Source organism: Ammospiza nelsoni, chromosome 1 (genome assembly GCF_027579445.1).
Source record: "Ammospiza nelsoni isolate bAmmNel1 chromosome 1, bAmmNel1.pri, whole genome shotgun sequence".
NCBI classification, from domain to species: Eukaryota; Metazoa; Chordata; class Aves; order Passeriformes; family Passerellidae; genus Ammospiza; species Ammospiza nelsoni.
The window spans coordinates 134,211,153-134,333,048 of record NC_080633.1 but is presented as its reverse complement, the minus strand read 5'-3'; the positions used below and the strand labels follow the sequence as shown (position 1 = coordinate 134,333,048).

At 38.4% G+C, this 121,896-nt stretch overlaps 1 protein-coding gene across 1 annotated transcript; it reads left to right on the top strand.

The window, feature by feature from the left end:
* The first annotated feature begins 373 nt into the window (after window positions 1-373).
* SLC26A7 (solute carrier family 26 member 7) lies at window positions 374-64,915 on the top strand. Its single transcript, XM_059480432.1, has 18 exons — window positions 374-563; window positions 12,914-13,024; window positions 16,685-16,857; window positions 24,415-24,579; window positions 32,111-32,263; window positions 33,634-33,716; window positions 35,247-35,394; window positions 37,409-37,522; window positions 40,785-40,862; window positions 42,331-42,426; window positions 49,136-49,242; window positions 51,461-51,527; window positions 55,202-55,339; window positions 57,016-57,064; window positions 59,699-59,799; window positions 62,132-62,186; window positions 62,274-62,377; window positions 64,382-64,915. The coding sequence occupies exons 1-18, from the start codon at window positions 374-376 to the stop codon at window positions 64,415-64,417; spliced, it is 1,968 nt and encodes a 655-aa protein (XP_059336415.1). The 3' UTR covers window positions 64,418-64,915.
* The last annotated feature ends 56,981 nt before the right edge of the window (window positions 64,916-121,896 follow it).

Here is a 121,896-nt window from a genome sequence, read left to right as displayed (position 1 = left end):
CTCATTTTGCCACTGGAATGAGGCCAAAAGCACGAGCATTACAGGGATATAAAGCGGGAAGTTACTGGAAAGAATCACAAACTAACGTGAGACTAGACCAAATTTTTGCAAACAGCAGAAAATATGATCTTTTTCTGTAGACAGTTCTTGTGTTTAATGTAGCTGTTTATATGATTGAAGCACTTAATAAGTGTTTTCATTGAGTGTAGTAACAGAACAGCTGCAGAAATTTTTAAGTGCTTCTGTTCATTTTTTTTCTTTGCAGTTTGGAACTGAAAAATCTCAGAAGAAAACTGGACACTGGCAGAGGTCAGGGTGATTCCTCAACAGTGCACTCCTCTGACAGAGGCACTGCTTTTGTGGGGTAGGAATGATGACAGGGGCAAAAAGGAAGAGAAGTACAGTCTGGAGGAAGGTCCAGGCTGTTCGCTTAGAAGATATCAAAGCCTGGTGTATGAGGAGGCTGCCTATCTTGACATGGGTGCCTGTCTACAACTGGAAGGAAAATTTGGTTCCTGATACTGTTTCTGGGATGATGCTAGCCATCCAACAGGTGACTCAAGGTACAGTTAACTCATTTCAAATTAATATTTTAAGTTTGTCTGGTCACATCTAATGTTGATTGAATCTAAATAAAAATACAAGGAAAAATATATAGTCTTAACTAATTTATAGAGTGGATGTGTAAATGTGGAAAGAATTCAGTTAATTTCTGTGTAACTTTACTATTTATCCTTTGACATTTTTTCAAACATTGAATATGGAAGGTGAGAGAGCAGTAACTCTCTTCATACAGGATATATATTATATACAATGTTTTGTCAAGTTTTATATATAATGTTAATGTTTTATATATAATGTTTTATTATATTATATACAATGTTTTTAATACCATCTTTTTCTCCATTTTACATGGAAAACAAAATATAACTCAATGATAATTGCACTATAAAATAAGCTGTTGTGGAATAAACACATGTGTGACACCAATACCTGTATAATTCCAAAACACAGCAGGAAGAGGTCACAACTTTCTGTGCCTAAAGAGTATTCCTGCCAGAGCCATTATCCAGGGAGAGGATCTGTGGCATCCATGGCTTGTGTGCTGATTCAGTGCTGTATTGCATTACCTACCACACCTCTTTTCAAGCAGCAATACAGAGCAGGGGTGGAGCTAGACTCCATTTTACAGCTAAAAATAAAAAAAAAGGCGGAAAAAAGAAAAAGCTTCCCAAACCCTGCACAATGACCTGCAGAAACTTTAAGTTCCAATCATCTTGCTTAGTAAAGCGATTGCTGCGAGGAAATAAATGCTTTTGTCAGTTTTTGATGTCTCTCTGATAGTGTCACCTTCGTATGATAATTTCTTATATTTGTCTCAGACAAATCACAGCTTCTTATCTCAGATGGACTTTAACTCCTTCCTTCATGTGAATGATATCTATTGTTTCCTAACAGTCTTCCATATGAAGTGTGCTTAACTATCATTCATGCTGTTAAACACTCCTTTAATGGAATTATGCTGCAACTTGAAACAACTGATTTGTATAAGTATTTGTGCTTTTAAAGTAATTAGGAACATCTGCATTGGCATGATTTAACTTTAGAAACCTTAATACTGTAACTCTGCAATGTATCTAATTTCACTGGTATGTGTGCATACAACAATTGTAATTAAAATGCTGCTAATAACAGTATGTTGAAATTCATCAAAAATGCTATGTTAAACATATTTCTGCAGTCCTGGGAGTTTTAGCCAGGATTTTAATGTTTGACCCTTGTACCAAGAAGTTGTTTACTGTCACAGATAAATCTGTGAAGACAGAAAATACAGGTTTGTGTTTTTTGGTTTATTTATAAGTACTCTAGAAACAATTTTATTTTTATGCTGTTCAAAAATCAATACTTTGAAACTCCTGATCTGTTCTTTCTTTCTCTGCTTGCTACTTCTCAAGGTTTTGGAATGATTTTAGGGGATGAAATAGAAAAAGAGTTAGAGACAAAAGCATTTCATCATCTTTGTGGTGCTTTAATTTGAATGCAAATATAAGCTCTTTCCCTAGTGTTGTAAGCATTCCAGTTACCAGCACTATCCGAATATTTTCACAGGAAGACTTATGGATGAAAAGAAGTTCCATTTGTTATATGCACAAAGCCAAAAAACCCCAAATTTTTGGAGGTTCTATTGTGACAGTTTTCTTCCACCCTCAAGATAAACCAAGAAATTTTGTAATGCAATACAAGGCAGAAGTTCTAACAATAGTAGGAAAAAAGGTAATTGGTGATAATTGATTTGTTGAGCATAGTGCCAACCTCAACAACAGGTTTAGGCAAATCCAAGTATAAGGAAATAAACCTGAGTAATGGAAATATTTGGAAAAATATACAGTTGTATTCATATGCAACAGTTTTCTGAGTGATGAAAACTGCAAACTCCAGGGTGGAGAGCAGTCCAGTAGCTTGAGAATAATTAGAAAGGCCTTGCAAATGAGCTGTGTTTTTCACAATTTCCTTCTGTGGGATTTCTTACTCATCTGGTATTGGTCATATTCAGACTATTCAGGTTGGCAACTGCTCTGATCTCGTGTAAGGCGTTTGTGTTCCCACTTCTAATCTGAATTTTAGATAAAATTGCTGATTTCGCTTTGTATTGCAAGGAAGAAAAGATGGAAGTCACTGTCCTTACTGTGCTGTAGTGAAAGCAACAAAACTGGGCTGGGGAAAAGGAGACTGAGGGGTGTAACAAGATGGAAAGTGAAGGCATGGGATTATCATAATGTACTGCTGGGCATTTGTGATGAAAGAGTCATTGCTGAAACCAGGCAGTCGTTCTGAAAATGTTCCTGTAGTTGTTTCATTGTCTGCTAAAAATAATAAATATTAATTCAGAAGCCCCAAAATTTAGGGATCTTTACCTTATGAGACAATACTTGTATTTTCTCTGTATGTATCCCCTAGTTTTAGAGTCCTTTATCTACTTCTACAGAATATGGAGAAAGAAATGTCAAAGATAATTATGTTTCTAAAAATTTTATGAAAATATCACATAGGAAAAAGACTCTACAAGTTCTAACTAAAAAAAAAAAAAGCCTTTTCAAATACTCCAACTGGCACAAAAACTGGACTTGCACAGTTTCAGACTGCAAAGTAAGCCAGCCACAAGTCAAAACTAGTAAAAGAAATCAGGCTTCATCTGTTCCAGCTATTTAATATTAGTTCCAATTATAATTTAATAATGCTGACAAAGAATCCTTATTCTTACTTTGATACTTAAGGTTGAAAAAATAATCTTTAAATCTAAAATGAACATCATGATGCAGTCTTGAAGTTTGCTATACACTGTAATAGGAAGTTAAGAAATTTGAGCTTTTATATTGTGGTAATCACAACATAATTTGTATAATTTGTCTCAAAAACTTCTCAAAACTCTGTTATTGATAGACCAGAGCAATATGTCTCTAAATTAACAAATAATTCCCTAACTTTCTTGTTGGATTAGCATTCATTGTCCTCTTCCCTTTCCCTTTAAAACTTATTAATACCACATCCACAGTCATTCTATGAAGAGTCTTTCCATTTAATTTTGTATCCCTCATCTTTGCAAACAAATTCAACTGCTAGATCCATGTAGATGTCCCATAAGTGCCTAACCTTCTTTTTCCTTTCCAAATTGAAATCATGCTGATAAAACAAAGGGTCTGCTGTGTAGGTAAGTAGTTCTCAGCAAGTTGTTTCTGTGTTCTTCACTGGTCAATGAAGACTTAGTTGATGGGAGTTAATGAACATTAAGTTATTAGAGAGCATCCAAAGGAGGGTAAGGAGGATGATGAAGGGCCTTGAGGGGAAGCCAGATGAGGAGCAGCAGAGGTCACTCAGTTTGTTCAGCCTGGAGAAGAGGAGACGGAAGGGAAACCTCAACATGCTTTGAGAGGAGGTGGAAAGGCAGGCACTGATCTATTCTCTCTGGTGACCAGGGACAGCACTTGAGGAAACTGAGTCAGGAGGGGTTTAGGGTGCATATCAGGAAAAGGTTCTTCACCCAGAGGGTTGCTGGGCACAGGAAAAGGCTCCCCAGGGAACTGGTCACAGCACCAGCCTGGCTGAGTTCAAGAAGCATTTGGACAATGCTCTCAGGCCCATGGAGTGACTCTTGGGGTGTCCTGGGCAGGGTCACGAGCTGTACTCAATGATCTTTATAGATCCTTTCCAAACTTAGTTTGTTCTGTGATTCCGTGCTTGTGAGAGGTGATGAATGACTACATTTACATCACTATTTTTTCCTTTTCTTTCATTCTCTTATTAAGTTGTCGATCTTGACTGACAAATTTTCTCACTTGTGCTTTTCTGATTCTCTCCTGCATCCTTTGAGGAGGAGTGAGTGGCTGGATGGGTACTTAACTGCTGGCTAGAATCAACCCATCACAGGGGTGATTAATCGGACTAAATCAAACCATCTGCTTTGTTAAGGTTGATTAATTATATTAATAAGTTTCCTCTGAGTGTAACAGGGATGGGCTCAAGTGTAGACACTGATAAGGCAGACATCAAAGTGTAGGTGTCTTAACCATTATATCCATGTCATTGTGGGTAATAACCAGATGAAGATATCATGTTTAAGAGTTCATGGTTAAAGGCAGGTCTTACAGTTTTCTTTTCTGTAATTCATCCATTGACCTGTCACAATTGAATTATTTGTGGGTTTTTTGTGTGACTCATACCCATACCCATACCCATAAAGAAGAATACTTTGATCAGCCTGGGTCTTAATTTTTCTTGGTTTCCTTACATGATAAAATTAAGATGCATTATGATACAGTCTTTCCATGTAGCTAAATCTCACTAAACTGTCATCATGTTTTTTCTGTAGCCTTCTGAACATGTGCTATAGTCCCATCATAGCTCTTCAGAATGCATCTGCTTAGCTTATTTGCCCAGTGGTAACTTTTATTGCACCAAGCAAATTATTAATCTTTACTTTCATGGCCTTTCATAGGTGATCTTCTTGATCCATCTACCAATAATCCACTTTGCTATTCTTCTTCATTCAGTCTTGTCTTTTCAAAAAACCAGCTTTTTACTCAGGATTTAAATTTTGCAGTGTATATGTTTTGGTAGTCATTCCTCAGTTTTTTTTTCTATTTAGAATGTGGGATTTGGTTTTTTTTTTTTTTTTGCTTGTTTTGCTATTTGTTTTTTCCTGGGCAGAATTATGCACACTGCTCACAAAGACTGGCATATAGAAACCATGTGCCATGCCCCTCAGTAAGCTTCCCTGAATGCAACAGAATTAAAACCAAGTTTATCTGAAAAAGTTTATAAAAGATACCCTCTGTCATGCAGATGAGTTAGTTGCCAGGGGAATTACTACCCAAGTTAGTCTGCTTGAATATATACTTTATTTTTTGAATGTATATTTTAGTGTATGTAACTTATTTATCTTGTCTATACAGATAGGGGACACAAATGTGACCGAAGTATTTTGGTCATGAAATGCTGTGAAAATTAAGTGCTCTGCATAACACCTGAAGTTGTTTTACTCTTTCTGGATGTAAATAACTAATGTTGGTACTTAACTTCAGACAATGTCAATCCTTCTCTCAGGCTTCTTCCAAGATCTCTCTTGAGGTTTTGATAATTATAAACCTCATCTTCAAGCTATTAATGACCAGACTGTCTCCTGCTTACACAAACATATGACTTAAATTCTTTTTTTTTTGGTAATTTTCTGGGTGATGATAATACTTATACCCTGCACTTTTCTTTATAACAATTTAAAACTCTTTACACTAACCAATAATAGAAAAGTTTATGGGTAGGGAAATTAGACACACAAAAATGCTTTTGCTCAAAATAGAGAAAGTACTTGTGCAATACTACTCTGAGAGTTTATGGTGCAAAGAATTCTGGTTTCAGTAGTTTGCTACTGAAATGACGTTTAACAGTGCAACTGAGTTAAACCCTCCAAAAAACCTCAAACCTACTAGTGCTTTTACAGCCTTTAAAAAAATAAGTGCAAAATACAGTGTTTCATTTTGGTTATCTCTGTTCATAGATGATGATCTCAGTAGAAGAAAAGGCTAGGAGAAGGAGTAGAAAAACAGAGATTATATTTGGGAGAAAAATGGCTCAGGTTAATTAAAACATGAGAAGGTTTTTTCTTTCTCAGGAAAGGCGTTGAAATTAAAAGACAGTTGCAGCACATAGAGAAATGAAAATAAAGTAACTTGAATCTGTTTAGATTTAAAATTGGGAGTAGTTCTAAAAATATTGTATTTAATTATTGGGTTCAGAAGATGGATCTCATCACATAATCCCATTCATGGATGTGCTAAATTACAAACAATTGTGTTTGGCTGTCATAAGGGGGAGCAGACCACAAGAGAAGGTCTTCACAATTTTATGCTCCCTTTCAATTTTATGATCTCTGAACTGCTGCTTTTTTTTTCCCCAAAAAAATAGAAGTGAAGTTTGGAACTTCTGTGTATATATGAAAAAGTTAAGACAAATGTGTGGGAGTTTCAAAATGAAAACACTGTCACTCTATTTCTGATTCAGTCTTTGCTTACTAAGTTGTGGAATCATAAACATTTTTCTGTTTCTTTTGAAATAAATATTTTTCTGAATATTATATTGCATGTACTCAGTAGCTGCCTGCTGGAAGTGTGAGGGTATAAGATTTGGACTTTCAAACTTGCCAGATTGCAATGATGTCAGTGTTTGTAGTTTTAAAAAATATATTTTTCTGTAGGCAGCTATTACAGGGATATGCTTAATGTAGAATTTATATATAGTATTATACATTTGCTGCCTTTACTGTGACCTATCATGAACAAGAAATGCTTTGGCTCAAGTGGATTTTGGTGGGCTGTTTTTTTGGAGGGTGGAGGGCCCTAGAGACATATTTCCTCTAAAAGTTAAATATGTAGATGGTATCTGATGAAATCAGTATTGTTATTTCTGCCAACTTCTTTTCTTTTTCATTCTTCAAGCCCAATAATAACTCACTGAGTCTTGGTGTGGTTTGTATGTTTTAATTAAACTTCATTTAATCTGGAGCTGGATTTATTGCTGAACAACTAATTCCTTAATACTGGCTGGAGACCCTGACATTAAAAAAAATTAACTATATTGCCTTCCTGCATTTCAGAACTGGTGCCCAGTGTTTTGGAAGGCATGATGCCAGGAACTTATATAATTTTTTTTCCTTAGTTTTTCATGGAGGAACCCCAGCTGTGTCTTCTCAAGAGTGATAGTTGCCAGGGGTTTATTTCAGGTTCTGATCATAAATGTAGGCATAAATATACTCTAAGCTCACTAACTGGAGCTAATAATTTTATTAAGGGGTAAAGCTGCCTTGTAAATATACATCTGGCTTACAAATAACACGTGTAGATGAAATAGAATAGCACGTTTGGAAACAGAGCCAGAAAAACCTCCTACAGAATGCATTGGAGAATCCATGTAGTTCATGATTTCTGGAAGAGTGTCCAGTTGAACTCTGTAAGAGTTCTCTCATGCAAAGAATAATGATGTAAGCAGAATATGAAATTTAACATGTTAGTGAGAAAATGTGGGACAATGTTTCACACTTTACAACTCTCCAATGGAGTATCAAGGCACTTAGGCTGCTGTGCGTGCAATATTTTCTTTCTAATGTCTATAAAAGTTCTTCCAAGTTACACATGTGCTAATGCAGACCTGTCTAACAGACTGCTAGAAATGTGAATTCAGCTTCTGGATGACTCTGACTCCCCTGGGGCCTCCTGTCCAGTGCACTCTGGTGTGCACACACTGCGTGCCCAGGTGAGCTGCATGGGCCTTGGGGTGCCTGAGCACCATGGACAGAGACTGAGCAAGGAAACATTGATCCTTGAAGGAGGAAATGACACCATACATAATCTTCCAGATCAGAAAACTGATAGTGCTCAGATCCTTGGCCACTGATTTGCCAAAATGGATGCCCTTTTCATGGATTTCAGCAAGTCCAGCTCATCGGGATTAAGGCCTCAAATCACTCATGAGAGGTTTTTGTTTCTCCACAGCATTGATGCTTCTCAGAAGATTACCTCATAGTTACCTGCTTGCCAGAAACTTCTGAAGGCTTCATTCTCTGTTTATTCTTACTGAAATACAGAGATTTTTACCTATAATCCACTGTCAAAATCCTTCTTTGTTTCTGGAGGTGGCCGAATTCTTCCGGTTTTACGGCTGGCTAGTGGATAATAGAACTCCCTGTGAGGCAGTTTATAAAATCTTTGTGGTGTTCAGATATGGTGTCAAATTTATCCTAAAGGGATCTTAACATTTCAGATTGTCTGTCAAGACTGATAGATTTTTTTGAGGAGCTCTATTAAAAGAAAACACTAGGAATTTTTTAATGCTCTGTTTTGCATGTATCTATTGCATACAGAAGGGTCAAGCTGTCTTGAGCAGTGAAATCATAAGCCGGTCATGACATCCCCTTACTTCTTGTACCATAATGCTTGCATATTTTCCTTTTGAACATTCAGATACAAATGTCAGTATCTGGGGATCTGTAAAGTGGCAGAATAACACAATGTTTTCTCAAATCCACCTTTGATGTGCTTGTCAGATGGTGCATTGAATCTGTGAAATACTGCGAATTCAGGTACTATGGCTAACACAGCTGAGGTGCGTAACTCTTACCAAGCTGAAGGAGACTGCTGCATGGGAAGGAACTGCACTGAAGGATCCTTCAAAAAGAGGGGGGTTGCCAAATCAACATTGTGTGGTCTCTGAAAGATTTATGGTTCGTTTTTGAAGGCCTGTCCTTCCATTTTGTCTTTGCATTCTTCATTTGCCTCAGGTTTTGAATGACAGAAGAACCAAGGAATGATTTTAAGCTGTTGGTACTTTGTCACCAAATAAGTGAGACAGAAGGTGCAATCCACTTCTGCAGCCCCAGCAAATGTGCATTGAGAGAACTGACATTGAGCTGCCCAGTTTTTGGAAGTTAATGATTTCCAAAAGATCATTTTGTGTTAAGAGCTTTTATGATGCATTGTTAAAGAACCCTCCAGAACTAGCAGATTTGTGTAGGAAGACTTTTCTGAAATATAATGTTATTTTTTTCCCTATAGTGGAGAAAACTTTTTTGTTTTTTCTTCAATAGAAGTTAGTTATCCTGGAGTTAGAAATTAAATCCTGGGATATGAGTCATTGGTTAGTTTGATTTGTTAGTTCTCTAGGAAGTATTGATAGGAGACTGATTAAACATGTGTCAGTTCTATATCCTCAGAAAATACTCTTCTTGCTACATAATAGAGCTTTGTGAGAAGAAGGAGTAGAAATGGAGAAATTATATTTTTCTGAAGCATTAGAGAATGCCCACAACTGAAGATAGCATTTTTGAGGGGGATAAGATGAATTAGTGACATTTAGGGTTCCATAAACCTGGGCTCTGACCATCTTAGAATAGTCACACTTAAGAGTAAAAGGTTACAATTACAGAAAGTTATTTGAATATACACTCTATCAGAAAAAACTTTTAAAATATATATAGCTTTTTACAGTAAATATTAAATTATACTCATGTTGATACTCCTCAAATTAATTATTGGCTTAATACTTTTCCTGCTTCTAATTTAATTTCTGGTTTGCACCTAGTATTTCCAAAACATGTGATAGAGTTTTCCTCAGAATAGATGTAAGTATCATGAACATATTTCCAGATGCAGAGAACTATTAACTAGTTGACTATACTCTGGTGATTCACAACTCTTCCTATGGAAAATATTTTTTTATTGCTGTAGTTTTGGCACGAATCTAATTAGCAGAAACATACAACTCAAACTGAGACGTTTCTCCTGCAGCAGGAGATGGCCTTGTTTCTCTTTGTATCGAGATTGTTATTTTGCAGTTGCTTGCATTGACACCAAGAGTTAAAGATCCCTTGCTTTTCAGCCTGGTATGCCAGAGGACTGGAAAGCACCTGGTGCTATTCACAGGTAATGGTTTTCAGTGAAAGTGTGTCCCACAATGTTATCTTATGATAAGGAGGTAGTTAAAACAAACAATATTAATGTACTGTATCCAAACATACTGCTCAATATTTGTTTGCATTTCTTTTCATGGAATTTATATTCTTATATGAAAACCTTAATGTCACTGCCATGGGGGCTTCTCCATATTGCCAGTGAAGATTATGGGAGATCCTTACTTTATGATCTATTTTCTTTAAGTATTACTCTATGGAATGAAAAAAAAAAGAAAATAATGTTTCTTGTCTTTTGACAGGAAAGTTCTTGAGCAAACAGAATGCATTGCAGTGAAGTTTAATATGAAAATTAATGAAATAAGCTTAAATATACTACTGATTACATCTTGAAAAGTATTTGAATCTTTAGGGCGTTTTATGCCTAATAAGAAAACCTGAAGTCTTTACTGATTCTATTTTATAATGCCCCCCTGCTCTTACATACTTCAGTAAGTGCTACACATGCTTCAGTAATGGGAGTAAAAACCTAACAAACGGAGCCAGGACTCTAATCAAAGGCTGGTAGTTTTAGCCTGATCGCCACAACCTCACCATGAAAAAGAATGACAAATTTCTTCTAGAAACTCAGTACAAAACATGAAAAGTCCAGGCATGAAATGGAGAAAAGCAAGGGCCAAATTTAAGCTCAGATTATCTGCCTGTAAACAAGTGATATTTATCAGCAGCAGATAATCTGGATTTATAACTATAACCAGGATCAACAGGCTCTTCCCAAAAACCTTCTAAAGTACATATCTGGCTCAACATTCAGTACTGAACCTTGTGTATTCCCTTATACTTGGCAAGTACACTGACAGGTCATTCCATTTCAATTATGTTGTTATAATTAAAATGTGACTGAAATACTGATTTTTCAGATTCCTTCACTTTTTGGAGTCAAATAATTAGCCTAGCATAATGCTTTGTTGCAAGTCTGGAATATGTGTGTGAGTAGTATTCAACTAGTAAATTAATTCCAAATTTTCTCTTTCTGTTTGGTTTTGTTCATGTTCAAAATGGTTAAAATGGAAGAATTGTCCAGTGTTAAACAAGATTTAAAAATTTATTTCTCCTATTCTCTGTTTCCCTCCCTCCTCCATGCTTAATTTTATCTGGATTGGGTCACGTAGTTCTCTCCTGTGCTGTTTTTATTCTCCTCAGGCACACCCTTCTGTGTTGCCCTTGGTCCAGAATCTTCTTTTACCTCTATTGATCATGTGAACATGGACATTACACTACAATTTCAAAGAGCTTTCTGGCTTATGATACTGCTGTGCTAAGAGAAAAATACAGAAGTGACTATCAGTAGATGCACTCATCATAAGGCTGAAGAGCAACCAAGTCCATTTCTGCTTAAAAGAAGTTTAAAACTAAACAGATTTAAAAATATCTCTTCTTCAAGTCATAACTGATAGCGCTGCTTTGCTGAGCACAATGTGGATGAAAATGATCCATGTAGGATTCACCTCAGCAAAATCTTCACTCTGAGGTTTTTCTAAGAACAGATGAACTGCTTCACTGAGAAATTGACACTTCTGACCTTTTTGTATTTTCTTGCCTCCCCCCCCCCCACCACGTGCACTTTGTTACAGACTCAAATGAAAATGTGAGAAGGAGATTTTGAATATAAATGGTCAGAATTGCCTCTCAAAACCCATAAACAAAGACACTTTTTGGCACTCTCCATACTATCAAAGCCCCATAACACCAACATTTCAGGCAAAGAATGCTTTCTGGAGCAGTTAGGAGAGAACAATGAATCCTACAGGTTTAGTTTTCTTTGGGGATTTCACATGTACACAGAAGGCAGCTCCATTGCACAGGTCTGAATCTCCTCTGTCTCAGACCACAGGTGCTCATTCTCCCAGTGCACACACCTCTGCTCTAGGCTGGTGAGTGCACTCAGGTTGAAGGTGGACTTGAGAAAGGCATCTTGTGTGTTACACAGGCCAGTCCTTTCTTCCAGACTGCACGATGAGGCATTCATCAAAATTTATGGAGCAGCTGTGCAAGCCAGGTTCTCCTGCTCTTAGTTTCCAGAAGTAAGAGCTGTGACATGGCCGTGGAGCCTGCTGATCTGGAGCAAGTCTGGGGAGTCTCCTGATGACTTGCAGGAAGCCAATGCAAGAAAGCCACTTGCTATCTTAGGTATCTCAATTTGAAAAGCAACCAAATCTGCTGCTTTGCAGGAATGTTTCTGTTGAAAGATGAATTCCTGTCCATGACTTTCTAAGAAAAGGATGGATGTTGTCCTCTCTAGCTAAGCAATGAAGGTAATTAGCAAGTCTAAAAGTTAAACCTGAAGTCTAAAAGTTAAACCTGAACCAATTCTGTTCGTTCTCTATCTCAACATGAAAGTCAAGTACTTTCTGTTTCTGACCTGACAGCTTTACATGATGGAAGAAATGTTAATGTCTAAAGGCTTATAAACCCCCCTAAAGAAGATGAACTCTGGAATAGTTTTTTGTTTAAGAAATTAGAAGAAAGCAGACTGAAGGGACTCCATCCAAACCAAAATTACAGGTTTTGAAAAATTTGTAAAAAATAACCATCCCGCTGCCTGGAGACCGCCTGGCAGTCTCAAACCCACATTTGTGAGGGTGGGGGTGAAACATTGCTGCCTCCTCCTGTGAGGCCTGGCTATTAAAAGAGGCTTGGATCCACTAATGGAGACAACTTGGAAACATGGTGGGATATATGGATTTGGATGATGAAATGAAAAACCTTCCACAGTTATTTCTGATCCTTATTATATAGTAGTTCACTAGTAGTAGTAGATTTTAATAAAGGAAGGTGAGTTTTTCCTGCTCTTAATAAAATTGTAGACATTTCCTCATAAAAATAAAAAACAACAAAGCAAACAGAACAGTTTTATAATCATACAGTGAAGTATTTTTTAATTTTAATTTTCTATAGGGCTGGCCTTTGCTGTTCTGTCTTCAGTCCATCCAGTTTTTGGTTTATATGGATCTTTTTTCCCTGTCATTATTTATGCCATATTTGGAATGGGACGTCACGTTGCAACAGGTAAGTGTCTGTCTGCTAAAGTAGTTTTCAGAACTGGATACAGAAATTTATTCTTGTGTAAAGGTCAATGGAAGGAAAATTATCTATGATTAAACAGAAATAAGATGGTTTTGTGCTTATCTTTACAAGTATTTTTTGTCAGTTTAAGTACTTTAAAGAGCCTCGTTAAGAATATACTGGAGTTACTCCTGCCATTATAATTTTATATTGCACTGACACTTCCTTTCTAAATGTAATTTACTAAGAGCTTTTGTATTTTAACTTTGCTTTAGAAATCTGCTTCAGGCTAAGAGTTTAACACAGGGCTCTGCCAACAAGATGTATGTAAATGGAAATGAAAAACGTTTGACTGCCTCTTAAACCACAAAAAACACACATTACTTCTCACCTGTCTAAAACACAAATCCTGCATTTCTCAGGAAAAGAAAAACAAAAGTGACCTTCTGAGCCCATTACCTGCTATTGTATTAAAGCTAGAGACTCTCCCAGTAAGGACTCTTATCCTCTTGCAGGGCAGCTGGGCAGGCAGTGAAAGATGCTGCCCGGCCACTCTGCTGGTAGTTATGAGTTACTTGTTTACCCTCAGCAGAGCCTCCCCAGCTCAAGAATTGAATGGCTTTGGGCTCCTAATAGGTTGATGAATGCTCTGCTTCTGAGCCCAAAGAAATCAAAATTATAGAGGGCAGCAGGAAATAATACTCATTAGATTGAACGACAAATCCTTGGCTGGGCAGAAGTGGGCACTTGGTGGCCCCTGGAGTTTGCAAGAAGGGTGAGATAGGCCCAGCATCAACACACAGCATGGCTGGGTAAAGGGAAGCAGCCCCTGGGGCTGTCAGAAGATTTGAGCAGGGAGGAGTATCTCTTCCTTGAAGAGCAGGAAATCTCCTGAAAGGAGAAAAGATGATTCTGGGTAATCACACTCAAAATGAACTCTGCAGAGTCTGATTGCACAAGTGTATGCATGTTCTACTAAGAAGTTAGCAACACATTCTGAGCTCCCTTTTTGATCAAAAATATTCAGTTACATTATAAAAAAATACAATTCTGAACAGCTATAAATTGTCTTAGAGAAGAAAAGAAAGTTGAAAGTTTGCTTTCCCGAGATGTACAGAGAATATTTGAGCCTTTTGATGTCCAAAAAGTATCTGTAGATGTGTTAGTATCATAATGTTGTAATGACTGTGTTCAACTCATGTTAAAGCATTCCAAGAAAAGGTGGAAATTTAGAATCTGGAAAATAAATTTTTCTCTTGAATACAGATAGATTAAAACTATAGCCTATATTAAAAAGCTGTTTCAAAACAAAAAAAAAAAAATAGGAGTGTATTGTCAGAAGTTTGTTGTTGTATGATCATCAGGAAGACAAGAATCCATCATATGTAGGAAAGATAAGTAAGCATCTGGCTGCCATAAATTCTAATAATGAAAACAGTTGATAAAATAGGTAAGTATGCTGTTAAGTCTGATGTTTTATCCTTGGGAGGGAATAGTGTTCAGAGAATGCCTTGCTGAGTTCACGTCTGCAGATTTCTGCATGGTCCTTGGTGTGGAAACTCTTTCCATTCACAATTCTATTTCAAAATTTAACGTCAATGAAAAAAAAAAAGGCAACAAAAGACTTGTCTTGCACATATGAAATTTTTTAAATTAATAAATTTGAGTGACATATATTGTTGATCTTTTCAGAGAGAAGGTCTCATGCACTTGTTCCCCCAGCCCCAGTGAAGGCATTGTGGTTGTAGCTGAGTGTACAGGAGCCATACTGCCTGCCTCAGCTGCTCCATAGTTCCTTATGGACTTTGGAGACAACCTCTTCACTCACCAGAATTTTCTGTAAGATCTGAGATGCTCTCCATATGTACACAGGCTGTAAAACTGTTCTTTGTTAGTGAAGGCAGTCATGTTAGTATGAAATAGACAATCCATCAATGGCCCCGTTCAGTTAACTGTTATTCACTTGAAATGCCTCTTTGAAAAGGCTGGTCTACCTTAAGAGATTTCTCACCTGAGCAACAAATACATACAGCTTTTGACTTTTGTTAACATTGATTTTGAACCATTCTCTGAGACAGTTTTATCTGCCATAAACAGCACATACACATCTTTGATTTAAGATAGAACTTCATGTAAGGTTCTATCTTTTCTATCTCTACAAATTTAATTTTATGCAAACAACTTACAACAATAGAATGGCTGAGTTTGAAAGGAATCTTAAAGGTCTTCTAGTTCCAACCCCTCTGCCATGGTCAGGGACATCTTCCACTAGGTCAAGTTGCTCAGAGCACCATCCAACCCGGCCTTGAACACTTCCAGGGATGGGGCAAAAAAAGCTATGTGTAATCAGACCCTATTGGAGAGGAGCTAATGTGACTTCTGTAAAGGAAAATCCTACCTCACTACCATCTAGACTACTGCATGAATGCCAACAAGTGCATGGAGAAAGGATATACTTTGAATATAAGATATCAGAATGGTCAAACAGCTACTGATAAGGCTCCACACCAAAGGTTACTGAAGAAACTAAGTTGTCCTTGTGATAGAAGAAAAGTCCTTTTATTAATTATTAGCAGGTTGAAAGATATGGAGCAAAAGGCTGGACCTCATGGTCACTTTTCAGGATGGTGGAATCCCTGGTGGGTTCCTGAGGAATTCATGCTGTGGGCTTTACTCTGTGAAGGCCAAGGTGAGGGCAGGACTGTGTACACCAGGTCCTGCAGGAGTAGAAAAAATGTGAGTTCAGAGAGAAATTGTTTTAGAAGACTTTTAAAGTATAGATTAAAGAAAACAGTACAGCAGATGCTGAACTTCTGAAACCTGCTCTCAGACAACATTGAAAAAGGAGAAATTACAGGCAGGTTCAGACAACCTTTGATAAATTCATGAATGCTAGTCCACAAACAAAATTAAAAAAAGCCAGCTAAGGCTATTCTTCACTAACACAACAGCTATGGATGCTGGCAATAAGAGCAATGGCCCACAGAAAATGGCCAGGCTTGTGTGCATTCCCCAGGTAACACCTCTGACTGTCACAGCTGGAGGCGGAGTGCTGGGCAAGATGGGCCATTGGTCTGACATAGCAAGATATTCCTGTGCTCTAATAGTCTGCATGTTTGTGTCTTTTAATGTTGAATTGTCACCCTCATTTATCTTTGTGTCATTAAATACGCTTTATCTCTTTCAGCAAATAAATGTTTTTCTCATAATTTGCCTCCATTTATTAGAGTGCTAGGTACTATTTAATGGGCTAGGTACTATATATATAGTGTGAATTAATTGCCCTAGACATTTGAATAGTGAACACTTGGGATTCTCAGAGAAATAGCTGCTTGATCACATCCAGGGTGAGTTAAAAGCATTTCTGATAACTTGAAATAACTTGAAATAATTTTAAATTGTTGTATTTGAATGTCTTTTGTAAACCTGTCTTAATAAATGTGCTTAAAAAAGGATTTTCATTTAATTTGCCTGTATAAATGGTATTTTATGGGAAGAAATGTGTGTTACATAGAAAAAAATATCTTAAAATTGTTCTTATGATGACAGGAAAGTAAAAAATGGCACTTTTACTTATAATGGCCATTTTGAAAAAGAGACCATGAGTGATGAGTACAGACAGATATACAATTATTCGTGACTAATGTGTGGCTTTTTTTACAGGAACTTTTGCTTTAACTTCCTTAATATCTGCCAATGCAGTTGAGCGTCTTGTTCCTTCAGTCAGAACTAATTTCACAGCAAACAATAATTCAGGAATTTTGGGTTTGTCAGAATTTGAAATGCAGAGGATTGGAGTTGCAGCAGCAGTTTCATTTCTAGGTGGAATCATTCAGGTAGGTGGTGATCCCATTTTCTGTATGCTAATGATGTACTGCCTTTGTTACAGCTATGACATTTATAATAGTTTTTATACTTCTCTGAGGAAAACTAATGAAAACATCTGCTTCAATGGGCACAAATGATGAAATTAATGCACTTTAAGAATTTGCTAATCCTTTGTTGAGATGTAGTAATTATCTGTATACATTCTCTCAGTGTTTTACAATATGAAGCAAAATCACCTTCAGCCAGCTTTACCATAATACTCACTTGGAGTTGGTGTCTCTTTTCCTTCTTCAGAAACAAACATGAATCAGCTCCTGGTAAGCACTGACATATTCCTGTGGCTTTCTGTTGCCCTTGGCTTGAAAAGCAATACTGTACAATATCCAATAATTAAAAACAGTAGGGAAAGTTTTAAATTCTCTTTAGAGTTCACACACCCATCATTAAAGTGAAATAGTAAAACAGATATCTTCAAATGATTCTCTAAAGTTTCTCAGAGGTCTTTTAAATTTCTTCTTTTATCCTATTCTGGCTAAAGGGGCCAAGTTTCTTTGTCCATTGCCAGTTGCTTAGGTTTTCAATGAAGGCTTCCCTCTTTCCTTGTAAATATTAAAAGAGAAGAATTGTTCCAGCATGTGACATTGCAATGCCTCCTAGGTAGCTGGGCTCCTGAAGCAAACCCAGACCCCTCCACCTGGTGCTTTGGATCCCTCTCCAATGCAGAGGATGAGCAAAGGGGCCCAGAATGGGATCTTCAGTAGCCTACGTGCTTGGCAGGAACTGGGGCATGTACTCATGTTAGTCAGTAGGAAATATCAAGAAGCATTGTTATTTCTGGTGTTCTTATAATTCTTTTATTGGTTTATGATGAGAATTCTTTTATTGGATTATGACAAGAATTCCTTTATTGGATCATGACTTTGGAGCATGAGGGACAGCCTACAGACAGCACAGACAGCAGAGCTGATGCAGATTGTGCCTGGCTGTGCCTGCACGTGCTGTCCCAGCACTGCATCTAACGCAGGGTGTGTGCAGCAGCAGAGCATGAATGGAGCTCTTCATGCAGGAGTCCTGTGCCCACAGCTTTGAAAGTTCCTGCATCATCCCCAGAGAGGCCAAAGTGCCTTATGTGGGAAGTTGGTGCCTGCATTCATTTGATGTAACTTCAAAATCCAATGCAGAAATTGTTTTGCCTGGTGGCTGCAGTATCGTGTTAGGTGTGTGAGTCCTCTAGACCTCTTACACTTCTTAATCCTGAAAAGTTCTGCTTTTTCATATGCCTTCCACTGCATCAGCTGATTTATCTCAGCCTATGTCCTCTTTAATCCTGACTGGAATGAGAAGAACTGGTAAATCCTCTCTGCATCTTCAGATGCAGGGAACTGTGCCACGTGCATGGGCTCCTCTCCCAGGTCAATAACGTCACTTGCATTAGAATTATATAACGCAGCTGGTGCTTGTCATGCTGCCACCCATCCTTTGTGTGAGTTTAATGGTTGGAGGCCAGAGTAATACTTATAAACATTTATTTCCTAAAGAAGTGCCTTGAAGATACTAATACTGCAATATGCAGGTGAAAGTCCTGATCAAGGCTGAGATTAAACTTTGGCATCTTCCCAGGTGCTGTTAAGTGTGGCAATCTATGTCTCTAATCAAGATTCCAGTCTCCCAACTAACAGTTGCTGCAAACCCCAGATAAGGTGACAGGGCATGTGTTGCTCTTAATGGGTAGCTGAATCAGTCACCTTCTTCTATTTATCAGATTAGATTAGAAATTACCTAGTGGCTTGAAATTAATGTGTGTTCTGGGACAAGATGAATAGTACAATGCATTTTGGGGCAACAGCTTTTCATTGAAGACATCCTGCAATACAAAAAGAAGTTGGATTTTCTGTGTAGTTGATATCTGGGATGGTGCTGCTTTGGGAAGGGAGCAGACCTGGGTTATGTTATCTACTACAAGACTTTATTTTTCTGAAAAATAGTCAAAATGCAGTTTTCTAATCAGCCACTAATTGCATAAAAACAACAGATGCTGTGACTTATCCCTACCTTGGGCATCTTCCAGACAAAGGATGAAAAGTCCTTGCCAAAACAGCTGTTTCCTTCTTGGAAAGAGTAGGTAAAGAGCTGTACACCCTTGGCCTAAAAAGCAATTTGATGCTATTTTTCCAGTAGCATGGCTAAGTAATCCAATCAGCAAATAATGTTAAAATAAGAGAGAAAACATAAAAAATAGTGGGTAATGGAGGGAAGGTGGGGGAAGGGGGAGCTGTTTTTGAGATGAACTGCTGTTGGCTAGCTTGTGTTTATTGCAGACCACAACTGTGCATTTGTGTGTGAGGCAAACCCTGAGCAGGCTCTGTGAATTTCAGCGCCATCTAGACATAAATTAGCACTATTTTCTTATCATAAGACAAGGATAGGTAGAGATTTTCACAATTCAAATTAGGGCTTAACTGCTTAAGTTTTTCTCAAAGTAATAAATTTCAGAGTCCTGAACTACTTCTGAAATCTAATGTTTAAGGAAGTGCTCATAAAAGAGAAAGAATACTTAATTATATTAAGAGGCATTCTGATGAAGTTAAAATAGTATTAAAATAGAAAATAAGTAAACATAAAATAAAAACTTCAATTACCAAACCCATTTAATATAATGCATGCGTTATTTCATTTTAAAAAGCAGAATGGAAGGCATATGAATTTTTTTTTTTTATGTTTGTGTAGCTACTACTCTATAAAAATAAACAGGGCATAGAAAACAAATCAAACTAATAGAAATCTTCCCTGATATCAAATACCTTGGAGGTATTGATGGGGAGAGAAAATGATGGAACATAGCAGACATATATGGGGTAATTTTGTAATTAAAATTGGATGCTGCCTTTATAACATTAAAAAAATCCTCAAAAGGGCTTTTGGGTAAGATTTTTTTTCCCTATTAATATATGTGCAAGAATGCTTGCATAAATATATGTGTCTCTAAAATAATCTCAGCATACTAAAATGAAATTCAAGATTAAGATTTGCTGAATAAATAGAGGAAAGCTCCTTGCAGATCAAACTGAGGAAAAAATATCCTAGGAAAAAAACCTGAATTCTCTCAAGACCACAGTGTTATAGACTTCAGTTGGGCTATTCTTCTCTAGAGGAGAAATAGCTGCTTATTGCATTCCAGTCTTGTAACATTTTTATTGGCAAGTTTTTCATCTACAGTATTTTAAAAACTATCATGTAATTAGTTGCTGATATACAGCGTTGGATATAAAAATATTTCTGGTTTTCAGGAGAACAAATTTACACAGTCTATTATCAATTTGGTTAATAAAAAACGAATACATTTGAATAAGAAGGGCATTTTTGTAAGGCAATATTCTCGTCCAAATCTCTATTACCCTGTGAGAAAAATGATGCTGCAATATTCTGTCACCGATAGCTCTGCATGAGGTAAAAACATGAGTCTATTATACAGTGATAATCAGGGAAAAAGTTAATTTTCCTTTTACAGTGGAAATACCTTATTGCAGGCTCTTAATCTGTATTTTGAAAATTACAAGTTTTCAAAAGGGAGTTCTGATTCTCACAATTATGGTAGAGCATACTACCATATGTGTTAGTACAGAAAGACCATAGAAAAGACTTTTTCAGGTCCTGGAATGAGGAAAGTTCACTGTGCGCACCCTCAGAAGCTACCAGACTCTCTCAGGGCACCCAGAATGAACATAGGAGCTGAGCTCAAGGAACAAAAAGCTAGTGGTCTGCCAGTCAGATGTCCATTGAAACAGGCCATGGAGATTTTAAATTGGCAGCTCAGCTGAGTTGAACTGTGTCTGACTGTTGTCTCCAGAGGGTCCACAAAAGTCTTCGCTTTTGCTCCCTTGGATTGTGAGGTAACCAATATAATGTACTAAATGAGAGTCTCACAGCCTGTGTTGGTTCCCTCCAAGAGATGCTCCCAGTTCTGGCCTCATCCACCCAGCCCATGCAGCAAATGATCAGGAAGGGCCCCACCATTTGTCTGCTGTGACACTGGAAAACCCCTTCCAGAACAGTGGAGTTTCGAGGGGTTTAAAATTCACTCCAAAGCTGAATCTGTGCAGCAGGCAACACCATGTCAGTCTTCCAATTTCTGGGGACAGAAAGTTCGACATTAGTGATTTCCAAAGAGCTGTTAAGTGATAAAAATTTTTACTGGCCGTGGAGTTAAATTGACTACATGTTGAATGGAATTTTAATAATAATAATAGTAACAGACTGAGCATGTTGTCATGGGAAGAAAGTATTGAAAGTGGACAAGAACCAAAGGTTCTGGATAATGAACATAGAGGGCTTTGCTTTTTGCGATTGCTCATTTTTCTTCTCCTGGCTAAATTCCCGTTCTCTTCTACTTGTCAGAGTAAAATTATGGAGCAGTAAAGACAGATGCAAAAAAGATTCCCTTTGTATTGTCTTTCTTCTGTTTTGAAATTTACTTATTTTTTGCAATGTTTTTTTGGGAATCACACCTTTCCCTACTTCTGTCTAATCACTTCATTGTATACCTTTTTTCTGTGATCTTTTCTCCTTTACTGTGCATTAACTCAAGGCTGCTTTCCCTCACTTTATCTTATATTGCTTTTTCTTTTCTCTGAAAGGTCTTTATTTTATTTACATGAATTTATTCAAGAATTTATACCTGGTGAAAGCAAAATTCATCTCAAGACAGTTACTTCTTAAGGAACCTTTTTACAAAGTATTATGTACTGGAAGTGCCACACAAATAATCAATAGCCAAGTGCCTTTCAAACCACTTTTATATTGAGCATATTCTTTCCCTGAAATCTGCTTTTATCCTCTAGGAACTAAGTTCTTAAAAATTAAGAATTCGGGATGCAATTATAAAATAAGTTAAACTCTGTTTTCTTTTACAGGTTAAGAACATCTCAGCATTATTATAAATAATAAAAGGAAAAAATATTTGCTTTTTTTTTGTTGTTGTTGTTGTTCCAGCACTTTAGTGGCACTTTTCTCTGTAGTTTGTCTGCATCAGGAACAAAAAGAAATCATAAAATATACCAGAAAATAAGGTGGAAGACCTGCAAAAATGAGCATCACAACCAATAGCCAAAATAAAGCAGATTTTTAGACATTTCTTTAAGAATATTGAACTTTCTACACTTAGGTCAGTGTTACTGGGTGAAAGATTTTATGACATAATGCAATGTAGTGTAATTGAGTGCTGTCAGCTTAGCTAAGTTTCAAATGGTGTTTATTTAAAATGCAGTGGCAGCCAAGCTTAAATGGCTCTTGCCCAGCATGGAGGGTTAATTGTAGAGTCAATCTGGGCCTGTGTAAATGCTAATAATAATTTTATCTGTCAGGAAAATTCACATGCAGATAGATTTGGGAGGCTTGTTTCAAAACCTTTTCCTCCTCATGATCCAAGCAGTTTCTGTCCATTACTCATGTTGCAGGGACAACATGAGGTACCCATATCAGTTTGTGCTAAAAATTACACCCTCCACCCAGAACGTTTCCTGTTCTGGTTGCTGCATTTTTAGATCCTCTCCATGGAAGTTGTATGGGTGCACATCATATTTATTTCTCTATCATGTAAATAAAGAGTAGGATGTTCATGCTCATGAAGTGCTCAAGACTGCCTTTGTCTCTGTCAGTCCTGAGCTGCCTTCTGCAGGAAGCAGAGGGCACCAAGTGTTGCTTGTTCAGTTGAGTGGCTACAGAAATTGTCTAACTGAAACCACACCCATGGTTTGCATGTATTTTACATAGCCCACGGTTCCACGCAATCAATAAAAACTGTGTTTGAAATGTGTTCTTTTAGTTAGTACCTGTGAAGCATCCTCTTAAAATGCTGAAGATTAAACAAAAAAACGGTAAAAAACCAAAACGTAGACCTGAGAGTGATGCTAAAATTTCTAAGCTCAGCAATCATTTTGCTGTAACTCACAAAAATAACTTTCTCTGAAACGCTAATAGTAACTAATACTTCTCTGTGATATTATGTAGTATACAGAATTGTCCCTGTGGTTTTGATTCCATGGCTAAATAAACATCCAATTTCCTGGAAAGTAAGCTATTACACAGTTAGAAATTTCACATTCAGACAATAGAAACCAATTTTAGAAAACAAACAAAAATTCCCAAGGGAAGAGAGAATTGAATTCTTATTGAACTTTGCTACTGTGAACAATGTTTTAAATATAGTAGTAGACACACTGTTAGAACAAACAGCTAAACAAAATATCTGAAATTAGTAATTATCAGTTTTAGGCCTGACTAACTAAATTACTACTCACTGAGGGTACACAGTAATTATCATTATTGGAGTCCAATCTTGAATGGCAATCAATGTTCCAACTGCTCATAGTAAAGAGCAATTTACATGCTATTAGTGGGAAGTAGAAGAAAAATCTCAGATTTAATCTCTCAAATGGAAGAGGATATTGCTCACTAAAGGTTTTGTGGTTAATTAAAAGCCACTTATTTTGATATTTTTGTTTCTTTTGTGGTACTATGCCCAAAGCTCTCTGCATACAGGTGAGCTTTATGGTGAGAACATGAATGGTGTTCAGGCATAAAGAAAGATAACATCTGAAAATAACAGTTTTAGCTTCAGAAAAAAAGAAAACAAAAAACCCCAACCCCCAAAAAAGCAAGGGAGACTGTGATATATTCCAAAATGATGATATTTAGTATGGTAAACACAAAATGAACCTCTTAGAAAGTATTGTAACAAACAACTCTGTGCCAAGAGCATGTAACTTTTCAGGGAGAAGAGCAGCAAATGCAAAAGACTGGAGAAGTTAGAAACTGCAAAACTCATTGTGAAAGGAGATTATGTCAATGTAACTTAATGTGGATCAGAAAAGCACAAAGTGTTGTGTAAACCACAGTAGCAGCTGTAGTCATGTAGCAACTTTGTGCAAAGAATGAAGAGTTATCAAATCTCATACTTTGGAGAGAAAGAATGTTCCAAGCACAGGATAAGGGGAGAAAAGAGTTGAACACAACAATACCTACAATAGTTGCAGATCCTGCTGTAGTTTAAATTTCTGGATTAGGGGTCTCACCACAAGAGTCTCTATAGCACCTCATAAATTTGGTATCTGTTGAAATTACTAATTTTGAGAATCCTGATAGTGGCATTATGGCAATCAGTAAGCTGGACCAAGATATGGCTCTTGGCCCATTTAGGCTGCAAAGCAGTGGAACAGGAATAAGTCTCAGAACCAGCCTCACTTTTTGAGTTGCTGTACTTGTTGCAGTGATGAGTTGATGTTTTTATTGTGTTTATTGTGCTTACATATTTGAGCAGGAGAGAATATTTAGAGTTTCTCTGAGTCTGCTCTCATTACTAAACTAGTATTAGAATCTGGTAAACTAGTGAGTAAAATAGTGCAGGTAAACCCACAGAACTTCAGTGGGTTCCACTTTCAGATAGATTTATCTTCCAAAGGACTTTTGCTTTGTATCTTTAGCTCATTTATCTTATAACTTATGAAAAGGACTCTGACTCATTGTCCTATCACCAAGAAGCTGCTGATCCTCCTGCCTTTGCTTTTTAGGTAGTGATGTTCATGCTGCAGTTGGGCAGTGCAACTTTCTTGTTAACAGAACCTGTCATAAGTGCCATGACAACAGGAGCAGCTACACACGTCGTGACTTCACAAGTGAAGTATCTGCTGGGAATGAAAATGCCATATATATCGGGACCACTGGCATTTTTTCATGTGAGTTCAGTTAAAGAGATGAGATTTACTTCATTAGATAAAATTTTATTATATGCACTATTTGTCTCTGTGTAAGAGTATGGAATTTGTTAGGCACATGTGTGAATGAACAGATGAATCTTCATCTTGCTTTAACTGTTTGTTAGACAAGACTTGGAAAACTTGATAGAGAACTAGCAGGGATGGGTACAGTAATTAATTTAAAATATGTTTCTTAGGGTATCCATAATCCCTTTTATTATCCTGAGCCATACAGGGAGGGTAATCTCTCTCTGGGTCAGCATGTGGAAGGAATATAAATTTAAATATATTTTCTTTATATGCTACTGAATGAAATCTGACCATCATTGTGGTGAAAGGAAAACGACCCATGATTTGTGCATCTCCTATGCAAAAATTACTCTAGATATGTTATTTATTATTTATCACATGATACTATGCCATAAACACAGCAAGTGGATGGCTTGAAGGTAATTTTTATAAAATGCATGCTACATTTCATGCAGTATTGTTGCAAATGAGTAGTAAGGCTGCTTAAAGCATCACCATCACAGGTATTGGTAAAAAGCAGGTATGAGCTTATTATGAACTTATGGAAGTGTGACTTTAACAGAGTTCAGTGGCAAGGTTCACTCTCTTACTTACTGCAAGGATGAGGCATTCACAGGAAAATTAGATTTGTAACAATTTAGAAGAAATTACCTGGAGACTGAGGATGAAAAAGGGTAAGGGCACAAAGGGTATGGACACAAAAAATAAGGTGTGCAAAAGGGTTTAACAGAAATTCATCACTGAGTAATTTAACATTTATTAAGTGATTCAATGGGAATTTTTTATAACTATAACTGTGGTTTAATTACAGTTTCATCATAACAACATTCACACCATAACAATTTCACATGCACACAGGCGGAGATAAATACATGTCTGTCTGTCAGTGTAAAGGTGCTCATAAAAAATTCCCCTCGACTTCAGGGAAATATTCATGGCAAATGGCTGAGTGTTTGTCACCAGACAGGGGTTGCACCTCAAAGAGTCTGTGTGCATCATGTGTGTGTGTGCGCGTGTGTGTGTATCAGCCCAGGGGCTGCACCCCAAGGAGTCTGTGTGTGTGTGTGTGTGTGTTTGTGTGTGCGTGCGTGTGTGTGTGTGTGTGTGTGTGTGAGCCCAGGCCTCACTGTGATGGTCTTTTGAGCATTTCAGACTTGAGGGTTCCCGAGCTCTGAGAGGTGCCGCACAGAGAGGGAGGTGCTGGCGCAGCCCACTGTGGCCCAGAAGGGCTCAGAAGGCCTCACTTAGGACTGCTGTGTGCAGGGTCACAAGGTGATTTGCTTTAGTCACCAGCTGGTTTCCATCCTGACCATAACCCACGCTGGCAACTGCAGGAGTTTCCAAAACATTTGGAAATTGTTTCCAAAACTTCGGCAACAATGGTGCTGCTCTGCTCGGGCTGCAGCTGAGGCAGGGAACGTTCCAGGGCTGTCAGGGCATGACTGATCACCCCGTGCTCCCCACCCCAGCCCCACAGTGGGTGCTGGTGTTGCAGCACCTGCTCTGCTCAGGGACACGTCCCCACCTGGCTGGTTTGGGCAGGGCCAGGGGGTGATGCACCACCACCAGTGCCATGGTCACAGCCCTTGGAAAGTTCATGTTTTTGGCTGAGCAAAGCTGAATAATCTTATTACAGAGTCACAAACATATTCTTGATGGTAACTTATTCCAGCAAGCCCTGAATTTCAGTGCTGTGAGCATAATCTCTTGGCATTATTAATGTTACAACAGTGCCTGTCAAATTATATTTTGCTCATAATAAAACTGTATTTACTCGCTGAGGTGATATCTACATTGCACTGATAGTGAGACTTCATCTAGGCAGCCAATAAATTAGGACACCTTATTTAAAAGTACTGACTATGTCTTTGTGCCCTAGTATGTGCTTTATTTTTTCCTATTATTTGGAAAATTTGTTAATGTGAAATGTTGATTAGAAGATGTTGCTTTTTAGAATGTTTTTCATAGTATTTTATAAATTTGATTGCTTTTCATACGGATAATACATTTTTTAATTTTTTTGCAGGAACAATTCATTAATGAAAATTAGAAGCATGTAATAAACACAAGTAATTTATCCATTTATCTTGTAGAGATATACCTAAAAGTGTCATAGCTATTTTTATGAGCGGTCAGTTGGCTTATTAGACGATTAAAAATGGTTCTTCTTTTTTTATTATTTAAAAACCTTTTCATAAATGATTCTTAATATAAAATGTGAATAGTCTCTTTTTTGTGGTGTTTCCATGGAGACTATACTTACATATAGGAATATTGTCATCTTGTAGAGATGACTGGTGTTAAGTACTGCAGCCAAGGCATAATCAAAATACACATTATGAGCAATAATAAAGAACAGCAGTGATATGAAGAAATATTTCCACCTTGGTGTGCTGATGATATCATAAATGAGGTCATTCAAATCCTTTGAAAGAAATCTATTCCCTTATCCCTTGTATTTTTAATGCATTTGAAACAAGTTCTTTGCCTTTCTCTTCTCTTTTGAAATCAAACCCCTTTGAACATATTCCAGAGAAAAACTCCTGATTTTTTTAAGATACTGGATTCCTCTGTAAATTGTGTGAAAGTAAATGACCAAAAAAAAATCTACTCTGTACAACTTGAAAGAATGATAAAAAAGGGGCAATTTTACTGTGTAAATATTTTTAAATATTTCTGTTGTCTGTTCAGACTTATGAATTGCCTTAAGAAGGTCCAGTATCTCTGTCAAAAGCACCAGAGCTAGACTTAAACAATAATTTTCTTCTGTGGTTGTAGTTTCATGTGAGAATTATATTAAGTAGATATAAGGTAGTATCTAGAGAGTGAAAGGCAACTTTGGCATGTCTCTCTGGACATGTTCTTCACTTCAAAAAGTCTGGTGCTTTTGTTACATTTCTTTTCTTTGTCCACTCCAAGACGCCTCCCACACACAAAACCAATTGCTTTGCCTCAGGCAGCCTTTGGGTTGGCAAAGCAAGAATAAGAATGTTTAATAAAGTGTGATAGGAGAGTTGCAAGCAGAGCAAGCCAGTGAAATGAATTCTTTATAGCATGTGAGATCATGGTTAAATACATAGGAAGGAACTTTGCATATGGAGAACAAATCTTGCACACTGGCCCTGAGCCTGTGGTATTTCTGTGTTTACACACAAGTTATGTAACAATAAATTTTGTTTTCCCTGTATGTATTTTGTCACATTTCAATTGAGCTCCACAGTGCAGCATCAGCTGGTATTTTGCAAATTGAAAAGGAAAAGTGAAGGTGAAGAAGAAAAACAGTGAGAGAATAATGTATGTGAGATCTAACTTTACAAGGGAAAAGAGTCATCAAGTTTTACTCAGCATCTGAAAATGAAAGAACATACTTGAATTTCCCCCTTATTTGTGTATAGATACATTTATCTTTCCACATGTTTCTGAGAAAATAAAACACTGCAAAATGAGCTGTAATGTAAGAAACTTGCTTTGCAAAACAGGGTCTTCTGTGGCTGTGTTGCAAAATCCTTGTGTGGTTTTGCTGCAAATTTGAAAAAAAACCCCAAACATTCACATTCTGTTATCAGTCTTTTCTTTTCACTCTTTTTTTCCCCAGCTACCTCTACAGTTTACTGTATTTGCCTGTACATTTTCCCTCCAGTGTGACATATCTAAAAAACATCAGAATGAAATTAATTACTCTTAAAATGTATCATCTTAAATAACATGTTCCTTTAATTCCTTTGTTTGCTTCAGCCTCTACATATATTTTAGAGCTAATTTTTTGTGGTTTCATGTAGGCATTAAAAAAACAACTCAGAGCATTTCATTAATACATCCAAATACACACCCTTTCTAGAATATAAATCATTCCAATGTTCAATATCACCTCAAAACTGATGGTTTCTCATGAGAAAAGGAACATTCAGTGTCTGTATATATATGTGCAAAGCTCAAATAATTTTTGTTTCACTTAGGTCAAAATTTACATTGATTAGAAAAAAGTCCACTGATTGTTCATAATATTCTTACATAGTTTCTATTAAGAATATTTACACAAAACTAGCAATGAAACTAAAAACACAAGAGGCAAACAGCTCAATTAATATATCATTGCTGATTTTTAAAATATTTCATAGAATGAAAAAGATTAAAAAAATGTTTTTAATTATATAATGACAAAGATTGCTTCATACACTGCAATATCAAGCTAAATTCTGCTGCATAATTTCCAAATTACATTTTTGATTAAAATATTTGTAAATACTTCTTTTGAATCAGATGCCAATGCTGTTGGAAGCTTGAGCTTTATGTATTTAGATTCAGGATTTATAGTTTGCTCTTGGATGAGTAGAGTAGCTGACTGGACAGAATACAATGTAAAATGTACAGTTTAAAGAGATGTCTGTGGTATGTAATTACATTCCTGCTAAGAGCCACATGCTCTTTCTTTCTTGTAAAAGGGTCTCCTCATTTCACTGGTCATACCATGAATTGAGTGGTTTTAGGTTTTCAGAAAAGGGTTACCCAGGAACCCACTAGTCAGTGGAAGCTCCTTAGTCTAATGCAGTCATTAATTTAATACTAATGCATCACTGCCAGAATTGTTTTGGTGTGCTACAGACACTTTGGGGATAGTGCTGTTTGGGCTGCTGAATTTGAATGAGCTACAGAGTATTGGTAGTTCCATTATTTTTCATTTATTGGCTGATGTAGACTGCATACAGAAGGGTATGACTTCAAAGAAACACCAAAGGATGTACTAGGCAGTTCATATAAAGATTTTGTTGCAAAATCTGAAAAACCTATGGCAGAGGTTTTCAAGATTCGGCCATATATTTTTAAAATTAAATGGAAATGCCTTTTTTATTCAATTTGAAAGACAAAAATTCTTGAAGCCTGTGTATATTTCTTCACTAAAATTTTATTTATTCACTCAGTATTTTGTCTCACTTTGTCTCAGAAAATTAGATTTCATGCCATGAACACAGATAGCCAATGCTAACACTTTAATAGACAGCATTCATTTCAAAATAAATCCCATCTTTCTGACTTCAGCAAGTAGGAATCAAACAATTTCTTCCCTTTTCTTGCCTCTTCACCTTAGATCTAGCTCAGTCTTTGGTGAGTTTGTGGGCTCAGTTTTCCAGATTGCCTCCTTTTGTCTTAATTAATCACAGCTTCTGTTTAGGCACAGAAACAAGTCCTGTGCCCTCTTGAAAATGCATTCTTGGAAAATTATGGGTACAGATCTAGTCCCAAGCCACTCAAGACACAATCCACATATTTTCTGATTACAGTGGGGCAATATGTGGCTAAAAACTGTGGTTTAATTGCCATTCTTCAGATTTAAGAAATATTTAGGTCATATTACTTAACAAGTTGACTTTAAAATATTTTCCTGGTTTCTGAGAAATGTTGGTGCTGGGGTATATTGTGCATCCTTAATCGAAACTGCAAGGGCTACATTGGCTCTTTATGAGAAAAGTTACTTTTCTGAAACCATATTTAGGCTGGATTTTTTTCCCTTTCTAAATTATGAAAATATCTTCAGAGAGAAAAAAATCAGGAAGTCATTTAAATTTACTCATTCTTCAATATGAGCATCACTTCTTTAATGAGTGACAGAGTCAGAACAGTAGAAATAAATTCTATCATCATATTAACTACCTTTCTGCTAAAACAGGGTTTTTTTCCTAAGATAATTTTTCTGTATTTTTCCCTGTCCAATATAAATTTATGAATTTAACCTCCAAACTGTCAAAACTTGTTAGCATTATACATGTATTTGAGAATAAGTTCCCTGGAGCAGAAATTTATTAATCTTTATTTTGACAAAACTATAAGTGACACTTTTGATTTATTTTAGTGGTCTTCTTAGTCATTGCCAGAGAAAACACTTTTAAATACTACTATTATTATTCCAAACTTCACTTGCTTTATTTTATTATCCTTTATGTTGGGGTTTAAAAAAAAGTTATTTGTGATGATGTCTAAATCTACATCCTAATCTTACCTTCTGTTCTCTCCATGGTTTATATTTCCGTATGCACAACAGTTCCCAGAATTTAAATGCAGAACTCAAGGGACTGAACGTATCTTGTTTTTCCCCTTACAGCTTTAGTAAGCATGTGTATTGTATTCATTTTTATGGCTTGCTGCTCTTTCAGGCAATATTGCTTTTCTTCATGAGGTCCAAAAAGAAGTTGTGATGAGATCTCATGATTTCTTTATCAGGATAGATGGTCTCTCTAACTTTCTTCACCCCTTCTGTTTCAGCAAACTTGTAGTTTTTTCATTGCTTTCTGTTAACGTGCTACCATACTGATTTATGCCTTATTTCCTGAACCCACAAATTCAGCACACAGCAAAAATGACAGTTCACTGTGTCATCTGTGCTGGTGCAAAGGGAACTGCATTCTCCTGAGCCTGTCACTTACAACATGGTATTAATCACCAAAGACCTCTGTTTCTCTTCACCATTGGTCATTCTGTTCCTGTTCTGTATTTCTGTTCTGCATCTTCCTTATAATTCAGCGCTGATATTTCCTTTGTTCATCACAGATCTAACCACATTTTTCTAACCTGTTTTACAGCTGATTGCAGCACATGTTAACTGCTGAAAAACTGAGCTCCATAGCTCTGGCCTGGTGTTCTCTTTCCCTCTTGACTCTGCAGTGAGTAGAAAAGGAGCAAACAGGGCTAAGCAGATAACTTCAGTTGTTTATATAACCAGTGACACATGTATGCAAGCTTGGCATCTATTGAGTGTGTGCAGCACCTGGACCTGGCCAAAGCAGCTCCATGGAGCACTGTGCAAGGGCCAAGGGCAGCCAAAGGGGGGGCTGAGGATGCCCTGCTGAAATTACTCTGGGAAAAAGTTACTCTGAAAAAATGACCCACAGACTGCAGAGAATGCCCTGAGGAGGATGCTCATCTTGAAGATTCCTGTTGCATCTTTGCATCTCTTCCCATCCAGCCACTACTACATTTTTCTTTCCCTTTTCTTTTTTCTCTCCTTCTCTTTTCTCCTTTTTTCATATTTTAATTTTTTTTTCAGAAATAACTTTCACTACTAGCATTGGTGGATGTTATATACTATGGCCACTACAAATAAACCTTTGTGCAAGAAACTTTTCTCAACATTTTTATGCGACACTCCTTTATCTCACTGAACTTAATGAGACTGAAAAAGAAAAGGAAATATATCGCATTTATTTGAATTTTATAGCTTGCTTCTACTAAAAGAAATTTGTAAATTAATATATATGAATAGTAATTGCATTTTTAAAAGCTTTCAGAAGTCTATAAGAGTGGTAAATTGATGATTTTCTTCTTTGTAAAATCTAAAATACAGGCCAAAAACTTGTCCAATGACTCAGCTCCTGCAGTATTGATTCAGCTCTCACTCATTATCTGTCTGAAGTTGTGAGAAGATGCCATGGCCTGTGATCCAGAATATCTTTTTTGATCCATGATTGTTATTTGCTGTTCACTGTAGATTTATGCCTATGTGTTTGAGAATATCAGATCAGTTCAGTTGGAGGCATTACTTCTCTCCTTGCTGAGCATTGTGGTACTTGTTCTTGTTAAAGAACTGAATGAGAAATTTCACAGAAATATTAAAGTTGTCCTTCCCATCGATCTGCTTTTGGTAAGTACAAAATTATATATCAGGCTTTTTCTTACAAAGCTTTCAGTGGCTCAATCTGCTGATGTTTACTGTGCTGTCTGTAGTTACCCACACCCACACCCACACCTGCCACTTATTAAACAGACAGCTGATTTTCATGGCTGTAAGTTAATTGTAAAAACAGGAAACAATTTGGCTTAATAATTAAGAAAGAAATTACATAAGCTCCCAATTTGTATAATATTTTTCATATGTTTACTACTTTTTACATAATTACAAGAATATAAAACCTATAATGTTAAAGTATAAGAAGTTTCAAATAGAAAATAAAAAGTAACTGGCATATTGTAACTCCAAGCAAGTCTTCTGCTGGGTAGCTGTGCCTTAGATGTTGCTTGTGATTTATCTACAACAAAGTTAAATAGCTATGCTATTGCTTTCTGTCATTTTACTAACATGTTTTCTTTTAACAGTTTTTAGTTTTCTTTTAACTAAATTAAAATTAGCAGTTGCATTATAAACCCCTGCTTTGAGGATTAAGCTGTAGTCAAATGATTAGCACCAGATCACCATTAGAAATTTTCTGTTTTTCTCTAAACCTCTAAAAGAAAATGCAAAGTATGAAGGACAGCTCATTTTCAGAGTGCATTACTGCAATTACTCTTTTGTTGCTTGAAAAAAAATATTTTCAAGGGTAAAATGCTGGAAAAGGAGGTAGCGTGGCCCTGGTCTCAGTGTTACCTTTTTAAAAATATTGGACAAAACGTACCAGCAAACTAAGGATTGCAGCCTGGAACCCTGCTCTATTGGGATTTGTGTGTTCATCTCATTTGAAATACAGGAAATGGGTTTGAACCTCCTCAGGGTCAAACTTTATACTCCTCTGCAAGATTTGTACCTGACAGAACATAACAACAAGAGGCAGACACATCTGCTGTGCTCTGTGCTGAAGTCAACACTGCCAGTGTGGATTAGATGTGCTCAGAGAACATCAGCTGGGTCAGATTGCTCAGGAACACCTGAATCATGAACTGCTCTAAGCTGCTTACATGAATGGCAGTGCTCTGGGGCAGGTGCTGAACAGAGGAACTTTGGACACTGATTGCCAAGGTTCCTGGGGCTTTACACAGAGCCATACAAATCTCTTTCACAGAGATTTGTATACAGAGTGTACAAACTGCACTACAGTCTCATGTCTTTATTGTGTCCAAATCTTAGTTTCATTTGACTCTCTTACACATTTGCAAAAACAAAATCATAATACTTTCCTGTTTTACTGGATTGATCTAAGGATAAATGTATGAGCAGTGCCATATGCTTAGGTATGGCAATAAGAGATACCATGTCAGAAGGAACAGAAATGTAACACCTTTTTCTGTTTGAATCAATAGATAATTGCTACATCCATTGCTTGCTACTATGCTGATATGGAATACGTCTACGGGATAGAAGTTGTGGGAAATATTCCTAAAGGGTAATGTGGGTTTATTAGCTTCTGGCTTTTAAACACTTCTGTTTCTGAGAACAGTCTCTGAAAAGGTCAAAGGAGTTTCTGAAATAAGAAATGGTAAAAATCTATTTTGTTTTTTTCCTGTCTCCTCAAACACTCTCTTACAACTCAATCCCATGTTAACAAGTTACACATGCAGAGATATCATAAAAAAATGCATCCTTATATGTTTTCATAGATTTTTATTGTTGTGTGGAATAAAAAGTAGGTACTAAGTACTTGATGATGTATGACAGGAAGGCAGGACGCTCTTTACAAGATTATTGCAACCTGCTTTTTGAGGGTTGGGTTGGGTTATTGTAGCAGAACATTCTCCACCCATGTAGTAATTTTAGAAAATGCAGTTTCTGAGAAAATGTGAACGATTTAATTATGCTGAATCTAGAAAATAACATTTTTACTGTAGTTAATGATACACTTTCCTCCATGACCTTGAAAAGAAGGCAAAAAAATTTCAATATAATTTTCTAGAAAGAGAAATTAGATTAAATGTCAGAGAAAATGTTCACACTCTACAGGTTGGTATGGAAGAGCACAGCTGTTGTGTACTCTCCTGCTTGGATATAGGAGGGTTTCCCTAAATTTCACAAAACACAAGGCCAAGACAGCATGAGTGCATGTGTGGCAGCTTGCACTGAAAGAGATGAAATAAGGGACATTTCTGAGAAAGAATACAGTTTTTAAGTATTTAGAGCATGCTATGAATCTGAGACTAAAACACGGGCTAAGTGTGCCCTTCTATGTGTAATGAACAGGTCAACTGTATTTGTGCAAATTTAATCAGGAATTTATTTTCTGTCTAACCTCATACAAGTAGTGTTGAAAACCAGAAGCAGAGCCTGGATAATTCCTGCATATTTTTAGGCATTTATCCAAAATACCTAACTGCCTTGTCAGTGGAGAGCATCAGAAACTTTAAGAGCACAATTTGCTTTTCAGATGGTGTGATTTGTGCTCTGGAAAGACCAAAGTCTTTTTGAAGAGTTCAGAGACAATCTGTGGTGATTTGGTTCATGACTTGAGTAGTTTTATTGCAATCCTCATTGGATGGAATAAGTGTCTGTACTGTCAGTAACCGACAGGAATACAAAATTTTTTAAAGATTTAAATTTACCTTTACAGGAAAGCCAACTGTATTAAAAAAGGAGAAAGCATAGAGTAGTCTCTTCTCTGAACATTACAAAATTAGTGAATGGTTGCTAATTTTATTTGTCAGTTGTGCAGTTATTTTATCAACATCTCTTTATAATTTCTCAAACGGAAGTTTTCAAATTGAATACTCCATCTGAAACTGTTTCATCTTCTACAAATTCTCTTCTGCTGTTCCCAACAGAGAGATCTTAAAATATTGCAAAATGTTACCTTACAAGTTTACAAGTAATACAAAAATTAGCTGTTCCTGCAGAGATTGTTTCTGTGGTATTCACATAAATTGCAGGTATATAGAGACTACATATCAAGTTTTTCAAAAATTACTGTCTTTATTTTTTATAGGTTGCCATCACCAAAAGCACCATCCATGAGTGTCCTGCCTGAAGTAGTCACTGAAGCTTTTGGAGTGGCACTGGTTGGTTATGTAGCCTCCCTAGCTCTTGCTCAGGGCTCTGCTAAAAAGTTTAAATACACTGTGGATGACAACCAGGTAAAGCTCTTTCTTCTTAGTGTCACTGAACCTTGAAATCATCATTTGGGAAAAGTATTATAGATGAATACTCATAGGAAAAGTTCCATATAGCATCCTGACGCCTTCTAGTGTTTACAGTAACACCCAAGTTTTGTTTAAATTATCTCTGCAGAAGGCCCGCATTGGTTGAACTGCTCCTTTTGGGGAAGCTCATCCTTCAGGATAAACTTGTAATGCTACATTCAGTGCAGCATTTGGGTATCAATGCATTTTTCACTGCTCTAGGATGAGACAGCTTCTCCTCTGGCAGCTGAGCTCTTATAGACAAGCTGTGATGTTAAATCAGCCACCATTAATGAAACAAAGCAATTCTGAAACAAAACCAGGTAGTTTATAATAAGAAATTATTTATTTATGCAAAGTAGAAGTCTCACCTGAAATAAAGGTTTATCTGTATCTAAGAAGCTGGGTGAGTTCAGAGAGTGCTGCCAGATTTACAGCCAAAGGAGATTTTTGTTCTGAGTTCCATTTTGCAGAGAACATGCTTAAATAAAAGTGGGCAGTCTCTACCCTGCTACAGTGCTTGTCATGGTAGGTGGGTAACTCCAAGCCTGCTGAAAATCCCTGGAGATGCTAATTCAAGCACTGTGGGAAGAAAGGCTCAATTTCAGATAACTGGCACTAGTACTGTGAGATGAAATTGTTGCCCCCACCTTTGTGTTAAGTGGTTTGGGATAAATGGCATAGGGTTGAATGAAGAGCAGTTGTTTTGCAGCTGGAGGTCTATTTGAACACTCTATCTAGACAGGTTGGTTTTGCTGCATCAGGTCCTGCCTTTTACAGCTTGTATGTCATTGGAAAACACAGTGGAAACATTCTTGGCTGTTTAGGTCTCTAAAATATTTCTCAGTTTGAATACATTGAGCCATGAATTTCCATTGATGCTTCAGAGCCATGTTTCTACGGAGCAGAGGGAGAATGCTTTGAGCTTAGTGCAGGTCAGACTCCAGGGAGACACAATGCTTTGTTTCAAGGCACTCCATGGAAGTGTTTCAAGGCACTCCATGCATCTGTGTCCTTCTGCACCTTTGGAAGTCTTGTAGCTTGCACAGGTTCATTACTGAAGTCTTGGAAACTCTGTGTATGTCCACATCAAATAATGGATCGCAAGAGCAAAACCTCCATGAGGGGAGAGCACTGAGGTGGTGTGGCTGTGCTGCCTCAAGGACAGGCATAGTGCTGGGCACGGGGGCCGGTGGGGGTGTGAGGCTGCAGGGTGAGCTTTAAGGGGGTGCTGCTCTGTGCTGTGAACACAAACTCATGAGCTGCTGTTTTCCTGGCTGGATACAGCACCATTTTCCTACATGTTTTCCTCAGCACACCAACTTGCTCCTTAAAGTCTGTGGTGCTGGGTGGCCATGGTGGAACACTTCCTTAGAAACCACGGCTCTTAGGCTGCACATACATGGTGGCTTCTCCACCTTTTCTCCTATGAATCCTTTGTTCAGACATGTCTTCATTTCGACTGTGAACAAACATCAAATACATTTGTGATGAAGGACAGCGTGCATAAAGTATGGCTACCACACCACTACACTTTCACTAGAACATGCTCTAAAGGAAGAGAAATCAATGGTTTTTTCCAGTGAGCCATGCACCAGAAATGATCTGGACAGTTTCCAGACACCAGTACTTGGGGCTCTGTTAAAAAGCAGACACGGATCAAGATGTAAATATTTTGTTTGAACTTAATCTTCAAAGCTTGACAATAGCATTTATTCTGGGAACAAAATGTCCCTCCTGCTTTTGATGAATCTGGTTCAACAGCTCTATCATTCAAATTAGTTCTGAGTTGGGAGAAGGTCTATTCTGTTGGGAAGTCCTTTGTCATGTACCTGTGGGATTTTTTCCCTCAAAAATATGTCCATCTTTTATTATCGCTAATATTTGCATAGGGGACTTCTTTGTTGGCAAGAGGCATTGAAATGACAACACAATAGGAAAAAACATCTTCTATTTAACAACTTTGCAGGAATTTTTGGCTCATGGCCTCAGCAACGTGATTGCTTCATTTTTCTTTTGCATACCAAGTGCTGCAGCGATGGGACGGACGGCACTTTTATACAGCACGGGTGCCAAAACACAGGTAATGAGTTTTAAAAACACAGGCTATAAAAACACAGGCTTAGAGTGAAGTATGTCAGAGAATTAAAGCTATGATTCTGCTCACTGCAATTTGTACTGATTTATCCATTCTATTTTCCTAGACTCCATTTTCCTCTTTCCTGGGTATGCCTCTGCCCTGTCATTTTTAACAATCTGCATGAAATTGCATCTGATCAGTGATGTCTTTCTAGGAAAAACAATGGTTCCATTTATTAATTTTTACCTGTTTCATTCAATATGACATATAAGCTCTGTGACAGCAAGGAAGTTCGTAGTTGTGTTTTCAGACTGCAGAAAACTGCATAAAAGCCCTTTCAGTTTATGTGAATTTGTCAGCATTGTAACAAAAGTGCCCTCTAATGGTGTTTAATGGATTTAATGCTGCAGTCTAAACCAAAGTTTAGGGGGAAAAAAATCACATTTAATTTATCTGATTTAATTTATCTTCTATCAGATTTCCAAAATAAAATGAAAGTAACCTTTAGAGCTGTTTGTTAAAAAAACACAAGTAATCTCCCAGCTTCTGCCTTGTGACATGGTGTGCTTGTCCTGTCCCTCAGTGTACACTGAGCCCACAGACATGACATTTAGATTTTTGAGGATGTTTGTTGCTATTTCCTACTGAGGAAACTCAACCCACAAGGTGTTATTACAGTAGCTCAGGAAAGAGGGGACTTTAATAGCTGAGATGACAACTGTGACCCTGTCACCTGTCCAAAACGTGCTTGGGAACAAGAGCGGTGGCAAACCACCTGGGGCACCCCCACAGCATTGCCTCTTCCTCTAACTCAGGGGCCCTTCAGGGGCAGCCTGCCACATCAATGTCCTTTGCTATTCTCCCAGGTAACAAGTGACACGACAAGAGGAAACACCGACACGCTGGTCCAGGCAAGGTTTAGATTAGATATCAGGAAACTTTTCTTCACAGAAAGGGCTGTAAAGCTTTGGAACAGACTGCCCAGAGTAATGGCAGACTCACCATCCTGGGAAGTTTTCAAACATTGTGTGAATGTGGTACTTGAGGCCATGGTTTAATGGTGAACATGGTGGTGGTGCTGGGTTGATGGTTGAACTTGATGACCTTAAAGGTCTCAGCCTTAACAGTTATATGATTCAATTATTCTAATTTCATATTACAGTTGTTTCTCTTGCCTTCTCTTGTACAAAGGACATTAGTTACAAGGAAGAAGTGGTACAAGACTAAATAAAATCCATAGGTAGTTTCTCCTCAACCATGCCTTGCAATTATTTCTTATGCAGATGCCACAACATTAAGGAATTATACAGGACTTTACTCCAATAATCAACATGTCAAATAACTGCTAATTAGCCTACAGAGTACTTTGAACTCAATCATAATGAATAATCTGACAAATAATAATCTTGAAAAGTATTTATATGAAAATATTTTAGCTACCATTTGGCTATTAGTTATTTTATGTATTTTAGTTGAATTTTATGTCATACAATGAGCTGTCATCCTCACAGACATTCTCTTCTGTAATCTGTTAATGTACTGAATGTACAATTTACAGTTGTACTGCATCATGCTGTACTGGCTTTTCCGTGGAAGATTTGAGGTAACCTGCAGACCTATAACCTTGAGGCATATGGGATACTTGAGCACCCTGGCTCTGGTACAAGAAGGGAAAGACCCTGATAAAAGGTTATTCAACACATGAAATGAAAAAAGAAACCACTGAAATTCAATTTCAAGACAGCAAACACACAATAAAATCTGCTTGGTTTACCCATTGGTTTCACAGAATAGCAGTGCCTGTGTCTAAAAGTTAAGAGTGTGTTTATGAGAGTACTATGAGAGTATTTTATTATGCATAACAATCTCTCCCCTGCCTTCCTGGAAAGCAACACATCAACTTAATGCTCTCCTTTGTGGCTGTCCATACAGAACGAGGAGATGACAAGATCATCACTTATGACTATTGGTCAGGTCATAGGCAAAAAGAGGCCTTTCCTTAACTTAGAGGGAAGTCAGTTTGGCAGAGTACATGGAAGAAATGCAAAGAGCCTTTCAGGGGCATGGAGGAGTCTTTTTATCTCAAATTGGCCATACTCTCAGGGCTATACCTGGATTGCAGTTTTGTCATTTGTTCCTCAGTGATATATTTTCCTGGGAGAAAAGAAAAGTGAAAAACTCTGTGATGGACTAGAAGCATCCTTCAAATAGAATCAACACTTTTTTTCTTGCTCTTCATGAAGGCAGAAAGAGGGAAAAGTTCCTTGTGACTTTACCAGCAGATTTTCTGTCCCTTTTTATGTAAACACTCTGTCTATCCTTCTTGATGGTATTTTTAAGTACACCATGACTTTAATTTTCTAGTGTTTTAACAACTTGTCTGGTTTTGTTTTTAACAACTTGTCTCTTAAAATGAAACCTAATTATTTTAGTAAAGAAACATATTATCAATATAAAAATAAAGTGAGCATCTGTCTACTTATCGTCAAAAACCTTCTGTGAATCTGAACTGTATATTTATAAGAGCAGAAGTACTCAGTAAGCACTCACAGCAGAATGGGACAGTGCAATTTTACTGTCATTTTCCATCAGATTAATACCATATATACTGTGAAGAAATATGTAATTATTAGACCATATATTTTTATGAATTTATATTACTTGCATTAGTTATAATCTTTAATGTACTTTTTAAATGGTACCTACATTTTCTTAAGTAAATACACTGATATTAAAATGAAATTGTTAGTGGTTTCTGCTTTAAAAATAGTTTTCTTTTAGTGTTAATCCCAACAAAAGAAGTCAGAAATCTTCTCTTGTGGAAAAAATGATAGCATACATAATTCTTGCTTAGTGCTATGACAGATCTGTTATTCAGTACAACATAGGGTGCATGGCTATAAATATGTTGCAGAATGACAGTGGGTGCTGAGAAACTTCTGGGATGAGACATTGCACACACACGTTCCACTTAATACCCAAATGTGAAGTGATGCTCTGATCTGTGTCAGGGTGCTGGCAGCAGGGTCAAGCACAGATGTTGAGATCTCTCACTATCTCATCACTGTAGCTGATTAAAGGTAATAATCAGAGATTAAAATTGAAATTATTTGCATCTGCAATCCACAGATACATTAATAGCTAACACCTTCAACATCTGATTCTTGACTTTGTCTACAATATTTTAAAATTAGTCCTTTTCACAATTTCTTTGTTGTTTTTGTTGTTAGACTGAATGATCTGCAACTCTTGTTTATTGTTTTAGGTGGCTTGCCTTATCTCTTGTGTATTAATTCTTGTGGTGATCTACACAATTGGACCTCTGCTGTACTGGCTTCCTATGGTATGCTACTTAACTTTTTTAAAGATTAAGATTTCAAACATTTTCTAAGGACATTTTCTTCCAGGGAAAGACAGTGCAACCTTTAAAACAGCTCTATTTAATTTCAGTGGCTGAAAGAATAGTAAGGGTATGGTAAATCTTGAAATCATAAAGTACAGAGGTGACAGCATAAGACATATAGATTTTAGACATATATAGTTACATATATAGGCTATCACATCAGAGTATAGAAGTGAATTCCTCTTCTACTTACTTTTGACATGTAGTTTACAAAAAATATACGTCCAGGTCACTGCGGATTTGTAAATTGATAAAGTGTCGTAGAAATTAATGAAGATTAATGATATTTTTCCTGATATGCACATGATACAAATTTTGCTTTTCAGATAGATATGATACAAATTATTTTAAATAGTGATATAAGCTTATGACAAAAAGACTATAAAGTATTCTTATATCTCTGTCATACATCTATGCTAAGACTCTTTAAAGTAGTGTGACATCCTTTCACATAAGCTATATCTAGCTTTTGGTATTACAAATTAATAGTTAATTTTAACTAGAGGCATGTCAAAGCTGCTAAATACAGCTCCAAAATTATCCACAATTCTGCCATGTATGTACATGAAGTTTTAACTATGTTTTAAACTTGCTTGGTGCTATTGTTTACATGGTGTCATGAAAGTTCTCACTTTTCAAACACAGATCCTTTTATAGCTTATTTTAACCATGCAAAGTAAGGACACTTGAAGATGGGTACACAATATGTCCTGGGTTTTTTGCTATACTTCTTCCCTGCTTTCATTTGTTTTCATATGGATTATAGGTAAATTTTGACCAGTTTCCTGTAGGTTTTTCTACCCATATTTTAAAAATACTTTTTGGTTTTTGCTTTCTTGATAATTTATTTCTCCTCTAATATGCTTTTTCAGCCCCATCTCTGCACTGAAAGTCCATTGGTTTGTACTCCATTATTTTTGGCTCTAGATGATTTCTTCATCCATCTTCTCCTACTTCCTGAGTCAAAGAACAAAAAAAATATTTTTTTTTGCCTCAAAATTAATGGACCTTTGCCCTAGAGGCCTTCTCTAGGGATGGGAAGGAAGTGAGGAAAGGGAGTTACAATTCTTCACTGCATAGAAGTTGAGTGATGATTTGCTTTTGAGTCCTTCAGACTGTGGCAGAATGTATTTGGTCTGGTGAGGCATGGAAGAGTCTTGAGTAGTCCTGAGGTTTCTGTAATTTTTCTCTCAGTTAGGTAGCCTGTAGATTGCCTTCACAAAAAAAATGGGGATAGGGTGGTTGTTGCAGTTAGCAGCTGTCACAAGGACACCTGTGCTTATCCCATTTTCTAAACACCTACCAGTTTCTTTATAATTTAATTATGACATTGACTGCTAAATTAAAGAAACAGCATTTGTTTTCACCAACAACTATGCAAATGGCTTTTGTGTTTATGTCTTTGCAGTGTGTGTTAGCAAGCATTATTGTTGTGGGCTTGAAGGGGATGCTAATGCAGTTCCGTGACTTAAAAAAATATTGGAATGTGGATAAAATAGACTGGGTAAGTAAAACTTAATGTAAGGAGGTTTTCCTGAGACCATTTGGCAAACATCTGTTAACTAAACTTTAATAGTTCTGTGGCCCTAGAAGAAATAAGTGCAAGATATTATTAGTAGTACTTTTTGTGCACTATCAGCTCAGAATAACAGCATCTGTAATATCAGTTGTATTAAAAAATAACATTTTAACCAACGATAAAGAATCAAACCTGATGCTAGAGATATGTGTGCAGACAGATCAAGACAATATGAGCAAATATGTGTCTAATTTTTATGTCTTTCCTATCTGTTTAACATGCTTTTGTTATTGTAGTGTTATTGAAGAGATTTTGGTAGCATCCTATCCTCTGGGAATAGGGAATGACCACACAGGTCAAACAGAACTGGAAGCACTAGTGATGCAGAAAGATAAATAGTGAGGGGTGCTGTAGGTAAATTACCTTAATTGTTTCAGATTTTTCAGAAATCTATCTACTGTTTGAACACAGTGAAAGATTCTGCACTATGAGAGGAGGAATACATCAGAAAAAGTAGATAGGTAACGAGATAGAGTATGAAAATTTAGTTTGATGCAAAGTCTAAATAGTCTGAGAGAATTTGCAAGAATTCCATAGTAAAGGTGAATCCTGGATGTAAGAAGACTCCTGGATTTCTCTTCTGTGGGAGATTTTGAGTGTAATGGCCCATTAGTGGAACCAAAATTTCTGCTGACGTCCTGCATGTTTGAGTTAACAATATTCAGAAAGGTATTTTGGCCACATAGTCCTTGTCTGTGGTGGGAAATACAGGTAATTGGAGTTGATAGGACTTTTTTGAATCCACCAGTTACTTAGCATTCTATAGCAGTAATGGTTAAGTCTAGAAAGAATAAAACTTTTTTTGTTAGACTACTGCATTTTAGTATGGGGAACAGAGCTGAGTAAGCAACATCAAGTTTGTGAGACTTTTCACACTTGGTTGCAGAAAACTAGAGGTTCAGAAGACTTGTTTTTGGAGGTTTCTTTTGTATTATCCAGAAGAAAAGTTCTGTATTTCCTGAAATATTTTCTTCCTCAAGCAGTAAAATTCTGAAAATATTTTCTATCTCTTGTTTTGTATTTGATCTTAAGATTAACCCATATTGCCAATGACAGAAATTATGGATGATGTGGATCAAGAATTATTTTGGGAACAATAGACTTAAAAACATTTAAGTCATTAACATTTAAACATTGGTAGCTATGGGAGAGAGATATATCTTCTCCATCAGTTCATTGAGATAATAAGTAGTTACACTTTCCAGCAGGATATTTTGGAATCTCACTAAATTTGACGTGTCTTCACAGATAGACTAACCTGACTGATTTTTGCTTTTCTGGTTTTGGCAGAAAAGGTTGTGTGAGTAGTTAGTTATTACATCTCTGACATCTGTCATCATTTCTAAGAGAGGCTATAGAACGGGGGAGTTTGCTGGGCTCATCTTTTTGACTAAACATACTTGAGCAATGATTTATCTTCAAGTAGTTTAACCATCAGTCCTTAGGTTGACAGGATAAATCATCTTGCCTTAAATAGCATAGTTTAAAGAAAGGCTATGAACATTGATCTTGCATTGCTGCCTGCTCTGAGGAGCCCCACCAAGGCCAGTGATTTGTGTAACTACACTGGTTATTTTGGCCTGAAAGGATTCACCCCAGCAACTGACAGAACACAAGAAATGAATCATTCCATCACCCAGGTTATCCAAAGTGTTCTGAAGACAGAAACCCTAACAAAACATTTGGAAATAATTAGCAGTTGTCCTTTCTGGAACTGATTCTTTGAAGGGTGTGTGTCATGTAGAATTGAAGTCAGGTTTGTTTTGGTTATAGGTTTGGCAAATGATTGTGCATGGAAATGGAATATTATGGAGTTTGTTACCTTGTTCCTTTACACTTCTTTAAGCATCTCATTAGACACAAATGGGATGAATATATTTATTTGTTGATTAGTTCTCTATAAACACAATCCTTTTAAATGTAGAAGGTATGATAATGTTCAGGGGTTGGAGTTGAGGAAATCCATTGGTTCCTCGAATCACAGGATATTCTGTGTTTCTATGAAATCTCTTCTTTCAGCCATGGGTGGCTTTTTCTTTCAGATTTACATCCTCTCAAATCACATTTGATTACTTTTCAGCTACTACCCCACTGGTTTTATTCCAGAGGTTTCTTTCTTGCCATTTAAACTTCAAATGTCTCCTGCTTCAGTTAAGGTCTTCTGTCAGTCCCTACACCTTGGCTGAATGACTTCAACAATCTCAGATTAATAACTGCATTATTCCACTATATATGTTATATGCATAACTGAGAGTGATTTGTCTTGATCTTTTTTTCTGCTTTTTCTGAGAAAAGCCAGGAAGCTAATCTGACCTTGTCTGTAAATACATCTCACTTCTCAGGTCCTCAGGTCAAAAGATTATTTCCTTGTCCTTCCTGTAAGCCTAATTTCTTATGCAGGCCAATTTTACTAGCTTGCTGTTTTTATTCTCCAGCTTGATAGGGCTGGTGATACCTGTGATATTCTCCTAGTATAACTAAAAAGGCCAGTGAAGTTCTTCTTAACTTTTGATTTTAAGGCTCAGGATCACAGATAAGCTGCCTTTTAAGACAGGCAAAAATACTGCCTGGCAATGGACTGCTGAAGAAAAATGTTCTCTTTGCTGTTAACAGTTGGACTTGAAAGTAACCAGAGATGGGGGGAAATATTTCAGAAGGTGATGTTCTAAGTGAAAAATTATAACAGAATAAGGATCATTTTCATGAGTTAATTATATACCAGGGATTTGAGAAGTTCAGCAATGAAATACTCTGGCATTTAAAGAGAAAAAAAATGTTTTAAAGTTACATATATGTCTTGACCAGAAAATGACCACAGCTGAGACAAAGCCAGGTTGCATGCCTGACATTTAAAGTAGAAAGAATGGCCAGAATTTATGGTAAAAATGACACATTCCCAACATGGTGTTGTGATGAGAGGCAGTTATGGATGCATGCAGCATTAATCATAATTGTATGCACATATATTAATATTAAAGGATGTAAGGAATGCTACTAATTCAGCAATTAAAGTAGATCCAAGAATGAGGGTCTCATTTTTGACAAGTATCCTCCAAGATCTTGCCAGTGTGAAATTCTGGGACACGTATCCAATATCCTGTCAATCTATTTTGTCAAAATATTTAGAGAAGAGGCCCTAGAAAGGGTCTTCCTTGAAATCTGGATCTCATTAGTGCATTTTCTTGGGGTTTTTTAGAACTTCTTCAGATACTATCCTCAGGATGAAAATGGCCTCTTAAATTTGTTCATCACACGTGAGTCCTGATTTGTGAGAGGGCTCTGAGAGCTCTCAGGGCTCTGCTATGCTTTACAAAGAGAATGCTCTGCTCTGCTTTCCTCTACAAAGTAGGAAACCATCTCTTCTATGGGAATTGTTTTACATCCATGATTCTATCTTATGACATCCTAGGGAGATTTTCTGGTTTTCCTGCCTTAGTGAATATGCTAGTGTGAGTTATATTACTTGTGCTGTAGGTGGTATCAAAGAACTACAGTACCACTTTAGGATCATTTAGGATCATTTAGGTTGGGAAAGACCTTTAAAGACCATCTAGTCCCACTGCTAATCCAACACTGCCAAGTCTACTCCTAAACCATGTCCCTGAGTGTATTAGGCAGTTCCTGCCCTATGGCTGTGGTGGGCTTCACTTGAATGCCAAGTTTTCATGAAGGGTATGCTGAGGATGAATGCACACATTAGTCATTTGTCTGCAGAAGGATGTGGGACCATGGCCATGTCACTCAGTCCTTTGAGCCAGAGCCTCCTCCCAGACTCCAGCATCCTCTGCTGAGACAGTTTTGGAATGAGCAGGACTTTAATAGGATTCTTTTGGCTATATGCTGGAGGGCTTCTGTTAGAGCAGCTCATCACAGCCTCATATTACAGACAGCACAGAACTGGTCAGCTGAGACATGTTCTTCTCTTCCTCCATTAAGCTACAGCATAACCAGGTAGGAGTTAGATGAACTGCATCCTAAATTTTATCCATTCTGATAACCATCCATTGATTATGGTAGGAGACTAGACAGCTGTGTTGCAGATAGCTACATGCAAGGAACCCTACCCATTCAGGCAACAGCTGATCATCTCCTCAGTTTGCAATGAAACAAGGCAAGTGCATAATCTGCTTTTAAACTGGTACCTAAACACTTATTATCACCATACCTTAGCATTGCATTGTTTGGCTCTAGGTTCAGAAAGCATTCTGCAACTTGTTTATATGATATTTTTCCTACCAAATGCAGATTTTAGACTGTCATCCATGGTGGATAATTAGACTCTATGAAATGGAAAGTCTAGAGGAGGCAGCTGCTATACACAATCACTGTACCTCTCAGTGATTCTGATACTTTCTGGTACATACAGGAGTTGACACAAATCTATTTCTTCTACTTGTTTCTTTTCCCCCTCTTTAGAATTTTCTTTAAATTAGTACAGTACTTTGAAGGTGGATTTTGTTTTGGTTTTTGATATTAGCATGTGCCTATAACACATTATTGCTAAGATCTGAAGACTGATTAGATTCTATCTGTCCTGGAGTATGCAATAACCATATTGAAGTAAGCTGCCAAGGATAACTTTAATATTTTTATCACTTCTATGTTGAACTTTGCAATAACCCATGAATTAAAAAAAAAAAAAAAGTCTATCAAATGAACATAACTTCTTTCTACAAGTTTGATGCTACCCTAAAGAAGAACTGCTTCCAGGCCAATATAAAGCACTAAAAGAGTGGTTGATTAATGAGAGTATGAGTTTTGGCCCAGCCTCTACAACAATGGCAGTCTCTGCAAACAGTTAAGATGTAAGGTACTAGGCTGCTGGAGAGGCACTTAACTAGCTATCTCAGTAGTCAGCAGTACTTAAACATTTCTGGCTTTGATTCTTCCTATGCAGACTTTGTATTATGTTTTTGTGCTGTTTTCTTCTGAGACATAAGAAGTTTGCAGGTCTGCAGCAGTGATTTAGTCAGATGTGATGAGGTTCAGGTCTGCAGCTGAACTGGATTGCACTGGAGTGGATTCAGGTGCTGTCAAGGGTTCAGCCTTATTAAGATAGTCAAATTCTTGATCTCACTGATTTTCAGGTTTTCAGTAGTTCTGTTAGGCTTAGGTGAGCTTCTTTATAAATATATGTTTGATTTATAAATCTTAACATTACTTTCTTATTCATTAATCAGACCTCAATATCTGCTGTTCATAAAGGTGGTCTTTGCGAACATATGCACAACACTTCATATAAGATGTCATGTCAAAATACAGCTTGTGATTAAGGACAGTTTCAGAGGATGAGCCACCTCCTTACCTGGCAGCCCTCCTGTTGAACAAACTGAAAAGTCTTTTGCAGTAGTTAGGAATCTTGAAGATGAGGGGGGAAAAGGTTTCTCAACAGTCACATAACATTCTGTCCTCTGTGAAGCACAAGTTAGCATGGTATGAATTACACTTAATAATTCATAAAATAACAGTTCTGAAATCTACTCAAGCAAAATCCCTGTGCTTGGCCTGAAAGTATTCTATTGTTTCTGGCTTTCGTGAGTTAAGTGAAGGAAACAGAAAAGATAATCTTAAAAATGACTGTGCTATTGTAATGTGATCTGTTATTGTGCAAACATGAACAAGCAGCTCTGTAATTCTTAAAACGGGCACCTGTGGGGATCAGTATATCCAGAAAAATGAAAATACTTTCCAGTCTTTTTTAACACCTTTTATATAAAGATTAGATGGCAATCTTGGCTTAAGGCTCCCTCAAGGAAAGAAAGATGTGTTTTATCATACCAATTAGGTTGGTATAAGAAATCGAGTAATTCACACTTTTCTTTTAATTGTAAAATCTGCATGTCTCTTGGCTGTACACATCATTGTAGTATGGAAAGAAAAGTGATCATTTCTGGTAAGAAAATAATTAAGGAAAAATTGAAATGTGAAAGTTTTGTAAAGTTTTTTAAAATTTCTTTTTAAAGTGACCTTAGTTTCAGATATGCTTCTGAGTATTTTAAAAATTTGTATTTAAAATTAATCCAAAGTTTTAGTAATCAAATATTGAAAGATGAGGAGGTAATATGAAATCTCACCATTTCCATTGGAAGGAATTAATTCCCCAGTAATTTTTATTTGTAATAGAGTTGTTTCAGTCAGCTGTACTCTGATAAATGCCACTTTTAATCAGCCTCCTTGCCAATCATAATTCCCACTTGTATGATTAGTGGAAGGAAAGGTCTCTGTATGTGACCTCATTAGGGCACCTCTTTATGGGAAAGGAAAGGAGGATTTAAAATCTATGCAGCGAAGAAGGTGATGAGAATTTGCAATGTAAAAAATAAAATACAGGTTTCTGAAACAACTGAGTTGATTCTGACTTAAGCTGTTAGCAGAAGTACAAATGCTATTTTAAGTAACCCTGGCAGGAACCTCTGTGAGCACTGGGAAGAGCTGTGCCATGCTGCATGTGGTTCCCCATGGGGAGGCATTACTTTAATTGCTAATTCAGTCTTCAGTATTTGCCAGTTCAAAGATCCAAATGTTCACATCTGAGAAACTAGCTTAGTTTTAAAAATCTTTATTTCTGATTCATAAAATGCACATTGCTATAAAATTTGAAACTAACCACTTCTTTTTGCTCCCCTCCTTAAAGAGCATCTGGGTTAGTACCTATGTGTTTACAATATGCTTTGCTGCTAACGTGGGACTGTTGTATGGCGTTGTGTGCACTATAGCAATCGTGATTTTCCGCTTTCCCAGGTAAGAAACAATTTATTGAAATATTCCACTAGCACCTCATTATGTATTCCTTCTGCATATTGCTTCACAGTCAGGATAGACATACGGTATACTAAATTTAACAACTAAACTTCAGGTTTTTAGTTGCAGAAAATTGCAAGATAAGACAATTCAAAAGTAAAAGTCACATCTGTCCATTTACTGTAGACGAAGGAATCTCTAAAACATTTTATAAAATGGCATTGTTTTGTGATTTCTCTTATTATTACGCATCTGTAGGATTCATTATGTGAAGGTAGCATAAAATCAACTGGAAGATTACTAATATTTTTTTCCATTAGATATTTATTTGCTCCTTAAGAAAAAAGTATGTCTAGCAAGCTTTAGTAACGAAGAGCCTTTATAAACTCCTAGGTACTATGTTGCACAGGAATTGGTAGCTGACAATTTGACAATTGCACTACTAATATAGATTAATGAAACATAACTGTACAACTATTCTAATGTCTAGCAAAATGTGTAAGTTCTGTGCACAACTTAGAAAAGTCAAGACAAATAAACTAGAGCCATCAGAAGTTTGGTTTTTGTTTTTTTTTTTTTTTTTAATTAATATATTATAGTTGCTACTTTGGATCATGAGCAAAGGGAAATATAGCTGAGGTTCATGATTGATTTGTGCTACAAAATTAATCCACAGCTCACCAGTCCTGGAAATGCCACAGATGCCTGTGGGCATGCCAGCTTGCTGAGGGCAGTCACACACTGGCTGCATCTGCACCCAGGGCTGGCAGGACAGAGCCAAACTCAACTACAGAGGTCATTCATGCTTGCATGCAGTTGTTTGCATGAACATTGAATCCCAGTGAAATTAAGCACAATATAGACCGGTTGATTAAATGCTTGTTAGACATTTATGCACAGCTTTATTCTCATAGAATAAGTTAAAGAAACAGCATGAAAATAGTTCAAAATTTCAAGGCAGTTAAAAATATTAGGAGATTGCTTCTGCTTGAATTAACCAATACATTTGTGATAACATTGTGCTACTCAGCAAACTAAAATTTTGGTAAATTCTGCAGTAAAGCAAAAGGCAAGTTTTCATGTTGTTTTTGTCCTGAGCCTGGATGTTAGAGGCTCTCCAAAAGCAGAAGTGATGGATATTTAACAGAAAGAGCCAGATGTAGAGGAGACCTCAGTCTGAACCTGCACTTATTAATGCAAATAAGACTCTTCCTGCAGATCTCTGTGTTCAGTAAAGCTGCACATGATTGTCCACACTATCTAAAGGCATTGAACAAGGCAGCAGCCCTAAAACTGGCACGGCACAGATGGGGTTAACGAGATAATGTGTAGTAAGCCGTGCAATCATGAGCAGAAGTGTTAGCAGAAGCGAAGCAAGGAAAATACCATAGATTATTTATTGTAAAGTTTCTGTTCAGATGTCAGAGTGCTGGATGTGGTACATGTTATGTATCAGACTGTATTAAAAGCAGCCGCAGCTACAGCTTCATTTATGCAGAGATGAGAGAACAGCTGATGTTTGCAAGGCTCATTTATCTGGCCCCAATACCTGCAAATACTCCTGGTATATTGGCGCATCTGTCTCAGAGGATAGAGAGTTCCAGTTAAATGTGTTCCTGTAAATGACATGTTGAATCAGAAGATTCTAACACTGAGCTCCTTTTCCAAGGCATTTCTCTCTGTAGAGAGCATAGGAATACTGGTGCTTTCCACTAAGTCCCCCATTTTGATAGCTAGAATGCAATGTTCTGCTTCATCATGTAAAGATGTGTCAGTTTCCATGACAAATTAAATATCTTTGTTTTGCGTGACCCACAACTATTATACATATTTATTTTCCCTTTCCTTACAATATGTTCTTTGCAGGTAAAAAATATTAATTAAACTTCTTTACTTTTGAAGATATAGATTATTTATGAGCTACCTTGACTTGAAAGTAGCTCTGGCCAGCAAACAAAAATTAAAATTAAGATATTCTTCACAAAAGAATTTCATTATTCATATTTTCAAAGTGATCTCACAATTCTAAAATGAGCTTTTTACTATTTAAGAGGATGATTATCAGAAAAGAAAAGGTCTGTAATAACAAGAATACTCCCAGATTGCATTTTTGGACCTTTAAATTGCTATGCTGTAGCTTGGGGTGTGTGTCTTTTTGTTTCTGTTCAAGACTACTAGTGATTAACTGTACAGATTTTTCTCTATGTATTGATCACAGAGCAAAGACACTGAATTTGAAAAATATGAAAGAGGTGGAATACAAATACAAAGTAGAAGATAATTGTGTAAGTTAATTTCTTTTTTAACTTTCTCTGTGTGTGGTTCACTAATTCACTAATTGTTTGCTTTCTCTAGTTAGTTACTAGATCATAATCGGGGAGTCAAGGGAATGCTTTTATGATATGACCACTTGAAATCTAAAGCCAGGATAAAATAATAATATTATAGTTGGCCATCAGAAACTGGAATATTTTCATGGTGGTTCTGCTTGTCTGCAAAGTGAAGTTAGGCAAGTCCTCTTAGATTTATCTATCTTAGTTTATTTGTCATTTATAGTTATGAATTGCTCTTTCTCAGTGTTTCCTAATTCCTAAATTTAAGTAAACATCTTGCCAGGAATGGCAAGGGCAATCTGAGCAGACAATAGCAGTCTCTGTATTATTATCAGTTTTCCTAAAAGCCCTTTGGTATTTTTATCATCCCCAATCTCTTTTCTGAAACCATTTCTCTCCCCAACCCCTTGTGACCAGATTGTCCCAGAGGACACCACAAGGCTGGGCAAAGAGGGGCAGCACCACAAAATGGTTACAGACTGCTTTGCAAATTTCATCACCCTGTGTACATGAAAAATGGGTGGAAGAATCTCTCCTAAAGACTGCGCCTTTTAAATCTGGCTTCTTAAAAGCTTAAACCAACCAGTCAGATTCTTTGGTTATTTTCATTGCAATTATCATCAAAGTTGCTTTTTGCTCGGGTCTGTGGTAAGGAGAGAAGGGTAATGACCCAGAGAGGTGAACTCCCTCCTCCAAGATGAAATGGTAGGTCAGCAGCCAAGAGAGAAGTAGAACCATGTGTCCTCTCAGCACAGAGCCCCATCACCAGGACATCCTGCCTTTTCTGCTGCGGCAGTTTCTCTTTCCCTTCTTTGTGCTTTTTCCCTTAGTGCTGATGAAGAGTCTTATGTATCACTAAACTACATGCTCAGCAGTTAGTGCTTCACCATTAAGCAGATCTTCTGTAAAGAATTTATTATTTCTGGCAAATGTCTTCCATCAAAGCTATCTTGGGCTAAAAATCTGAACTTGCGAGGGCTCAAGGGCATTTACTGTTTTGGCATGCTGGGAAACTTTGGAATGTGAAAGGTACATAAGAATGGGGAGGACTCTGAAATGTGAATGAAAAACACTGTTGTTGAGGCTGGATCAGCTGTCAATTATTATATTACTTTTCATTCTTAATAAAAATGTTGGAGTAATTTTGTCAGAGATGGGTAACAAAAATTTGATTTGCCTGCTATTTTTCATATTGGTCCATGAAGCACTTTGTACAAATGCCTATACATTTTTTTTTTAAAGCTTAAAAAAGCTGGTCCCCTGCTTTTTTTCCCCCTAATTCAGTAAGGTTAACACCAGTAACCTAATAACAAACTAGTGTCTGCAGACAGTGGGGAAAATAACATTATGTTAGAGACGCAAATTGCTCAAGAGCTATTACACAAAACAAAGAAGGAAAATATGCCTTTAATTGAATTTAGAGTCACTGGGTTGCAGCAGGCATTTAGGGTAATTTTTAATGTATGAATGTTAGACTGATCCAAGTTTCCCTGGTAAGTAACAGATTAGACATAAACAGCAGGACTTTTAAACATGAAAATATGCAAGCTTAATGATCTACCCTGCCATTAAGGATTTATAGGGGTTATTTCATCAATAAGAGAAAAGACACTTTAATGTGGAAAAAATCAAAGGGAATTTAGAAGGTTATGTGAAACACATTTCATCCCAGGCGTTCACTGGCACTGAACTCGCACCCGAGCAGAGTGTGCAAGGGAATCGCCCCGGGCCTTCCGAGGGGGGCAGGAACAGACACCTGAGATAAATTTCCTGCTTTCTTAGCAAGGACACAACAAAGAGGAAGTTTTGGTTTCTTCTGAACAGTTCTTGTCAACAAAGAGTCAAACCAGAGCCAGGAATAACTGGCTGGTCTAATTTAGGTCCAGTTGACCTTGTCCATTCTGGACAAAAATTATACACAAGTCTGCCATTTCCTTGATCTGGCCTTATGATCTGAGTCTTTCAAGTTTTGGACTTTGTACTTATAGAAGCTTGATCATCACAGGATTTGATCTTTGCACATCAGTCTTCCTTTTTTCTTATCTTTTATCTTCTACTTTGCCATGGCACTGAAGTATCCACTTGTCTCTACACCAAGCTGTCTATAGCATCATTTTTGTGGGAATCTGTGGGATGTCAGAGCATTTCTCCATTCAAGCATATACCATGCTTTGTTTTGCCCTTAGTTTAGAGCTCTATTCCATACAAACAGATACATTTTAACAGCCAGTTGAGTTTTGCCACATATCTGACTGTGGCAAAACTCATTTGTGGTATTTTCTGCAATCACATCCCACAGGTGTAGGTAAATTGCGCAAAGTCCCTACACATAGTCTGGGGTTCCTTGCCTCAGTTGGGATGTTTGAAATGTTTCCTTTATTTCATGGTCACTGTGGTGGTGTCTGAGAGATCATCTCATTCCCAGAAGTCTGAATAGCAGTCTACAATAAGGAGATCGTTTATGTGGTTTGTGGTTCCATTTCTGTTTTGCTTGAAAGTCTGTTGGGAAAACTGCATATCTTCAATGCAATCCCGAACAATTTTTAACTACCTAAAAATTGATCTGTGTCAGCTCCACTTACTTGTGTTTGACTGTGACCTTGTTACATGATTTTTGTTAGGAAGAAAGAGAGTATTTTTTGACCTTTATTCTCTTGCAAATTCTTGATTTTTGCTTCCATTGTCACACAACCTGTGGAAGATTGGGAGTTCAATAGAAGCAACTTCTACAGAAGTTCCCCTACAAAACCAGTCTTTAAGCATGTCTTACTGCTGTCCAGTATATATATATAAATATTAATTTTCTTACTGGCTTTTGAAGATTTTTTTATATGTACACCTTGAGAGTGAGAGAAATAGCACTTGTTTTGTGCAAAATGTCTGACACTTGTACCTGAGGGTTTCGGAACATTATCTGGTGTCCTTCCAAAATTGTTCTGCTGTGTAACATTTATGTTTTGAGCTGCACAGTCTGACTGAAGGTGCTGGTAACCTGGTTGTAGCTTATTTAGTGAAGTGCATAGATACGCTCAAGGGCAATGGAGAGTTGTGAAGATTATTGTGTTGGTGGTAGAAATATGCTGGTAAAGCTTTAAATGTGCCACTCAAGGTTGATTTGTATCCATTAAATATTTTCATGGAGAACTGTCTCTGTACTAAGGTCATCTTCAGATGAGCAAGATGATTATTGCCAGCTTTCCCCAAACCACCTGCAGTGTTTGCCCTAAATCCTTGTGTACTTTTTACAAGACGCGTTTGTCTAATAAAATATATTCCCTGTCTGCAAATGTTACCTTGTCTATGCTTGGGAATCACACCAACTGAAATAGTGCTATTATAATTGTTAGCTAATAGTTCTTAGTATTATGCCTCATAATGTCTATGCTTGTTTTCATGCTAAATAGTATTATAGATAATTTTCATTATATATTACTTGTGTTTCCATTCTTACTTCAGTTATGTGTGAAGGCTAATCAATATAATTATCTGTTAAATCATTTTCACAATCCAAAGCTCCTCCTAGGTTAATTCACAGGTATTTTCAGGTTTTATAAAGAAATGAGTCTGGGGTTTGTTTTCCAAATCCAAGATGAACTTTTCAGCATTATGTTTATTTCACTCCCCAGGAATCACTAAAACAGGTAAAAATAGTTTCAGTCAACAGCCCGTTAGTCTTTTTGAATGCCAGAAAATTTCACGCTGACCTGTTAAAGATAATCCAGAAGGATGGCATGAGCAGCCAGGTATGTGATATTGTAAACCAGGTGGGATGTGCTTTACACTTCAGTAATCACCATGACTAGCTTGAAGATTGTGTTTGCCTTCCTTGCATTTCTTGGAGAATGCAGTCAGATACTGAAACAGGTATAAAGAAGCAACATTTGAAATTATTCATTTAGAAAAAAGCTAATTCTAATCTTAATCAGATTCAGTATGGACTATTTTTGTATTACTTGAAAATAATATCCCTTCTATTTCTGCTTATGGTCCTGTAAGAGACATTAAAGCACTCATCTAAAACTCAAAAATTTCTAGAAGAACTTACATAATCTCATCTGATATAAGGCTGGTATTTATAAAATGTGATTTTTTTTTTCCTGGAGATAAATCCCTGAAAGATGGGCACTTCATTTCTAACTATAAATAATTTTGGGAGAATTAGGAAGAAAGTGGCTACATTTTATCAATGGTATTGCTTCTTTTTCCTCTTTTGCACTGATTGTATTAGAAAAGTAAACAGTATACAAATTAGGTATATCACATTTTTGCAGAATATCCCTGTAAGTATAGTATTTTTCCAAGTTCATCTGCACATAACTACTGCAACTTCCTGCAACACTTCCTAAAAGGGAAAAGATAAATTATCATTTTTCTATCAGTGCCATGAAGACATTCCGATATGATACAATGCTTACTGTAGACAATTTCATCCATTTTGTCAAATTGGGCTGAGAAAATCCAAGCTGTGTCTTAGATGGGTTGTTAAGGCAGCAACATGTCTTAACCACCTCTGCTGTCCCCTGAGAAAGAGTTGTGCTACCCATATGTACTTAGATGGGTGGAAATTCAGCTCAGAAAATGTGATGCCTTTTTCCCTTGGTTTTGCTAGGCTGACTGATTTGGATTAGTATGATAAAAAGCCTCCAAACAGGGAGAAATTACTTAGGATTTCCATGGAATTAATTTGAATCACTTTAATAAGTTAATTTGTATGTTATTTATAAAGGAGATTTTATCCTTTGTTTCTTCTGTAAGGTACTCAGCAGTACAGCTGCCTGAAACTCTGCCCTTTTTTAAATTTTTTTTTTTTGTTGTTGTTGAGTAGATGTCTTTCTGTCTCACATAATGGGTGTGAAAAAAATGCAACTTCACTTTTGTTTCTGTGCTTTGTGTCTGGTTTTAACTCATGTTTCTACTGAGAATTTACACATTGAAATAACCATTATAAAAATTATCCAGATAAATGTAACTCTTCAATAAATTGATATGTCAAAAATGTTCTTACTAAAGTATTAGCATAGCAAATGAGATTGCAGCAAGTAGAAAATTAATCAAAAGTTAATCTTATAAAATCACTGCCAAGAATTTTTCTTGTCAAGAACATTTTTCCCATCTTTTGACCACTTCTTAACCACCCCCCGCTTTCCAAAAGCATTGTTTCCAAAATATGCTTTCTAGTGAATCCAAGCTTGATAGAGGCTGAGCCAGCTAAAAAGAAATGCAAATATCAGTTTGAGTATGTATCTCAGCATTCTTCTAAAGTTATACCAGAAAATATTATACATACAACAGGCTATTGCATAGGGCATGATTTTGCAGAGAATGAGTTAACTTTGGTACTGAGAAACAGAATTCTTATGTATTGCATTGATTTTCTCTCTTCACTGTGCAATGGACTGGTTTTCCTTGGTATGTTAATAATGTGCTGCTTTTATTTCAGTGTGAGCAGAACACATTGCTCTGTTCATTTTCCAATGGAAGTTGCCATGGTGAGTTTGTTACCTACAAATGGTGTTAAAACAAGATGGATGTAAGTGTGCAAAATAGTTCCACATTTTTCTATGTAATTCTAGGTGCACACAAGTTCTGAGGAAATAAATATTTTCAGTTAGACCAAACATTCAATGAAGCATGAATGCTAAATTAATTATGCTAACCTTGGACTAATAAGTCCTGTAATTCATTCTGGTTTTGACAGACTTTTTAAGATTTCAAAAGCAGGGAACCCCTTGAAAATGCCTTTTTTATGGGAGTGGACCCTTCTAGTGGAAGTCTCGTTGCCCATCACACATGAGTTGGAACAGGATGATTTAAGGTCCCTTCCAACCCAGCCCATCCTCTGATTCTGTGTACCTGCTTGTTGGACTGGAATGAGTGTGTGTGTAAAGAGACAGGTACATAGTGGGGGAAACCCTTCCCATACTGTTGCCTGGACTGATCTTCCCACCAGGCTGAAGAGACTGTTTTGCTAAGCTCTGGTCTTGGGTTTTTTTTGCATGCAGAGTATATTAGTATGAAAAAGTAAAAGTAAGATTAGAACCATGTAAAATCTTTGGGATCTTTAACGCCACATAGGAGGAAATCTCAGAAAATGTCAACTGAATTGTTAGTGACACGATAACCACCAATATTATACAGTATATCAATACAATATATAATAAAAACCCCTAGAGCTTTCCTTTCAATTAAGGATTAAGCTGGAAACTCCACTCTTTCCACATTTTGTAGCACTTGAATCAAACCAGAGCACATACATTCCCATGGGAGAGCTGCAGCAACCTTTTGCAGTGGATACTTTATACAGATGATTTCATTGTGGATAGAATTAAAACAGTGTTTATTTAAAACCCTTATAAGCATTAAAGCCACAGTAGAAAACCTGATTTGGAGGCTGTTATCTGACTGTTTGCATTTGTTAACTAGACTCAGGACATTTTTATGGTACTACAATGTTTAGTTAACTTAGGGGTGACAAAGTGCTTTGCTGTAGTATAGCAACCTATGAAAAGGGTTATTGAAGATGATATTGTATTTTATTGACTATATTGTAAAATATTATGTTTGAGATCTTACCAGTACATATTTCAGTCATCTTGAAGATGAACTGGTTTCTCATATACAGAAGTGACAGAAAGCACAAGACCTCTTTTCTGAATGTCTAAGACCTGCCTTGAGGACTTAAATGCTGTCATTACTTATATCAACCAGTCTATGGTGATTCTTCATAGGGTCTTTTCAACAACAAACAGAGAAAAAAGAAAAATCCCTTTAAAAAGAAAAGCAAAATGCTGAGCTTAAATTTTCAAGGATGGGAGCATGAGGACACAATCCTTAAGCCTTATGGCAGTTGTCCAGGAAAACATGGAAAAAAATGTATGCTTTCATCAGAATCTTCCCTTTATCCCTTTGGGGAATGCTGTCTCTATCAGCACCAAGTGAAACAGCTGTTCTGGCTCATACCACTGATCCAAAGAGGGTGCAGGTCTTTACCTACCCCCTCATTTAGAGGCCAGAAAGCCTCTATTGCAATTCAGGATGCAGCAGGGAATTATTACACTGAGCCTGGGAGATCACATGAACCCCTCCTGTGTTTCTATCAGAGTAATTTTCAGGAGGTTCCCTCTAAAATCCTTTCTTTTTGTTTGTATGTATCTATTCATGCACATTGCACAGAACAGAGACAGTAAATGTCTGGACATGCAAGTCCAAAAGTCTTTGCTCTCAGACTACTGTTGGAAAGGAATTACCACCATTATAAATTTGCATCATCGGAAAATTCCAAGTCTCCTCAATAGTTCAAAATCTTTACCTCTGCTCTACCAAAGCCATTCAGCTTAACTCATCTTTACAATCAGAATTGCTTTCCTTCATTTTTTTTTTCAGTTGCGTGCATTATGAACAAACATTTGTTCACAGAACAATGTAAATAAGATGTGCAGTATTTTCTAGTTTTCACTTTATGAAAGCCAGCAATCATTTATCTGTGTGCTAGCTCAGGATGCATTTAGAACAGAGTATGTTTTGATTAAACACAAGATGGCCTGAGGTTGAAGAATGAATATAAGAATTTTGCTAATCTTGCCAACACAATTTTCTTCTCCAGCATGAATGTGTAGTTATGTATTAAAAAATTACCCAGTCAACAACCAGCATAGTAAAACCTTAGGAAAATTAAACACTCCACTTTAGATCTATTTCTTCCTTATGGGTGAATATTAAGTTAAGCCATAGGCAGGTGTTTAGGGCCTATGGAAATCAGTGTCATATCAGAATTTAGAAAAAAAAGATATATTGTTTTTGTATACCATGAAAAATCTTCCAAAGAAGCCAACTCAATGAAAAATTAAAGTCTGAAGAAGCAACTGTTTAATTCTTGAGACACTATTGCTGCCTAAAACATCTCCATTAATATATTCTGTCTGTCATCACTTCTTTCCATTGCCCTAAAGGTTCTTCATTTGTTCCTCTAAAATATGGCACTTGCTTTCCTGATACCCCAGCACATAACAATGACAATCTTATTGTGAGAGTTTGGGCTTATTTTGTTGAGATATCATCATTCTTATACCCATTTCTTGAGTATTCTCCTTTTAATTAAAGGTTTTCATTTATCAAATGTGTAGGTGAGTTGGGGCAGCCGTGTCACAGTGAGAGACATGTTTTGATATTAGACTGCAGTGGACTGAATTTCTTTGACTACACTGGAGTCTCCGTGCTTCTTCAGGTATTCATGACACTAGAAACATTCTGTATATAATTATACATATGAGTTATTGGGGCCAACTACTAGTCACTCCACCTATGTCACTGGATAAATCTTTCACCTATAGAAAAGATGAACAGAGATTTGGTATTAAATTGTACTGTGTTTATATACAAAAAATTACATTAAAATATTTCTATTGGGTAACAGAGCAAATATCTAATAATCTAATATTCTATTGGGTAACAGAGAAAATCTATGTATCTATATGTAATGAAGAGGAGTTTTGGAACTTTTCCCTTTTTAAGTTGGTTTTTCATCATATTTGACCCTGCCATGTCAGTTGTAGAGACGAGTAAATTTACTGCTTTAAAATTTCAACTTTAATTCTGTGATTTTATCTGTATATTCTACTGTCTGCTAAGCCAGAGGTCAAAACATGATCTTCATCCTTTCTCCTGTGGGCAATATATGTTGCAGACTGGGTTCAGGCAGTGCAGGAGTTCCAAGATGCTCCCAGAAGAATAAACCCAGCAGTCACTGGTTACTGTGGTGAATGGAACTATGTCCAGATGGTGGCTGGCCACAACTGGTGCTCCCTTGGGGCCAGTCCTGTTTAATATTTTTGGTGATGATTTGGACAAGGGGATCGAGTACATCGTCAGTCAGTTTGCAGAAGAGACCAAGCTGGGTGGGAGTGTTGATCTGCTGGGGGGCAGGAAAGCTCTGCAGAGGGGTCTGGGCAGGCTGAATCATGGCCCAAGGCCAGCTGTGTGAGTGTCAGCCAGGCAAAGTGCTGGGTCCTGCACTCAGGTCACAACAACCCCAGGTGGCACCACAGGTGGGGCAGAGTGGATGGAAAGACATGGGTTAGTGGGGGACTTGGCAATGCCAAGTCACTGCTTGGACTTGATGATCTTTAAGGTCCTTTCCAATCGAAACAAGTCTATGAGTCTACAGTTTCACATAACAAGTAGTTCTATATAGTAGATAAAAAATTATGTTCAAAGCTGTTTCTTACACTTCCATCAGATCTGGAGTTTAAAAGTTGTGTAGTGAGTATAGAGTTAAGTGGGTATGGAAGACTTGGTTTGCATAATTTTTCTGAGTAAGATAAAGGGCTAGATTTGAACTTGGGTCTTGGCCCAGACCTCTTGTTGCCCTAACAATTTTCTCAATTTACTGCGGTGATTGCACAGTGAAGTAAATGTTGCTTTAAAATATTTTAAATTAAAAGTACACATACAGGCAGGGATATAATGAAAAAGAAAACTGGAAAAATAAGGTTAGTGAGAGTGACTATTAGCTATTAGCTATCAGTACTTTTCCTATCCTTTCGTACTGGGAAGAGTTCATCATAGATAGAAACTGACCTGGATTTCTCTGGTCTGAACTCAGATCACATAGGACTGTTAATTGACCTCCAAGTTACAAATTATGTCAAAGATGTGTTTGACAAATTTGTGAGAGGTAAGTCTGGATGGGCTGTGAAGTGCATAGGTTGGTAGTGCAGCCTCTGGATAAACGGTTGGTCCAAAACCAAGTTACTCCTCCTCCTACCAAGACGACCACACTCAACATGTCCTTGTTACACTCCTTCCCAAAATATCATCACTGATGTCAGAGATGGAGGATTTTTGAACTGAGTAAGATTTTTGCTTTATTTTAAAAATAGAATATTCTGATGGGGTTTTCACTGAATCTCCTCCCAGAATTTTTCTACTTCACATGAATTATTTAAATTTTTTTTGAAGCAGTAACTGCTTAGGATATTCCTCATTTGGCAGGAGAATGGCCTACTCTGCTTTTAGAGTTATTTTCACTTTTTTTTTGTTTTGTTTTGTTTTGGTTTGATTTTGTTTTCTATCTTATTAATATTTTGTCTCTGGGGAGCTGAACACTTTCAAAGAAATAATAAAGAACAACTTACTGCTCAATGCAGGATGATAGCTGTGGTGCTTTTTTGATATAAGTCTCAAAGTTTCCTAGGTCTGAGTCCTGTCTGTGTGGACTGGAAGTAAGCATATGGTAAGGACATGCGAAAACACACTGAAAAAAGATAAGTGGAAATAATACCCCTAAAAAAATACGGTCAGAAATTGCAAAATTGTTACTCAAATTCAGTTTTAATTCTCAGCAGAGCTGTAGAGTACTGTGAAGCAGTGGCAGGAAATAGATGTGGCTTGGTGATGTTTGCATTATAGAAGGGCTCGCTCTGGTGGCTGCTGGCAGTACAGCTGCTGCAGCAGCACTCCGGGCTCTGCCTACCTTGAATGTGGGCTTTTTGTGAACTTTCTTCTCTGTTGGTATTTTAAACAGTTTTTTTTTTTAAATTTCTTGTCTTCAAACATAGATTTACGTGGACTGTAAAAACAGATACATCGATGTGTTGCTAGCACACTGCAAAGGCAAGTATCAGCTTACAGTAAAAATTTTAACATGATGGTTTATATATCTTCACCACCTTCTCAGTGCTCATGTTTGTTTTACTGCAGGTTCCTTGATAAAAGCAATGCAGTATGGTGGAAATCTTGACTCTGAAAATCCTGTATTTTTTGAATCCATTTCTTCAGCAATTGATGCCATTCGGATTCACAGGGTAAGACTTACAAGCAGGAGTAGGTGAAGCCTGGAGGGCTTCTTGGATGCTCACAGCAATTTGTTAAAGTCTGGGAAAGTATTACTCACCCAGTTAACCTTTTATGTAGAAATCTTTTATCTGTCTGTAATCTACAACTAGTCCTCAGGCTGAGAAATGCAGTTTTCCATTTTTTGCTGCTAGCACTCTCTCCCCATCACCACATCTACTTTTGCAACATCTCCATCTTCTATGATAGATCCAGAGGTGCTGTGTTGTGGTGCTTTAATGTGGGCTCATTCTCCACTGGAAAGATTCATCTAGAAACACCTAACACGGCCCCTCAGTGAGACAAATTAACTCACAGCCTCTTCTGCATTACTGAAACAACAGTCCTGTTTCTCAGCCTGGGATGCTTGAAGCTCTTCACACATCAGAGCACTGGTCTGACTGAAACGGTTCTGGATCCCCAGCTGGTTTGGTTTGAGCTAGAAATCTTGTCTCTGCCCTGCACTGTACCATGCTGTGTTGGCTCACTGGTGGAAAGAGGGGAATTGCACGAGGTAGAAGAGAGAGCAAGAGGGAGAAGGGAGGCTTGAGCATCTATTTACTTGTTTAATGATTCCTGCATTCCTTTCTAAAAAGATTGTAAACCTGGACTTTCCTCTTGAACTATGTGATTCTTTTCCACTGTCATGGCAGTACAAGTGAGTGTCCATTAAAAGCAGTGTGCTTTCCCATGGTTTTATTTATGATTCAAACTTGGCTAGAGCTTGGCTCAGAGCCTTCTCCAAGAGACATTAAACTCATCATGGTCTGCGGTTTGGTTGTTTGTCTTTTGTTCTTCACTTTGTATTTAACTAATTAAATCAGACTTGCCTATGGACAAAACCACTTTCCATTGATTTATCCAGATTAAGGTGAGTTGGCATAGTTGGTCTCGTGAATTGACCAGAAAAACATGTTCTCTTCAGCGCTTTTCAACATTTTTCATTATGTTGTCCTACAAAAAATAATTTGTTGAAATGATAACTGCAGGGCAAAAATAATGGGGTTGGCTATTGTATATTTTGTCTGGGTCTGATTAGATGAATTAGAATGATCGGTGTGTTATAAAATGTCTGCTTTTTATATTGACATTATTAACTTTCCTAACATTCTCGTAAGATAGTTATGTACTAGCATTCCCATTTTATGGAAGTGAAACATGGATAAACCAGGACAAATGTTCATAATGAAAAAGGGGAGTTAAAATTCAAAGTGCACTTTTTAAGGAACTGATTGCTTGTTTCTATCAGAGGTGCTAGGCAAGTCAAACCTCTGCATAGTGGCTTAGCAGTTTAGTCTGAAAGGCTTACATGCAAACTCAAATTCTAAATGTAATCATGAACAGTGTACATATACTGCTGGTGCTTCTTCAGAATATTCACAGTATGTACTTCAGGGATTTTTATGTATTCATTGTGTTGAACACCTGAAGATAAGGTGGACAGGAGTGAAAAGGCAGGGTGACTGCAATAGCAGCAGCACACTGGAGCTGCCAGTCTATGTACTCCTCCTGTGCCTTTTTAAGGTGCTGAGGTCAGTAGGACTCTTCAGTGTTAATATGACAGAATAGGCAGAATAGGATAGAAAAAATATGAGGAAGGGGTTGGAGACTAACAGAAAGTGATTTGTTCTGATTCACATTTCAGCTTCCCCATACAGCAGGAAATAGTCTTCCACTGTCAGAAAGGTAGAGGTAAGAGGGCTTTGTGGTCCATTTTCATCTCTGCTACTGTTCAGAAAAGATATTCTTATCTACATGCTCCAATGAAAATGTGTCATTCTCATTTTTATGTTTATAAATTGGTAGGATACTTGCCTATTACTTTATGCAGTTAATCTTAAATAACTTTTTTTAATCACAAATAACTTTTTTAAATATTAGTGGTGTTTTCAAGCTAGCACTCCTTCATATCCTAATTTTACTTTATATTCTAGGAAAACATTATAATGCTTTTTTTTCTGTTTCTGTCATTTTAGAATTACAGCAAGTTCAGTGAACAGAGTGAATTGTGATGCCCACCCATTGAGCATAGCGAGTTTCATCTGCTCATATTCAAAATGAACTACAACATGGCTTCTCCTTCACTTTTTTCTCCAGCGGATCTCATAGATGATCTTTTGTATACCATATATATTTAGTACGTTCAGTAAAGACAGATCTACCTTTCAGAGAGAAAATCTTTCAGCTGTGATCACTCAGAGAATTTTTATGCAATTGTTCTATAGTGGTTTTATAAAATATTTTTATATACATTTATATACAAATTATTAGAAAGCAGACACGAGGTACTGTGTTTACCAGTTAGGTGTATTCATTTAGTATCTTCTATTGTAACATTAGTTGTAATATTCATCTGTAGTTTTGTGTATGGAACAGAGACATGAATTCTTAAAAGAGTATATTATAATTGATACAGTATCTGCAGCAAGGCATATACCAATGCATACATTTTCTAATGGCAGTTCTTACTCTTTCCTCTGTTCAGTACAGCTATTTGCAGTAACAGCATCACAGCTATCATATGCTTTCACTTTTTGTACTTGGTTTTGTATGCTTTTTAATGCCTGCTCAGACCAGTGGGAGAACTCACAAGTCTATGCAGAAAAGGCAAATACATGTTGACTAAGAACACTGGATTGCCTCCCTCTATATTTGTTGTCTTGTGCTATTATGGTTTGCTACATTTTCAAAGCCACAGGTATTCTTTAGTGTCAGTCTGAAGAGGAAAAACTGGTAATATTTTTCCAAAACTTACTCTTCTTTCCAGCATTTTCCCACATTTTTTCCAGTCTGCATTTCCACTTTGAGCTGTGATTTGTTTGGTGTTGAAATCTTCAGCTGAGGCAGCTGAAAGGTGACCGTAGTGGCACATGAGGTGTGGGCCACATTTCAGCCACAATCCTGATGTGATGTGCAGTATACTTACTGTGTGTGAGCACACAAAGTGGGTGGTGGAACTCACAGTTTGAGTACTTGGTTTGTATTTATGGGTTGTCAGCAATTGTATTAGATCATACTATCACACAGCTACCATGTTATTTGGCAACATATTAAGGCCTTCCAGTACCTGAAGGGAGCCTACAAGAAACATGGAGAGAGACTGTTTGCAAGAGCATGTGGTGATAGGACAAGGGGATGGCTTCAAACGGGAAGACAGTAGGTTTAGACTAGATATTAGAAGAAGAATTCTTCACTGTGACAATGCTGAGGCACTGGAACAGTTTGCCCAGAGAAGTTATGGATGCCCTGACTCGGGAAGTGTCCAAGGTGAGGTTGGATGGAGCTTTTAGCAGCTTGTTCTAGTGGAAGGTGTCCCTGCACTTGGCAGGGTGATGGAACCACATGATCTTTAGGGCCTTTAAAACCTAGGCCATTCTATGATTCTATGTATGATTTTTCTCCTCTTACCTTTGTTCCCTTATGTGGACACCAGCAGTCAAATGTGAGATGAGCAAAAAGGAATCAACAAATGAGAAAAGAAGTAGGGGGTTTTGGTTTTTTCACCAACTTAAAAAAATCTATGGAAGCTATAGGTAAATGAATATGGCACATCTGTAACAGCCATCTTACACTACAGAGAGGAGGGAAGTACAAGGAGGCTCTGTGCAGCTGACACATATAGGCAAAATCTAGCTCTAAGCCTTCTGTTTTCAGCAGCAGTTACATCTGTATGCTTGTCTGGACCCTCCCTGCTCTCTCTGCCCAAAGCTGATGCCTGCAGGAGATGAAGTGGCTCATGGAGTGACTTCTGCATCTCTGCATAGTTCAGACACTGATATGCTTTTCCTCAAGTCTTGGTCACTCCACACTAGTAGATGATAATGGGAGAGAGCCGTGGGCTTTCTTGCCCTTTCAATTATGAGTGACTCTTGTATTTATTCCCTGCTTTGTCCCACAGAGGACTAGAAATGTTCTGTACAAGTTCTTTTGAGACTGCTTTGGTAATTACTATGCAAAAGGCTGATAAGTGAGAAACTCATTATATGCAGGAGAAATAAATTCTGTGTATTGTCCCAAGCACATTAATTTCAGATGCTATAGTTGACTGCAAATGGCTCATTACATCACTGGACTCAGTAACAGGCTATAACATTTGATTAATAATTTCTTGAAACAGTTTTAGTAATTTATTAACACTTTAGAAACTATTTACAATGTACTTTAATCGCAGAAGCATCAATTTTATGTCACAGCTGACTGGAGATTTCTACTTAACTGCAAACTGAATAAATGAATAAATGGTATCTTTTCTACTAGGTTCAGCATTTGTTCTTTGTCAGCTGAATGTTTTTTCTGAAAATTTATAGATTAGTTGATTAATGAAATTGTTAAAAATAGGGTCTTTAGCAAAGATAACATCACTTTTCAGGAGACTTTCACTTTTATTCTGAATGATCTTGTAAATGGAACAACACAGATGCTTTTAAAATTCCTTTTAGTATTAGCCTTTTAAGAAACCTTTTGCATTTAATAATCAATTTTGTAGTGCTTATCAAAATAGCTTCTAATTTTTATTGCTTTCAATAGGAATAATTTTTGATCAGTGTAATGGCTGGTTTAGGAATGAACATTTATCTCCCATTAGCTCCAACCTTCCAACACTGGGATTTGGGATAATATTTCTGTAATCTATTTTGCTATATATAATTAGTCTACAGAACTTTCTGTTTCTGAGAGCATGTATTGTTAATTATATTCCCTGTCTGGCAAGTGGCATCACTTAGGATAGTTGTTTCTCAGCAGAACAGTGTTTAAGGGGCATGTGAAGATAGCTGCCCTTTCAATTTCTTCTAAAATACCTGTACTGAGTTTAAGCTCTGTCAAAACAGAGCTGCTCTATACAACTATGGGCAGTGGGGGATGGAGTATTATTTCTTTTTTACCATTGACTTGGAAGAACAAATTTCAAATTACAAATCACTGACACAGTTTCCATTTCTCTACCACCCAGTCTTCTGAGCTACTGAAGTTTACTAAAACATGTGACTGCACCTTGCCTGCCTTCAAATGGCCAGGAGACCATTGCCATCAGACCTCGTGGACTGCCAGGTCATGGTTGGTCTGCTGGTGGGATGGGAGTTGCTTCCTGTCCTCCCCGAGTTGCTCTTTGCAAATCCCAATTGATGGTGTGTTTGTGCCACTGACAGACTCAACTGACAACTGTTTAATTCTTTGGTGAAGATTTAAGGAAACACCTTAAAACTTCTGGATTAAGCTTTGGAGGCAATCCCCACTATCAATTTCTACCCTTCTCTCAGTGCTTTTTTATGTAGACTGTCCACTGGCTTTCCTCTGGCTCTCAGAATTATTATGTAAATACATGGAACCCAAAACATCACAATTAGCTTAGGAATAGAATTAAATAGAATAGAGTAACATTTGAAAGAAACCAACAGGCATCATCTAATCCAACCGCTGTTATTATAAAAGAATATCTTAATTACAATAAACCATACTTATTCTTCTGACCCAGAAGGGCCAAGGAAGCCAAACTCATTCTGTAGCAAAGAGCCTGCACAAAGTCTGTGTGTCCTTATGGCTGCGCAGGCCTGGCCACACTATCCCAATGGAGTTGGGAATTACAGTCAGGAACAATAAGGGGTTTAGTTATTTGTGCCCTGCTGCTGCAGACATTCATCTTTGTACCTTCAGCCTTGTTTGCTTGAACATCCCTAGGGACTTTTCAGAATAATGCAAAGTTTTATCAAGTGTGGCTACATCTGTGAGCTTCTGCAGTGTTAGCAGTAAGAGCAAACTGTGGAGTTTCTCTGTCCTCAGTGATTTCTAAAGCAAGAGAGAGACTGCACCCGCCAGCAGAGGCTTGAGGAAGTCTCTCATTTGCAAACAGGTTTCAAGTAATGAAACTAATGAGTTTACTACTCTTGGTAAGCAATTCTGAAAATCTAACCACTCACTTTGCTTCCTGTATGTATACTTACATGCTCAGACTTTATATTGCAAAATTCAGTGTGTATGAGTCACCAAGCTTTTGCAAATCAGTGCTTCAATTCTGCACATTTGGTGTATTCTGCACTTCATAGGAAAACCTAAATACAATTTTTTTTTGCAGAGGTGGTCCAAAGTTATCAGAGATTATATATTTAGTTGATGTGCTTAGGAATTTTTAGTTATTTTTAGGAACTTATTCTACATTTTAAATAGCATATCATGTGAGTAAAGAGTTTTTCTCAACATTTAAGATTTGATAACCAGAGTATATTAAAATGGTGATCTGATCATATGCACTTACAGAATTTGTTTCACACATTCCAAAACAAAGCAAGCAATGAGGAAAAAAAGAGAGAGCAAACTGATGTTATAGAGTGAATATAAAGGCAATTAAAAATTAGGCATAAAATATGTAATAAGGAAAAGACTGTTAACATTACATTTATGCAAATTAAATGTTTCTAATTCTTGTCATATGTCTTTCATTTTAAAGGTTATTTGCCCTGATTCTATGATTCAAGTGTCACAAGGTCTGGCTGTAGCTGCTTTGACATAATTTATTTGACAGCTCTGTGTGTCATAAATATATAATGCAACAAGGAAAGGTATCTTCAGTGTTGAATGAAAACATTAATGTGTCAATACTGTGTATGAATACTGTTTGACATTTACTAGTTTCAAAAATAAAATACACAGTATGCCTTGAAAATATGGTATTCCTATTTTTGGAAGATACTTTCTTTGTCTAGAGGAACTCATAAATAAATGAAGGAGCGCAGTTCCAGAGTGCATGCTAAATGGTGCCTTCATCATTAAGATAGATTTTACTAAAGATCACATAATCTGTATGTTTCCATATGTTTTAAAATGCATTTAAATATTTTTCTTTTTCCGATTCCATGTATTAGCATATGCAAGAATAAATTTATACTGAAATAAATTGGAATATGAGACAATTTGCATGTAGAAGGAGGAAAAAGCCCTCATTATTTCAATTCTCTTCTTTTACATTCTGTACTAGCCACTTTGTTAGGACATATGTTGCCTTCTCCTACCTTAAAATGTATTAGATCTTAACAATGAAAAAAGAGAATTTGCCTTACATTCAGAAGTTTTAATTCCTCACAGCTCTTACAGGAGTATGGCATGTAACACATTTTTACCTCTATGAGAAATACAGAAATCTTGGTCCAATTTCCCCAGTATTGCCTCTTTGCACGCACAGTCATTTGAATATGTCTTTTTTAAATTGTCATTTGCATCTACAGACGGTGCACCTCATATCCAACTGGCACATACTGATGGCACTGCTTATGTACAGTCTGTGGCTTATCCCAGTAGAGAGGAAATGATGGGCAAACCTTCCCACCACCTCCCAATAACTGCAATGACATTAATGAAAAATGGATTGACATATCCTTAAAACTTTGGCCTTGAATGTAGCAGCTTAATTTTTCAAGCCTGGTAATTTATGAAAGCATTTGCTTCTACAAAAATGAATGCAACTGCTACATTTTTTTGATTGTACAGTGGTATGAAAAAGTGTAAACAATTTACAGTTCCATAAACTCCTAGATGCTAGACAGGTAAATATTCTTAATCTTGATGACATAGGCTATTTTTTAGAGCTAGGCTATTTTTTAGAGTTCTCCTTTCCAATTAAACTCAGACATTAGCAAGGAAACATACAAGTTATCTTTCTTTGGGGTGAGAGAACAGAAAATATCATCTTTTTTATTCCCAGAATGAGCATGTAGAAGCTGAAGATCAGCTCTCACCAAGAACTTGAAAGGTAACTTGAAGTGCAACTCCTTCCCTACTGGGAATCCTTTGGCTCCACAGCAGTTCTGAAGAGCATGACATGCAAAAGCAGAGAAATATCTGCTTTTACTCGTGTGTTTTCCAATAAAGAGGTCTTTTGTGCTTGATAAATTCAGGTGGTTAATATTTAAGAAGAACCAAGAGAGTGGCTCATGTTGTTGCTCTGACTGACTCAATGATGAGAAGTGTTCTCATTCCCATTGTGCTTTGACTGTGATATTGTTGCAGTTTAAAAGCACAGCTAAATTGTAGGAATTCTTGCAAACTCTACAATGCTGAATTAAGATGCACACTGCACATTCACTTATATCCAACAAAACAAATCCCACTAATTTGGACACACTCTTTTATATTTCGTTTGAGAGGCAAAATTATCTGCTCCCTTAATTGCAACTAATAGTTTTAAGACTTCAGGTAAGGTGCTTTTTTGCACAATTGCTCTGATTTGTAGGCTCAGATAGTATAGTAAAAAATGTGTGCTGCTTATTGGGTCTGCAAATAAAGTCTCTCTGAGTTCACAGCAACAGTATTGGAATTGTGAGTTGATACTACAGAGTGTGTAGTTTATATTCCAGTATAAATTAATAATTTCAAAACCCCTCGGCATTTTGCTTCAAGTTCCTTTTCCTCTTCTCTCTTTCTCTGTGACCATTTTTGCATCTCAAGAATTTCATTATTTTCTGGTTTAGCTTGGTTCCTATAGCCAAAATCTTAATTCAGAATACCTCCATCATAAAGGAAGATATGTTTTGAAAGAACAAGAGCAATTATAACTTATCTGTTACAAAAAAAAAAAAAAAAAAAAAAAAAAAAAAAAAAAAAAAGAGGCACTTTTTTTGTTCTGGAGTGCTTCCAGATTTGAAGCATGTTTTGGAATATTACATTTGCAATATGCAATTTGTGATCATTTTGATCTGTTTTTAAGTAATAAAATTGTGTTTAAATCTGCTGATCACAGCTCAGGTTTGGTGCTGGCCTGACTCCACTACTGCCCTGATTTCAGAGGTCTCCAGTATACCTCATCTTCAGTTCCCAATCCCATGAAATAGAGACAGTGTTGTAGGTGACCCGTGGTGCTCTGCAGACCTGGGGATGGCTCACTTTGCTGCTTCCTTCTGCCTCTCTCCTGGCAGGAGACAAGCTCCTCTACAGACTGCAGAGCACTAGTGGCTGCAGAAGTGATCAAAATACAAGTGAAATGCTGCAGATGCAGAGCTGGAGACCAGGGCTAAGATGCTGGTGGGCTGCGAGACTCTCAGTCATGCATGGGACTGGGAGGAGAAAGGTGCTGGGGTGGACAGCAGGATATGGGAAGAAGCTGTACAGGAAAAAAAGAATCAGGTGAACAAGACTGTGATGCTGCACATGAATGAAAAAGCTGAAGAGCAAGGATGCAGCTGGCATGTCAGGCTGCATGGAGATGCTGGATGAAAGGGAGGCAGATCACAAAAATTTGAACAAACTCCTATGGGCAGGTCCTTGATCACTACACAAGATCATTTTCTTCCAAAGTGCATTTTGCTTCACACAAGGATAATTTCCTCACAAGTGCGATTGATCCTGTTAATGTGGTTTCAGCAGCATTTCAATTAGTTCATATCAGTAGGAGTTTGGTTTTTTCCTGAGTCTGACATCTTTTTCAGAAAAAAAATGCATCATTTATAGGTGTTTCATTCATATAAGTATGAAGTACACATATTACAAAGCTCACATCTGCCTCTTTTCAGCCTCACAGACTACACCTTTGCAGAGAGACAGGTGGTTCATAAGGACAAACAGGTGTACTCCAAGTACTGCCACCTCCATGTTATGGGCAGCCCTTGAAAACCCTGTGCTCAAAGCACTTCAATCATTTCTCCATCATTTTCACCATTCAGATACTTCACCAGGATCTACCTGTGGTACTGGCAGCTGCATTCATGTCATGCATCAAAGAAAATTTAGCACAGGACTAGAAGTGTGCAACAAAAAGAAAGTTAAATGGAAAAATTTTCAGTTGAAAGACTAATTCTAAGCTAGGATAAGAGTTTTAGAATAACCAGTCCATTAGGGCTAATCAACAGTGCGCTATGGGCAATGTTGGTAGAGTTTCATGGGGCACCCTGTATGCTGTGCCTTGGTGAGTCTCTCCACTCTGTCTGTGCAAGGAAAGGCCAAACCAGACAGTGCAGTACCCTCAGTACTCAGGGGAGCTGCACTGAGATGTACTGCCCTGGAGATGTGCAAGCACTACACAGAGGACCACTGTGACCCTCTGAGCAGTGGGCAACCAAGCATCAGCACAGGCAGAGACACTATTGCACCTTTTATCAGGAGAGTGACATCCCTGTGGCTTTGGACAGCTGCTGAATCTGTCTTTGTAAACATGGCCTCAGCCTAGAATGGCATCATCCTGCCTGCCTGGGCTGCACACGCCTCGGTGCGGTCTGAGAACCTGAACCAAGTGTTTCCAGACCGCTAAATCTACAGTGCCCAAGTCTGGACTTACCTCAGGAAGGTCCCTTAACTCTTCCAGGATTTCTCCTTCCTGTGGACATTATCTGGCTGCATACAAAAGAGGGCAATAAGATTCACTGGTGACAAGGGCAAAGACAGCAGAGGGCATGAGCTGGCAATCTTAGTTCCTGAGGTCTCGTATTCATAATGGTGGTTTAACGTTAAATACATATATTGTCCTAGGAAGAGGGAATGGTGCCCAGGAGTTCCCCACTCCTATGACTTCCCCAGCCACAAAAATACAGTGTCGCCTTTTGCCAGGCAGCCCAGTTAAGGCTTAAACTCTTTTTGGCATAGTTTTGTTGTAAGGTACCCTCACCAACTAGTAGAAAGGTTTTTACCCTGAAGATAGAATGACAGATGTGAATTTTGCCAGCCTGAGAAGAAAGTTGTTTCTGCACTTCTCAACTCATACAGCAAAACCTGGGCTATTGTACTGAAGGACCTGCCCTAGGTTATCCATGAAAAGAGGACTAGCAATATGTTAGCTCTCTGCCAACACTGCAAAGACCAATGAGCAGCATCTCTATATTTCTGCAAGGGATAAGGGAAATGCCTCACTGCTTGGTCTGGTCAGCTGTGGACAACTCTGGCGCCACCAAAGCCACAAGTCTGGACACTAGATAGAAGCAAATGAAGTGTTCTAATACCTGAAGTCATAAGCACTTCCTAAACCTATTACTAGTTGTTTGAGGTATTTCCTCTGCCCACACAGTTGTCAAAAAGGACCGGAAATAAAAAGGTGATGTTTAACTCTGCGGTATGTAAAGTGTTTCTGCATCAGTGATTTCTCCCCCATGGAACATAGCAGGTAAGTCTTGGTGACAGTCAAGCTTAAGCTTGTTTTTTCCCTTCAATTTCCTAGCATTTGCTAGGAATATGAGATAGGTCCTTAATGTTATATTAACATAGATTTTTATGTGTCAATTAACAGATAAATTCATTATGAAAACTCATTTAGGAAAGGACTGACACCAGACAAAGCCTTGAGGCAGCTGTGGAGTGCTGGGATGAAACATCTGCTCCATCAAATTGCACTCAGATGCTCCCATTTCTTGGCTGTTCACCCCTGCTCCACAGCATTTCAAGCAGCCACTTACCTCCTTGGGACATACAAGTTCAGACACAGACCCACATAAAGGCCAAATGTCTCCATCAATTCTTCTAGGCATAAACAGCTAAAGAAAGTTGTCAAGATATGCAACCCTCTGACATCATGAAAGAAAAAAATTCTGTACAAGCTATATGCCATGTTCACTTTTCATGTAAGATTTGCTTTTGTTGACTTATTTACTCACTATTGAATTTGACAAGCATCTCAAATATTGAATCTACTTCTGAAACCCACCTATTTTCTATGTTATGGACCTCGTTTGCTATTTTAGCTAATGCAAAAATGCCTTCCATTACTAGCTGTGTTGCTTCTCATGACATAATAGAAATTGACTCAGAAAGTAGCATATGCTGTTATCACCCATAATAGATCAGCCACATCTCAAGGATTGGAAGCCAAAATTACCATTTGGCATGTCTGTAAATTCAAATATAACGTCTGTCCCAAGTTGGAAATTAATGGAATTTTATCTATTTTATAGATATATATCAAAGCTTTCTCTACTGCCATAAGAGATTTTTCATTTAGTATTTATGTTAAAGAAATTTTCTGTGGGTGTTTAATGTTGTTGAAGAGCTCATCAGGCTGCAATTTGTAAAACACATCTCCTTCTGCCTTCATGCAGATTGTTTTCTCCACTTTGAGGTTCAGTGCTTCCAGAAACAGAGAGCTAGGAGAAGCTCCTGAGAAGCTGCTTCTCTGTCTCCCTGTCCCAAGGCAGGACCCACTAAATCATTTCCAACAGTTATTTCTCAATAAAATAGAAGGCAATACTAAAATATTTTACACTTAAATACATCCCTTCACATATGTGTAGTGTACATCAAAAATTCTTCCCTGTTGGTTGGAATTATTTACCTTTAGTTTTTAGAGGGCCAATAATACAGAAAAAGCCAATTATTGAGGATGAACCTTATCTGAACACTTTCAGAACAGAAAGCTCCCTGACAGCAGTCAGATTTCCATGCACATAGGTGGCAGGATCAGACCTTTCATGAGCAGCTCAATTCTTACCTGTAGCTGGGGTGCATTTTCAACCAGCACACAAGCTCTGGTGGGGACTTTTCACCCAACTGTACAGACTTTTTTCATTCTCTACCACTCATGTTTTAGATCAGGATTTCTTTTCAACAGCTATGGTTTCTAAAAGGGACAAATTATGCGTCCAGTTCTGCAAACCTGCCTGCAATGAATGCCTTTAGAAATCAGTGGAGCTTTCACATGGCAGATGGCTCCCTAGGATTGAGCTCTACATAATTTTGCAATATTTTAGCTGGGGATATTTTAGTGGCTTTTTCCCTATGCATGAGAGCATGATTTGCTAGCTGTTAGAAAATGTCATCAGACCCTTTCTCATTCCACAATCAAATCCTTAGATTTGATCTGAACGAGCAAAAATGTTTTCCTTCTACATTGTACAGGACACTCCTATCCTATGAAAAATATTTCCAGATAAAAACAGTGACAGTAGAAGGGTAGAAAGGTAAACCAGCCATGTTGTGATTCAAAATAGATGTAAAGCCAAAAGAAGGGGAAAGGGGTTTTGCTAAAAGCCTTTAAACACACGTTCTATAATTGAAAATCCTTCTACCCCCTAAAATCCTTCTGGAGGACTTCCTAATTATTTCGTTTGTGGTGTCAACTGATATCTCTAATAAAGCAATAAATACAATATGATAAATTCACCAAGTTCAGCTTTTTTGCATTTGTTCAAACAGGATGAATTCAACGATCATTGCATTGCATGTCAGTCAACATCTAGACTGCCTCCTACAAAAACACAGGAAAAGCAAAAAGGAAGTTGCTTCAAACCCCTCTCTATTTTGCCAACATTTGTCCCAGTCTCAGAACTAATTAATTCACTATCCCTGGTGAGGCCTATATCTGCACACAGAGATTGAAGTGGAATATTTTACACTGGTTTTGCCAATAGACTCTGCAGGGAACATTCCCCTTCAAGCTGGTCACACAACTGTTAGAGGTAACATACATGTTCTAACCACTACTATAGTGCTGAAAATGGACTTGGCATGTCCAACTGATGTTTGAATTCAAAAAACCTGTCAGTGACTGAAGTAAAGGTTACCTGGATCCCTGGGCAGTCCACAGAACAAAAGGAGCCTATTTAGATAGTTTACATTTCCCACTGTGTCATTCCCCCTGGAAGATATATGTAGGTATGGCTTACCATCTCTGGCTAGTAAGACTGATTCTACTGTTCATTTTTTTGCATTTTTTTAAAATTAAAATATCTATGTCTCTATTCTGAAGCAAAGCAGATACTCTGAATACATCTCACTTAATCCTAGAATTCACAGTCTGTACTATCATTTACAGCACTCACAATTACACAACTCCTTTTGTAGTTTTCTCCATTCTGATCTTGTGACTAATTATTCCTTTCCAATGTTTCCACTTGTTTTCAATAAGGCATTCCTTCTTCTTTGACCCTTCAATAGGATAGCTACTCAACAAAACTAAAATTAATGTGGCTTCCTTGTTTCCTTTATATAACAGTGCAATCAATAATATCATCTGACTTCTGGAGAGAAGGACTGTTAGTTAACCTTCCTTGCTGCTCTTGGCTGAACACTGGGCACTGCAGCATGTGACACTGTAAATTACAGAAAAATAGTTGCTATCTTCAAAAATGTGGTGATACACCAGTCATTTTAACAGCAGGATATTTTGATTCATTGCTCATATTCACTGTTCACATAATAAACAATTCAGGACTTGAGTCTGGGCTGTTGGAGAGGGGGTTTTTGCTCAAAATAATTCTTAACCATTGTACCAATGGTATTCTGAGCCAGACACTTGATCAGAAAGGTCTGGAGTGTTGGGAGACTATTCAGACTCCCACCTGAGACCTCCATGCAAATTTCATGTGATGTTCTACCTGGGCATGGAAATATAAATGGGAAAAAAACTCACTAGTCATGGTAACGGATCATGTTTTGTTTTTCTTTTTTAATGATATTTTATCAGATGAACAAGAAAAAGTTATAAGAAAGGAGAATGAATAACAAAGAATTAGCTTTGGCAGTTGAGAATCATGAATATGTTTTGCAGCTGGTAACCAACATAGCCAGGGAGGAAGAGTGCTCATTACTGAACCAGTGATAACAAGTCAGTACATGAGGAGTTAATAACAGCACATTTAGAAAATTTGGGAAATGGGACCTTAAGGAAGCACTCTAAGGCATAATTTGCAAAGCCATTTTTACTAATCAAAGAGGCATTGCAAACTTGGCTGACATTTGCTTTAATGGAAGACTTTCATTTTTGTCCAGCTCCTCCACAGAGTTCAAAACTGTAAAACTGAACTCTAAACTGTCTGGTATTTTGTGTTGAAGGTCTGGACCTCTTTGTCAACAGAGAAATCAATGGATTATGCATTCCCATTTTTCAAACCCTGTTCAGCCAGTGTAGTTGAGCTCTTGCTTACAGTCACAGACTTGTGGGCCTATGCCTGTTCATGAGGATGAAACAGGAATTAATTTTGCTATAAGATTAATAGATCCAGTTTAGTATTCTTTGTACAAACTTACTGAACCAGACCAGTAACTTCCTTTATACATTCCCTTCAAAACATTCCAATTTCCTCAATATACAAGCAATCCTCTCTGTTTTGGAGGAACGTGTTTCTTGTCATCTAAGTAGAAATCTAGGCATACACATGCACAATATTCCAGAAATAGGCAGCCTCTTGGTCTCCTTTCATAGTATGAAAGATAAATTATATATTGGATTATGACTTAAAAACTGATATATCCATTTGAGTTTTTCTCTTCCAAGGTCCTTAAAAAGTTTAGTTAGTCTAACTTACATCAGAATTCAATCACAAAGGACAGAAAATAAGGAATATTTACTATGAAAGATAATGTTTTTTGAAATTGTAATTTTTATTACAATTTTTTTGTGCAGTCACATCTGGAATAAAGGCAATACTGTTGTCTTCCCCAATCTGAGATTTGAGGGGAAGTAGGTCTTACTGTGGCAAAAAAAGGCAGAGCATCCCTGAGATCAGTTTATCTGCCATCAAAAAATATGATCAAAAAAGAGCTGGATTTATGGATTGAACCCTTAGGAGTTGATGTGCTGAGATATTCCCTGCCTTGCCTCAAGAAGTCTGATAGCACCCAACAGCACCACAAACCACAGCTGGCTAAAGAGGGGTAAGTGTGTAAAACCAAAATAATTCTTGAATTTTCTTATGGAAAAAACCCCTTTATTTTCATTCTCTGAGAAGGGATTGAGCAGGGGAAATAAACTGTTTTGATTAAAAATGCCTCTTGTTCCAGCTTTACTGATTTGGTACCTGACACATGAAAGTGAAGTGCTTTTTGACCACTGGAAACAGAAAAAATATTTAGTTTTTATTTGAATTTTTGCACTATTAATTAAAGGGATGAACATTTAAAAATTATTTTAGAAAAATTTCACGTTAATTGCAAAATAGTTTTTCACTGGGGAAAATATCTTGATAGAAAGTTGCCAATTTAGCCTGATGTAAATGAGAATTAAATGCCTTCCATGTTGCTAGAGAATAACAATGATGCAAATGAAATTATAATCTACCAGGGAAAAGCAAGTTTAGTTTATAGGAGATAAGAGCCTCAGTGGCTGTTCAGCTGAAAACCCTTAACATCCTTCCAAAGGCTCAGTCTGAGCTGCATCCAGTATTTTAGCTGCAAGATACAGATTTTAATTTTACAAATTTTAATTACAAAGCACAGATTTTAATTCAGAGGATGGAACTGTCTTGACCAAAACTTCTGTAATGTTGTGTTTCCAAGCTGTTATTCACTCCAGGAAATGCTAACACAGGCAGATTGTGAATGGCTGACATCCTTTTAATACTTTGATGCTGTTCCATTGACTTACACTGAGCTGAGCTTTTTTTTTATTGTTATCCATTAACAATAAACAGCAACTCAGTTAATTAATCCATGTCTTTCATGGACTGTCAATGTTGAAAAAAGGTGAGTTTTGGTCAGTATTTTGCGCGTAATTTTTACTAACACTTGAACAACAGACATGTAAAGTTTCTCTACTCTTTGACAGTGATTTTGAAGAATGCACACCTATGCTTGAACTCTATTACCAGGAATGAATGCAAAATAAAAATGCTCTTAATCTAAGAACAAAAAACAATGCTCTATTTACACAAGATGCTTACAACAATAATATTGTTTATGTAAACCAGGCTATCATTATTGATTCCAATAATTTGTTGGTATTTAGGGAGATTTCTGCTGAAAACACTTTGCAGTCAACTTGCATTTGAAAATGTTTTAAAAAGCTGAACTAAAACTGAATAATGAATTCTATGGGTATTTCACTGCCTAGCCAGACTTGCAACTCGCTATCTGAGAGACACAGAAAACAATCTTATGAAACAGCTTCCTGATAAAATTTCAGTTTCATTATTCTCAAATCCTTGGTTTAGAGCAAATGTACCATGAAAAAAACCCCAAAAATTTATTTATTCTTTTATTGGTTCCATTTACTGTCCTATTCAAATGCATTGAATATCATGCTCTATGTAAATGAGAATTTAATATAACATAAAGTCCAAACAAAATATCTAGAATTATAACTGGAATCTCAAGAATTTTTATAATTTGAAATAGAGTAATTTTTATTTTGCTAGACTGATATTATTGAGTTTAGACTACAATAACATGAGATAGATTGCCAAAATAGATTGCTTCAACCAGCATGTACTGAAAGATATTTTTTATTTAATGAGAAATACTAGAATTTCAGCTCTCCCCTTAACTTAATTCAAAGGAGAAAAAAAGAGAAATTATTACTCAAAAATTTTAATGGCACTATGTAATAATAGAAATTAAAAACTATGAAAGTGGACGCTGGGAAATCTTGGTCTATGAGGTTGCATGAAGACTGATATTTCTTATTATATTAACAAATTTGTATATGTGCATACGTTAAATAAAACCAAGTATTTTGGCTTGACAGTTAAAATATTTGGGGGTTTATTTTTGATGGTTCAGGTTTGTATTGTCTTAACTAGTTAGGTATATTTATCACTTTTATGAGGGCACATAATTTATACCTACTCTTCACTTGACCCAAGCCACTAAAGAAAATGGATTACCATGAGTTCAAGTCAGTTTATACAAAGACTCTTTTCACTGACAAAGCACTGCTCCAGCACAATAACTTAACAAAAGCCCCACATAAAAGACTTTGTAGTGTATTTTTAGGATACTTTGTATAATTTTGATCTACTTCAGTATACTTTGCATACCTTCTCTGTGTTGATATTTTTGAGTTTTAAGTACAAGGGACTTTGTACAAAACTACAGAGGAATTAAATAGGGAATTAAAGAAAAAAAAGAAAAATCCCTTCAATGCTTTCATTTGTGGTCAGTCACCACTGTACTCCCTCTCATTTCTTTTGAGATTTGTAGCCAAGCTGAGAACTACGGCCATCTGTTTTTAATCTCTATTCAGGATGATAGTCTGTGGATCAATGAACTCCAGTCACAGTCTATAGAGAAACTGCAAATCTTTTGGGGATAATTTCCAGAGGATAATAATATTCACAAGAGACTTCTTTTGCCTTCCTTATCTCCAACTACAGTTTTTCATAAAAGAATGGTATCATAGCTGCCTGTTGCACCAATTGCTTCTATCATGATGCATTATTGCCAGTGAGCTAAACAACTGAAGTCATAAATCTTTGAGCTTTTAGCTCTGCTACCACTGCCCAAAGGAGATTTTGTGAGACACAAGTGAGCTAAAGAGAGTCAAGTGACTAAATGCAGGAAGGTGAAATGGGACAGAAAAGCTCTCCTAATATATTGTCCAGATTTTCTTGCAAGAAAACATAGCATAAAATAAAGTTCCTTCACAAGTCTGAAATTAAGCACAGTACACTTTCTTCAGTTAATGCCCACCAGACACCAACCATACTGACAGAAACGAGTAACTCTGCTAACTGTACATTACACTGAGAAACACATAGGAGGAGAAAATAATAGCTACTAGTTCTTGTCCTGGTGCCCATTGACCTGGCATCTGCTGAGGATAAAATGCACAAATGCATATGCTAAGAAGGGTTAATCTCGCTGGCTCTTGCACAGTTCAGTGTTGAGCACTCCCCTACACTCCCACTTCTGTGCACGACCTGCAGCCATCCTGCCAAAGCCAGAAAACACATGGCTTTGCAAACCCTTGATAGGGTCTGCACTGCTGCTGCTTCTCCCCTCCTCATACTGAGGAAAAAGTGGAGAGAGCATCTGGGACTGAAGGAGGTGCGGGTTCCCCAGTCCCAAACTGAATTAACTACCGGACGGGTGGCCAGCACAATACTCCTGTCAGAGCTGGCTGAAATCACTGACTCTAAAGGGTCATTACCACATAAGCAGGTCCATTCCCTGCAGAGGGGCATGAAGGCATGATAAATCAGCCTACCAAACTGCTCCAAAGAAAAAGTAAATAAGCAGCAGTACTTAACCCTTAGCTCTCCCAAATGTGCTTTGTTATTTCTTTCAGACAGCTGTCCGAAATGAAATTGGCATAAACTCAAGACATTCTTTCTGATCTGAGATTCGGGCCTCTTATCTGAATTGCACTTAAAAATCACATCTTTGGTGATGTGAATATCCGTCTTTTCAAATTATTGTTCTGTATGTCATGCAGGTTGTAGCATTCTTATCTCTCTTTAGAAAAAATCTAAGCTATTTTTTCAGCTTCTTGCTACATTTTTTTAGGATGTTGAGATTCTACATTTTAAATATGAACAGTTGAATTCTTCCCTTAGATACATAAATGCAATTCCCACTGAAATCAATTAAAGCTGTTTTGAAATCTCACAGAGTACCCTTAACTTTATATCCATTTATATCTTGAAAGTAATTGGACATATATAATGTGAATTGTCTAATGGAAAGATGAATCATCCCCAGCTCACTGTCTGGAAGGAGACTTTGGATACTTGATACAAAGCTTTTCACTGTAAATTTTCAGAACCACAGCTTCTCTCTACACCTCCATTTGTATAAAATATTTCAATTTCATGGTGCTAATCCTCTTTTTTTTTGTGAGCTTTATTTCAAGATCTTGCCAAGAAAGGAAGAACTGTGGGGAAAATATTAGTTCTTAACTGAGTCTACTCTCATATAAAATATTTCTACTCTACAATATTATGGGCAACATTTTAAACCAAAGCAGACTTTACAAGAAAGCTGCAAGGCTATGGTATTAACCTGAGAAGTATTTACAAGGAAAATGACTACGGTGATGGAAATTCCAGTTGTTCCAGACCAGTTCTTACCCCACAGATTTTTTAGTCAACAGATTTTTTACCACTGATTTTTGCGCTGGACAGTTTCACTCTGCTCAAGGGCTGGGACTTTTCTCTTGCCAGTGGAATCTTCAGAGCATGTGATAAAAAAATGGAATGGAATTTTCTTGAAAATGTGAGTCCATATCAAGAGTCCATAGTAACACTGATAAGCATGTTGCTTATTCTAGAACAACTTAATTCCAAACCATTTCTAGTTTCCATTAAAAATAATTATAGCATTATACAAAGTATTTCATATTAGCTGCAATTTTTTTTCTGAAGCAATTTCTGAGATAATAGTTTCACTGTTGGGATACAAGCATTTTCTTGGTTTTAACATCTTTAATTGTGATTTAAATAAAGTTAGGCTAGGGTGGAAAATCCACTTTTAAAAGCATAGCTGGCTGGAAGATGTAGGTACAGGTCAGAAGCTATCAGAAGCCTTTTTAGATACCCTATGTGAAGCACCATTCTTGGGAATGGGAGTGTGAGGACAACTGGGAGGCATCATCTGGGGCCAAGGACCAGGAGAAGCAGCTTTTCTGTCTTCATTCTGTTTCTACCACAGAGCCAGTTAGCTATAGCTTTACATACGACATTGTAATACTCATGAAATTCCTGACTATAATTTTAATAGAAGAGCCATAGAGTTTTAATCATGAGTAATCTGAAAGAAACAGCTTATTTTCATAGAGGAACAGTCTCTTGCTGGTGGTAGACAAGGCGTTTACAGAAATGATATTTATCTCCAAAGTGGAAGATATCGATCATACACTATTACAATCACAGCACTATTTCTTGCACCGCATGATGGACAGTGAAGCAATGATCTTGACTGATGGATGTCAGTACACAAGAGAAACAGTGCTGTAATGCTTTTTTTCAATAGCAGACCTCTGAACAGTTCAAGTTATAATTGCCCCTTCTGGGGACCAGAAAACTAGGACAATTTTGAAATGAGAAAATAATAGGTAATTCATCCATAGAACAAATTTTCCATTTGAAATACCATGATTAGTCTATTTCTCAATCAATGGGCTTGTAAGTACTCAATTACAGTAATTTTAAATTATTTCTATTCTTTTTTCTGGAAATAAAACTATTTCACTAATAAAGTATAATAGAGAATAAAGAATACAGGTTTTTTTGCATTCAGCCTGAGAGTTTCACCCAAGATTCATGAAGTGTTTCTATGAACACAGAGTACTTCTGCTGCAATCACCTGCTTGTGTATTTTTGGCTGTTGACTTCATTTGTCCACAAATTACCCACTGGGACTTCTGGTTCTCCTCTCCTGTGGCTATAAGAATCTCAATTATCTCTTAACATCAGTGATGAATTTTTTGTGTATCTTAAGAGGTCAGGGATCGGCTTTCTAAACTCTTGTTGGGGTACAGCCCTGCCTAATCCTACTTGGTCATACATTTACTCTTTAAAAACATCTCCACAGTTCATTCATCCTTTCTCAACATATAAAGAAAGTATGTGAAAATACAATTTTTTTAAGAGAGGTGAAACTCAGGTTTCTTTTATATTAGCCAATTTGTGCTGAAAGCTGTAGGTAGGATATCTTATTCCATAAACATGGTAAGACCTCTAGCTATGGCTTCCTTATCCCTTTCATTTCTTTTCCATTTCATTTCATGCCTTGCTCCTGAGAACTTGTTACATCTCACAAATCATGGGATCTGCTCTAAATATTGTGACTTATTAGCTTCCCCAAGTTCTGGGTCTTTCTGCCCTAATGATGATGCAATATATTGGGTAAAAATGATTAAGCATTTTTATCCTTATTTCTACTTCTTTAATTAATTTACTGGGGATTTAGAAGCTGTGAAAAAAAAATTCCTGAGACCTGTTAGATATTATGGTGAGTTGGGAGCCCTACAGAACACATGAGAAATTACCCTTGTATCTATTTTCACAAGTTTTTTGATTGGCTTCAAGTCCTCTGTACTTTCAAAGAAAAACAGACACAGAAATGTATAAAGCATTTTTAAGTTTGGAAAAAAATATTTTGCAAAACAGGGTGTGTGACAGGTCTGGCACTGTCTGCCAAATGTAGATTTGTGCTGTGGGTACCTAATCAAACAGCGCTGCTAAACTCAGTGCTTATATTCCCTTAAGAAGTGATGGAAAAAGGATAAGAGGCTTTGAAGACCTCCACAGACATGTCTTTCTGGCAAGCTGAGGCATTTAAATGACTCCTCCTCTCTGCGGGTCTGAAGGGGTATCTGGGGTTTTGATCACTGATCATACAGGATGTGAGACAGATGATGCAGTCTACGTTCCCATCTCTGGTCACCCCCTTGCTCCAATACTGCATCCCTCTTGCTCCTGCTGGAAGGACGGCAGGACAAGGGCCGGGACTTTTGCCTTTCACTAGGCATTTTCTTCGCTCACATCTTGCTCTCTGGTTCTACTCTGGTATCAGCCCCAGCTGGGACGGGCTTCTGTTGGTGGTAGACAAGGTGTGCGGTACAGGGATGGATCGAAGTTTGGGCATGAAATGAGGAGCTGGGATACAGATGAGAGTGAAAATGGAACTCGCCTTCTATTTTTACACCTGTCTTTGCCGCCTTGCACGGTAGGATGGTCCATGTCGGTATTTCGGGGTCCTGTGGAGCGGCTGGAGCGAGCTCTCCCACTGCCCGGCTCTGCGGGCTATGCCTCAGTAGCGGCACGGACGCTGCTCCTGCCCGGGGGCTCGGGCAGCTGCCCAGCCCCGGAATGCCGCGGTCACCTGCCCTGTCCGGCTGCTCCCACGGGCAGGGCGGTGAGCCAGGGTGCCAGCACGGCCCTCTCGGCTCCCCGGGGCGGCCCGGGCCCGGCCGCGGACCCTGCGGGCCCAGACGGGCAAGGACCCTGAGCGGTGTCCGGTCCCTGAGCGGGGCACGGACCCTGAGCGGGGCACGGACCCTGAGGGGACACGGACCCTGAGCGGGCACGGATCCTGAGGGGGGCACGGATCCTGAGCGGGGCACGGACCCTGAGGGGACACGGACCCTGAGCGGGCACGGATCCTGAGGGGGGCACGGATCCTGAGGGGGGCACGGATCCTGAGCGGGGCACGGACCCTGAGCGGGGCACGGACTCTGAGCGGGGCACGGACCCTGAGCGGGGCACGGACCCTGAGCGGGGCACGGATCCTGAGGGGACACGGACCCTGAGCGGGGCACGGATCCTGAGGAGACACGGACCTGAGCGGGGCACGGGGCCTGAACGGGGCACGGATCCTGAGCGGGGCACGGATCCTGAGGGGACACGGACCTGAGCGGGGCACGGGGCCTGAACGGGGCACGGATCCTGAGGGGCGCACGGATCCTGAGGGGACACGGACCTGAGCGGGGCACGGACCTGAGCGGGGCACGGGGCCTGAGCGGGGCACGGATCCTGAGGGGCGCACGGGTCTTGAGGGGACACGGATCCTGAGGGGACACGGACCTGAACGGGGCACGGGGCCTGAGCAGGGCACGGATCCTGAGGGGACACGGACCTGAACGGGGCACGGGGCCTGAGCGGGGCGCGGATCCTGAGGAGGGCACGGATCCTGAGCGGGGCACGGACCCTGAGCCTGGCACGGACCCTGAGGGGCGCACGGATCCTGAGCGGGGCACGGACCCTGAGCGGGGCACGGACCTTTCCTGGCGCCGCTGGGAGACGCCCCCCGCCCCGCGCTGCGGGCCCGCTTCGCCCTTCGTTTGAAAATAAAACCGTCATCAAAATCACTCGTATGATTCAGCTATTAAACCACTTAATTCGCAAATCCGTGCCATGGGTGATTTAGAAAGGACAATTAAAAAGCCAGGGGACGCTCTCTGTGTTTCTTAATTGTGAGCTTTATCAGCCGGGAATGGTGCCTGCCATCCGCTGCACTAAAAAAAACCTCGATACACAAATTGCAATGGTGTTTTATAGGTGCCTGCTTGGTTTCCCCTCTTCTGCCCCAGACTGTCAGAAAATATTTTCTTGGATATAAATAATTATTATTTTATATTTCATTTTATTATTTTTTATTTTATTACAATTTTATATTTTGTTTTGGTTACTTTTATTTTATTTTGCTCTGACTGTAGATTTAGGGCTGAATTGAAAATAATCAGAAAGAGAATGGCAACGAGACAATCACCTAGTGTGAGGTCAGCCCTGACTTGCTGTGAGCTTAACCATGCTTCTCCTGGGCAAAGTAAAGAGCAGCAGGGATTGGGAATGAGCCAGCTCCATCACAACTCTGTTATTATGCCAGCAACCCTGGAACATAACCCTCCTCAGGACTGGGACCAAGGGTTCAGTCTCACCTTGCTTGTCAAAGCCAAAGAGGATAGGACTTGCAATTAAAGCAGACACAATTCTGCTTTAATGTCTATTAATTCTGGAGTAACAAAGCTAAGAGTAGAGTGATGAAAACAAGAGTCACAGCAGGATTAACAAATTAATTTTTTATTCTCATGTTGTCCTCCTGGCTGCTCAAAACCAAGCTAATACCATGCTAATGTTCCTTTTAATAGACACTGCATGAAACTCGGCTGTTCACACTCTGCAGTATCTGTGCAAGAACCTGGCCCAGATCGTATGTTCTGCGTCTCCATCTGTGCTGATGGGTCAAACTGCTCTGTGAAAAGAGCTCTCCAATAGCTCCTGTATTCAGCTAAACCAGTGAGAATCTGAAGTGCCAGGGATTTGGATTGAATTCAGCTTTCCTTTTGATTCAAAAAAATCCAGACAAACTCACAACTGAAAACCTTCCTGTCTTTCCCAGGTTAAAAAGGAGGGTGAGCTGGAGTGGGCAGGCCTTTGCTCTCTCTGCTGGAGCAGAGCAGGGCATGGCGCTAGAGCAGCAGGAGCAGAAGGTGCCTCTCGTGCCTGCAGTGAAACTTAGCAGACAGAAGTTGCCCCAAAAGAGGGAATCTAGTCCACAACAGAGGTCCCTGGCTGTTCTGTGTCCAGTATGTGAGCCTTTGTGAAAGCACTTTCTCTCTTGTTCTTCACTCCAGACAATTCATGATGCTCCCTGGATAGCATTAATGGAGTTGTGTTTCCTTGCATTTTCCACAACTGCCTGTTTTTCTACTTGTCTCCCCTTTTCCGTTTCCTGTTGGCACTGCATCCTCAACTCCTAACCTATTACACACATGCACTGGATTTTTTCACTTGCTGGAGGAGGTGCTGCACAATGAGATCCATGTACCGAGAGTTCAATTGCTACATGTTGGAGCACGGCATATGCTAGCCAGTTTTCTCACCCACACCCCTCTCCGTGGGATTTCTCAGCACATTTGCTTCCCAGCTCCTGCACTCAACATGTGCTGCAAAGTGTAGTGGAATATCTGGGTCTGAGGCCCTGCAGTGTACAGGAGGACTCTTCCTGACTTGTATTAATATTGCTGCCAGTGAAATCTATGGCATTTTGATTGCTTTGGAGCTCCAGTGCTGAAACGTCTTGCTTTCTGCCTACCCATATGACTCTCCTTTCAGCTTTTTGTCTTCACATGAAAGAGAGGGCAAAAAAAAAAAATCTTTTGATGTTTTTTGAGAATATTGCAAGATATTCTCATGAAAACACCATTTCATTTGCTCAGGCTCTTGTTCATACAGACTTTCATGACTTCCAGGATTGACTATTTTAATTTGTTCCTGGTGATGTTCCAGATTGTTTGCTAAACTGGCTGCAGATGGTTTTGAATGTTGCTGCTGCCAGAATTGTTACTAGGACTTGATCTGCAGATCATATTTCTCTAGTCTCACGTTCCCTCTACCCTGGTGCCTGTTAAGCAGCATATGGCTTTAAAATTCTTTGCTGACTTTTAAAGCTTGCACTGGCCCTGATTCTTTTTACCTTCCTGGCCTTATAACGCTTTAGACTTTGGCTTAGGCTCATGGCTTATCTGATGTAATGGCCACTGACAGTTCAGAGCCAGCATCCAAAGACCAGGGTCGAGTATTGCTTTGGATTTTGCTCCTTGTCATACTTTTCTTTCAGTGAAATGAAGGAAGTGAGTAGATTTTCTGGTTCTCTTGCCTTATATTCTAATGATTATTCCAAGCTTTACACTCAGCTTTTCTACATAGATTTACACACAGATGCAGACACACACAAAGTCAACATATAGTCAGTACCCTCCTCCTTTAAAATTCAAAAGTGCAAACGAAAGAAGCTTGATTCCCAGCTGATGTACAAGAGAACTGGTCTAATTAATTCTGTAGAGCCACTTCCTGATGACACTGGGTGAAGAGGGATATGTCCTTTTATGTGCATGGCATGGAAAAATTTAGGAACATCATCTTCTCTTATTTGCCTGCCCTTCAAATACTTTGATTAGTGGAAGCTAAGGAGTGTCACTCGTAGCTGTCTATCAACTTTGTGTTGCCTCAGCTGAAAAGGAGGTATGCAAGAGCATTGCCTTGCATGCGTATATTTCATCACACAATGTTTTCGTCTCCCCCTAAGTAGTGAGACCCTGCTGCTGGATTGGATCCCTGCCAGATGCAGAACAAAGGACAGTAGTAAGGCGCTGGGTTCTTTTCATCTGTCACTGAATGTACTCATAGAATTTTTATTAATGGTGGTACAGCCCAAATGCACAATGGGTAAAATTTTGTATTTACTGAAATCTATGGGAATTTTCTTGGTGGCTTTATTAGAGCCACCAGGCTTTAAGGAACAAGGTGTGGAAGCAGAGATGGCTTGTATTGCAAGGTCAGCAAGTGAGTGTAAAGGGTTCTTGTTGTCAGTAACTTAAATGAGGGTTGCTGTGGGGTCACCGAGGTGCAATCAGGGATTGCCATAGGTTTAGATCCCCTTCCAGAAAGCCACTCTGCAAGCCCAACCACTGGTATTTATTCTTCAAGGGTTAGTTCAGGAAGAGTTCCTGTCCTCTTGCTATCTTTGAGCCCCTCTGGACACTGAGATGTTTGTCTCCATATGGAAAGAATTCACAGTGCTCCCTTCTGCTCCCAACTCAATCTGCAAGATCACACCAGGACCACTCCAGTGTATCCCAGTCCTTTACCTTCACTGACTGCAGTGAAGTTATTTCTGAGAAGATGTGTACAAGTTTCTTTGTCCTGACTAGTTCTGAGTTTATAGATTTCTTTTTCTCCTTAGTCTGTCTCTTGCTGAGGTCCTATATATTTTGTACTTTTTCCTTTTCATTCTTTCAACAAAGTAGAAAGTAGAACACAGGTTGTGCTTTCCCTATGGAAAAACATTCCAGACTTTTTTTCTTCTTTCACTTCTTTCAGAATTGACCATAGCTGCACATTACATAAATTTCTAGAAATGAAAATTAAAAAAATAAACTGGGGGGAGGGGGAATTTGACTATGGAAAAAAGTGGTAAAAAGAGGGGAAAATAGGGAAAATTTAGAAGATTTTGAAAACTTACATCCATCACCATTTGATCTGAATGTATTCTGTGTGTTTTGCTTTTGTGTGTTCTGTGTGTTATCAAAAAAAAAGGGGGGGAGGAAAGGGAAGAAAGTATGGACATATCAGCACTTCTTCATAAAAATCCTTTTCCCAAGAGAGTTGTATATTTTATGAAAGAAGAAGTCAAAGTTCAGATTAGTTTTTGGATCATAGAATATATTAAATATATTCCTGTGTGATAAATTTGTCAAGGGAGAATTGTAGTACTCTATAAAAAGTTAAGAGTGCCCTGGTAAGGTTAGAAAGTATTGGAAAGCAGCTGTAGCTATAAGGTGGGGAACACAAGACAAAGGACATGGAAACTGACTAAAGTTCATGAAGATTTTCCTGCCATGATATTGAAGCCAGATGACTTATGAAGTCCCCAGGTATACAACCAGGTCAGTGATAAGTAGAAATCAGGAGTTACTTTTCTCCTGTGTGTGCATTTTAAGCCTATTGTGTGAACATGACACACGGGACTGCAGTCAGCTTTTTAAACAAGGTGTTGAGCAATTAGAAAAAAATAGTTCTGGAAAATAAGGAAAAAGAGTAAACAAAATTATCTGAGAGCTAGAGAAGTTACTATCCCTTCACTGACTGGAAGAACAGTGTGTTTATTCAAGTCAAAAGGTGGATGTTGAAGTAATCTCTAATCAAACAGATATGGCCACAGCAAGAGTTATGGCTGGAAGCTCTGGCCGTATGAAGATGAAGTCAGAAGAAAACATGAAACAGGCCCTGAGCAGCAATGGCAAGAAACTACTGCAACACAATACCAAAAAAACCGTAGTGATACCGCCTAAACAAGTCTAAATGCTTTCTTTGGGAGACTTTTGTTCACACAAATTTTACTTTAGTCACACGTATTGCTGAGTTCACTCACTGCGTGGACACTGGATAAAACGCGGTGCTCTGAGATGTCCAGAAGAGCAGACTGAAAGAGGTGTTGGCTCATCCTTGCCTTAAACTTCAGCAAACTCTGAGGTGACTTTCTGGGTCAGACTAGGTTTCTGTTACACCCTGCTTCACACAGAAAGGTAGAACCACAACTCCAAGACATTACTTGTCTTTGCATTTTAAGGGGGAGAACAAAGAATGTCAATATTTTTACAGAACTAGTTAAAGTGCATTTCAGCAGATGCTTTCAATTCCTTTGATTGAAGTTAAATTTCTTAACAACTCCAAATAAAATAGTTTCATTTTGATTTATTTACTTGAACATTCTGAGTTCAGGACTCAGGGGAACTTTGATTCCTCACAGGAATTGTAGTTCAAATGCAGCATCCCCATTTTTCCTTGGTGGTTTGGGGTCCCCAGATCAATTGGACCTGGTCTGGTGTTTCAGCTTCAGGAATGTCTAAGGAAGCTTTTGCAGAAAAGAACTGGAGCATGTATTATCTGAACTAAACTGCCATGAGACATTTCTATGACTTTTGTGACCATGAGGTAAGGTCTAACTGATCTGGTCTGAAGTGTTTTAACCAGCCAAGTGTTTTTCTTGGAGTCAGTGTTGCCCAGTGAAGATTCAGAAACTTTAAGGAATATTATTGTTTCCTTACAGTAAAGTTCAGTTTTGCAGAAAATGCATTTTATATGAGAAAGCATTTGTGGAAATTTCCTGACTAGTTTTATTTAAGAACTAGAGAACCACCTCTTAATTGAAAGGAGGATAGTGCCAAATATTGACACCCCCAGGGACAGCAAAACTGATTAAATATGTGTCTAATGTTCTGTTTTTAATCCAAAGGAAACTGCTTCGATGGCATACATGTTATTTTAAGTTTTTTTCATTTTCCTGAAAAAGTGTCTGAGTGAAACAGCATGTTCTTTATGCTGGGTTCCCATTCCCTCGGGTTACTCTCATCGTGCTCACAGCACATAAGTGCTGCTCTTTTCTCTGAGCCAGCAGTGTGAGGGCTAGAAACAACAGTGAGGAAAACACTGCAGTGGTCCTTGTGTGTGCCTGACTAACTGCTGGGTCGTGAGCTGCAGGGACTGGAGACCTGAGCTTTCTTAAAATTGTTCTGCATTGATGTGTCCCTTCCTGAAGCTGCAGCTCCTATGAACAGCCCCACTTGATGATAAAAATGAGTGGTGGAACACTAAACATGGCAAAGTTTTCATCTCTTTTCAAAATCACAGATTCACAGATTGCTGAAGTTGGCAGGACCTCTGGAGGCCATCTGGTTTAGTTCACCCCACTCAAGCAGGGCCACCCAGAGCTGCTTGCCCGTGACTGTGTCTAGATAGCTTTTGAAAGTCTCAAAGGAGGGAGACTTCACAGCGTCCCTGGGCATCCTGTGTTAGTGCTTGGTCATCTTGACAGTAAAAGAGTGTTTCCTGCCATTCAGAGGGAACCTCCTATGCTTCACTTTGTGCCTTTTCTTCTGGTTCTCTCACTGGGCACTGCTGAAAAGTTCCTATAGCCATTGATAAGGTCCCCCTTGAGTGTTCTCTTCTGGGTGAGCAGTCCCAGCTCTCTCAGCCTTTCCTCACAGGACAGATGCTTAAACATCTTCATGGCCCTTTGTTGCACTCTCTCCAGTATGTCCATGTCTCTGTCATACTGAGGAATCCAGAACTGGGCAAAGCACTCCAAGTGTGGCTTCACCTCTCTAAGCAGAGAGGCTGGATCACCTCCCTTGACCTGTTGGTAATGGTTTGCTGAATGCAGCCCAGGCTACCATGTGTCATTTTAGTCAGGAGGGCACATTATTGTCTCATGTTCATCTTGGTGTCCACTGGGACCCCAGGTCCCTTTCACAGCACTCATTTCTAGCAGGGTTGCTCCCAGAATACAATGGTGCATGGAGTTATTCCTTCCCAGGTGCAGCACTTTGAGCCTGTCCTTGCTGAACTTTGTGAGGACTTCCTTATAAAACTAGGTGTTACCTGATAATAATCTTTGCTATTCAGACACAAATTACATTAAAACATATATATTACATTTAAAATAATTTAAATGAAATTGTTCTGATCTTTTATCAATACTTACTGTTATGTATTCACCAGCAGCACTGTCAGAGTCATTAAAGTGTCCTACCTCCTGCCATACCAAATCCACCTTCTCCAGAAAATATCCATGTTGTTGATCTATATGCTTTAGCAATGATGAAAATTTAATGAGCTGGAGCTATTGAGGCTACCTTTAACTCTGAAATAACACTACTAAAGCTTCCAAACCTCTGCTGCCAAGAGAAGAAAGAAAACATCTTGATTTTTATCCCTTGACTTACTACCATGGTTGCACCTGCTGAGAGCACAGTGTTCCATCTCTGAGAAAAAAGACCTCTCTGAAGTACAGACCTTTAACTTACAGACAGTGATCAGATGGTCTATTGCAATAGAGCCAGGTGACTTAAGGAGATATGGATCACAGTCAAGGTTGCCTTGGTAGCTCTAGCTTTTCAATGGTTTTAAGTCTCTAGGATGAGTTGTTGCAATGTAACTGAAATATCATCTGTTTTAGTGCTTATTAAGCTGCATCAAACTGCATGATTTTTCTTGAAAAACATTGCATATTTATAGGTATGTGCATATACAGTTTTTTAAAATTAAATTTGGAACATGAGCAGCTGATATAAATCGAGGTGCAGTGCTACATACTTTATGGTACTTACTTCCTGGAAGGGCTGATGAATAATTGTGATTCTGGCAAATACATTTGCTTAGGTGACTCTAAGGCTGAAAAATGTCTTTATATTTTGGTGCTAAATACCATTTAAAAAAAAGTCTCATCCAAAAGTCATGTGCAAATGTAGGCAAAGGTTAAATCAAATCTGAATGTCTTTTACAGGACAGAAATACAGAGCTGAGGTCACATTAAATCACAATCCAATTCTGTATGGAGCATCCTGAGAAAAAGCTGAAATTCTGAGAAAAACTCATCCATCCATAACAAGCAGGTTCTTCTCATCAGTGAACACAAAACCAGAGGAAGAGAAAAGAGCAACAAAGTATTACTTTACTTTGACCACTAATTTGTGGATGGCTAACTGGAGATGACTGTGTAACAGCAATCAACAAATGCTCAGTGTTTATATCAAGTAATCCAGTGAAATGGTCAAAGACAAGCCAAATCATTTACAGGAGGCTTTCAATGTGCAAAGTGTTTCAGAGGGGCTTTGCCAGCACACAGCTAAGCTCTGCTGGAGATGTTGCATTTAACTGATTCTTCATGACTGATCCTGGGCTCTGGATGCAGGAGTAGAACCGGGTCTTGCCTGTGTAAAAGTATTAAGTTTCTGGCTGCTGTTGTTTCTCAGATAGTTTGGAACATGGAGTTGGAAACCCCTTTTGGGAATGCCAAATACAATCTCTAGAAAATAAATGCATTAAATATTTCCTTTCCTATAGAAACCTGTAAAATATGATATAGAGCTATTAAATTTTGAAGTCACAATAAATCCAAATTGGGAAAGGTGGGAAAACTTTTGAACAGCAACGTTACAAAAAGATAAACCTAAGAGTTCAGTGTGTACAGGCAGGAGTTCATCTCTTATCTGCAATGCCAGACATGCCTAAGGGAGGAAGCAGAAGAATTGTGGTGATTGGCACTTGTTTCCAGATCTGTTCCTGGATTAAATTAGGACTGCTGTATTTGTGACAAGGGTTTCCTGGCCAGAAGTATGTGTGCATGAGCCACCCAGGTGGCCTACATATGAACTGGAAGTGCATCCCAACCTCAGCATGTCTGATGTGCTCTGCATGTGCTGTGCAGCTGTGCACAGACAGTCAGTCAGATGGATCCAGTACACGCTGCATTTACACTGTCATCTGCACAGTCTATAAACTACCAGGGGAATCAGACAAATGACACATGTACACAGTGTACGATTTCTGGCTGCTTTTGGATTTCCTACATCCTAAGATTCATTATAGAGGTAAAAGGGGACATGCCTGGGACAACCCAGACACATGGGGAATGTTCTTTCTTATGTTTGATTTACCCAAAAGGTGATTTTTTAGAAGTTGTAAAATATCTATTGTGCATTTATGGAGTGGGACACGGTATTGTATGACCAAAACCAATGCTTTTTTCACCCAATGAAAGAAATCAAGTGTTTAATACATGACTCCTGGACCAAGCTGAGAATGAAATCATATCAAAGCAAAAATGCACCATTCAAGCAATGCAACATAGCTCCCAGATGCATAAACCTTTGGAGTAAAATAAAACCACATGATCCCCATTCATAAAAGCAGCCTTTGGTGGCATTTGCTCTGCTTTTGGCTTGCAAACATTCAAGTGTGATAGCTTTTGTTCATGAGGATATCTGCAGGATGTGAATACTCCTACACATGCACTGCTGATATTAAAAAGTATATAGGTATACAAACCCCTGTGTAAATAGGCATCTCCTATAGTGATTCTCTTGAAAGCTTCTCTTCATTTTAGGAGTCAGGATGCAGGTACTGTATGGTTTTGATGAGCAAAGGCAGACTGGGAAGAACAGAGCAGATAAGGAGTTCATGTAAACTGCTATTATACAGAAGTATTTGAAGAAATGCATGAAAACCAATCCTGTATTTTGGTAAAGCAGTGTCTGGGAAAGGGAATATAAAGGAGATGATGCATTGCTTATAGTGATAGGTGTGCACAGTTTTCTGCTGTTTGTAAGGTAACATTTTATTGTTCACAAGGAGAGAGTCTTGAAGGATTTACAGAAAGGAAATTCACAATAAAATGCAGTGAGTATTTTTGCCAATAGCAGAACCTCTTGCAGAATGTTTCTTTCCCTCGTCATTTCAATTCAAGACCTAAATGTTATTCACTGACACACAAACTAACAATGACATTTTAAAGCTTGCACAGTGCACATGCATCCAGCTCCCCTAGGAAAAGCCAGGCAAACACCTGATGCCTGCTGGGAATTTCGCTGTGGGTGCCAGACAGCTGCTGCCCATCAGTGTTTCCAGGTGTGCTTATTCGGTTGGGAGGTCGCTGCAGCTGCAGACACAATCATAGCAGGGACTCAGGCAGGCTGGAGAGACAAAGGACATGCTCAGATTTTGCTGCTTGGGCTGCCTTGGTTTTGCCCTGATTTAGAGCACCTGGCTTGTTTCAGGATGCAGATGTTTGCTCTGTTGCCCAAGAACCAGCACTTCATTCCCTTTATGATGAGCACTGTGACCTGGGGGAGTTATTAAATCTCTGGTTCAAAAGAGTCTAGTTTTTCTCTCTTTTTGTTTCTCAGCTGACAGTCTAAAGTTCACAAACAGATTAGTGGAAGGAATATATAGAAATTAAAAACTTAATTTTCAAACTCCTCTGAGTCAAATCTAATTGACAATTTGAATTATAGCCTGCGCTGTTCTTTGTTTCATTTTTCTTTGGGGAAATCCCTGCTTATAATTTTGCTTTGTCCTTTACTATAATTTTACAAGCCTGTATTTAAAAATTATTCTGAAGCAACTTCTAGAGGCTGAAGCAATTTTAGGACTACTGCAGTGCTGGTGTGAGACCATGCAATATTCAAAATTGAAAAGATTATACCTTACTCAGGAGACTAGGTACCTTTTTTAAGACCACCAATTTAATTAAAAAACAGAGGCTCTATATTAGCAGCAAGCTTACGGATGACCATATGCCAGTCAAACATAATGAAATACATGCAAATGCTAGATGGTGTATTCTTTTGTCTCTGAAATTAGCTATTTCAGTGAACAGTTTCTGTGCTGTATGTGGGGATATAATTTTCTTTTCTTTATATTTAAAAAATAGTGCCTATCTGAGTGCATACCTTTTGAATGATAAGAAAGGTAAGAAATAATCTATTGTCAACAATGCTTTCTTTACAGCTTAAGGCTTGGAATTCTTGTCTTCCATCATGAATGTCTGCATCATGCACAACATTGACATCACATTGAGGTGTCCTCTTTCCTATAAACACATTTCTGCCTTTGGAGGTTGTTTGCATTGAAGGGGAAAAAAGTCATGAAATTGAAGCCCTGGAGAAAATCACTTATGCTCAAGAAACACATTTCAGCCTTTCTGTCTGAACAGGTTTGTTTTCAATTCCAACTTCATTCTTCATCACTGTCACCCATCCACTCGGCCATTTGTGTTTGAGGAGTCGGGACAGGAGAACCTTTGCTCTTTGTGTTGCTGCCACAGTCAAGAGCCCTAGCAGAACCTGCAGAGCTGTAATGTAACAGCTCCACTGACTGTCTCTGAGAATCTTAATAAAAGCAAACTAGTTTCAAGTAAGGGACAACCTCACAACTGATAAATGTGCAAATAGAGCAACATATATTGGGAAGAAAATCTAGAGTGTGAACCTGATGTGAAGACAACTGCAAAAACAATCTTTCTGATTAAACACCTGTTAAGAAAATAGAGTCTTAAGATTTAAGTTCTTCAGGATGTCACCAGTATATGACACTAAATTTATACCAAAGGTAAGGAGTTCTGAAGTTCTTTTCTTCTACAGAAATCTGTTATGTTACTGTTGCAAGGCCTTTGTAAAATTCCTTTAGTATAATTTTCGGTACATTATCTGAAAATAGTATCTGTCTAAAGATACTATTTCTATCACTACAGAATTATAGAAGTTCCATAATGACCAAAATAATGTAGTGTAAAAGGGTTTCATGAGGAAATTACTTTTTAAAGTAATATATCAGACTTTTTTTTCCTTTGTGAATATGACCATGCTTAGCTTAGTTATTACATTTGCTGCTGCTCTCAGCTTACCCTGAAGACATGCCATCATATTCTGAATGAAGTCTGTTCTTTCAAATACATTCTGCTAACAGTGATAATCAAAGTATTTCCAAAGACCAAAAGGTGCTTATTAAAGAAAGGCTTAAATCCTAGACCTGATGAGACTTTGTTTTTCAAAAGTCACTTTTCATACCTATTTTCAAGTCTTTTTCTAAGTTATTTTCTCTAATTATTATTATAATTTAAAATAACTATTTTGATTAGCATGAAGCTAGAATGTCACATTTATTAAATGTCTTCAATTTCTTCATGTCTGTAATCCCACATATACAGAAAGATTATTTCACAAACGCTATCCCCCTTTTTTTTGGTAGCTAAGATTTAGATTCTATTCTTGCTAAGTTATATAGAAGAAGAGAAAATACATCCAAGAAAGGGTAGTGATAAAATACGTGTTTTTACTACAGTTGAGCCACAGGATGTCACTGTTCCTCTTTCACAAGAAACAAACTTTAGCTGTGAAAGTAGACCAGATTCTTCTTAAAATTACAGAAATGCACAAAAATGACATAAAAAGCACAGAAATTAAGTCAGACATTTCTTTTTGTATGTGTGAGTCAATCTAGGCAATGTGTTGCCTATGTAGAATAACAATTTAATATTCAATTCAGTCTCATCATGTACCAAGATTGATATATTTTTGGTACATCCCTCCAGACAGAACTGACACATATCAATATGTCCCATATTGCATAAAGAGTCAGGCAGAGCTGAATAGAGTTCAGGCGAAAGTTAATGTAAGACATTAAAACTTCTTGTAGCCTTCCCTAGTTAGCACTGAATTTCTAAAATTTAGCACCCTTTGCAACCACAAAGCTGGATCTTGACAAACACATGCTGCTTCTAGAGGTTTAATATGATCCCTCCATAAGATCCTTGGTTGCCTTCATATATAGAGTTCCCCATCCTAGATGTCCCAGGAGGAAGGTGGAAATTAGCTCAGAGAGGCTTTCAGATGTCAGTGTGCTTCAGGCAGTGTTTTTCGTCTGAGGGCACTACAGAATAAAAAGTCCTTTCCGCATGGTCATGCTGATGCCTTCCTTCACACACTTCCATGTGTCTGTCTAAAGATACTATTTCTATCAGTAGAGAATCATCAGAAGTCCCATAATGCCCAAAATAATGTAGTGTAAAAGGGTCTCATGAGGAAATTACCTTTTAAATCAATATAACAGGTCTATTTTATCCAAGTCTTTTCTCATTGCAGTACATAGGGCAGCTCCCTCATTCACTTCAAATCTCCTCCAAAAATACCTTGTTCAAAACTCCAGTAATATTGATCTGCCAGTTCACGCAAGTCCAAATCCAATTTTTTAAATTACCATTGGCTATTAATTCCACTTTCAGACTTGCATTTTCTTAGGGAGTTATCTTGTTTTTTTCTGAATTATTTCTCTATACTTAGTGCATTGCACACAATACATGATGAAGGAAGTGGATTAGTGGCAAAGGTTTTAAGAAATATTGTGTGTGGAAGGTGACTGCTCCCTGTTTTTTGTGGAATAGCTTGTGTGAAATGGAGGCATTCTGGCATATTTTACTCACCTTTCTAGTTTCTATACTCTTCTTCTCACAGCTTTGGTAAAATGGACTCTTCTATTTTCACTCCTTTTGTGGGATGACATGTAAAATATATGGAAAATGTGTAGGAAGACTTTTCACAATCACCAGTTTCATCCCTGCAGCCCACTGAGATCTCGAACTGAATCACACCCCATCTTCTACATGTCTGAAATAATTTCCATACTGTTCTTTAAAATGGCAGCCAGGAGTCAGTGAGAGGCGGGTGCAGAGACATGAAACAGAAGAGAGTGCAGTACCTGCAGAAATCTTTTTCTGAAATCAACAACTAGATCATCTGGCATCTCTGTCTGAAACCTAGATTTTCCTATCACTGAGGAACCCCTAAAAATATTTATGCTTTTAGTGTTCTTTATAAACAATGAGGGTACTTTGCATGAATTTGTCTTTGTAGATAGTCTTCCAAAAAAAATAGAGGAGGTAGCAGTTTGGGGTGAGGGATTGTGTGGTGGTTAGCAAGACATATGGTGTGCAGCATAAGGACCTTACTGGATACAACTCAAGGCAGTAGCAAAATTCCCACCCACACCACCAGATCCAAACCTGGCCCATAAACACTTTCTTTATTTGACAAACCATAGTATAAATGACTTTCTGTTTTATAAACGGACTCTATAATTCTCCCTAAATAAGGGTTATTATGGATGCCACTGAGCTCTCCCATACCAATGGCATCTCATTGCCATAGGAGCTAATACACTTGAAATGTGGGGAAAATGTATGAAGATTAAGAAGGGTTTGCAGGACCTAAGCTTAATATACGATGGCAAGCATTTCCCAGAAATGTTTCAATATTTTGGGGGATATTTAGCTGAATAGCACAGAGGTAACCATAGCCTGAATAGCAGGGTTACAGTATTTAATCTATTGATGCAAGTTGGCTGGATGACACATTTGTTCCTTGAGCTTCCTGTTTCCACAAACAGGAGGAGGAAAATTGCCTCCAAACACTAAATCTGTGCTCCCTTGGGTCAGCCCATGCTACTCTTGCAGAGTAACTGGGTGTCTGACAGAAGTGTGGCAGATGCATCTCCCATAGCTTCAGGAGGGCTAAAGTGTTAAGTAGCAGCATGGAAGATATGGAAGCACAGATATCAGCATAGGCTACCAGATAAACCCTCCTCTTGTGTGACAAAGTTCAACTCAGGGTCTCCACTGCAGTGTTCCTGGGACTGCTGAAACATGGCATCTTTGCTGCAGTCATACCCTCTGGTGCAGCAATAAATTGTTCTGTGACAGCATTTTCATTGGAGCTTTTCTCCATATACACTGCTGGCAGAATATGCAAACAAACACACCAACAGTCCTAATTCACAACAGACACAGTTATGGCAGCAATATTTTGTGCCTTTTACAGACCATTTGTCAAATTCTACTTTGCTTTGAACGAAAGCAGAATTTTCTCCAGAAGAAAAGATAAAGGAGATCCCATTCGGTTGAAGACGAAACACCGTAGGGAGAGTGAGGGGGTTACAAAACTCTCCAGTGTCTTTTTTTCAGCTGTATTGATTTTTTTTTTTCTATTTCATTTTAAATGAATAAAAATAATTTTTAGGCCTTAGGGACCCTCAGGGATACTGAAGCCTGCAGCAAATTTAAGCATACTTACCACTTCAAAGTCAGCTGGGCTTTCTCTTATAGCAGATTAGTTAGCATTGCAGGGGGAAAAATTCCAGAGTATTTCTCACTGGAGATGAGCGTGGAGGAAATGTGCTTGACTTCCAGCACATTTCCAGCAGAAATAAGGTGGTTTTTAAATGTTACCTTTTTTTATATAGGGCTGTTCCCTTTAATACTTCCTCAGTCCTCTGTTGTCCAGACAGTCACAGCTTCAGTCAATATGGCCTGTACCATTCAAAATCACCATCAAAATCCCAAATCTGAGCAAATGGGCACTCTGAGGGGTTTCAGATCCAATGAGTTCTGGCTTTGGTGATCTTAGGGATGTATGGAAAGCTGTTCTGGTTTGAATGGACAATTACTATAAATTTGTTTGATGTATGGCTGGACTGGATGATCCCATTGGGGATGTGTGCCCAGCTGTGCAATGTGTCAGATGACTGTGTATTTGAGGTCTTGGTCAGTAAGCAAGTATCCAAAGCACAAACTTAGTGCTTTCAATGTTGTTGGCAAAGCAAATTAAGAGCTTGGATGGAAAATCCTAAATTTCACTCATGGTCTAGCCAAGAGTGATGCTGAAAAGAAACAGATTTCATGGGGTTTTAAGTGGCAGAAACTGGAGGGCCAGACCCCATTTTTTGGAGCTGGAGCATTGGTATCAACCCATGGAGGCCACAGGTGCTTGATTGCTGCCTCCTTGGGGAGCTCTGCCAGAACTTCAGGGACAGAAATTTGTTTGGTGCTGATGGCATCTCAGCAGCTCCCAGTGTCAGGCACTTAGTATCCTCAATATCTCAGGCATCTTCAAGATAAAGCAGCACGTGTTGGGAGTAGACATAACTGCCAGGTCCCTTCTTGACCCTACCTATACCTGAAAATTTCATAAATAATTTTTCCCAGCTCCTTTTTCTCCAGTATCAAGAATATGTTGGATCTGATGGAAAAAGAGAAGATGAAAAGAGAAAAGAGAAGAAAAGAGAAAAAGAAAAAGAAAAGAAAAGAAAAGAAAAGAAAAGAAAAGAAAAGAAAAGAAAAGAAAAGAAAAGAAAAGAAAAGAAAAGAAAAGAAAAGAAAAGAAAAGAAAAGAAAAAAAAGAAAAGAAAAGAAAAGAAAAGAAAAGAAAAGAAAAGAAAAGAAAAGAAAAGAAAAGAAAAGAAAAGAAAAAAAAAACCCCAACCCTGCTTCCTGTTTAAATCTTTCTTATCACCTGAAAGGTGGCATTTCTGTTGTGCTGAATGAGGTCAGTTCTCAACTGGGTACAAATAGCAAGAGAACAAAACACATGATGAAGCCACATCAACAGTCTTGCATATTTCTCTCCCATCAGAAGTGCACAGTCTACGTTTTTTGAGACCAGAACTTCACAGGCTTCTTGAAATAAGAGGATGCAAAAGAGAAGGGAACAATATAATTGGCTGGATACTAATGTCCTTCTTGCTTAAGCAAGCAGGTCTCATTATGGTTTTGCATCTTTCATCTTACTCTGACCAAAGTCTAGCACTTGGTGATATTGTGCTTATTTATTTTGTGGGCTACATCTCCATAGGCTTATACAACAAGGACTGGATAATGCTTATTCAGAGATTTACTATACTTCATTTTCCATTACAAATGTATAAGAAAATATATCTAAGTATTTCAGATTTCTTTGTCGTAAAACTAAAGTAAAATCAATCTAAACCACAACTAATTTCAACCATCAGCAAAACCTATTCTTTATTCACCCTTTCAAGGCCTTTCCTGCAACAATCCCCAAGTCTTTAAAGGCAAGCACTGTACTGGGAAGATCATTAATGCATTTTTTTTGACCAAGTGGAGGAAGAAAGTTCAAAGAAGAAGGCTTCCCACAGAGAACAAACTGTCCTGTGAACATCTGAGCTACTGGAGTCAGAGTTTCTACTAAGCTATGTCTTATGGTTGAGTTTGGTATCTAAGAAGGTGCTATTTTGATTGACATTTTGGGGAAGATTGCTTCTTGCTTGTATGATAGAGCCATGAAGACTCTGTCAAGAATAGATTCTTTGATTGTTTTCACATGACTGTCTCATAGAGGCTCTCTCCTTAACTTCTCATATTTTTTAAATATGTTAATTACCTTTGAATCTCTGCATCTGCATCTGTGTCAAATTTGATTGAATCAATCCAGAAGGATCAAACCCTTTGTGTCTGTGTGGGAAGCTGGATTTGCAAAACACCTGGAGACACTATTTTTAGGAAACCAGATTCTTTAATAATCTCCCTTTCTAAGTGATAAGAGATGACCATTCTTTGCTGATGGTGGCTAAGGCAGTATCCCACAGGTGTGGGATCCCTCCTCTACACAAGCATGGTATGAACATGACATAGCCTGATGAGCTATCCAGATACAAAATGAGAGAGGTGACTTGCAAGTAGGATCACTTTACACAGGAAGCCAGATTTGCTGTCACTCACATTGCTCTTTGCCCAGTTGTGGCACCAAAGCTGACTTCAAAGGGAGCTCTGTCAGCAATCGCATCACCAGTGATTCCCTGCACTCAGTGGTTTCCTTTCCTGTGGAGCAAACTGCTAAGTGACTCAGACTGTGCAAGATGCTTCCTTGTCACCTACTTGTTGCCTTTGCTCCTCACTCATCTCAAGACCGTCTTTGTAAAAAACCTACTGAGTTTCCAAACAGTCAAGCAGAACTTTTCTCTCCCCAGCCTCCCTTGCCCAAATATCTGTTTTAGAAATCTTAAGAGCAAGGTTGGCCTAGAGACATCTGGCTTCCCTCATGGTGCAGCACCACCTCATGACTGATGGCTAGAATTTGACAATACTGTGGGAGATCCAGTAGTTTATTCCTTTTTGTGGGAAACAGGGGAAGAAAAGATCAAGTGGCAAATGAGCAAATAGAAGGAAGAAGTAAACTCCAGGAGGATCACCTCAGGGCTGAGCATTGCAATTCTCTTCTTTTTAAACCACATCCAGCCCAGAGTGACTTGTTTTGAAGCACTTAAAAATGCAACTGAGTGGAAATTGCTGAACAAAACATGTTATAATGAATGTGGGAGTTTCACTGAAGTGAGAGGCATGTTGCACACTGTTTTGTCTACGGACTAATGCCACAGTGTAAGGGACAGGCATCACATCAAACAGAGGCATACAAGAAAACAGTGGCAACCCCCACTCAACCCAGCTGTGCTCTCTTGGCTCTGTACTGAACATGGTGATCATAGTCTGGCAGAGCTGTTGTAGAAAATGAGATCTGGAACACTTAAAAACATTTTGGAGTGAATTCTGTTTATTAAACACCACTGAGACCTTTTATATCAATTTTCAATCCTTTCAATAACTTGTTTTCCAACAGCACTAAATCACCCACCTCTTCTTCAGATCCTAATTAGGCCATCAATTAGGTAAATCACATCTGCTTGTCCTTTTTACCACAGTTCCCTGTGTACAGCAGCTCTGGATATTTTAGAGTATACATCCATGTTGGCAAGGCGAGATTGGCACTGCTCCCAATGCTGTTGCCACCCTCCCTCTGTTTTCGCAAGGGTGCACACAGATGCAGCAGGGTTGAGGATCACTTCTGCTGCAAATGAGTTGGGTCTGAACAAGGGAGTTACTCTTGGCTGAAAACCTGTTAGTATACAGAAGTATAAACAAAATCAGCAATAAACGTGATCAGTTTGCATGACTCTGCACTCAGACTAATGATGAAATAGTTGCCTGGGCTTAAGCAGCTGCCAACTGCTGTCACTGCATATTCCATGTTGTGTACAACTTTTCCATGGCATGGAGAAGGAGGAACTGTTTCAAAGAGGATGCAGGTGTTGACTCACACCTGGCATGTTAGGAGGATGTACCTCCTTCACTCTGCAGGCCCACCATGCTGCTGGCAGATGGAGTGCCAGGAGCTGAGCAGCTCCCCGTGGCTCCTTGGTCACACGCACTGTGTGCAGGGGCCAGGGACATCCCTGCAGGGCAGGCTCCCCATCCGGCCTCCAGCTCTGCTGCACCTCTCTCCTGCCATTTCTGTAGGTACCAGCTGCTCATCTCCCTTGTTTGCAATGGGGCTGAGCCCACCCAGGGCTCTCCATTAGTTTGTTAGCCCTGACCAGGGTCACATTGTGAGTCTTAAATTCTTCTTGGTGTAAGTGGTATCAAGAAGCCCTGAATCCTCCTGTGCTAAATCTCTCACTCATCAGATGGCTTTCTCTTCAGCACCTCACAAATTCAGGTTTTTTGTCTTACTGGACACAACTGAAGAAGAACATTAAAGTGAGTGAAGATTGCAAAAATTGTCTTTGAGATTTTAGGTTCTGACTCTTCTCATCTGAGCTCCTCACAGTCATTGTTAATAAGGAAATATAAGTATGGAGTGGATTTAAAAAACTACTGCTTAAAACTCCCCTCTCAGAAAGAAATGTACTTATTACACTTCCTACACTTGAAAACTACTCACTGACATAAAAGGCAGTGTGTAATTGGTCCTTCACATTTAATTTGCATGTGGAACATAATAATAGCACGCATATTACCAAAGAAAGCAGATTTTACAAGGACTCCTTTAACAACTTAAAATTGTTGGATGAGACATGTTAAAATTACACTAGACCTTTCAAAATCCAAAAAATAAATTTCAATTTTTAGCCTTCAAAAGTTAAAAACTTCTATTTTAAGATTGCATCTAAGACTATTTATTGCACTGTGTGTGCGCAATGAAGATGTTTCAGGTGCTCTGGTGCCATGACACTGCAGTGAAGGAGGGTGCCATTACCTGAAAAACCCTTGTTTAAAATTTGGGAATCTGATTAAATGTGTTTCAGCAAAGAAATTATTTCATGCCAGTTCAATGAAATGCAAGTTTAGACAGCTGAATCTATGGCCCAGGATTCCTCTGTGATGCTAGGCAAGCCATATAAAACTTTATTTTCCTGTGAGGATCACTGACCTCTTTGTTCCTTGCTTTCTGGTCTCCAATTGCAAATTTCTTAAGGCCAAGCTAACAGAGATGCAAAGTGCTCACAAAGGTAGAACTGATGGATTGGACCCATAAGAGAATGGGTTATAAGCTAAAAATTGCAGTATCATCTGAAGTATCAGGAGCTCATCATCTCCAGTGTTCATTCAAAGGAAGGAGCTTGCACTTACCTGTGACGCAGTTCCTCAGAGGTTAAATTGTAGGGGTGTCAGGAATGCCATATAACTGGCATTTTTAGTGCCTGTGGAAGAATCAGAATGAAGGGCTCTGTGAGAAATGAAGATGTGATCAGTATCTATTTTGAATGATGCCTGCTAAAGTAGTTGTAGGAGTACCTGGCCATGTGCTGAATGGGGAACACTGAAGAAGGTATCTTGATTCATGCATCCTAGAAAACAATGAATGGGATGTTTTCTAGGATGAAAACAATGTGGCTGCTTCATTAGAGTGCTAAACTTGTGCAGTGTGTGTGCAGAGGGGCATATCACACCTTCATGGGCAAAATAGACATCCTTGGTGTTTCCCTGGGCAAGATCTATACCCCAAATTCACCTGGCCTTTATTAAGTTAGGGAATATCTAAGGCATTACTAATTACTAAGGCATTACTGCAATGAAGACTGAGCTTTACTGGAAGCTACAGTACACTAATGATTCCAAAGCTCATGGCAGCATAATTCTGGCAATTAATCAATCTCTCATTTTCTTCCATGTTTTCTGCCCTGTTGATTATCATCCTTCAGTCTTCCTACTCCTCTTTTGAGATGGCATGGATCACAAGAGAAAATATCACCCAGGCATCAAAAGGGCTTTTCCTTCCTCTCCTCTCAGCAGAAGAAATGCATTCCCAGGAATCCTTACCTGTCTCTGAGAGGGCTGTGAGGGCTCTGGGAGCATCTCCCTCTGGGGATCTGGCTGCCAGCCCAGGGCTGGCTTAGAGACAGGGCAGCCTTGGCTGATCCATTCCTTTGGAGGCAGGGGAAGGTGGTCCTAGAATGCCTAAGCTCCTGTCCCTGCCTTGGCCCCCACTTTCCCCAGGCTGATGCCCAGGGCTGGGTCTGCCCAGGCTGCCCCCTATCCTGCCGTGTCCCTGGCTGGGGCAGTGGGGCATGACAGGCTGTGAGGGAGCCCCCAGCCCATGCAGTGTATTTACAGGGGGAGAAAAAAATTTCATCAAAATAGCTTGCTCATCATTCCTTTTGAATTTTTTAATTAATTTCCATTTTAAAATACCAGCAAGAAAATGTTCTGACAAGTTTATACCCATACATGCAATGTACAATTTGGAGTTAAATGTGACTGAGAAAATAATTTTTGAACCCATATACAAAACCAATGCACAAAAGTTGACCCTTTCTTCTAAAATTAAGCCTTTTTTCCACTCTGCTGTCCTGACCACAGCTTTGGCCAGGTCAACTCTGGTTTGCAAGGCTGGACACCATGAGACCTTTTATTCTTCTGGTGAGGACAGCATTCTCTAGCTCAGTGGATTGCCACAGAGGTTCATTGCAGCAAGAATAAGTTGTGCCACAGACCCTCCAAGTTCAGCCTAGATCACTCCAGCCTTTTCCTGGAGGGGAATGCAGAGGTCTCCTTTCTCCAGATCACATATTCCCTGGTGCCATTTCACACAGTATTTTTAAAGAGGCACAACTGCTTTTGAAATTTTCCACCTTCTTCCCACCTTCCCAGCTTCTCGTCTGCATGTGTCTACCTGCTTGCCCTCACTTGTGCTCATTTAATGGGTTGTGAGAGAGCAATGTCAAACAATCAGGAGAAGATTCAGGATGCAGACACACAGGACTTCCTTAAAAAAAAATTAGCACATTTTTTAAACTCAGATTCCTCCTGTGGATCCCAGTGTGGGAGAGCTGGCTTCAGCACAATCAGGATCGCACGCAGCCACAGAGATCTTATTGTCTGTATTGCCATGAAGTAGATTCTGCCATCCTAAACTGTTAGTCGCCTTCTGTGGTTGTGTATGTGACAAGCTAGTCCAATCCAGTTTTAACACTTCATCTAGTGTTAAAAATCTCTACATTAATAATGGGAAAGTTCAGGGCTATACAGAACATTCAGAGAAGTACTACAGAGAAGTACTAGCTGTCCTTACGTTTTGAACACTCTTCCTTTACTAATAGTTATATGCCCAAGTCTTTTCCCTCCCTTGTCTCTGTATTTGCTGTGCTTTCCAAATGCTTGAAGATAAAAGTTGCACAAAACCAATATGTTTCTCCAGCCCAGCTGCTTGAATTCTCCAGAGGTTTTTTCTTGGCCTTTCTCAGCTGCAGGAGGGGAGACTGCCTCTTCTTTAAATTCCCAGATGAGTCATGATAAAAATAGTGTAGCATTATATTTGTACTAATGCACCTGCTGTATCACCTGTCTCCCAGCTATGAGGCTGCAAATTTCTGCAGTTATCAGTGCATAAGTTGAAATGCTTATAAGTCTCTGCCAGCATAAAACATGCCTGCAATTCTGCAAGCTCAGCAGAAACTCTGCAGAGAGACAGAAGAAAGTGTATGTCCTGAACAGTCCTGGCTGATTGGAAATTCATACAACATAGTACAAGTTACTCAGATTCACATGATTAGATTTAGATTTACATCACGTGGTTTAAAACTTTTTAGGCCAGTCTCCAACATGTTTTTATGGTCATACAATGTTAGTTCCTCAGCAATATGTTAGTTTCAGTGATTCTTTTTTTGAGTTCTCCTACTTTGTTCTAGATCACATTTGTCAATGCTAGTTCTAGTTTAATTTCCAATGAAAGTGTTTAATCATAATTTCATAACATTTTTAATTAATTGTCAATCTACTGTGCCACATTAAGACATCAAAGTTGAATATGCTTACCTAAAACTAATAAGTATATAATTGCTGGATTTTGTATTTGTTTTGATTCTGTCTAGTCACTGACACCTCCTCAACACTGTTCTTGTTCTTCTCCCATCCCCCCAGGCTCAGGCTGCTGCTTGTGGTTCTGTTTTATTCTGACAGCTCTATGCATGTCTGTGTGTCCCTGGCCCCAGAAGCAAACTCTATGGCTTTCAGTTCCAATGCACAACCTTTGCTTCTGCTGCTTCTTCTTGCTAACTTAAAAGCTCTGCTGATTCTGAGACATATTCTGAGGACATTTTCTAAACTACTATAAGTTACTTTTGAGCCTCAATCTAAAAATGAAAAAGAGTTGGACAGTTTTGAAAATGCATTTCCTCCTCTATCTTCTGTGTAACCTTATTGCTTGCTTCACATTCAGTCGTTGAATCTTGATGCATGCAGCAGAAATGCTTGTGTAGACACGCAGCTGGTAGATTCAGTAAGTGTAGAGCCTGCTTGCATAAACAAAGACTCAAAGGGGAAAAAAACCCGACCAAAAGCACCTTTGGGGACACTTTAAATGTATGTCACAATCTCACAATCTCCTCCAAGTTAACAAATTGTATTTTAGAGCTGTGTTTGGTAATTATTGCATTCATACCTCAGAAGTAAGACCCAGGCATTATGGTTGGTTGGAATTCATCTGAATAAATAGCAGTTTGCCACATTCTTAACAAAAACATTATTCATTAGAACTATTACGTATTAGCAGCCCCAAATAGCATTTGGCAATTGCTTTGGGTCTGTGTTTCTAAAAGGTCCATAGACGCTTACAAATTGCTCAGTGCGCTAATATAAAACAGGAGCAGTAATGAAATAGTAGAGTGAGTATTAAGCTCCAGGACTGCAGTTTTATTCTGCAAAATGCTGCTCTTGCAATTTGTAAACATCTTAGAAACTCGGGTGTTTTTAAGCTATTTAATGATTGTTAGTCGTAAGTCTTGATTTGTATTTGCTGCCTGTCCCTCTGCAAAAGGCATTAGTGGCAAGCTGAGCTGGTCAGATGATGTTCAGGCATTGCAACAATAAGCCCTAGGTACTTCAGAGGTTTTAGAACACAGATTGCTGCAGGTGGTTATTGAAAAAACCCTCTGAAGAAAGTGGTCAAATGGGTGCTATGGTTGGTAGTGCTGACTGGTAGGGTAGAAGGAAGTGCACAAGTACAACGGGAGACTTGTCATGTTCTGTAAAAGAAATAATAACTCTTCAAATCATATGTGACCTCTCTGCTCCATGCATGGCTCTAGATTGTAGCAAAAGAAGGCACTTCTAATGAGCCAATAAATGACTACTCTTTCAAGAAACTTACATTATATCCCACTCATAAAAGATGTAGCCAGGAAGAAGAGAAAATTTTCCTTATTCTACACATACTCTCACAGAAAAGGGAAGGAGGCTCCAACAAAAGAATTTATGAGATGTCAGTATAGTGTCTGGACATTTCTGGCCCTTTAGAAAATTTAATTATGAACACTGCTTTGAGATTATTCTACTTCCCAAAGAACAGAAAAAGCTAGACACACTTCATTTAAAATATTGGAAATACTTACATTCTATATCAGACTAAACTACTTGCTCAAGGTCTTTCAGAAAGCCTCTGAATGAAGAAGAACCTGAATTTTGTTCCCTCAAGTTCTATGATTTATGACTCCAATCCACCCTCTGAAATCTGTACATAATCTATTAAGTAAATAAGGGATCCTTCCTTTATTGAAATCCAAATGATTTCCAAAGCATCTGCTTCCAGTTCTGTCAGCAATCTGGAGGATACATTGCAGATACCTTAAGGTAGAAGTAAAACTCAAGAGCCATGGATTTACAGATGTTAGCCATCACTGTGACAATGTATGGTAAATAAATCTTGAAAAGTTGGAAGGAACATTATATTTTCTATAAGGTGAGAGGACTAGCTCCTTCTTGTGCTATCCATTTAAAAAATGTTTTAAAGAAAGGCAAGACAACAGATTGCCTTAAACTGATTTCTAATACAATAGTATGAGATATTAGAGTGAAGAGGACTAAAGGAGGGAACAGGGAAGAAAAGCATATCAACATCCAGTTGTTTTTTGTGTTTCTGGCTGATAATGGTCTGAGGGTATGGACTTGTGGAAGAGTGTTTGGGAGAACAAAAATGCCAAGAAAAGAACCTGAACAGAAAGTGCTTTTCCTCTGGTCATTCTTGCTAATACCTACCTGTTAGATTGCTTTCAGGGCAAGGCAACCAGGATTCCCTTATTCTTAAAAGCAATGTGACCCTGGGGCTCTGCTGCAGATCAGTTCAGAAGCAGTCAGGCATATGAAAGATTATATTAATGACAAATACTTCCTCCTTAGTATTGGAAGTTTTTTGCTCTTACCATCAGGAGGAAAGCATTGTAAATGAAATGTTTATTGCTTTGGTTCCTTTATGCGACTCTTGTTTGTTTATCATCAGTATTTTTGGAGATCATCTAACAGAATCCAGAAATTTACATTTCATAACCAACACCTAATTTTTGTTAGATTTAAGAAGGTTTTTTATAAGGTTGTGATAACAGAAAACACTTAGCCTTAGTATTAATTCCATAGCAGTATAGTAATCATGAAAGGGATGTGAGTGGGATAGAGGATTATAATTTATTGCCTCTGAGCATCTACTCTGAACTGAAATTAGCACATTAAGGTTTCCAGTGATGAAGTATTTAATTACTGAGCAGAGCATCACCTTTCTATATTTTAGAAATGGGTGATGGGTGTTATCTGGTTTTGTCTGGGATAGAGTTAATTTTCTTCACAGTAGCTGGTATAGGGCTGTATTTTGAATTTAGGATGAGAACTTGCCTTCTGTGTTCCTGTTCCAGGTTTCCTGTTCAGTTTTCACAGAAAACCCGTGGCTTCACCTGTACTTTTCCACTAGCATAATGCAATCCTAATCCACTCAGTATTATTCTGTGGCCTATGACTATATATTATATCATATAATTGGGCCACAGAATTAGCAAAATAAATTTTAAATAGAGCCATGAACAGAATAATGTTGCTGCCTCTTGAAAAGGGGAGGAAAAGATATACTAGATGAGACTGCCCTTCACCTTGAGGTGATCTTTGGGCACACAAAGCAAGTAGGTGACACACAGATCCCAGGTCTCATTCCATAGCATAGGTCAGAGCTGCCTCCAGCAAGAGCTGGCAAAGTCACTGCTCATCATTTCTTACAGGGGGCTAAAAGGCTGCTCTGAGCAGGAGCTCATCCCTCTGAGCCTCTGTGTCTACCCATTCAGTAACACAACACAAGGGAAAATGGGACCTCTCACTTCTTCTCCTAGGTGGGTGTAAAAGCATTGTTAGAAAGGGAAAACCTTGGGTTACAAAGGCAGTAAAAATATGGCTAAAGGGGCATGTAGTTTTTCTGTCAGGTGAAGATTGATTGTGCTTTGGGATCCCTTTTTGTACAAGAAATTAAAAAAACTAAAACAAACAACCCAAACTCCATGGAAAAATGATTTTTATGCTTATGCTTTATTGTACAACATTGATTGATTTCAGAATTCTTTTAAATGAAGCGTGGCCATTTAGAAAATGCTGAGAAATTTGAGGTTCCACTTAAATAGTGCTAGTTACATGCATCCATATACAGTAAAGTGTGTTAGGCACTATTCACAGCATATATAACAGATCACCACTGAAGGATTGACAACCATGTAGAGACTGTGAACAATCCCATCAAGAGTACTTCTCTCACTGTACCTGGAAGCTGAACAGAGTGTTGTGCTGCATGGACTAACGTTCGAAAGGACTGGGTTATAAAAACTGTATTTACTGAGTTTCAGGTTAACATGGGGCACCTAAAGAAAAGAATGATCACAGGCATGCCTGTCTTTTAGCTGCAGGTAAGAGGACAGTAAAGAGAGGGAACTATTCATGCTTTTAGCTCGAGTATCATTGAATTTAATGAGAGATGAGTGCTAAAACCTCATGTAGCACTTTGAAGATACAGGGGTCACTTTATCTCCTATTCTGTTGAAATGATTGATAAACCAGCCAGGAACTATATATAGTTTTTGAAACAAGTAAATATGTCAGCAATACAGTAACACTGTATGTTTGGCCGAAGAAATAAAAATATTAAGGGAAATTATTTATGCAAAAATAGGGCAAGTTGTAACTGACTACATGACAGCTGAATTGAGCTACTAAGGGACAATTTTGAAGATATCTTTGTCAATTTGCACGACAACAGCAAATTTAACAAGATTCAGAGTTGGCCTTTAATTCTTTCTATTTAATGTGCTTGTTTAAAAATATGGCCTTAGCAAGAACATATGTGAAGTACCCTTTGATATTCATTCTGGACATGAGCCAGTAGTGTGTGCTCACAGCCCAGAAAAACCAACTTTATCCTGGGCTTCACCCAAAGCTGCATGGCCATCAGGTCAAGGGGGTGACTCTGCTCCTCTGCTCTTCTTTCATGGCACTCCACCTGCACCCAGCTCTGGAGTCCTGGGTAGGGGACATGGGCCTATGGAAGCAATCCAGAGGAGAGCAATGATCAAAGGGATGGAATACCTCTCCTATGAGGACAGGCTGAGAGAGGTAGGGGTTGTTCAGCCTGAGGGAGAGAAGGTTCCAGGGAGACCTTACTGCAGCCTTTCAGTACAAACATGGTCTTATAATAAAGGTGAAGAAAAGACTTTTAGTAGGGCATGTTGAGGTGGACAAGGGGTGGTAGTTTAAAACTAAAAGAGGGTAAACTCAGAGTAGAAATGAGGAAGATGAGAGTGATTCATCTTTTGTGATGAGCAATGAAACACTGTAACAGGTTGCCCAAAGAGGTGACAGATACTCCATCCCTGGGCACATTCAGGGTCAGGCTGGAGGCAGCTCTGAGCAACCCAACCTAGCTGAAAATGTCCAGGTCCCAGCCAACCCAAACTCTTCTATGATTCCACTCACAGCACACAAGTAATTACAAAGCTGCAGCAGGGGAGAACTCAGTCCTTGGCAACAACATAACAGTGGTGAGCAACAAACAATAGCGGAACAAAATGTTCTCACAAAAACTGGAACTTCCTGGTTATCAAAGACTACCTTTACCTTCTTACCTTCCATCTCCAGTGCTTCTGACTGCTGTTTAACCAGCTTGGGTCTGCCTGGAAGCATTCCCAGAGGCCAAGAGACTCAAGATACTCAGTACTTGCCTGTGTAAACAAGGACAGTGTCAGCTACTTTATTTGGGCTGGTTTTGCCTGGAGGAAGAACCTAAGGCAAGAAAACTGAATGAATAGATTCTAAATACAGATTTGCTTCAAAAATAATCTTCAGACCACGCTGGTAAAGTGAATGAGGAATGGGAAGTTTGTTGAACACTTTTAGCTGAAATTTTTTTGTCATTTTCTCCAATGAGCATTACTGTACTTGCTTTTTTCACCTAGAACAGCCTCCCAGACTTCAACTCCTGGTTTGGTAGCACATTTCAATATTCTTCACACAAAATCAGAGATTTTTATGGCCATCACTCCCTGAGGCTTTCTTAGGACTTGCCTCTCTAGATGAGTTCTTTAGCAAAAGTGGAAATGTCACTGCAGCCATGACAGCTCAGGGGAAGATTTCTAGGGAGTAATTTTTCTTTAGACAAACTGGTAGAGCTGGAAAAATAGGGCATTTTTGGTGCACCACAGTTGTTCTGCTCTGAAGAAAACACATTTGGCCATTTGTGTATATTGAGCCTGACAATTTTTACACAATGCTTCTTTGAGTTTTGTCATCGAGTACTACCCTGGTTATGCAGAAGTAGCCATCAGTGTCTTAGTCCTCCATTAGTGTACATATGAGCCTGTTCTTTACCATAAAAAAGGTGGTGAGGGATTCACATTTATTGTGCCTGAGTGACTTGAATGACATTTTCTCAGTTTAGAAGCATCTCCACTTGCAGACTCAGCTTGGGATCTGAAAGTCAAGCTGTGCATTTTCTGGCTCATACAGCTTTGCCATTAAAGCTTCATTACATCAAATTCTACTCACAATTAAATCTTTGCAGATAAATTTTCCTCTGAGTTTGCAAAGTAATAGTTGAGGAGGCAGCATTTTGGTCCTGGAAATGAAAAACATTTAACAACTCTTTGGGTGACAAATGAGCCGGAATGGAAACCAGCTTTTTTCTCATACCTTTGTCAACACTAAGTGATAGAAAAAAATGTAAAAATTCATTTTAGTACAAAATACATTGGATAAATATACAGGCAAGGAATAGAAAATTGAGGGAAAGGATGCAACTTTTTGACAGTCGCTTTTCAGAATAAAGATGCATTTTAAGAAAGACAGAGGTGTGTTGGAATAAAGAATTTTCTTTTATATATGAAGGTGAGTCAAACTGTCTTGGGACTTCATTTGCTTAACTGACAGGCAGAAAATAGGATTCTGGCTAGTACTGCAGCTCCTCTAGCTTCATATGGGAGTTGAAATTGAAAATAATAATGAACTGTAATGTTAATCACTCCTTTATTAGAGCAGAGACTGAGGATCAAGGGGCCTTAGTTCTTTCTTTGAGTCTTTCATTGAAGTCTTAGCTGATGTGAAAAATAGTAACTGAAATATCAGTTTGATGGTACCGTTTGCAAAATGGCACTGCTTGGTCCTGTCCCACAGTGTCAGGGCCAGGCTAACAGCCCAGCACAGCCAGCAAAACAGGCATGTACACCCATACACAAACAGGGCACCTCTGTACATAATTTTTCACATAAGCACATTGCCAAGACATAAGGCTACCTATAGAAAGGTTAAAACACCATTTCAAAGCACCTGGTGTCTGAGAAAAATGTTCAGTGCTCCATGGCAGTCCCAATATTTTTTTCTTATGGCAGCATCTCTTTCCTCAATAAATATTTTCCAGATCTAGCGGGATATCCAGGATATCCAGGACAAACTGCTACAGGGCCTAATGTGCCCACTATGCAGGACACATCTCCCACATTATGAAGGTTTAACCTTGTTAGAAATGGAAGGACTTTGTTGTCCTGGAATCCCATATCACCCGGGACAGTGGTGAGCACTAACAGATGAGGGAAAATTTCTTTTTTCATGGCTGTTGTTCCCTGAAGCTGCAGCAGCAGATGCTGCATATTGTGACTGCTTTCAGAACAAAGCTTTCGGCCAGGCTTCAGTCCTGGCATTATTCATCCCTCTCAAAACTCTTCCCAAGCACTGACAGCTAAGCTGGATGTCCTGTGCCTCTGCACAAGTAGCAGTCAGTCTGTCTGGTGTGGATCCTAGGAAGCTGAGTGTGGTCGTGTCACCCACTGCAAATGGATCATGTATTTTTTGAGACTTGTGCAGTGGTTAGGCTGACTCACCTGATACTAAGATTTATGAAGAAAGGAAAGAAAAAAACATTTCAAAGAAACAATTCTTTGTGCAGTCAGCACTTACAAGCAATCCTTTTACTCATTCAGTTCTACTAACTGGATGCATAAATGCTTTCCAGGAATGATCTGAACTGAGGCTTCAGATGATGCTCATGTTTTGATCCTGTTTCTCTTGCAATCACATCAACCACCTGCCTTCCTTGAGTCTCTATTGACTCAGCTGGACTCTTTGTTTTAGTAAAGTTGAGGATTTCAATGAAAACCAGATGTGCTGTCTGATCCAAATTTTCCTGGTTAAATAAATGTTCACTCTGTTCCGTCCACTTAGTTATAATACACCAAACCATCTCTAATGGAAATGCTTTCACAGGCCATTTAGTAAAAATAAGGTCCCACTTCTAGAGAGACACTGATCCTCTGTGCTAATGCAGGAAATGGTGGCAAGAATCACTCTGCCCTGGTCAGTGTTCGTGTGTGTTGTAGTGAGGTCTTCTTAGAGGAGAAAAGAGCTTAGCAGAGATCGTGAAAAACAGGGAAAAGCCTTAAGTGGACTCTGCAGTGTAATGTAGTGTAAACATGAGGAATGTGGGAGAAAATTGTGCATGGAGATGTTGGATAGAGAACATGTAGCAGTGTGGATCAATCATCCCCCGTAGGACAGTGGGGCCATATCAGCAAGCAATAGCTATAGGAATATTTGAGACAAAATGTGCTGAAGAGCAGCATTTTCCTGCTTTCTCAGTAGTCCACCTTTTCCCCCACCCTCAGGCAGGGAAGCCAGATGTCCCTGAAAAACAGTTCATTAAATTGATGTAACAAAAGACAATTAATTCTCAGTGGCAACATTTGGTACTGCCGTGGGTTGCGTTCACGTCACAGACACCCTGCCCCATGGCAGTGGGGGGATTGCTGAGATCTCATAAACAACCAGTCAGGTGAAGCAGCAAATGCAGAGTTCCCTGTACACAGCTCACAAAACCACCCTGGCCTTTTACTCCTTCAGCTCTGGTAGTCACCTCTAGCGAAAAGGTGACAATGTGCTGCTTCTGGTTGGGATGCAGGAATCAGGAATCTAGCAAAACAGTGCTGTGGTAACTGAGAGCTGTCTCTCTAGTCTTTGATTAATAGACAATGTTTGGGATGGCTTCATTCAGCACTTAAATTATTTGTACATGAATAAATAATGCTCATTATTTTAGAGGGAATGTGACAGTCCTTTGTTCAGGGAAGAAATAAGTATTCCAGCTCCTCTCTGCTAAAGAGAGATTGTGACTTTTGTGGCCATCCATAAGATCAGTGCTCTTTAGCATGAGGAAGAGCTGATCACGGCATTTTTTTTAGCAGACCTGTGAAAATATTTTTATTCCCTTAGACTTCTGACATAAACAGATACTGCTTAACCATGTTTATAACACTTCATATTAAGCAGAACTGAGAATCTTAGAAGATAACAGCAGGCTCTTCCAGGCATTAAATTAAAATTACTTTATATAAAAAAATAAAGATGTATGCCTTTCACTATATTCCAACTGTAGATGGCCGTAGTCCATTTGCCCTTGCTGGCAGCCTTTAATTTTCAATATATAAAAAGATATTAAGAAGTTTTGCAAGCAGACCATTTCCAGGAGTGCCCAGAAGAGCTCCAACAGCAGGGAATTGGCTGAGCTCTGTGAGTGATGGGCAGCAAGTTCACCTTTGAAAGCAGGGCACTGCTGGCTGTGTGTGCCCTGTGTCTTGGTTGTAGAGAGGCAAAGGCTGCCTGGGCAGCTTTGCTGTGCTCTGAGCTCACAGGAGCTGGTGATGGAGCTACCTCTTGTGAGGCATCATTTTCTATCCTACAGCTCTCATTGACTTATGACATGAGTCAGGAAGAAAAGTTGGAGCTGCAAACCACTCTCCATGGAGGCAAAATACTCCCAGTCAGCTTCAGTGGGAAGGGGCTGGTTGAACCTAAAGATACTCAGATGATTTCTTGTACTCTTTTGAGTAACTCTTCTCATCAGTCCCTTCCCAAATTTTTGTTTCAAAGCCCCAGATGAACCTGATATGTACCAGAGGCTGTGCTGGTTGGGATGTGTTTTATCTGAGGAATGAAGAGTGGGATGGTGGTTACCTCGTCATACATGACTGTGAGTGACAGGCAACACCCAAACTGCCTGTGAGGTGTTGTAAAAGAATTTTACAGAAAAAACATTTTGGCAAGAACATGGAGGGAGATCAAGGGAAAAATAATCCATAATGTATGTGATCTCTCAGAGAATAAGTTTTGGAGGACCTTAGAAGAGTTAGAAATGGAGAACAAAGCAGAAGACAGCTTTATATAGTCATAGCCATCCTTGGAGGGAGCTCTTACCCTCTAACCCCTAATTTCATCTTTGTCCCTTGCCTCCAGTGAGACGCAGTAAAGCTCAGGGACCAGCAGGGAGAGAGGGCACAGGCTCTGTGCCCTACAAACCCTCTCCTACAACCTCTCCTCGTGGGCAATCTGAGCATCCATTCTCCTCCCCTGTCCTCACTCAGAGCAGCTCCATTAAAACAGGCATTTGCAAAATGCTGCCTGCTGAAAGCATGAGAATTGATCTCTGCACGATATGCCTTAAGGCCAGTAAAAATTAGTTTTACCATTCTGCAAAGAAGGAAATGAAATGAAAATGGTTCAGTCACTTGCTCAAGATTGAAGAGGGAGCCTTTACTGGAGCTTGGAAGGAACAATGGAAATAATGCAGTTCATTTCTAAGGATGGATCCTTTCTGAAAGAGCTACACATCTCATGAGACCCTCCCTTCTGCTCAGAGAAGGACAATCACAGCTTTAGTCAAAGAGGCAGAAATGTTTCGTGACATTTCTCTAAGGCATGAGGTCTCAAACCTTTTCAGGTTCTCTGACAAATATCTGGACTTGACTTAAAAACAAGGGGAGCTCTACTTCTCACACAACACAAAATCCAGCCCAGACATCCCCAGAGAGGCCATGAACTAAATGTGGTCAGGGGAAACTATGAAAGGTTTTCAATCTAAGGCTTTTCTTCTACCAGATCCCAAAATGCTGGTTTTAGGTTGATAAATTGAAGATTAAAACATATATAGAGTTTTCAACAAATTATTCAGTCATGGTGCATTGAAGGATTTTTAAAATGAGAATTAAATGCATTTTTAGAAAATATGTAATGTCTTCGAGCCACTCTGGAGCTGGAACAAAACATGTTTTCTTTATTTAAAATGTAATTTTTATGGATGCATGAGACTTGGAGCCAGAGAAAACATTTTTAACTGCTGAGGTTTTACAGCCACTCTAGGGTTAGGAAAGAAAGCTGAAAAAATATTCTGCCTGGCAGATTTTTTAATGCTTCATTTAAAAGTAAAACAAAAATATTGTAACTTTTCCACCTGTACCATAGTTCATCCAAGTGAAGGAGACATCTTTCACTCCCTCCCTCTCTCCTGCGATGAGCCCAAATTCAAGATAACTTGTCTTGTGTGGAAAGAAGATGCAGGCTCTGGGCTGAGAGCAAAGGGACTGGGGCCATAACAATGAGGAGTCTCTGTTCAACTGCAAGCCTCAGTTTCTTGGGCATAAAATGCAGTGAAAAATGTTCCTTTTATCTGATTCATTTAGGTGTGTTGGGAAGTAATTTGAACTGTCACCACGTCTTAATGTAATGCTTTTTGCAGAGAAACCTTCAGAGATACCTGCCTTTTGACATAATTCAAGGCAGTTGATGCCAGTCTAAAAATCTACTTCTGAAGATTAAAATGTGTTAATTTGCCTAATCAAGTAAGTTAAAAGGCATAATATCATGAGCTGTTAAAAACAAACAGTTTCCCACTCTAAATGTTACTCCTGGAAGAGGACCTAAGGAAAGCAAACAGGATCTCCAGATCTTCAGCATGTTAGGAAAGCCCAGGGCCTCCCACATGCATTGCAAAGGGAAAGACACATGCCAGACTTGTCTATAGCTTAGTGTCTGGTGAGTCAGAGCTAGAAGAAGCTTTCTCTCTACATTTCCAGGCACATTTTTTACATGTTGAAATTCTTGCACATGGAACCTGATGATCCATTGGCGAGAGCAGATCCTACAGATGAACATAGCCAATATGAAAAGCCAGAGGAGCAGACACGATTTTTGTTTATGTGCAGAAAGAGATTAATGTCTTTGGGTGAATAATTTTGTGCTGTTCTCCCTTGCTCATGTGAGGACTTGTGCTGAAGTACTTCAATTTCATGCATGATAAATCAGAAGTTGGGCATCTTCTCCTGCACTTTGCCCAGTTACAGGTTGGCGGAGATTTTATTTGTGCATAGAGCTTTTACATACATTTCTTCTGAAATGTGCAGGTTCTTGAAGTGGGTGTGTTTTCTGTAGCACATGGCCAAAGGCCATTCTCACAGTGTGATTGTGTAGCCCACAGAAGCAAAGAATAGCTCTGAAATGGAGCAGGAAAGGCCATGTTATTCACTCCCTTTGTGGGAAGATCAATGTTATCAAATTAACACCTCATCTGACTCTCTCTGAAAATAAAAATAAAATAGCTGTGTGTAAGTATAATAATTTTTTTCTCTTTCAACTGTGGAATTGACTTCTGAGAGGTAGTACAGTCCACCATACCTCAGGATCTGAAGTCCATAGCAAGACATCAGGTAATCCTTTCACCTCTCCGTGTTTCCGTCTCACACTTTCCACACTGTGGACAGTCTTATCCTAGGTCATATGTAGATTACTCTTACAATCGGTAATGAAGACTTTAATTTTGTCTTCAGTTTTTACTTTGGGATTATAGAATGTGTGCTGAATTCAGCACACATAATACAGTCTTTTGTAAAGGAGTTTTCATGGTGTTATGAGGGACCAGAGAATTTTGGGGTGCATTGGGCTTTGGGAGACAGCAAAAATTTCCAGACAGCTGCTCATTGGGAGCCCTCAGAGCGCTCATGATTGAGGGTCCAGGTAGACCAAGAAAAGAAATGAAGCAGCTACACATATGGTTTGGGGAAGATGGGTAATTTGAGGCAAAAGAGAGGGAGGTAAAGGTGAGGTCCAGATGGATAACAGTCTTTAAACAAAAGAATGGAATAGAGGAAGGCAGGCCACTGGAAAGTTTTACTGAGAAACTGAAGATGACCAGAGGAACCAAAGGTGTATACTTTTCTGGGAAGAATTTTCAGAGAATGGTGAGAAGAGGATGAGCTTCCTTGTGGAAGCACCATGGAAAATGTAAGACCCATGGATTTCACTTACAACATGACTGAAGGTCTGCTGCAAAAGGTGGACCTAGAGGAATTGACAGCCTGCATCATGGAAAGGCTGTTGGACATCCTTAGGGAAAATAAAATTAAAATAAAGGGAAAAATATGGGAGAAAAGCAGCAGCAGTGAAGGGACATGCCAATTTACTTTTGGAGTTACATATGAACGCTGTCTCCTTTGCAGTAAGTGCCAGAACTGCTCAGCTTTTCTTCATGGTTCTCACACCTATTCTGCTCATGAGACAACACTTTAATATCACCAGATGTAACCCAGATGGTACATATTAATTTATATATGGATGCTGGAAAATACTTATATACTTTGCATTTGAAGTCTTTTAAGTATGATTTTTATATTCATTTGAAAATTGCTCATTTTTATTTGAGCCATAAGGCAGCTAAAATACACCTCCCAGGTGAATGAAAATTTATCTATTCCACCCTGAATGATTCCAGGTTTGTGTGAGACTACTTTCAAAGGTGTGTGATCATTTCAGAAATGATTCTCACTGGCTCAACAACAATGCATTACTGTCAAATGCCCATTATTATGCTGAATGGAAATGTTGGAGACATAAATTTAGGACATCTTTCATCTCTTTTTCAATATTAACAACTCTTCCATATACTTGCCAGCAAAGACCCAATTGTGTGACAAAGTAGAATACCTTAATTTAAACATTTAATTATTTTTCTGAGTCAAACGTGATTTAATAAGTAATGATAACTGGAGTCAGACATGATCTTTAGATAATCAAGCAATGGAGCTCACTTATGTGAGAGAACAGGAAGTGGTGGTGGCATTTATCATAAAAATCTATGCAACATCAGCACCAACATTTCCCCGGTGTTTGGAATCACCGAGAAAAGGTGATGAAAAAGAGGAAAATACACAACTACAGGTAGAATATCAAAACATCATGAAAGAACAAACTATGCTTCTTTATTGGCAGCTCCCAGTTCCTTCCAGCCCTCCACTCCATTTCTTATTCTCTTTCTATCCCAAAGTGAACACCATTTCTGCAATTGTATTTTCTAAGCTCA

What these genes read in the sequence shown, in the direction of transcription:
- SLC26A7 (XM_059480432.1), top strand. Translation starts at nt 374, where the DNA reads ATGACAGGGGCAAAAAGGAAGAGAAGTACAGTCTGGAGGAAGGTCCAG. An exon ending in TATGTGATATTGTAAACCAG is followed by an intron (nt 55,340 to 57,015) that starts GTGGGATGTGCT and finishes CTTTTATTTCAG; the next exon opens with TGTGAGCAGAACACATTGCT. An exon ending in GTTGCTAGCACACTGCAAAG is followed by an intron (nt 62,187 to 62,273) that starts GCAAGTATCAGC and finishes GTTTTACTGCAG; the next exon opens with GTTCCTTGATAAAAGCAATG.